The sequence below is a fragment of the Helicoverpa zea genome, chromosome 16, assembly GCF_022581195.2.
Source record: "Helicoverpa zea isolate HzStark_Cry1AcR chromosome 16, ilHelZeax1.1, whole genome shotgun sequence".
NCBI classification, from domain to species: domain Eukaryota; kingdom Metazoa; phylum Arthropoda; class Insecta; order Lepidoptera; family Noctuidae; genus Helicoverpa; species Helicoverpa zea.
The window spans coordinates 4,397,951-4,519,430 of NC_061467.1; the positions used below are offsets into that span (position 1 = coordinate 4,397,951).

The 121,480-nt window shown below is 41.5% G+C and overlaps 15 protein-coding genes and 2 long non-coding RNA genes across 28 annotated transcripts; 8 read left to right on the forward strand and 9 right to left on the reverse strand.

The window, feature by feature from the left end:
* Positions 1-21,618: 21,618 nt before the first annotated feature.
* Positions 21,619-22,386, reverse strand: LOC124637801. Its single transcript, XR_006985291.1, has 2 exons — positions 22,328-22,386; positions 21,619-21,807 (listed from the first exon to the last, which is right to left on the reverse strand). It is a non-coding gene; the product is annotated as an uncharacterized LOC124637801 (long non-coding RNA).
* A 931-nt stretch (positions 22,387-23,317) lies between these two features.
* Positions 23,318-24,642, forward strand: LOC124637491. Its single transcript, XM_047174001.1, has 2 exons — positions 23,318-24,541; positions 24,624-24,642. The coding sequence occupies exons 1-2, from the start codon at positions 23,445-23,447 to the stop codon at positions 24,640-24,642; spliced, it is 1,116 nt and encodes a 371-aa protein (XP_047029957.1). The 5' UTR covers positions 23,318-23,444.
* Positions 24,643-29,236: 4,594 nt separating this feature from the next.
* Positions 29,237-31,769, forward strand: LOC124637796 (U6 small nuclear RNA (adenine-(43)-N(6))-methyltransferase). The gene is made up of 7 exons (XM_047174462.1): positions 29,237-29,514; positions 29,764-29,977; positions 30,191-30,331; positions 30,442-30,577; positions 30,655-30,771; positions 30,864-31,024; positions 31,182-31,769. Exons 1-7 carry the CDS (start codon positions 29,410-29,412, stop codon positions 31,751-31,753), a joined length of 1,446 nt encoding a protein of 481 aa, XP_047030418.1. The 5' UTR covers positions 29,237-29,409; the 3' UTR covers positions 31,754-31,769.
* A 165-nt stretch (positions 31,770-31,934) lies between these two features.
* On the forward strand, positions 31,935-34,112 carry LOC124637797 (high mobility group protein 20A). Of its 2 annotated transcripts, none has more exons than XM_047174463.1 (7): positions 31,935-32,367; positions 32,459-32,618; positions 32,853-32,986; positions 33,090-33,217; positions 33,422-33,547; positions 33,622-33,781; positions 33,868-34,112. In XM_047174463.1, the coding sequence occupies exons 1-7, from the start codon at positions 32,115-32,117 to the stop codon at positions 34,005-34,007; spliced, it is 1,101 nt and encodes a 366-aa protein (XP_047030419.1). In that variant the 5' UTR covers positions 31,935-32,114; the 3' UTR covers positions 34,008-34,112. The 2 variants fall into 2 exon arrangements, with proteins under 2 accessions (XP_047030419.1, XP_047030420.1); XM_047174464.1 differs by having other exon boundaries at positions 33,093-33,217.
* LOC124637800 (histone RNA hairpin-binding protein) lies at positions 34,104-36,859 on the reverse strand. Of its 2 annotated transcripts, none has more exons than XM_047174466.1 (5): positions 36,707-36,859; positions 35,598-35,680; positions 35,360-35,459; positions 35,089-35,208; positions 34,104-34,865 (listed from the first exon to the last, which is right to left on the reverse strand). In XM_047174466.1, the coding sequence occupies exons 2-5, from the start codon at positions 35,650-35,652 to the stop codon at positions 34,664-34,666; spliced, it is 477 nt and encodes a 158-aa protein (XP_047030422.1). In that variant the 5' UTR covers positions 35,653-35,680; positions 36,707-36,859; the 3' UTR covers positions 34,104-34,663. The 2 variants fall into 2 exon arrangements, with proteins under 2 accessions (XP_047030422.1, XP_047030423.1); XM_047174467.1 differs by lacking the exon at positions 36,707-36,859 and adding an exon at positions 36,550-36,684.
* A 1,264-nt stretch (positions 36,860-38,123) lies between these two features.
* Positions 38,124-52,240, forward strand: LOC124637424 (exportin-6). Its single transcript, XM_047173900.1, has 21 exons — positions 38,124-38,370; positions 38,459-38,668; positions 38,783-38,980; positions 39,249-39,420; positions 39,687-39,816; positions 39,954-40,092; positions 41,016-41,182; positions 41,749-41,872; positions 41,951-42,033; positions 42,105-42,213; positions 42,315-42,407; positions 42,940-43,081; positions 45,377-45,518; positions 45,952-46,078; positions 46,461-46,601; positions 47,012-47,197; positions 47,646-47,827; positions 48,017-48,193; positions 49,191-49,383; positions 49,693-49,923; positions 50,270-52,240. The coding sequence occupies exons 1-21, from the start codon at positions 38,365-38,367 to the stop codon at positions 50,366-50,368; spliced, it is 3,051 nt and encodes a 1,016-aa protein (XP_047029856.1). The 5' UTR covers positions 38,124-38,364; the 3' UTR covers positions 50,369-52,240.
* On the reverse strand, positions 52,226-53,749 carry LOC124637425 (ADP-ribose pyrophosphatase, mitochondrial). Its single transcript, XM_047173901.1, has 4 exons — positions 53,442-53,749; positions 53,122-53,356; positions 52,891-53,039; positions 52,226-52,818 (listed from the first exon to the last, which is right to left on the reverse strand). Exons 1-4 carry the CDS (start codon positions 53,692-53,694, stop codon positions 52,520-52,522), a joined length of 936 nt encoding a protein of 311 aa, XP_047029857.1. The 5' UTR covers positions 53,695-53,749; the 3' UTR covers positions 52,226-52,519.
* Positions 53,750-54,175: 426 nt separating this feature from the next.
* Positions 54,176-64,003, reverse strand: LOC124637707 (condensin complex subunit 1). Its single transcript, XM_047174327.1, has 21 exons — positions 63,762-64,003; positions 63,578-63,691; positions 63,288-63,460; positions 62,612-62,784; positions 61,948-62,089; positions 61,653-61,748; positions 61,368-61,541; positions 60,676-60,837; positions 60,194-60,331; positions 59,565-59,930; positions 59,037-59,363; positions 58,246-58,446; positions 57,493-58,035; positions 57,147-57,326; positions 56,559-56,770; positions 56,084-56,254; positions 55,644-55,916; positions 55,296-55,560; positions 54,765-54,965; positions 54,411-54,510; positions 54,176-54,298 (listed from the first exon to the last, which is right to left on the reverse strand). The coding sequence occupies exons 1-21, from the start codon at positions 63,877-63,879 to the stop codon at positions 54,219-54,221; spliced, it is 4,209 nt and encodes a 1,402-aa protein (XP_047030283.1). The 5' UTR covers positions 63,880-64,003; the 3' UTR covers positions 54,176-54,218.
* A 522-nt stretch (positions 64,004-64,525) lies between these two features.
* On the forward strand, positions 64,526-66,966 carry LOC124637835 (translocon-associated protein subunit gamma). Its single transcript, XM_047174534.1, has 4 exons — positions 64,526-64,806; positions 64,931-65,150; positions 66,281-66,412; positions 66,667-66,966. The coding sequence occupies exons 1-4, from the start codon at positions 64,674-64,676 to the stop codon at positions 66,731-66,733; spliced, it is 552 nt and encodes a 183-aa protein (XP_047030490.1). The 5' UTR covers positions 64,526-64,673; the 3' UTR covers positions 66,734-66,966.
* LOC124637832 lies at positions 66,963-80,742 on the reverse strand. Its single transcript, XM_047174527.1, has 4 exons — positions 80,289-80,742; positions 68,128-69,508; positions 67,901-68,038; positions 66,963-67,677 (listed from the first exon to the last, which is right to left on the reverse strand). Exons 2-4 carry the CDS (start codon positions 69,443-69,445, stop codon positions 67,559-67,561), a joined length of 1,575 nt encoding a protein of 524 aa, XP_047030483.1. The 5' UTR covers positions 69,446-69,508; positions 80,289-80,742; the 3' UTR covers positions 66,963-67,558.
* A 3,219-nt stretch (positions 80,743-83,961) lies between these two features.
* LOC124637834 (CUE domain-containing protein 1) lies at positions 83,962-88,249 on the reverse strand. The gene is made up of 3 exons (XM_047174533.1): positions 87,579-88,249; positions 86,547-86,842; positions 83,962-85,581 (listed from the first exon to the last, which is right to left on the reverse strand). The coding sequence occupies exons 1-3, from the start codon at positions 87,860-87,862 to the stop codon at positions 85,418-85,420; spliced, it is 744 nt and encodes a 247-aa protein (XP_047030489.1). The 5' UTR covers positions 87,863-88,249; the 3' UTR covers positions 83,962-85,417.
* Positions 88,250-88,795: 546 nt separating this feature from the next.
* On the reverse strand, positions 88,796-103,092 carry LOC124637833 (lysosomal-associated transmembrane protein 4A). Of its 5 annotated transcripts, XM_047174530.1 has the most exons (8): positions 102,887-103,087; positions 101,220-101,332; positions 99,899-100,112; positions 94,652-94,790; positions 94,113-94,161; positions 93,820-93,927; positions 92,036-92,278; positions 88,796-90,803 (listed from the first exon to the last, which is right to left on the reverse strand). In XM_047174530.1, the coding sequence occupies exons 2-8, from the start codon at positions 101,325-101,327 to the stop codon at positions 90,702-90,704; spliced, it is 963 nt and encodes a 320-aa protein (XP_047030486.1). In that variant the 5' UTR covers positions 101,328-101,332; positions 102,887-103,087; the 3' UTR covers positions 88,796-90,701. The 5 variants fall into 5 exon arrangements, with proteins under 5 accessions (XP_047030486.1, XP_047030485.1, XP_047030488.1 ...); XM_047174529.1 differs by lacking the exon at positions 93,820-93,927 and having other exon boundaries at positions 94,005-94,161; positions 102,968-103,092; XM_047174532.1 differs by lacking the exon at positions 93,820-93,927 and having other exon boundaries at positions 94,005-94,161; positions 94,652-94,760.
* A 1,410-nt stretch (positions 103,093-104,502) lies between these two features.
* LOC124637621 lies at positions 104,503-108,654 on the reverse strand. Of its 5 annotated transcripts, none has more exons than XR_006985265.1 (5): positions 108,521-108,654; positions 108,249-108,380; positions 108,025-108,163; positions 106,360-107,732; positions 104,503-105,703 (listed from the first exon to the last, which is right to left on the reverse strand). It is a non-coding gene; the product is annotated as an uncharacterized LOC124637621 (long non-coding RNA). The 5 variants fall into 5 exon arrangements; XR_006985263.1 differs by lacking the exon at positions 108,521-108,654 and having other exon boundaries at positions 104,503-105,372; positions 105,494-105,703; positions 108,249-108,514; XR_006985264.1 differs by lacking the exon at positions 108,521-108,654 and having other exon boundaries at positions 104,503-105,372; positions 106,842-107,732; positions 108,249-108,514.
* A 1,274-nt stretch (positions 108,655-109,928) lies between these two features.
* Positions 109,929-112,291, forward strand: LOC124637452 (ragulator complex protein LAMTOR4 homolog). Its single transcript, XM_047173950.1, has 3 exons — positions 109,929-109,987; positions 110,059-110,197; positions 110,340-112,291. The coding sequence occupies exons 2-3, from the start codon at positions 110,064-110,066 to the stop codon at positions 110,497-110,499; spliced, it is 294 nt and encodes a 97-aa protein (XP_047029906.1). The 5' UTR covers positions 109,929-109,987; positions 110,059-110,063; the 3' UTR covers positions 110,500-112,291.
* Positions 110,519-112,291, forward strand: LOC124637450 (protein RFT1 homolog). Its single transcript, XM_047173946.1, has one exon. It carries the CDS (start codon positions 110,519-110,521, stop codon positions 112,193-112,195), a length of 1,677 nt encoding a protein of 558 aa, XP_047029902.1. The 3' UTR covers positions 112,196-112,291.
* On the reverse strand, positions 112,281-115,926 carry LOC124637451 (vacuolar fusion protein CCZ1 homolog). Of its 2 annotated transcripts, XM_047173948.1 has the most exons (11): positions 115,738-115,924; positions 115,508-115,605; positions 115,210-115,300; positions 114,903-114,968; positions 114,688-114,813; positions 114,441-114,613; positions 114,090-114,364; positions 113,763-113,947; positions 113,179-113,264; positions 112,969-113,096; positions 112,281-112,526 (listed from the first exon to the last, which is right to left on the reverse strand). In XM_047173948.1, the coding sequence occupies exons 1-11, from the start codon at positions 115,807-115,809 to the stop codon at positions 112,468-112,470; spliced, it is 1,359 nt and encodes a 452-aa protein (XP_047029904.1). In that variant the 5' UTR covers positions 115,810-115,924; the 3' UTR covers positions 112,281-112,467. The 2 variants fall into 2 exon arrangements, with proteins under 2 accessions (XP_047029904.1, XP_047029905.1); XM_047173949.1 differs by lacking the exon at positions 112,969-113,096 and having other exon boundaries at positions 115,738-115,926.
* Positions 115,927-116,258: 332 nt separating this feature from the next.
* Positions 116,259-120,967, forward strand: LOC124637569 (EF-hand domain-containing family member C2-like). Its single transcript, XM_047174133.1, has 16 exons — positions 116,259-116,351; positions 116,554-116,709; positions 116,911-117,061; positions 117,153-117,265; positions 117,347-117,436; positions 117,520-117,596; positions 117,700-117,865; positions 117,948-118,110; positions 118,215-118,398; positions 118,483-118,633; positions 118,706-118,894; positions 119,227-119,372; positions 119,454-119,570; positions 119,690-119,869; positions 120,102-120,243; positions 120,612-120,967. Exons 1-16 carry the CDS (start codon positions 116,295-116,297, stop codon positions 120,717-120,719), a joined length of 2,190 nt encoding a protein of 729 aa, XP_047030089.1. The 5' UTR covers positions 116,259-116,294; the 3' UTR covers positions 120,720-120,967.
* Positions 120,968-121,480: the final 513 nt, after the last annotated feature.

Here is a 121,480-nt window from a genome sequence, read left to right on the forward strand (position 1 = left end):
TCTGTGAGACAATGGGATTAGGAACAATGGTCGAGTGCAGCTGGGCATCGACCATTGTATTGGGGATTACCGTTTCCGCTAATGCGGCGGTTTTCCCCGAAGAGACGATTATAGGCTCAACAATGGGGCGCGACACAGCTGCGCCGGCCTCCTTTGTTGAGCCGTTATCGGTGATAATACAATAGCGCGCTAGGCGCGGGTCCTTGATATCAAGGTTGTTGATCATGTCGCCATATTTGGCGACAATGTCTTGGTCCTTGAGGAGGACCTCGAAGAAGAATTTATAGACTTCGGTAGTCATTTTCCCGTGAGGGAAGAGGGCTACCGAGCTAAAAGAGATGGGGGCCTAATTATAAAAACCTAAGACCTATTTCCTATCTCCCCGGGTGGATGGGCCCGGGGATGTGTAACCCTCCCTGCCGGGTATAGGCAGGGAGGTGAGTACCTATTGGTGAGCCCTAAGCTTGTAAACCGTTCGCCAGTCTTATTGTGCGAACGGGCCCTAGCCAGTCTAGTGCGAAGGGTATAGAGATACCCAACCGACACCAGGTGTGTAGCTGTGAAAGCAAACCAGATGCAAGGCACGACTAGGAGATCCCCCAAGGCCGAAATCCGAGCTCCCGTCCAATTGACTGCCTTGCCCTGAAGGGGTTCGGCGGGTGTGATTGGGTCAACACCCTCTCGGCTTCGTTGGCACCGTATGGTTTCAACCGAGAACCAAGAAACTGTGGCTTTTACCCAGAAGGGGTCAAGTGAATTTACTTGACACAAACGTTTTAGAAACAGGATAATCGTCCGCCGCTTTGAAAAAAGCAGCTTTGGATTGATATATTTGTAGTCGGCAGAGCGACTACGGTGAGCGTTACGTCGGGCGTAACAAAGACAAAAGTCGTAAACGGGCGAGCGCAGAGCAACACGTCCGTACACGACGAGAGTCAGAAACGGAGTCACTGGATGCCAATTTTTTTTTTTTTTTTTTTTTTGGTATGGCATCTCGCAGTTCAGCCTAAGAGGCCGTGTACTGCTTAACCGGACTTTTCCCTGTGGATGCCTAGAATTTAAGGCCTCCAGCCAGGGGCGTAAAACAACTTATAAACTAAGCGACTGCGCTAAGGGTACCCCCTGTGGGGTCGGACCTCGGCTTAGGGCGTCGCTGGGGAGGCAGCAAAGGGACAGGCTGGATCATATGATCATTATTATTAAATGGGGAATTTAAAGCTACTGGCTCAGCTCGCGGGCTGGCTCGATGAGCAAGGGTCGGGAGGACAGAGATCGGGACGTCGCGGCGGACCTCGGCGGCGAGGTTTGTACGAACGCGGTTTGTATTTGTGTAGGGTGCTAGTGAGTTTACTACTCTCTTGGAGGACAGTTATCTCATCGTCAGGTTCTAGAAGGGCATGCCTAGGGCGGCGAATCCTACTGATGCGGGAGGGAGTGTAATTACTGGCTGACACGATAAGTGAGTTATCGTGTTTCTCAGCGCGTTCGAAGTACCGTATGGCGGCACGCTTCATATACTGGCGGATGGTGGGGATTTTTAAGTCGAGATGAAGAATCTCATTTCGAACATAATAGGGAGCTCCTGTGATTTTCCGTAAAGCACGGTTTTGAAGGGCCTGCATTCTGTGAAGGCGGCGATGGCTTGCCTGTGCGAACACAGGGCAAGCATACATCATGACGGGGCGTATGCACGATACGTAGAGGCGTAACTTGCATTTAAGAGATAATTTGCTCTTTGAATTGAGCAAGAAGTGCAATCTGCCGTACACAAAGGCTGCTCTAGAGCGCACCTTACGTATGTGCTCGGCGAATGAGAGGCGCTGGTCTAAGATTACACCTAGATATTTGGCATGCTCCTTCCAAGGAATCGGCCTACCAAACATGGTGACTGACGGGGGCGCGGGAGGAAGCCTACGGCGAGGGCTCGAAAAGAGTATGGCCTGGCTTTTGTCGGGGTGGAGTTCGATTCTCCATAGCCTAGTCCAGACACCTAGGGTGTTGCAATAGGCTTGGAGATGTCTCACTATGGCGGCTGGGCTGCGGCCTGAGCAGTAGATTGCCGTGTCGTCGGCGAATAGGGCTAATTGAACATGCTTGTTCTTAGGAATATCGCTAGTGTATAGCGTGAAGAGGATGGGGGAGAGTACCGAGCCTTGTGGGACGCCAGCTTTTATAGGGTGGGCCGAAGAAAGAGTGCCGTCTATGCGATAGCGAAAGGTGCGATTCGACAAAAAGTCTCGTAAGATGACGACGAGACGGTCTGGGACACCGAGTTGGTAAAGCTTGTAAATCAAGCCTTTGTGCCAGACTTTGTCGAATGCCTTTGCTATATCGAAGAGAATCGTACCGGTGAGTTGGCCACGTTGGAATCCGTGACTCACACCTTCCACGATGCGGTGGACTTGTTGGACACAAGAGTGATGGGTTCGAAAACCAAACTGTTCTAATGGAATAAGCCTCTTTGCTTCGACGTAATCTTTGAGACGCTTATAGATAAGTATCTCGTAGATCTTGCCGAACACATTGAGTAAACTGATAGGGCGATAGCTGGACGGGTCTGATTTTGGTTTACCGGGTTTGGGAATACCGATTACGGTTGCCTCTTTCCATGCCTGTGGGAACAGGTTATGGGTCATGGCGCAATTGAAGATCGCGGTCATGAGCATTACGAGGGAAGCGGGTAGGATTTTGAAAACTTTATTGGTTATTCTATCTGGGCCCGGAGCTTTACGGGGTTTGAGACGTTTGATGATCTCTGCCACTTCGTCTGGAGTGACGGGAGGCAAGGGATCGTCAGGGTCTTCTTGCGGTGGTAGGGAGGATCTGCGCTCGACCTCGGCTTCGACCTTTAGTAGGTGAGCCGGGTCGACCGGTTGGGTACTAGGCGAGCATTGGGCCTCGAGGCTGTCGGCCAGACATTCCGCTTTTTCATCGTCCTCGAAGGCGAGGGAATTGTCGGGGCGTTTGATCGGCGGGGTGGAAGCTACTTCATCGGATTTGAGTTTCCTTTGAAGCTGCCAGAAGGCTTGATGAGTCGGCTCGAGTTCGCTCAGCGTCTTGTCCCAGCGCGTTTGACGCATCTCAGCAAGGCGTTCCTTTACAGCACGCTGTAAGTTACGCATGTGAGACTTGTTAGCGTCGCAGGGAAAAGTACTGTAGGCACGGACAGCCGCGTTCTTCTCGGTCACCAGAGCACGCACGTCATCCGGGAGCTTGAAGCGATGAAAGCTCGTCGCTTCAACTCTACGTGAACACTTGTCCACGGTGGATTGTACGTGCTCGGTGAACGAGCCGATCGCGCCCGTCATGTCAGCGACTGAGTTGATTTCATCGGGAATTGATTCTAACTGGGCGGAGGAGGATTTTAAGCTTTCGCTTAGCATTCTCCAGTCCGTGACAATCTGGGTGGGAGGAGGGCGATCCGGGTCGAGTGGGCCTGAGCGCGAGGCTAGTTCCACAAGAACCGGTCTGTGGTCGGAGGTGAGCTCGTGTAGTACCTCGATCGAATGTAAACGTAAGTTTACGTTCTTGAGGAGCGCTACATCGAGAACGTCGGGAAGGTGGTCGACTATATTAGGAAAGTGAGTGGGATGCATCGGAGCGATGACATCGAAGTTGAGGGATTCACACTGATTGAATAGCAACCTGCCTCTTGGAGAAGTAGTGTTGCTATTCCAGGCGGGATGTTTGGCGTTTAGATCGCCTGCTATTATTACAGAGTCGCTCAGGCCTAGTAAGGCTCTGAGATCGTTCGTGAAAAGGATCGGGTCGTAGGACTGAAAGGATGAGGACGTGGGAGGGCAGTAGGCCGATACGAGAGTGATCGACTGGTGCTGGGACATGGCTAGTCGACAGATCGAGGCTTCAATGCAGCTTAAGTCGGGGGGAGTGATCTCTACACAATGTAGCGATCTTTTATAATAGATAAGCGTGCCGCCTTTGTGGCGTGTGATCCTGTCATTTCTAATTAACTTATAGTTAGCTATATTAGGGCCGCGTACACGCGGCTTTAGGAAGGTCTCTTGTACGAGAAGAATGTCTATCTTATGGGATTGTAGGAAGGCGGAAATCTCGTCGCGTTGGCCGAGAATACCGTTGGCATTATAATAGCCAAGCCTAAGGGAATGGGGTTTAATTTTGGATGTATTATCCATTTCTATTTCCTAAAGTGAGGCAGGTTTTGAACTGCCTGGGCGACGTCTGAATACTCCTGCATAACGGAGTAGAGTTTGATAAGGTCGCCATTGCTGGCGACTATCTCCCTCGAAAGTTGTTGAGCTCTGTCGCTCGTGAATACACTGAACGTGCTCAGTATAACGTTCATAGAACTGAGCGCTGATACTGGGCTAGAAGAGGGCGCGATCGCTTGCGCTTGCGCGGGCTTGGCGGCTATAGGAGCTGCGGAGGGCGCGGAGGGCGCGGAGGGAAGGACGGGAGGGACGCGAGGTAAGCTCGCGGGCGCCGCGGTGGGATTATTCACCGGGGCGGGACTTGGCTGGGGCTGAGTTGGCCTCGGGGTTGGAAAGGCTCTCTGATGGTTGAGAGGGTTCCATGGGGAGGGCCGTTGTGGGCTGAGACGCTCGGGAAGTTGAGCGGTAGGTAGCCTCGCTGATGGGCTTTCCCTTAGCTGGCGGGCGTTTGCACGCTTGGCCAGCTTGGGAGACGTTTTTGGGGCCTTTGGGCAGCCGCGGTAGTTGGCGGGATGACCTGAGGCGCCGCAGAGTACACAGCTCGGAGGCTCGGTGCACAGAGTGCGGTCCTTGGGTCGCGGGCAGTCGGAGGTGCCGTGTTGGCCTAGGCATTTCACGCACCTAGGCTGGGCGAAACAGTTGCGCTGTGAGTGACCCCACAGTTGGCAACGGTGGCATTGGGATACAATGCCAGATCTATTTGGCTTCTCGATTGAGATGCCGGTTAAATTACACACCGATTTGATGTTAAAAATCGGGTGGATTTTAGAAGGACACGGCTCGCATACTACGAGCACCATGTCGAAGGCGTGGCCGCTGCGGGTGCGGTGCATCCTATGGACTTGCGTCGCAGGGATGTTTTGTGACTTAAGGTCACTTAAAATGTCATCCGAAGGGATTTCCTTCGGAATACGGGTAATGACGACCCGGAGAGGTTTTTCCTCGGGGAGGGAGTATGTGTGGAACGAAATGTTCCTCGCTCTTAGCGCTTTAGTTATCTCCCTATAGTCGTCTGACGTAGGGAGGACGATTTTTATACCGTTGCCGGTATTGGAGGCCGATCTGTAGTTGATCTTACGATCAACACACAGCTTGGACACTTCGGTCCATTTTGCCTTGTCCTGTAAGTATACAGGCGGCGGAGGTTTGTTTTTTGGTGCGCTTTTGGGCTTAGCGGCACCTTGGGAGGAAGCGACCTGCGAGGTCGAGGGTGACGGGGCGGGGGATGCTGTAGACACAGCGGGCGGGCTAGGGAGAGGAGATGCGACAAGGGCGATGGTCTTGCGCGCCTTGTCGTTGTTTTTGTTCTTTTTCCTCTTACCTCCCTGTACGACGGTGAAGTCGTCGTCGTCGGAAGAGGAGTCAGAGGGCTCGGAGGGTTGAGCATCCTCTGGGACGGGTGAGGCAGAGCGAGAGGACGAGGTGTCCATGCATTCGGCGTCGGCGTTTGACGCAGGTGCACTCGCCTGAGTTATTTCCATTGTCTGTGAGACAATGGGATTAGGAACAATGGTCGAGTGCAGCTGGGCATCGACCATTGTATTGGGGATTACCGTTTCCGCTAATGCGGCGGTTTTCCCCGAAGAGACGATTATAGGCTCAACAATGGGGCGCGACACAGCTGCGCCGGCCTCCTTTGTTGAGCCGTTATCGGTGATAATACAATAGCGCGCTAGGCGCGGGTCCTTGATATCAAGGTTGTTGATCATGTCGCCATATTTGGCGACAATGTCTTGGTCCTTGAGGAGGACCTCGAAGAAGAATTTATAGACTTCGGTAGTCATTTTCCCGTGAGGGAAGAGGGCTACCGAGCTAAAAGAGATGGGGGCCTAATTATAAAAACCTAAGACCTATTTCCTATCTCCCCGGGTGGATGGGCCCGGGGATGTGTAACCCTCCCTGCCGGGTATAGGCAGGGAGGTGAGTACCTATTGGTGAGCCCTAAGCTTGTAAACCGTTCGCCAGTCTTATTGTGCGAACGGGCCCTAGCCAGTCTAGTGCGAAGGGTATAGAGATACCCAACCGACACCAGGTGTGTAGCTGTGAAAGCAAACCAGATGCAAGGCACGACTAGGAGATCCCCCAAGGCCGAAATCCGAGCTCCCGTCCAATTGACTGCCTTGCCCTGAAGGGGTTCGGCGGGTGTGATTGGGTCAACACCCTCTCGGCTTCGTTGGCACCGTATGGTTTCAACCGAGAACCAAGAAACTGTGGCTTTTACCCAGAAGGGGTCAAGTGAATTTACTTGACACAAACGTTTTAGAAACAGGATAATCGTCCGCCGCTTTGAAAAAAGCAGCTTTGGATTGATATATTTGTAGTCGGCAGAGCGACTACGGTGAGCGTTACGTCGGGCGTAACAAAGACAAAAGTCGTAAACGGGCGAGCGCAGAGCAACACGTCCGTACACGACGAGAGTCAGAAACGGAGTCACTGGATGCCAATTTTTTTTTTTTTTTTTTTTTTTTGGTATGGCATCTCGCAGTTCAGCCTAAGAGGCCGTGTACTGCTTAACCGGACTTTTCCCTGTGGATGCCTAGAATTTAAGGCCTCCAGCCAGGGGCGTAAAACAACTTATAAACTAAGCGACTGCGCTAAGGGTACCCCCTGTGGGGTCGGACCTCGGCTTAGGGCGTCGCTGGGGAGGCAGCAAAGGGACAGGCTGGATCATATGATCATTATTATTAAATGGGGAATTTAAAGCTACTGGCTCAGCTCGCGGGCTGGCTCGATGAGCAAGGGTCGGGAGGACAGAGATCGGGACGTCGCGGCGGACCTCGGCGGCGAGGTTTGTACGAACGCGGTTTGTATTTGTGTAGGGTGCTAGTGAGTTTACTACTCTCTTGGAGGACAGTTATCTCATCGTCAGGTTCTAGAAGGGCATGCCTAGGGCGGCGAATCCTACTGATGCGGGAGGGAGTGTAATTACTGGCTGACACGATAAGTGAGTTATCGTGTTTCTCAGCGCGTTCGAAGTACCGTATGGCGGCACGCTTCATATACTGGCGGATGGTGGGGATTTTTAAGTCGAGATGAAGAATCTCATTTCGAACATAATAGGGAGCTCCTGTGATTTTCCGTAAAGCACGGTTTTGAAGGGCCTGCATTCTGTGAAGGCGGCGATGGCTTGCCTGTGCGAACACAGGGCAAGCATACGTCATGACGGGGCGTATGCACGATACGTAGAGGCGTAACTTGCATTTAAGAGATAATTTGCTCTTTGAATTGAGCAAGAAGTGCAATCTGCCGTACACAAAGGCTGCTCTAGAGCGCACCTTACGTATGTGCTCGGCGAATGAGAGGCGCTGGTCTAAGATTACACCTAGATATTTGGCATGCTCCTTCCAAGGAATCGGCCTACCAAACATGGTGACTGACGGGGGCGCGGGAGGAAGCCTACGGCGAGGGCTCGAAAAGAGTATGGCCTGGCTTTTGTCGGGGTGGAGTTCGATTCTCCATAGCCTAGTCCAGACACCTAGGGTGTTGCAATAGGCTTGGAGATGTCTCACTATGGCGGCTGGGCTGCGGCCTGAGCAGTAGATTGCCGTGTCGTCGGCGAATAGGGCTAATTGGACATGCTTGTTCTTAGGAATATCGCTAGTGTATAGCGTGAGGAGGATGGGGGAGAGTACCGAGCCTTGTGGGACGCCAGCTTTTATAGGATGGGCCGAAGAAAGAGTGCCGTCAATGCGATAGCGAAAAGTGCGATTCGACAAAAAGTCTCGTAAGATGACGACGAGACGGTCTGGGACACCGAGTTGGTAAAGCTTGTAAATCAAGCCTTTGTGCCAGACTTTGTCGAATGCCTTTGCTATATCGAAAAGAATCGTACCGGTGAGTTGGCCACGTTGGAATCCGTGGCTCACACCTTCCACGATGCGGTGGACTTGTTGGACACAAGAGTGATGGGTTCGAAAACCAAACTGTTCTAATGGAATAAGACTCTTTGCTTCGACGTAATCTTTGAGACGCTTATAGATAAGTATCTCGTAGATCTTGCCGAGCACATTGAGTAAACTGATAGGGCGATAGCTGGACGGGTCTGATTTTGGTTTACCGGGTTTGGGAATACCGATTACGGTTGCCTCTTTCCATGCCTGTGGGAACAGGTTATGGGTCATGGCGCAATTGAAGATCGCGGTCATGAGCATTACGAGGGAAGCGGGTAGGATTTTGAAAACTTTATTGGTTATTCTATCTGGGCCCGGAGCTTTACGGGGTTTGAGACGTTTGATGATCTCTGCCACTTCGTCTGGAGTGACGGGAGGCAAGGGATCGTCAGGGTCTTCTTGCGGTGGTAGGGAGGATCTGCGCTCGACCTCGGCTTCGACCTTTAGTAGGTGAGCCGGGTCGACCGGTTGGGTACTAGGCGAGCATTGGGCCTCGAGGCTGTCGGCCAGACATTCCGCTTTTTCATCGTCCTCGAAGGCGAGGGAATTGTCGGGGCGTTTGATCGGCGGGGTGGAAGCTACTTCATCGGATTTGAGTTTCCTTTGAAGCTGCCAGAAGGCTTGATGAGTCGGCTCGAGTTCGCTCAGCGTCTTGTCCCAGCGCGTTTGACGCATCTCAGCAAGGCGTTCCTTTACAGCACGCTGTAAGTTACGCATGTGAGACTTGTTAGCGTCGCAGGGAAAAGTACTGTAGGCACGGACAGCCGCGTTCTTCTCGGTCACCAGAGCACGCACGTCATCCGGGAGCTTGAAGCGATGAAAGCTCGTCGCTTCAACTCTACGTGAACACTTGTCCACGGTGGATTGTACGTGCTCGGTGAACGAGCCGATCGCGCCCGTCATGTCAGCGACTGAGTTGATTTCATCGGGAATTGATTCTAACTGGGCGGAGGAGGATTTTAAGCTTTCGCTTAGCATTCTCCAGTCCGTGACAATCTGGGTGGGAGGAGGGCGATCCGGGTCGAGTGGGCCTGAGCGCGAGGCTAGTTCCACAAGAACCGGTCTGTGGTCGGAGGTGAGCTCGTGTAGTACCTCGATCGAATGTAAACGTAAGTTTACGTTCTTGAGGAGCGCTACATCGAGAACGTCGGGAAGGTGGTCGACTATATTAGGAAAGTGAGTGGGATGCATCGGAGCGATGACATCGAAGTTGAGGGATTCACACTGATTGAATAGCAACCTGCCTCTTGGAGAAGTAGTGTTGCTATTCCAGGCGGGATGTTTGGCGTTTAGATCGCCTGCTATTATTACAGAGTCGCTCAGGCCTAGTAAGGCTCTGAGATCGTTCGTGAAAAGGATCGGGTCGTAGGACTGAAAGGATGAGGACGTGGGAGGGCAGTAGGCCGATACGAGAGTGATCGACTGGTGCTGGGACATGGCTAGTCGACAGATCGAGGCTTCAATGCAGCTTAAGTCGGGGGGAGTGATCTCTACACAATGTAGCGATCTTTTATAATAGATAAGCGTGCCGCCTTTGTGGCGTGTGATCCTGTCATTTCTAATTAACTTATAGTTAGCTATATTAGGGCCGCGTACACGCGGCTTTAGGAAGGTCTCTTGTACGAGAAGAATGTCTATCTTATGGGATTGTAGGAAGGCGGAAATCTCGTCGCGTTGGCCGAGAATACCGTTGGCATTATAATAGCCAAGCCTAAGGGAATGGGGTTTAATTTTGGATGTATTATCCATTTCTATTTCCTAAAGTGAGGCAGGTTTTGAACTGCCTGGGCGACGTCTGAATACTCCTGCATAACGGAGTAGAGTTTGATAAGGTCGCCATTGCTGGCGACTATCTCCCTCGAAAGTTGTTGAGCTCTGTCGCTCGTGAATACACTGAACGTGCTCAGTATAACGTTCATAGAACTGAGCGCTGATACTGGGCTAGAAGAGGGCGCGATCGCTTGCGCTTGCGCGGGCTTGGCGGCTATAGGAGCTGCGGAGGGCGCGGAGGGCGCGGAGGGAAGGACGGGAGGGACGCGAGGTAAGCTCGCGGGCGCCGCGGTGGGATTATTCACCGGGGCGGGACTTGGCTGGGGCTGAGTTGGCCTCGGGGTTGGAAAGGCTCTCTGATGGTTGAGAGGGTTCCATGGGGAGGGCCGTTGTGGGCTGAGACGCTCGGGAAGTTGAGCGGTAGGTAGCCTCGCTGATGGGCTTTCCCTTAGCTGGCGGGCGTTTGCACGCTTGGCCAGCTTGGGAGACGTTTTTGGGGCCTTTGGGCAGCCGCGGTAGTTGGCGGGATGACCTGAGGCGCCGCAGAGTACACAGCTCGGAGGCTCGGTGCACAGAGTGCGGTCCTTGGGTCGCGGGCAGTCGGAGGTGCCGTGTTGGCCTAGGCATTTCACGCACCTAGGCTGGGCGAAACAGTTGCGCTGTGAGTGACCCCACAGTTGGCAACGGTGGCATTGGGATACAATGCCAGATCTATTTGGCTTCTCGATTGAGATGCCGGTTAAATTACACACCGATTTGATGTTAAAAATCGGGTGGATTTTAGAAGGACACGGCTCGCATACTACGAGCACCATGTCGAAGGCGTGGCCGCTGCGGGTGCGGTGCATCCTATGGACTTGCGTCGCAGGGATGTTTTGTGACTTAAGGTCACTTAAAATGTCATCCGAAGGGATTTCCTTCGGAATACGGGTAATGACGACCCGGAGAGGTTTTTCCTCGGGGAGGGAGTATGTGTGGAACGAAATGTTCCTCGCTCTTAGCGCTTTAGTTATCTCCCTATAGTCGTCTGACGTAGGGAGGACGATTTTTATACCGTTGCCGGTATTGGAGGCCGATCTGTAGTTGATCTTACGATCAACACACAGCTTGGACACTTCGGTCCATTTTGCCTTGTCCTGTAAGTATACAGGCGGCGGAGGTTTGTTTTTTGGTGCGCTTTTGGGCTTAGCGGCACCTTGGGAGGAAGCGACCTGCGAGGTCGAGGGTGACGGGGCGGGGGATGCTGTAGACACAGCGGGCGGGCTAGGGAGAGGAGATGCGACAAGGGCGATGGTCTTGCGCGCCTTGTCGTTGTTTTTGTTCTTTTTCCTCTTACCTCCCTGTACGACGGTGAAGTCGTCGTCGTCGGAAGAGGAGTCAGAGGGCTCGGAGGGTTGAGCATCCTCTGGGACGGGTGAGGCAGAGCGAGAGGACGAGGTGTCCATGCATTCGGCGTCGGCGTTTGACGCAGGTGCACTCGCCTGAGTTATTTCCATTGTCTGTGAGACAATGGGATTAGGAACAATGGTCGAGTGCAGCTGGGCATCGACCATTGTATTGGGGATTACCGTTTCCGCTAATGCGGCGGTTTTCCCCGAAGAGACGATTATAGGCTCAACAATGGGGCGCGACACAGCTGCGCCGGCCTCCTTTGTTGAGCCGTTATCGGTGATAATACAATAGCGCGCTAGGCGCGGGTCCTTGATATCAAGGTTGTTGATCATGTCGCCATATTTGGCGACAATGTCTTGGTCCTTGAGGAGGACCTCGAAGAAGAATTTATAGACTTCGGTAGTCATTTTCCCGTGAGGGAAGAGGGCTACCGAGCTAAAAGAGATGGGGGCCTAATTATAAAAACCTAAGACCTATTTCCTATCTCCCCGGGTGGATGGGCCCGGGGATGTGTAACCCTCCCTGCCGGGTATAGGCAGGGAGGTGAGTACCTATTGGTGAGCCCTAAGCTTGTAAACCGTTCGCCAGTCTTATTGTGCGAACGGGCCCTAGCCAGTCTAGTGCGAAGGGTATAGAGATACCCAACCGACACCAGGTGTGTAGCTGTGAAAGCAAACCAGATGCAAGGCACGACTAGGAGATCCCCCAAGGCCGAAATCCGAGCTCCCGTCCAATTGACTGCCTTGCCCTGAAGGGGTTCGGCGGGTGTGATTGGGTCAACACCCTCTCGGCTTCGTTGGCACCGTATGGTTTCAACCGAGAACCAAGAAACTGTGGCTTTTACCCAGAAGGGGTCAAGTGAATTTACTTGACACAAACGTTTTAGAAACAGGATAATCGTCCGCCGCTTTGAAAAAAGCAGCTTTGGATTGATATATTTGTAGTCGGCAGAGCGACTACGGTGAGCGTTACGTCGGGCGTAACAAAGACAAAAGTCGTAAACGGGCGAGCGCAGAGCAACACGTCCGTACACGACGAGAGTCAGAAACGGAGTCACTGGATGCCAATTTTTTTTTTTTTTTTTTTTTTTTTGGTATGGCATCTCGCAGTTCAGCCTAAGAGGCCGTGTACTGCTTAACCGGACTTTTCCCTGTGGATGCCTAGAATTTAAGGCCTCCAGCCAGGGGCGTAAAACAACTTATAAACTAAGCGACTGCGCTAAGGGTACCCCCTGTGGGATCGGACCTCGGCTTAGGGCGTCGCTGGGGAGGCAGCAAAGGGACAGGCTGGATCATATGATCATTATTATTAAATGGGGAATTTAAAGCTACTGGCTCAGCTCGCGGGCTGGCTCGATGAGCAAGGGTCGGGAGGACAGAGATCGGGACGTCGCGGCGGACCTCGGCGGCGAGGTTTGTACGAACGCGGTTTGTATTTGTGTAGGGTGCTAGTGAGTTTACTACTCTCTTGGAGGACAGTTATCTCATCGTCAGGTTCTAGAAGGGCATGCCTAGGGCGGCGAATCCTACTGATGCGGGAGGGAGTGTAATTACTGGCTGACACGATAAGTGAGTTATCGTGTTTCTCAGCGCGTTCGAAGTACCGTATGGCGGCACGCTTCATATACTGGCGGATGGTGGGGATTTTTAAGTCGAGATGAAGAATCTCATTTCGAACATAATAGGGAGCTCCTGTGATTTTCCGTAAAGCACGGTTTTGAAGGGCCTGCATTCTGTGAAGGCGGCGATGGCTTGCCTGTGCGAACACAGGGCAAGCATACGTCATGACGGGGCGTATGCACGATACGTAGAGGCGTAACTTGCATTTAAGAGATAATTTGCTCTTTGAATTGAGCAAGAAGTGCAATCTGCCGTACACAAAGGCTGCTCTAGAGCGCACCTTACGTATGTGCTCGGCGAATGAGAGGCGCTGGTCTAAGATTACACCTAGATATTTGGCATGCTCCTTCCAAGGAATCGGCCTACCAAACATGGTGACTGACGGGGGCGCGGGAGGAAGCCTACGGCGAGGGCTCGAAAAGAGTATGGCCTGGCTTTTGTCGGGGTGGAGTTCGATTCTCCATAGCCTAGTCCAGACACCTAGGGTGTTGCAATAGGCTTGGAGATGTCTCACTATGGCGGCTGGGCTGCGGCCTGAGCAGTAGATTGCCGTGTCGTCGGCGAATAGGGCTAATTGGACATGCTTGTTCTTAGGAATATCGCTAGTGTATAGCGTGAGGAGGATGGGGGAGAGTACCGAGCCTTGTGGGACGCCAGCTTTTATAGGATGGGCCGAAGAAAGAGTGCCGTCAATGCGATAGCGAAAAGTGCGATTCGACAAAAAGTCTCGTAAGATGACGACGAGACGGTCTGGGACACCGAGTTGGTAAAGCTTGTAAATCAAGCCTTTGTGCCAGACTTTGTCGAATGCCTTTGCTATATCGAAAAGAATCGTACCGGTGAGTTGGCCACGTTGGAATCCGTGGCTCACACCTTCCACGATGCGGTGGACTTGTTGGACACAAGAGTGATGGGTTCGAAAACCAAACTGTTCTAATGGAATAAGACTCTTTGCTTCGACGTAATCTTTGAGACGCTTATAGATAAGTATCTCGTAGATCTTGCCGAGCACATTGAGTAAACTGATAGGGCGATAGCTGGACGGGTCTGATTTTGGTTTACCGGGTTTGGGAATACCGATTACGGTTGCCTCTTTCCATGCCTGTGGGAACAGGTTATGGGTCATGGCGCAATTGAAGATCGCGGTCATGAGCATTACGAGGGAAGCGGGTAGGATTTTGAAAACTTTATTGGTTATTCTATCTGGGCCCGGAGCTTTACGGGGTTTGAGACGTTTGATGATCTCTGCCACTTCGTCTGGAGTGACGGGAGGCAAGGGATCGTCAGGGTCTTCTTGCGGTGGTAGGGAGGATCTGCGCTCGACCTCGGCTTCGACCTTTAGTAGGTGAGCCGGGTCGACCGGTTGGGTACTAGGCGAGCATTGGGCCTCGAGGCTGTCGGCCAGACATTCCGCTTTTTCATCGTCCTCGAAGGCGAGGGAATTGTCGGGGCGTTTGATCGGCGGGGTGGAAGCTACTTCATCGGATTTGAGTTTCCTTTGAAGCTGCCAGAAGGCTTGATGAGTCGGCTCGAGTTCGCTCAGCGTCTTGTCCCAGCGCGTTTGACGCATCTCAGCAAGGCGTTCCTTTACAGCACGCTGTAAGTTACGCATGTGAGACTTGTTAGCGTCGCAGGGAAAAGTACTGTAGGCACGGACAGCCGCGTTCTTCTCGGTCACCAGAGCACGCACGTCATCCGGGAGCTTGAAGCGATGAAAGCTCGTCGCTTCAACTCTACGTGAACACTTGTCCACGGTGGATTGTACGTGCTCGGTGAACGAGCCGATCGCGCCCGTCATGTCAGCGACTGAGTTGATTTCATCGGGAATTGATTCTAACTGGGCGGAGGAGGATTTTAAGCTTTCGCTTAGCATTCTCCAGTCCGTGACAATCTGGGTGGGAGGAGGGCGATCCGGGTCGAGTGGGCCTGAGCGCGAGGCTAGTTCCACAAGAACCGGTCTGTGGTCGGAGGTGAGCTCGTGTAGTACCTCGATCGAATGTAAACGTAAGTTTACGTTCTTGAGGAGCGCTACATCGAGAACGTCGGGAAGGTGGTCGACTATATTAGGAAAGTGAGTGGGATGCATCGGAGCGATGACATCGAAGTTGAGGGATTCACACTGATTGAATAGCAACCTGCCTCTTGGAGAAGTAGTGTTGCTATTCCAGGCGGGATGTTTGGCGTTTAGATCGCCTGCTATTATTACAGAGTCGCTCAGGCCTAGTAAGGCTCTGAGATCGTTCGTGAAAAGGATCGGGTCGTAGGACTGAAAGGATGAGGACGTGGGAGGGCAGTAGGCCGATACGAGAGTGATCGACTGGTGCTGGGACATGGCTAGTCGACAGATCGAGGCTTCAATGCAGCTTAAGTCGGGGGGAGTGATCTCTACACAATGTAGCGATCTTTTATAATAGATAAGCGTGCCGCCTTTGTGGCGTGTGATCCTGTCATTTCTAATTAACTTATAGTTAGCTATATTAGGGCCGCGTACACGCGGCTTTAGGAAGGTCTCTTGTACGAGAAGAATGTCTATCTTATGGGATTGTAGGAAGGCGGAAATCTCGTCGCGTTGGCCGAGAATACCGTTGGCATTATAATAGCCAAGCCTAAGGGAATGGGGTTTAATTTTGGATGTATTATCCATTTCTATTTCCTAAAGTGAGGCAGGTTTTGAACTGCCTGGGCGACGTCTGAATACTCCTGCATAACGGAGTAGAGTTTGATAAGGTCGCCATTGCTGGCGACTATCTCCCTCGAAAGTTGTTGAGCTCTGTCGCTCGTGAATACACTGAACGTGCTCAGTATAACGTTCATAGAACTGAGCGCTGATACTGGGCTAGAAGAGGGCGCGATCGCTTGCGCTTGCGCGGGCTTGGCGGCTATAGGAGCTGCGGAGGGCGCGGAGGGCGCGGAGGGAAGGACGGGAGGGACGCGAGGTAAGCTCGCGGGCGCCGCGGTGGGATTATTCACCGGGGCGGGACTTGGCTGGGGCTGAGTTGGCCTCGGGGTTGGAAAGGCTCTCTGATGGTTGAGAGGGTTCCATGGGGAGGGCCGTTGTGGGCTGAGACGCTCGGGAAGTTGAGCGGTAGGTAGCCTCGCTGATGGGCTTTCCCTTAGCTGGCGGGCGTTTGCACGCTTGGCCAGCTTGGGAGACGTTTTTGGGGCCTTTGGGCAGCCGCGGTAGTTGGCGGGATGACCTGAGGCGCCGCAGAGTACACAGCTCGGAGGCTCGGTGCACAGAGTGCGGTCCTTGGGTCGCGGGCAGTCGGAGGTGCCGTGTTGGCCTAGGCATTTCACGCACCTAGGCTGGGCGAAACAGTTGCGCTGTGAGTGACCCCACAGTTGGCAACGGTGGCATTGGGATACAATGCCAGATCTATTTGGCTTCTCGATTGAGATGCCGGTTAAATTACACACCGATTTGATGTTAAAAATCGGGTGGATTTTAGAAGGACACGGCTCGCATACTACGAGCACCATGTCGAAGGCGTGGCCGCTGCGGGTGCGGTGCATCCTATGGACTTGCGTCGCAGGGATGTTTTGTGACTTAAGGTCACTTAAAATGTCATCCGAAGGGATTTCCTTCGGAATACGGGTAATGACGACCCGGAGAGGTTTTTCCTCGGGGAGGGAGTATGTGTGGAACGAAATGTTCCTCGCTCTTAGCGCTTTAGTTATCTCCCTATAGTCGTCTGACGTAGGGAGGACGATTTTTATACCGTTGCCGGTATTGGAGGCAGATCTGTAGTTGATCTTACGATCAACACACAGCTTGGACACTTCGGTCCATTTTGCCTTGTCCTGTAAGTATACAGGCGGCGGAGGTTTGTTTTTTGGTGCGCTTTTGGGCTTAGCGGCACCTTGGGAGGAAGCGACCTGCGAGGTCGAGGGTGACGGGGCGGGGGATGCTGTAGACACAGCGGGCGGGCTAGGGAGAGGAGATGCGACAAGGGCGATGGTCTTGCGCGCCTTGTCGTTGTTTTTGTTCTTTTTCCTCTTACCTCCCTGTACGACGGTGAAGTCGTCGTCGTCGGAAGAGGAGTCAGAGGGCTCGGAGGGTTGAGCATCCTCTGGGACGGGTGAGGCAGAGCGGGAGGACGAGGTGTCCATGCATTCGGCGTCGGCGTTTGACGCAGGTGCACTCGCCTGAGTTATTTCCATTGTCTGTGAGACAATGGGATTAGGAACAATGGTCGAGTGCAGCTGGGCATCGACCATTGTATTGGGGATTACCGTTTCCGCTAATGCGGCGGTTTTCCCCGAAGAGACGATTATAGGCTCAACAATGGGGCGCGACACAGCTGCGCCGGCCTCCTTTGTTGAGCCGTTATCGGTGATAATACAATAGCGCGCTAGGCGCGGGTCCTTGATATCAAGGTTGTTGATCATGTCGCCATATTTGGCGACAATGTCTTGGTCCTTGAGGAGGACCTCGAAGAAGAATTTATAGACTTCGGTAGTCATTTTCCCGTGAGGGAAGAGGGCTACCGAGCTAAAAGAGATGGGGGCCTAATTATAAAAACCTAAGACCTATTTCCTATCTCCCCGGGTGGATGGGCCCGGGGATGTGTAACCCTCCCTGCCGGGTATAGGCAGGGAGGTGAGTACCTATTGGTGAGCCCTAAGCTTGTAAACCGTTCGCCAGTCTTATTGTGCGAACGGGCCCTAGCCAGTCTAGTGCGAAGGGTATAGAGATACCCAACCGACACCAGGTGTGTAGCTGTGAAAGCAAACCAGATGCAAGGCACGACTAGGAGATCCCCCAAGGCCGAAATCCGAGCTCCCGTCCAATTGACTGCCTTGCCCTGAAGGGGTTCGGCGGGTGTGATTGGGTCAACACCCTCTCGGCTTCGTTGGCACCGTATGGTTTCAACCGAGAACCAAGAAACTGTGGCTTTTACCCAGAAGGGGTCAAGTGAATTTACTTGACACAAACGTTTTAGAAACAGGATAATCGTCCGCCGCTTTGAAAAAAGCAGCTTTGGATTGATATATTTGTAGTCGGCAGAGCGACTACGGTGAGCGTTACGTCGGGCGTAACAAAGACAAAAGTCGTAAACGGGCGAGCGCAGAGCAACACGTCCGTACACGACGAGAGTCAGAAGCGGAGTCACTGGATGCCAATTTTTTTTTTTTTTTTTTTTTTTTTTTGGTATGGCATCTCGCAGTTCAGCCTAAGAGGCCGTGTACTGCTTAACCGGACTTTTCCCTGTGGATGCCTAGAATTTAAGGCCTCCAGCCAGGGGCGTAAAACAACTTATAAACTAAGCGACTGCGCTAAGGGTACCCCCTGTGGGGTCGGACCTCGGCTTAGGGCGTCGCTGGGGAGGCAGCAAAGGGACAGGCTGGATCATATGATCATTATTATTAAATGGGGAATTTAAAGCTACTGGCTCAGCTCGCGGGCTGGCTCGATGAGCAAGGGTCGGGAGGACAGAGATCGGGACGTCGCGGCGGACCTCGGCGGCGAGGTTTGTACGAACGCGGTTTGTATTTGTGTAGGGTGCTAGTGAGTTTACTACTCTCTTGGAGGACAGTTATCTCATCGTCAGGTTCTAGAAGGGCATGCCTAGGGCGGCGAATCCTACTGATGCGGGAGGGAGTGTAATTACTGGCTGACACGATAAGTGAGTTATCGTGTTTCTCAGCGCGTTCGAAGTACCGTATGGCGGCACGCTTCATATACTGGCGGATGGTGGGGATTTTTAAGTCGAGATGAAGAATCTCATTTCGAACATAATAGGGAGCTCCTGTGATTTTCCGTAAAGCACGGTTTTGAAGGGCCTGCATTCTGTGAAGGCGGCGATGGCTTGCCTGTGCGAACACAGGGCAAGCATACGTCATGACGGGGCGTATGCACGATACGTAGAGGCGTAACTTGCATTTAAGAGATAATTTGCTCTTTGAATTGAGCAAGAAGTGCAATCTGCCGTACACAAAGGCTGCTCTAGAGCGCACCTTACGTATGTGCTCGGCGAATGAGAGGCGCTGGTCTAAGATTACACCTAGATATTTGGCATGCTCCTTCCAAGGAATCGGCCTACCAAACATGGTGACTGACGGGGGCGCGGGAGGAAGCCTACGGCGAGGGCTCGAAAAGAGTATGGCCTGGCTTTTGTCGGGGTGGAGTTCGATTCTCCATAGCCTAGTCCAGACACCTAGGGTGTTGCAATAGGCTTGGAGATGTCTCACTATGGCGGCTGGGCTGCGGCCTGAGCAGTAGATTGCCGTGTCGTCGGCGAATAGGGCTAATTGGACATGCTTGTTCTTAGGAATATCGCTAGTGTATAGCGTGAGGAGGATGGGGGAGAGTACCGAGCCTTGTGGGACGCCAGCTTTTATAGGATGGGCCGAAGAAAGAGTGCCGTCAATGCGATAGCGAAAAGTGCGATTCGACAAAAAGTCTCGTAAGATGACGACGAGACGGTCTGGGACACCGAGTTGGTAAAGCTTGTAAATCAAGCCTTTGTGCCAGACTTTGTCGAATGCCTTTGCTATATCGAAAAGAATCGTACCGGTGAGTTGGCCACGTTGGAATCCGTGGCTCACACCTTCCACGATGCGGTGGACTTGTTGGACACAAGAGTGATGGGTTCGAAAACCAAACTGTTCTAATGGAATAAGACTCTTTGCTTCGACGTAATCTTTGAGACGCTTATAGATAAGTATCTCGTAGATCTTGCCGAGCACATTGAGTAAACTGATAGGGCGATAGCTGGACGGGTCTGATTTTGGTTTACCGGGTTTGGGAATACCGATTACGGTTGCCTCTTTCCATGCCTGTGGGAACAGGTTATGGGTCATGGCGCAATTGAAGATCGCGGTCATGAGCATTACGAGGGAAGCGGGTAGGATTTTGAAAACTTTATTGGTTATTCTATCTGGGCCCGGAGCTTTACGGGGTTTGAGACGTTTGATGATCTCTGCCACTTCGTCTGGAGTGACGGGAGGCAAGGGATCGTCGGGGTCTTCTTGCGGTGGTAGGGAGGATCTGCGCTCGACCTCGGCTTCGACCTTTAGTAGGTGAGCCGGGTCGACCGGGGGCCCGATTCTCCTAAGTTAATAATGACAAAATCGAATAGAAATCGAATCGCAATATGATCGCAATAGCAGTTTTAACCATATCGGGCATTCTGCTACTAATAAAAGACCAATCGTATTCGATTGACATTTGATTGGTGTGCGATTGGTATGCTATTTTGGTGATTTTGGTCTATACGGTAGTTTGCTGTACAATCATTTTGCAATCGTAAATCATTTGCAGACAAAATGATTCATTATTGAATGACAGAAAAGGATAAAAACGTTTATTTCAGAGAAAAAATAGCGGAATGCCACATACGCTTCAATCGTAATCGAGTCGGGATTGGATCTCAGTCGAACCGAGTCGAACGTGAATCGTATGACGCTTAAGTAAAATTAGGAGAATCGGGGCCCGGTTGGGTACTAGGCGAGCATTGAGCCTCAAGGCTGTCGGCCAGACATTCCGCTTTTTCATCGTCCTCGAAGGCGAGGGAATTGTCGGGGCGTTTGATCGGCGGGGTGGAAGCTACTTCATCGGATTTGAGTTTCCTTTGAAGCTGCCAGAAGGCTTGATGAGTCGGCTCGAGTTCGCTCAGCGTCTTGTCCCAGCGCGTTTGACGCATCTCAGCAAGGCGTTCCTTTACAGCACGCTGTAAGTTACGCATGTGAGACTTGTTAGCGTCGCAGGGAAAAGTACTGTAGGCACGGACAGCCGCGTTCTTCTCGGTCACCAGAGCACGCACGTCATCCGGGAGCTTGAAGCGATGAAAGCTCGTCGCTTCAACTCTACGTGAACACTTGTCCACGGTGGATTGTACGTGTTCGGTGAACGAGCCGATCGCGCCCGTCATGTCAGCGACTGAGTTGATTTCATCGGGAATTGATTCTAACTGGGCGGAGGAGGATTTCAAGCTTTCGCTTAGCATTCTCCAGTCCGTGACAATCTGGGTGGGAGGAGGGCGATCCGGGTCGAGTGGGCCTGAGCGCGAGGCTAGTTCCACAAGAACCGGTCTGTGGTCGGAGGTGAGCTCGTGTAGTACCTCGATCGAATGTAAACGTAAGTTTACGTTCTTGAGGAGCGCTACATCGAGAACGTCGGGAAGGTGGTCGACTATATTAGGAAAGTGAGTGGGATGCATCGGAGCGATGACATCGAAGTTGAGGGATTCACACTGATTGAATAGCAACCTGCCTCTTGGAGAAGTAGTGTTGCTATTCCAGGCGGGATGTTTGGCGTTTAGATCGCCTGCTATTATTACAGAGTCGCTCAGGCCTAGTAAGGCTCTGAGATCGTTCGTGAAGAGGATCGGGTCGTAGGACTGAAAGGATGAGGACGTGGGAGGGCAGTAGGCCGATACGAGAGTGATCGACTGGTGCTGACTGGATGCCAAACCAAACCCTACGCTTTTATAGTGTGAGTCATTGACATATAACTATAGGGACAGGAAATGTCACGAAAAAAACGTGCACACCTACAGTCTGCAGTAGTAACTAAAATGGCTGCCATTACTAGGGTTGTACCGCTACCGGATTCAACAAATATCGATATTGTATTCTAGTTAGAAGTACGTACGAGTCTTACTGGGTGCATAAAAATAACCGAGTATAAATAATTTCTTCGTCATAGAACTAACTATCACATTAACTTCACTGATACTAATAACCTCAACAACATCAACCAAATGGGAGGAGTCATTTCAGTAGGGTGATACCTATGAAAAAAAACAAAACACAGGCAAAGTAATTATTTATTATTTCAAATAGCCTTTCGTCAAACGAAACAAACTCCTTATGCTTTGGTTTTATATTTTCATAGGATAATGGCAATGGGAACACATCAGTTGATGTGGCAGTATCATTATGCTTTCTGATGTTAGTAATATCATGTAAAACCAACGACTCCTGGGGGCCTTCTTTGGGTGTCTGAAAAAAAGAATATTCCTTTAATAACGATTGAACGGAGAGATCATCATCCTCCGAGCCTTTTTCCCAAACTATGTTGGGGTCGGCTTCCAGTCTAACCGGATGTAGCTGAGTACTAGTGCTTTACAAGGAGCGACTGCCCTGCCTGACCTCCTCAACCCAGTTACCCGGGCAACCCAATACCCCTTGGTTAGACTGGTGTCAGACTTACTGGCTTCTGACTACCCGTAACGACTGCCAAGGATGTTCTATGACAGCCGGGACCTACAGTTTAACGTGCCATCCGAAACACAGTCATTGGTGTCTAAGATATACTTAGAAAGTACATACAAACTTAGAAAAGTTGCATTGGTACTTGCCTGACCTGGAATCGAACCCGCGCCCTCATACTCGAGAGGTTGGTTCTTTGCCCACTAGGCCACCACGACTTTTTTTTCGATTGAACGGAGAGATATACTGTACTAATAATGTAATTACATAGGATTTGTCTAACAAAAAAAAAAACTATCTTAAGACTTACCAAAAATAATGTGGGAACAGAGTTGTCACGTAATCTTAAGATATCCAGTGTTCTATTAAAACAACTATCTTCAAAGTGAAGCGAACAGACATACCAATATTTATGTCTGGGATTAATATTTTCCTCACCAATAGCTTCTAACCATTTTGTCCTTAAATCATTTCGTATAGGAAACCTGCAAAAAATGTTTTTTAATTAAAGAACATCAAAACTTGAACTTATCTATACTTTGATTATTTGTTTGGATTGCATAGGCTCCGAAACAAGTTGACCGATTTGAAAGCTACACTTTACCCGGTGGGCATAGGCTATTACTGTTCGGGTACGGGAATTAGATCCGTCGGAACGCGAGTAATACCGCGATGAAAAGATAGTACTTAAGTAAATAACAAAATAGAGATGTTCTATTCAACATAATACACAACTCTGAGGGCTCAGTGTCTTAGGAACAGTAACTTCTGTTGTTCAAATTAGTAAAAGCTGAATTATAAAAGTGGATATTATATCGATACAGTTATGACAACTGTACAGCACTATGCCAATATGACATGTTATTGTAAACAACATTTATTTCTAAATATAGCTTTTTATACAGAAATAAACTTAAATATAAGTACTTTCACCATCAATTCATGTTTCCGTAACATATTTTTTATCCAATGTGAATTAGTTTATGTAGAATCTAGCAAAAACTGGTTACTAACCTGTGTAAAGACAATCCAGCTTGATTTTTGTGCTTACTTGCACCACACTTCACGATACAACACGTAGGCATACTCGTTGATAAATTCACTATTGAAATAGTAAAGTCTTAAAAGTAAACACAAGTGATTTTCTATAAAATAGCAAAAATAAGTCCGAAGAGCACCTATTTGACAGCACAACTACCATGACATATGTACCAGATATGGCATGCACCTACAAACAGGAGGATATCAAAAGTAAATGTCGATTCTCGCCACAGAGTGTTTCTGGTTAGCACGTGTGCCTAGAATTTTTGTTTATTTTGAGTGGTTTAGTGCCTTTTTGTGACTTGTTTTTGTATTTGTGTGTTGTCCTTGTGTGTGTTTCTGTGTGTGAACGTTTTTTTAGCCAATTTAAGTAAGTCTTTACTAATATGGACCGCAATAAACCGCCTGACCCTGATCCGCCTGACATCTCTCTTGCGCCGCCATCCCCTAACTATCCACTTTCCCAATTCGCAGATGTTGTTTGCAGCATCGCGGATTCCCAAATCCCGTCCCATTCCGATTCCCAATCCTCATCTCACCAGAACGGTAGGAAACGTTCTGGAGACAATAACAATGCGCCGAATCACATTCCGTCTAAGCAGCAGAGAAACCAAATAGGTCGCAATAGATACTCTGCCACCGATAAAGCTCCGTTCATCGTACATGTCTCACGCTTGGAGTCCCAGCCTAATTCAGGTACCACATTACACCCTGTAACTTTTGGCATGTTCTTGGTGAACAACAGAATTGGTAACATAGTTCGTGACGGCGTCAAGAAAGTAGGTAGGAACAGGGTTTCTGTTGAATTTTCATCCCCTCAGGATGCTAATTCATTTCTTATAAATGGAATTTTATCGAAAAATAGTTATGTTGCCATAATTCCCACATTTAACATAACCCGTATGGGTGTGGTGACTGGTGTGCCTACCGACCTCACAGAAGAAGAAGCAATGAATTACCTCACTGTGCCCTCTGGATGTGGACAAATTCTTAAGGTTCGTCGAATTAGTAGGAAAATCTTTAGAGATGGTGTAACTGAATTTAAGCCTACCGAAACTTGTGTCATTACTTTTGATGGCCAAGTCCTACCTACTAGGATATACTGCTGTTATACTTCTCTTCCAGTTTCCCAATATGTCTACCCTACCATCCAGTGCCGCAAGTGCTGCAGGTTCGGTCACGTGGAGTCTATATGTCGCTCGAAACCACGCTGCAGTAAATGTGGCCACGATCACCCTGGTGATGGTTGCAACATTTCTGAGGGCGAGGCCTTCTGTGTGCTATGCTCTGGTAATCACTATGCGAATAGCAAGTCATGCCCGGAGCTTGGTAGACAGAAAGCTATAAAGAATATCATGGCTGAGAAATCACTTTCATATGCTGAGGTCAGCAAAACAATCCCACCTGTTTCTCGCAATTATGCAAATGCTGCAAAATCATCAGTTAGCAGTTCTCAGTCATACCGCAAAACAGTTTTCTTAAAGCCGAAGACCCATGCTCCCCTCTCACCTTCTTACGACAAAGTTGCTCATCAAAACATTATTAATTCTCCTCCACCTTCACAGTCTAATGGCTGCGCCCTAAATAACCCCTTTGCTGGTTCCAATCATCTATCCCCTATTATTGAAATTCTTAGTAAAGTACTTACAACTATTCTTTCAAATAATTCTGAAATACCGTCCAACGTCGCCCATCAACTTGTTACTCTCCTACTAAATATTAAGAATGGCGCCTCGCCAGGTATTCCTACAGTGGAATGTGAGGAGCGTGTTTCATAAGAAGCACGACCTCATATTCCTTCTCAATAAATACAAGCCCTTGGCTTGTTCCATCGCTGAGACTTGGCTTACCCCGAGCCTTAGCTTCCGCATGCCACACTTTAATATTTTGAGATGTGATAGGTCTGATGGATATGGAGGGTCGGCTCTCCTCATTAACAATAGAGTTCCGCTCTCGACCCTCTCCCTTCCGGTTCTGGATGGTGAATTGAACATTGTTGCAGCTAAATTCGAGGGCATTACAGTTATGTCTATTTATATCTCCCACCCCCGTCAAAATTTTTTAGCCTCACTAAGAAACGTGCTTAATAATGTAGATGGGCCTATGTTAGTTATGGGTGATTTCAACTGCCACCACTTTAGGTGGGGCTCCAACCGTTGTGATGCGTTTGGGGAAGGTTTAGTAGAAATCCTCGATGACCTAAACCTGTGCATCTTAAATGATGGTTGTCCTACCCGTAGATCCCTTCCTGGGCAGCAAAAGAGTTGTGTAGATCTCACATTCTGTTCTGTAGAGTTGGCGGCATCGTTCCATTGGGAATGTACTGCTCTTACGCATGGTAGTGACCACTACCCCATTGTTGTCACTTTATTAAATAAAACTTATCTAGAGAAAAGTTCTCCTCCACTTCTGAAGTACAACCTATCTAAACCGGACTGGTCAAGATTTGCTTCTCTATTGGAGGAGAAAATTAGTCTTCTTCCAAATTTAACTTCTGCTTTCCCACATTCTTCTGGTCACCACCATGCTAAGAGCTGTTATGAGGCATTCATCTCAGCTATAACCTCCAGTGCTGATTCCACATTCCCCCTGCGTAACAGTGCCAAAAGTAAAATTTCATCACCTCCGTGGTGGGATCCAGTTTGCACAGGCGCTATTCGTGAACGTAAAGAAGCCGAAAAACGGTACAATGGAGCGATGAACAACGAAAACTTACTACAGTACAGACGAGTCTATGCCCGATCCCAACGGCTTCTTCGTAAGAAGAAACGTCGTGGTTGGGTTAAGTTCTGCACCTCTCTTTCTCCCTCCACTCCAGTGTCCGCAGTATGGAAGAGCATAAACCGCTACAGACGTGGGTGCTCTCCATCAATATCCTCCCCCATTACTAGACAAACCGCTGAATCCTTTTTTAATAAAATAGCTCCAGCCTACGTCCCTTTGCCTACAGAATTTGACCACCCGCCTGTGGGTGTAGTGGATGACCCTCTGGACGAACCATTTACAATGGATGAATTGAATGCGGTGCTTCGTCATGTTCGGGACTCTGCCCCGGGCATTGATGGCGTACCGTATTCATTTATCGTTCATGCTAGTTCAAACGCAAAATCATACTTTCTTAATATTATAAATTACTGTTACTCTTCTGGTTGGGTTCCTGATCAATGGAAAATTCAAATCATAATTCCTCTTCTGAAACCCGGCAAAAATGTTGATGATCCGAATGGCCTTAGACCAATTGCATTGTCCTCGGTCTTGGTCAAATTATTTGAACATCTGATTAAAAATAGACTTGAGTGGTTGGTCGAATCTAGAGATTTACTGCCGAGCCATCAATTTGGCTTTAGGAAGGGTCTTGGCACAATGGACAGCGTGGCAACATTAGTTACTGATGTTCGTACAGCCTTTTCCAAAAATGAATCGGTTGTAGCCGCCTTCCTAGATATTTCCTCCGCGTATGACAGTGTCCTTCTTCCCATTCTCAGGCAGAAACTGCAAGAGCTGAGTCTCCCGGTCAAGATGATACAAGCTATATGCGGACTTCTTATGTCGCGGTCGTTGGTGCTGAGGGTGCAGGGTGAGGTATTTGAGGAAAGATACGTATGGAAGGGTCTTCCCCAAGGCTCTGTACTTAGCCCATTACTGTACAACCTGTACACAATTGACATTGGTTCCTGTTTAAACAGAGACTGCTACATTTTGCAATACGCCGACGATCTGGCGCTCTACGTAACCAATGCTTCAATTGTGGACGCTGCTTCATCACTCTGCCTTTCTCTGGACTCTCTGCACCAGTGGCTTCTAGATCGTGGTCTAACACTATCTGCTCCAAAAAGCTCGGTAGTAATCTTCTCTCGAAAACGTCTGATCCCTCAGGTCTCTATAAAAATCCAAGGTCAGGGCGTCCCTGTTGCTAAGAAGGCTAAATTTTTAGGGGTCTACCTTGATTCTAAATTGACTGGTACTGAACACTTTACTTACCTGGTCAAAAGGTGCGAAAGGGTCATATCAATATTAAAAGTCCTTTCTGGTGTATGGTGGGGGGCTCACCCTTACACCATGAAATTGATATACAACGCGCTAGTCCGCAGCATTTTAGATTATGGCTCATTTGTATTGATCCCTTGCAACAGGGGTGCTCTGGCAGTATTAGATAGGCTCCAGTCTCAATGCCTTCGAATCATCTCAGGTTGCATGAAATCCTCTCCCGTCAACGCCTTGCAGGTAGAATGCGCCGAACCTCCTTTAGCCCTGAGGAGGCAATATCTAGCTTCCCGATTTCTATGCCGAGTGTTTCCCAAAAGTTTCCATCCCCTCATCCCTAAACTTAAAGAGTTAGATTCTCTATGCAGATCTTCCAAGTACTGGGAGCACAAAGAAATACCACTCATCTTGAAAACGTTTCGCCATTTGCAAAATTTGAATTGCCCCATAACCCAATATCCCAGATTACCTCTCTTTAACTTTTCTTATGAAGTCCTCTGTTTTACTCCCAAAATATATTATAATGTCGGTATTTCCAAAAAGTCCCCTTCGGCTAATTCTGCTTTCAATGCGGTGGTGGAAGAACGATGGCTTGGGTTTCAGAGGTTTTTTACTGATGCTTCCAAATTAACATCAAGCAGTAACACAGGTGCTGCGGTTTACTATCAAAATTCTAAAATTATTTTAAAATTTAAATGTCCGAAGGAATCCTCTGTATTTACAGGCGAGTGTGTGGCATTATTGGAAGCTTGTCTGTTCATTGAATCCCACGATATCAGCTCAGGGGTTATCTTTTCAGATTCCTTGAGCTGCCTCCAAGCCCTTTCCCAAAATCCATTTAAAAGTAAACTCCAAAGCCCAATAATCCTTAGCATTAAAAAGTCCCTATTATCTTGTAGCATCCAACAAAAAGTGGTCCATTTAGTATGGATACCTAGCCACTGTGGTATCAAGGGTAACGAATGTGTGGACGCCCTGGCTAAAGATGCTTGCACATCAGTTACAGCCGATCCTGCGCACTTCTCCCTTCAAGGGTATGACCTGCTGAACCTTCCAAAAGCGCATCTTGAGACTGCATGGCAAGAGTATTGGAACGTTTCCAGCAGTAAAAAGGGTAAATACTTTTTTAATATACAACCCTTGATTCAAAGTAAGCCCTGGTATTACCATTTTAAAAAATTCCCTAAGCACGTGATATCGGTTTTTAGCAGAATTCGTTTAGGACATTGCTGCACACCTGTTTTTCTGCGCAAAATTCGTGTACAGGACTCGTCTCTCTGTGAGTGTGGATTGGATGAAGGTAGCTTGGAGCACATATTTTTTAGCTGCCCTATAAACACCTCATCCTTCGACCTATATAACCGCCTCATTAAATTAAAGATTCCTGTACCAATTAACTTCCCTTCTCTTTTAACATATTCCTCCCCAGAACTGTTCCATATCCTATTGGTCTTTATCCTCCAAAATAATATTAAATTGTAGACTTTGGTCAATTTAGGCCACTGTCTATGTGGTTGTGGTAAAATTTTTATTTTATTTTATTTCTGTATATTTATATATTTTTTGTTTTATATTTCTATGTACTAACAATATATATCAAGTTTATTTATGTGTTTGTTTCAGTGCCGTCCTACTAACGCAACAAGTTCTACAATAAGTGCAAAGTTTTTTCCTTTTAGTTTTTTTTTTTTTTTTTTTTAATTGTTATCGACGTTATCGTACCTACTTGCTTCTCATATCACTTGTCAGTGGCAGAATCGTCGACATCAACATCGACGGCAGTGATTGCCAGAAACAAAAATAGAATAGAATAGAAAAGTAAATGTCACCATTTTACGCAACCACAAAAATATTGTTGTCTCTGTTTTCAAATATATTTATCTGCTTAGAAAGAGTGAGACAGAACTATGTTGCATAGTTTGTTTCATATTTCGCCCATATTTATATAACTATAGATACGTCAATAACAACACGGCGTCTCCTTATAATTCTAAGCTCGATGGTGTGAGTTGAATTTCAGGGTACAAGGTGTTTGTTAAAAAATAATCCTTCGCCGCGTTCGATTTTGATAGGTCCACTATTAGTCACCTAATATAAAAATGTACTCTCTTACTCAAATAGAAGTTCTCCTTACCTTTACCCTACATATTGCGTTTGAGTATTTTTGTGTCAAACTATCAAATTCTTTGACAGTAATGACAGTTTGTCTGACACTGGCATAAGTGGCATGGAAACTTGGGATTTTCAAGTTCAGTTCACTTCAGAAGTTCTGATTCAATTTAAAAGCTGTATTATTTTATTATTTTGCACAAGTTATTGATAGTCTGCGTTGTAAAACGGAAAAAGATTTTGCGTGATCAACAGACGATGGCTCTGAATAAATATATGCACCCCCGTAATATTTACAAAACACCACCAGATTTTGGAAAGTTATCAAAATTATTTTCAGAATTTTCTTCTATATCCAAAGTGGTAAGACATAGTTAAGTACATAATGGTAATCAAACCCTAAGACGACGTGTGGCAAAAAGTTCCCCTGGAATGCGGGTGAAACCGCGGGAAGATGGCTAATAAGTATTTAGATAGCTAATAAGGTTGTGAGTGCTACCTGAAACTCAAAAGATAGTTACATGCAACAAGTATTTCCCTAAGTTCTTAAGAGGCTATGTAGGCAATGGCTAGATTTGATACAATCTTGCTTACAACTATTAAATGTTTCAGGATGTCACAGGCAAAATTATGATTGATTTCAAAGATCCACATTCACTGCGAATACTTACAAAATGTCTTCTTAAATCAGATTTCAATTTAGATGTTGACATTCCTGAGGATAGATTAGTTCCAACACTGCCTTTAAGGCTTAATTACATTCTATGGATTGAAGACTTACTTGATTCAATTCAACGAAGAGACAATATAAAGGGGATAGACATTGGTAAGTATCAAATTAAAAAAAAAATGATAATCTCAATATTTTGGTACTGACTAACTTCAGTAGAGTATTAAAATTGATGAGGCCAACTTTTTCTAGATGGTGAATAATTTTATGTAGCCTCTGAAGATAGGAGCAAAGTGAGCAAAACTTATTTTGTAAGGTTGTAGACTTACAAAGAAATCCAATAAACAACTTTCATAATTTTATTTATAGGTACAGGCGCATGTGCCATTTACCCATTGTTAGCTGCAGTAAAAAACAAATGGAACTTTCTAGCAACAGAGACAGATTCTGAAAGTTTATCTAAGGCACAAGAAAATGTTCAAAAGAATAACTTACAAGAAATCATTCAATGTGAGTACCTAAAAATGGTGAGCACTGCAAATGAATACAGGCAAAATATGTAATATGTTATTATAGAAAAGTTGCTAGTTGTAACAGAAACTAACATTCATTTATTTCAGTGAAGAAGAACACAACACAGTCTATAATATCACATGTTTTTAGTGATGATCCTAATCAAGAATTTGATTTCTGTATGTGCAACCCACCTTTCTACAGTACTTTACAAGAATTATATGAATCAAGGAGTCCAGCCAGGTTTGTGTTATTATCATATACATAAAACCTCGTAGGATGTTTAAATAGTTGGTGTTGATAATGTTCTTATTTTACAGATTACCTCCAAAGAATGGCTTTACAGGATCACCACAAGAGTTAATCACTGAAGGTGGAGAATTAGAATTTTGTAGACAACTCATTAAAGAGAGCAAAATGTACAAAGAATGTGTCAAGTAAGTATGTAATGTATTACATCAATAAAGTCCAATGATCCCTTATTAAAAAAATATAATAATCTTAAATAAATTGTGATGTTTGCTTTCAGCATATTTACTACAATGGTGGGTCATAAATATAATGTCAGTGTTTTAATACAACAATTAAAATTGGAGGGAATCAAACACACCCACACTGAGTTCTGCCAGGGTCGAGTTACCAGGTGGGGGCTAGCTTGGACTTTCAAGGATTATGATTTGATTAAATTGGGTAAGCCAGGTTTTTTAAATTATTATATTTGTGCCATAATGTGAATCTATGGAATTACTAGCTTTTGCCCGCGAAATAGAGCCCCACGCAGAGCATACTACGTGAATACCTTCCTTTAATTCTTCTGCCTTTATCTTTTATGTTTTATTTTCTACAGTGCCTCCAAGAGACAAACCAAGAAAGAAACATACACCAACAATCTATGTGCTGCCTGAATTACCAAATAGGGATAATAAAACAGACATAGCACTTAACAAAATAAAAGAGATACTTGATAAATTAGACATAACAAATAACTTGATTGATAAGCGTGGTAAAAATGTTACACTAGATATAGTTGCACATACCAATACTTGGTCAAATCAGAGACGTAAAAGAAGACTGGAAAGAAGAATAGAAACTGTCGCCAAAATAACTAAACCCAATGAAGAAAAAGATGAGGAACATAAAACTAAATTGAATAGTGAATCAGTTTCAGGTTCTGATTTACCAGCTTCAACCAGAGATGATGAAAGTGTATGCAGTCAAGATAAATCATTTGATAGTAATGTAGATGATCAGTTGGTTGACTCTGTACAAGTATGTAAGGGACAACCACTAGTACATGCCTTTTTGAAATTGGTGAAAAAGGAAAATAGTACTCTACTTGAACTTGAGTATCTTGATGGTAACGCGGGCAAAGAAGGTTTGCATCAAATTGCGCAATACATAAAAAACAACTGGAAATAAATGTGTGGTTTTATAATCATTTTTTTTTATTACTACCCTAAAAACATGTCTATAAAAGCCGAGCGTTATGATATTGAAGATAGAGCATTAATTTTCAGCAACTGTATTGTAGGTCTAGGAGCCGCCTTATGTTATGCTGTCAAGTTTGTTTGCCTGTGGATGGTCATTAATGTCAAAACCAAACCATACATAGACAAAGTTATAATTTACATGTGTCAAACAGTCGCAAGTATTTTATATGGTTGTTGTCGTCCGATGCCGATTATTAAATAATTTATATTGTATTCAATGTATGCATTATCACCTACAGAAGTGAAATTGGGCTAAAATTGTAACTGGCTATTAAGATTTGCGTGTAACCATGGAGTCTGAACCTCCACCAAGTGAAGCACCAACAGAGTCGCCCAGCACTCTTAATAATGAGGAGGATATAATCAAGGAACCAAATTCAAACGTTAATGTTGCGGCGCCGGCAGCAGCCACTGCAAACGAGTTAGCTGCTCCTCCGGTTCCATCGGCTGTGAAGGACACACTAAAGTCTAATTCGAAAAAACCTAAGAAACGTAAACCCAAAGTTCCTCGCGATGTTACAGCTCCGCGACAGCCTTTGACTGGTAAGTAATATAAATATTATGAACAATACATCGAGAAAGGAGATTGTTGTGATTAGTACCTGTGTTGATCTATTATTTACATATTTTTTAGGCTATGTAAGGTACTTAAATGAGCGCAGAGACCAATTGCGTGCAGAACAACCAGACCTCGGTTTTGCTGAGCTCACACGCCAGCTCGCCAGTGAGTGGAGCAAACTGGGAGCTGAAGAAAAGAAACACTACTTGGATGCTGCAGACCAAGATAAAGAAAGGTATAAACATTATTTATGTATTTCATTACTTTCAATTATATTAATTTGTTAATATTTCTATATATCAATGCAATGTTTTTCTAACTAGAAAACAATGCAAGCATTTACCTATCTGAATCACTTGAGAAGATACCCAGAAACAAGCTCAAGGATTCAATTATTTTTGAAAGTACCGTATATCTGTGTGATGGATGATCAACAAATGCTAAGGCATATAATTTTTTATTTTTAAAGGTACATTCGTGAATGGGCAGAATATAAAAAAACAGATGCATACAAAGAATTTAGAAGACAACAGATGGAACAAAAGGATACAATATTGACAAAGAAAGTCAAGCACAACCCACCTGAGAATTCTCTACCTGCAGGTATAATAAAAGTTTTAGGAAAAAGTCATTGCAATGAACAGATAGTTAAGTAGTATTTCTTAAGGTTATTATAAAGTACCTATTTCAAATTAAGTGTTTATAGCAGGAGCTGCACAGGTGGCAATGGATCAAAATTGTTCTGTTAATACAAATGCTGTTGCTGCGTCACCAGTAGTTATTCCTCGGCAGCCAACTCCCCCTCGTCCCAGACCTTGTATAACTCCAGCTTCTGTAAGTATTGTTCTTAATCTTTGAAAGTTATAAAGTTCCTTGGAAGTTTATAACAACAAATAAATAGACTTAACTCTTAATACTGCCATAAAAATACATTTCAACTCCTTATCTGGAATTACTTGTATTATGTACTTGATGGATTTATTGACTTATGGAATTATGTACTTATTTTTAATTTGCTTACTTATTGTTTGTTAAAAGGGGGAAGAGTTGACAGCTGGAGATACTGACATCCCAATATTTACTGATCAATTCCTTCAACATAACAAGCTGAGAGAATCTGAACTTCGTCAGTTGCGGAAAGCTAATTCAGATTATGAACAACAGGTATTTATTTTATTTATTTATAAAACTCATTTATTTTCCAGAATTTTTATTATCAAGAATTGGTTTTATTTCAGAACGCAATTCTCCAAAGACATGCTGAAGAAGTTAGCGGTGCAACAATGAAACTTCGCGCTGAAACTGCAGCTGCGGCAGAACGCACGGCCGCCCTTCTGACGCATCGCCGCACACTTGTTGCAGCACTCGTACAAGCATTACAGTTAGTGGCAATTCCAGGTAAACAATACCTGCTATTCAAGTAATAGATAAAACAGTAGTTTATTGATGACAAGTTGTTTTTACTGACACTTACTTTTCTTCAGGTGGTCCCACTGGAGCTACAGAACAGAATATTGAAGAATACTTGGAGAAATTGCAAAGTCTCGCAGCTGATGGTAAAAACAGTGCAGTGGTAAAGCAAGCTCGGGACATCCTCAATAAGATAGAATTACCCATTAACTAAATATTAAGTAGTGTCTTTTCGCAGTATATTGTTAAGTCTATAAAATATCAAAATGTGTATCAATATAAGGTACATTAAATGAATTAAAGGCTATTATGATATTAATCAGTTTTATTCTCTTCTCTTATAATAGTAGTATGAGAAAATAATAATGGACTCTTTCTGAATTATAGGAAATAGTTATTGTATACATTTTGTATTATATACCCAGTTTTTTTTGCCTACGTTTCTTTATGACATACACATCTGACATTATAATATATAATATTATGGATATTTCACATTTGACAATTAGTAGAAACAAAGATACGGTAATTTAAGAGAAAAACAAGTCAGAAAAGGCATGGAAGATTATGATTCTGACAATAAAATAATCATCAATCAGCTTATTCCTAGCAAAGTGCTACCTACTCAACATGCACAAGGAGACCTGTGTAATTTTGACACATACATTTATGATTAGAACACAGGATAAAGACCTGTATATAACAACAATGTCAAAGTACTAGATCAATTTTGTTTTTGAAATTGAAACAAAACAAACCTATGTAGTAAACCTTAAAGCTATGTACATAGCTACTATAATACTTATTTATATATGCTTATAGTAGTTTTGTTATATTATCTTTCATCAATCTTTATTGATAGTTATGAAGTCACTCCTGAGTCTGCAACTTATGTAAAAAATTTCCAGCATCTTGATTTTCATCGTCCCCTTCGTCATTATTATCTGAATTGGCATTTGGATCATACTCATGTAATTTTTTTCTCCACATCCTAATAAGCGTGTCCCATGACCTTCTGCTGTATTTAGTAAACTTATCAGGTGTTCTTGGATGATCTTTTGTGCGTTCATCCCTGAAAAAGAACCATATTGAAATTTATTTAAAAAAAATTATGGTCGCCTAGTACTTTGTGTAGAACATTTTGATGAAAATGAAGTCAGAGTGGGGAGCGTGAGGTTTTTTCGTTACGGAATTTCTGGATTTGGTCCCCGCGCTCAAGGCCTGCGATAGAAGCTATGCAATAGCTTAAAAACAATAACTATAGACAAAAAAATGTAAGGTGTAACTATACATACATTTTCACTTGGCTAATGTAATTGTGGTATCCAACTGTGTTTTTTCCATAGTCAATTTGTTTTTGTCTTCTTTGTAATATTAGGGGATCAGTTTCCAGTTCTAATGGCTTTTTTGGTGGACTGTAAAAAAACATACATTTTAACAAAAATTCAGTAGTTTTTATAGTCTTTTAATTATCCCCTTAACATTATTAAAAACATATTAAATATGTAACTTTAGTATTGAAGAAGACATATATAACATGCATTTTTTCATAGTAGAACTACAAACCATGCTTTACTGTCAGTATCAGCCTTATTGTTTGGTTTTGACTTCTTTCTGCTGTTTGAGTTTTCACGACTGCCACCTTTTCCTGTTTTAGGTTTCTCATCTGAAATAGATAAGATAAATCAATACTAACTATGCATTTTGAATGTTAATTTCTGTCCTGCAAATTCTTGTGCAATGAAAGTTTTCAAGTTCATATTGCAGAGAGTACTGTAGCATTTTGTATTCAAGCTATACTCACTCTGAGCTTCATCCATCTCATCAGCCCAGCTCCTTTTAGAGGTTATTTTATTCATATTAAGCCTAACCCAATCTTAATTTTATCTGGAAAACAAAATATTAACATTTAGGAACACTGTCATCTTAAATACTTAGCATGCTTTATTATATACCTCTTAACTTACACAATAGAGATGGGTAACTCAGGAGTGATAGATAAAAAAGATATGTATCTTTCCGTTCTGATCACTCACTCTTTGTATCAGTTCAAATCCGAATGTATCAGTGTATCTTTAACAACTCATTCAATCGTCGTCCGTTTGTATCTGTGTTGCACTCGCACACACAGCCTTGAGCGGCTCGCGTCACGGTTTCTCATCGGAAAGTCCAGACATCTCTTTCGCACTTCCTTACTTAGAATGTTCTGTCTGTCTCACTTTCTCGATACAGAGTATAAGTGTTTGACCATTATTTTTATTTATTCGATTTACACGGCTTTAACAGCCAATTACATAAATCGTAAACTTAAATTTAAAATGAAAAATAAAAACTTAAAAAAAAAAACTTAAAAATATTATAAACTGATATACGAATCTATCTATCCTAAACGAATCTATCACTCTTAGTTCATACTGATTAAGTGATACATTGGATTGAATTGAACGAAGCGAGTCACTCTGAGCAACAGTACGATGTCACTCGCGGATACGAAAGGATATAAAGATACAAAAGAGTGATACATATCCCAGTGATCAAAAGATACATATCAATCTTTTCTTTTCAATGATACGTTTTTCCCATGTCTATTACACAAACGTCAAGTTACGAGTTGTTCACTCCTAATTATAGCAATCGCATTTTATAATCAATCTCACAAACTAGTAGAAGAAAAAAAAATGTGAGACACCAAAACGATAGAGACTGCCTATACGATTACATGCATTAGAAAAAAATATCTCATTAATGTTCGGTACCTACTGAAATCCGTTGTGATTACAATAAAAGCATTGTTGTTATAACAGAAAGATGCACCATTGAAACACGATGCAATGCTAGCAAATATTTATTGTTCATATGCGATGCCCTCCGGTGTTTGATATTCGTAGAAATTTAGTAACATGATTAACATACCTACAATATACTGCTTACAAGTTCAAATCACTCATATTACATTTAAATTGAATAATAAATACGATAGCCGATGATAGTGACAAGAAATGAAAACGCGCGAAAAATATACAAAATAGTCTAAAAATTGTAACGACAACGACATTGACAGAAAAATGACAGACTGGAGTTGCCAGTGGTCAAATGTGGTCATCCTTCGTCTTATTTAACAAAATCAACCATTGTTGGCTTGTTGCTTGGAGTAAGAATGTTTCTCTCATACTCATGCTGTCAACAGCAAAATAAAATGTTGGTTAACTGATATATATTCGGCAATCGGCAGTCATCTTTACTTACGCCGAGTCCTCCTTAATGGATAGGATGGCAATGCAGGGGCCCGATTCTCCTAAGTTAATAATGTCAAAATCGAATATAAATTGAATTGCAATATGATCGCAATAGCAGTTTTAACCATATCGGGCATTCTGCTACTAATATAAGACCAATCGTATTCCAACGACATTCGATTGGTTTGCGATTGGTCTGCTATTTTGGTGATTTTGGTCTATATGGTAGTTTGCTCTACAATCATATTGCAATCGTAAATCATTTGCAGACAAAATGATTCATTATTGAATGATAGAAAAGGATAAAAACGTTTATTTCAAAGAAAAAATAGCGGAATGCCACATACGCTTTAATCGTAATTGAGTCGGGATTGGGTCTCAGTCGAATGTGAATCGTATGACGCTTAAGTAAAATTAGGAGAATCGGGCCCCAGATCGATTTGAAGTAGGGATGGTCCGGGGCGAGAGGGAATGGGATGCCGTCGCCTCCTGCGAAGCGGTCATGCTCGAGAAGGAGGAGGCGGAACGCCAGAGAGTTCGCACCTCTCATTCCGGAAGCTGCGCTGGACATCGAATCGCAATATGATCGCAATAGCAGTTTTAACCATATCGGGCATTCTGCTACTAATATAAGACCAATGGTATTCGATTGACATTTGATTGGTGTGCGATTGGTCTGCTATTTTGGTGATTTTGATCTAAACGGTAGTTTGCTGTACAATCACTTTGCAATCGTAAATCATTTGCAGACAAAATGATTCATTATTGAATAACAGAAAAGGAAAAACGTTTAGTTCAAAGAAAAAATTCTTCAATCGTAATCGAGTCAGGATTGGATCTCAGTCGAATCGAGTCGAACGTGAATCGTATGCCGCTTAAGTTAAATTAGGAGAATCGAGCCCCAGAGTGGGAGCCACATTACGAATGTATGGCTAATTATTTCGAAGAGGGGAATAACCGTCAGGGTATATGTGTTCTGTGATAACAAAGAACGGAAGAAACATCCGGAAGAAATGACTTTTGATTTGAACCAAAAAAGTTGAGAAAGAGAATTTGTCATATTGTCAAAGTCGTATTGTCTGTCTGTAGCAAGCAAGCAATGCTGTCACTGTCAAAGATTTTGTAAAACTGTGGTGGTTTGTGGATGTCATTTTAGGAATTCCTCACTAATTTAATAATATTTTAATCTGTTTGGTTTACTACAAGTATAAAACATTTCATAACTTTATATTGTGCTTTCTAGTTATCATTCCATCGAAATAATGTCTTGTGTATTTTTTTCATTAAAAGGTTAAGTGTGAATTATTATGTAAAAAATAACAATAATTTATAAAAATGATGGTGAGTAAAGGACACAATTTAGTTAGAATAATAGCCAGTAATCCACAGTTAATACTTGGTGATATAACATTGAGGGTTTAATTTGCAGGCTGATAATGAAGTAGACGAGGCTCTAGCCTCGTTAGACATGCTGATGTCGGAGTTCTTTGCACCAGCAACAAGTAACTTCAGAAAGAGAGAGATTGAGAATATGCTCGAGAATTTTTCTAATAGAAATGATTCTTGGAAACATTGTTTGTTATTCTTACAAAAATCACAAAATCAATATGTGTTGATGTTTACTTTGACTACTTTGGAGGTAAAGTATCTATTTTACTTTTGTGAAACTTCAGGACCCTTATTTCAAGAATGTATTTTGTACTATCATCTTGTTGGAATATAGTTATTGAGGAAATGTATTGGTATATTTTAGAATATAATCAACCGGCAATGGATCAGTCTATCAGACAATGAGAAGACTGAAGTGAGGCTTACATTATGGAATGAATTGTTGGCCAAACATGAAGTGATGGTGTATTTTATAAGAAATAAAGTAGCAGCACTAATGGTGTCCATTGCACGCTATGATTGGCCTCATTTGTATGATGATTTCTTCAGTAATATTGTTGAGGTAAGTTGTTTACTAAAATTTAGGTTGATCTGATTATAAATTGATATTGTGAGTTTAATTATCAATTTATACACAAATCTGCAAAACTATCACATTATTGACAATGCTTTATCAAATGATTCAAAATTAAAATTGTTATAGTTCTAGTCTAGTCAGATACGAAAAAATCAAGTGTTTTAGTAAAATCTGTACAAATATGCTTTATTATGGTATTTACAATTTACCAATCCTTCACACATGAGAACAGCTACATTAATTTGTTTTGCAGCTGATCAGAAGTGATGGGTCTCGTTGTCTCCTGGGCTTGGTCCTGGCACAGGCTGCAAGTGAAGAGCTGGGTGCTGCTCGTGATACAGGTGTTCTGTTACCATCCACTCGTAGGAGTCAACTGGAGAGGCTCATGCTCAAGGGCATGCCACAGCTCTTGAGTGCTCTAAGCGGTAAGAAAATACCATTATTTAATAAATTATTGGAGGTACATGTAGCTAATAAATATTGACCACATAAGAGGCTATACTGCTCTTGAAAAAATACTATAATGGTATAACTAAGTAAATATCTTAAACTCTATATGAAAATGGTTGTTTAAAAAAAAAATTGTATTTTGCATCTACACAACTGCAGTAGTTGGCAAAATGAATAAGCTAAAATAGGCAAATGAGCTAAACTGAATCTTAAGTGTGTATGTATTCATTATGTGTTTCAGATATTTTGGAAAAAAATGCCCAGAAGGAGGGTCAGTCTAATCCACCGCCCTCACCTACTCATGGTGTGCCACAAACTTCAGCACTACCAGACCTCTTGGCCAATGCACATGATGTCACTGCTGCTGATAAGTAATAAACATTTATTTATTTCATTGTTTATGTTTACAGTTATTACATACTTACAACACAGACAAGAAGAAAAATAGTACAAAGGCACAGCTTATTTCATAAATAATCACTTTCATTAGGCCTGTTATGTGTTTCAGAGCCTTGAACATGGAGATAGTAGTGAAATGTCTAACAACTCTTCAACATTTATTCTCGTGGCTGCCACTGTCCTCCCACGTACCACCATCCTTAGTGACAACAGTGTTCTATTGGGGCAGTATAGCTACACAATCACAGGTATGCCATTTTTATTGTTAAAGTGTAGTCTATTTTGTATCCCACTGGTGGGTAAAGTTCTGATCTTACAGGGTATAAGCATTATATCAGACTAAAGGCAAGGTGATGTTCTTCACTATCAGTCAGCAATCTATTTATTACTTTTATCTTATATTCTAAGAAAGAATTACAATACAGTATATATATTCTGTCAGAATGGTCATGTCAGGGATAATATGCCAATTACATTGTTTTATATCAAAACCAGCTATTCCCTACATACCAAAATAACATTCTCTCATAACCTCATACTGTCTCTGTTGGATACCATCATGGAGAACAAAATGACAAGCAGGGATGTCATAACGCAAGTCTCCTAAGAAAGTAGCACGCCTAAATGCGAGTGTTCGAGACGAGAAGCATTACTAGCTGCGCCGTCATCCGCCTTTTTGGAACCTGCCCTTATTAGGGTTCCATTCCCAAAGGGTAAAACGGGACCCTATTGTTTTCGCTCCTCTGTCCGTCCGTCCTTGTGTCACCAGGCTGTATGTCATGAACCGTGATAGTGAGAGAGCTGAATTTTCTCAGATTTTGCTGCCGCTATAGCAAACAATAGATACTGAAAACTAGAATTAAATATTTTGGGGGGCTCCCATACAACAAACGTGATTTTTTTATCCGTTTTAAAAATAACGTTTTATAACCCGCTTTTTCTGGAAAATTCAGCTTTCATATTATGCAAAAATTTTCTCGAAAATTAATTATGTCATCATATTATTATACAAATGTACCAAATAAAGAAGAATCATTTTTTGTTTGTTTCTTTCTTTGTACCCAAAAGGATCCGAAACTACTGAACTGCTTAGAAAAAATCTTTCACTGTAAGAAAGCTATACTCTTCCCGAGATTTGGTCGGTGGTGATGTGATTGTTTGTGGTTGTCAGAGTATGGAGGCGGCGCTGTGCGGTCTGGGCGGCGTGTGCGAGCTGCTGTACCGGCGGTACGCGCCGCCGTCGTCGGCCGCCACGGCGCTGCGCCTGCAGCACTGCGCGCTGCGCCTGCTGCGCCACCTCACGCACGCGCCGCACGCCGTCACGCATGCGCACCACGAGTTAGTACACACTCATATAGAAAACTAGCCTCTGCCAGAGATTTCACCCTCATCCCGTGGGAACTTCCGCACGAACCCGGATAAAAAGTAGCCTACAGCCTTCCTCGATACATGGACTATATCCTGAAATAATTTTTCAAATCGGACCAGAAGTTCCTGAGATTAGCGCGCTCAAACAAACTCTTCAGCATTATAAAATTAGTATTTACATTTCTATCCAAAATTCCTGAAAAGAAATGTTAAAATCATTCTTTCCATGAAAAAACTTTTTTACAAAAGTAAAACCGACTTCATACCTAAAACCTCTCAAGTCTAAAAAAAACTATGGTGAAAATCGCATCAAAATCGATTAAGCCAAACGTGAGATAATCGCGCACATACATTCAGGCAAAACTAAGAACATTTTGAAGTCTGTTAAAAAGAGGTTTCCAGTTGAATCTGGCAAGTAACCAATAATTGTAGAAATTCGATTTTATGTGTTGCATTCTTTATTATATATCTCTCTAGTGTAATTGACTAACGAACCTGTTCTCAGTAGTGATCATTATTCATTGTGTGCATTTCAGTTACCTTAACAAGTTAGCAGAGTTCCTAAAACTGTTTGTGTCATTGCATTTCAAGAGGTTGGAGGCAGAACCAGAGTTTGACGCCATTGAATTCTTGTCATATCTATTCCAATATACATTCCAGGTAAATAATACGCATAATTATATAATTTATTATTTGGTGTCAAAAATGACAAATTAATAATTTAAATAATGTTTTCAGGTACCCACGTGTGGTATTTTTGTAAACTGTTTAGATATATGGATACAATTTATAGACATTCTGAAGCCAGAAGATACACCTAAGTATGTACATTTTCATAATTATCAGTTTATCTTCTTCGTTCTCGGATATGATAATGTAGTATCTGTTTCAGATATTGGGAAGCTTTACAAGCGCTCGTGAATGGAGTGCTGAACAAAATCCAGTTCCAACATAATAAGGCTCAGTTACAGCATCTGGACAATGATGTTCGTGACGATGACGTTAGTATATCAAAAAACTTGCACATTTTTTATTATGAAAGAAACAAGCTAAATTAATTAATAAAGTTTTCTAAATTAAAATGATTATTATATTGTTTAAGGGCGAGACCGAATGGCACACATTCCTGAAACATTGTATAGAATGCATCGCTCGCGTCGCGGAACTAGCGCCGCTCGATGTTTTCACCGCCGTGGTAAGTACCTACATATTTTTATTTTATTTTCAGTTACAGCTGATAGTAAAATTATGTTGTCAAATTGTTCTTTCATATTTTGTCTGTAAAAAGCCCAGAAGCAATTTAATTAATTTGGGCATATATTCGCTATAAAATTGTCCTTCAGTATGATATCCATGAATATCCTAGTATGAATAAGAAAAACGTAGACGACGCGCTGCTGCGATCGCCCATGCGGCAGTAAAAAAGTAAGAAGCGAACTAAAGTTGGACGCACTCGTCTTTCGTTTGCCTAAAACGCTCTAGCGCTGCGTACATTGTACGATATATACGACATGTACGATACATTACATCCTGTCAGTGTACAGTTGTCGTAAAAGTCGATGTCGTTCCGAGCACAAGTCAGCGCACGTGTCCATCCCCTCCCCCGCTGATATTTAGAATTGGTTTGTGCGAAGCAACTCGCACAATGTTTCGTGACGATTAAAAACTTTGTGCGGACAATACATAGTGTACTACTACATAATATTAATAACTGTCGGTTATTACAGCTAGAGCGCTGGCAGTGCCTGGCGGGCGTGCACGCGCGGGCGGCGTCGCGCGGCGGCGAGGGCGAGCGCCTGCTGGCCGCGCTGCTCGACCTCGCCACGCTCACGCGCGTGCTGGGACGGCTGGCACCCGCGCTGCTCGCAGGTAACTATATTGTGTAACAGCTAGAGCGCTGGCAGTGCCTGCTGGCCGCGCTGCTCGACCTCGCCACGCTCACGCGCGTGCTGGGACGGCTGGCACCCGCGCTGCTCGCAGGTAACTATATTGTGTAACAGCTAGAGCGCTGGCAGTGCCTGCTGGCCGCGCTGCTCGACCTCGCCACGCTCACGCGCGTGCTGGGACGGCTGGCACCCGCGCTGCTCGCAGGTAACTATATTGTGTAACAGCTAGAGCGCTGGCAGTGCCTGCTGGCCGCGCTGCTCGACCTCGCCACGCTCACGCGCGTGCTGGGACGGCTGGCACCCGCGCTGCTCGCAGGTAACTATATTGTGTAACAGCTAGAGCGCTGGCAGTGCCTGCTGGCCGCGCTGCTCGACCTCGCCACGCTCACGCGCGTGCTGGGACGGCTGGCACCCGCGCTGCTCGCAGGTAACTATATTGTGTAACAGCTAGAGCGCTGGCAGTGCCTGCTGGCCGCGCTGCTCGACCTCGCCACGCTCACGCGCGTGCTGGGACGGCTGGCACCCGCGCTGCTCGCAGGTAACTATATTGTGTAACAGCTAGAGCGCTGGCAGTGCCTGCTGGCCGCGCTGCTCGACCTCGCCACGCTCACGCGCGTGCTGGGACGGCTGGCACCCGCGCTGCTCGCAGGTAACTATATTGTGTAACAGCTAGAGCGCTGGCAGTGCCTGCTGGCCGCGCTGCTCGACCTCGCCACGCTCACGCGCGTGCTGGGACGGCTGGCACCCGCGCTGCTCGCAGGTAACTATATTGTGTAACAGCTAGAGCGCTGGCAGTGCCTGCTGGCCGCGCTGCTCGACCTCGCCACGCTCACGCGCGTGCTGGGACGGCTGGCACCCGCGCTGCTCGCAGGTAACTATATTGTGTAACAGCTAGAGCGCTGGCAGTGCCTGCTGGCCGCGCTGCTCGACCTCGCCACGCTCACGCGCGTGCTGGGACGGCTGGCACCCGCGCTGCTCGCAGGTAACTATATTGTGTAACAGCTAGAGCGCTGGCAGTGCCTGCTGGCCGCGCTGCTCGACCTCGCCACGCTCACGCGCGTGCTGGGACGGCTGGCACCCGCGCTGCTCGCAGGTAACTATATTGTGTAACAGCTAGAGCGCTGGCAGTGCCTGCTGGCCGCGCTGCTCGACCTCGCCACGCTCACGCGCGTGCTGGGACGGCTGGCACCCGCGCTGCTCGCAGGTAACTATATTGTGTAACAGCTAGAGCGCTGGCAGTGCCTGCTGGCCGCGCTGCTCGACCTCGCCACGCTCACGCGCGTGCTGGGACGGCTGGCACCCGCGCTGCTCGCAGGTAACTATATTGTGTAACAGCTAGAGCGCTGGCAGTGCCTGCTGGCCGCGCTGCTCGACCTCGCCACGCTCACGCGCGTGCTGGGACGGCTGGCACCCGCGCTGCTCGCAGGTAACTATATTGTGTAACAGCTAGAGCGCTGGCAGTGCCTGCTGGCCGCGCTGCTCGACCTCGCCACGCTCACGCGCGTGCTGGGACGGCTGGCACCCGCGCTGCTCGCAGGTAACTATATTGTGTAACAGCTAGAGCGCTGGCAGTGCCTGCTGGCCGCGCTGCTCGACCTCGCCACGCTCACGCGCGTGCTGGGACGGCTGGCACCCGCGCTGCTCGCAGGTAACTATATTGTGTAACAGCTAGAGCGCTGGCAGTGCCTGCTGGCCGCGCTGCTCGACCTCGCCACGCTCACGCGCGTGCTGGGACGGCTGGCACCCGCGCTGCTCGCAGGTAACTATATTGTGTAACAGCTAGAGCGCTGGCAGTGCCTGCTGGCCGCGCTGCTCGACCTCGCCACGCTCACGCGCGTGCTGGGACGGCTGGCACCCGCGCTGCTCGCAGGTAACTATATTGTGTAACAGCTAGAGCGCTGGCAGTGCCTGCTGGCCGCGCTGCTCGACCTCGCCACGCTCACGCGCGTGCTGGGACGGCTGGCACCCGCGCTGCTCGCAGGTAACTATATTGTGTAACAGCTAGAGCGCTGGCAGTGCCTGCTGGCCGCGCTGCTCGACCTCGCCACGCTCACGCGCGTGCTGGGACGGCTGGCACCCGCGCTGCTCGCAGGTAACTATATTGTGTAACAGCTAGAGCGCTGGCAGTGCCTGCTGGCCGCGCTGCTCGACCTCGCCACGCTCACGCGCGTGCTGGGACGGCTGGCACCCGCGCTGCTCGCAGGTAACAGCAGCCGTGCCTGGCGGGCGTGTACTAGACTAACATGGCAGTATATTGTTATGCTATATATTCCCGCAGAGACGGAGAGCAGCCGTCGCGCAACGGGCTGGGCGCTGGGCGCGGGGCTGGTGGAGCGGGTGGGCGCGGCGCTGGGCGGCGCCGCCCTCACGCGCCCGCACCGCGCCGCGCCGCACCATCTCGCGCATGCGCACGTGCACGTGTACGTATACAGACTTCATTTAATACTGGCTGATGCCCGGACATACAGTACCTAATCATTTTAAAATAAGAATGAAAGGTTTCAGTTATTTATTTGTTTCATTTTACAAGCGAGATTTTCTGTAAAGTGTACTTGCGGACGATAGTTTTACATGAAAATGTCGTCCGCCATTGGCTGATAGAGTATGAAGTGGAATAGAGATAGATGCATTACAATTCGAACGTAAAAGCCGATCGCGTCTCTGTATCGCTTATTTTGCACTCTCGCTTTCTCAGCAACGTGACAATGAGTGATGCTTTTGTGTAGCCGGCGTTCACCGACTTATAAGACATTATATAAAAACATCAATTTTGTATTTTATATACTCCAAAAGAAACCCTTTTAAGATTAAAAAATGCCATGAAATATCCATGTTATGTAACAATGAACACAGGCACGCAGAAATGTTCGCCTGTATGGGCGCGTGGTGCTGCTACGCGAACGAGTGCGGCGTCCCAGTGCACACGATGGAAGGACTGTTCTCATCTGCTGTACCCTTCCTACTGCCGCATGAGATACCGGTCAGTTTTCACTTCTATTCTCTCGTCAAAAAGGTTCAAGTTAGTTTGATGGCATGGGCAAAATAAAGTTATTCCAATCCAACCGTAATTTGAATTGCCAAAAAATATTGGACACCTATTTTTTTTATTTTAAAAAGCATTCAACATTCTGTAAGATATAAGGCATAAAAGGTTGTGAGTACGAGTTAGTGACTGACGTCACGTTTATGTATTTGTACCTAAAAGTGACGTAACACAAAATTTGACGTTATTTGCTTGTGAGAGAAAAGAAAAATATGTGTCCATTATTTTATTTTAGTTTTACCGAAAACACGGATTTATCTATTTTTTTCTTTCGCAATGCCTATTCGAATGACTTATTAATTATTCATGTTTTGTTTAGGAACCGCCGTTGTTATGCCACGCCGCAGCTCATCTGCTTCTGAGCCTCGCAAAGAACGTGAAATTCAACAGCGATCCTGTAGTGCTGTGTGGCGACTTGTATGAACACGCTCAAAGATCTCTGCAGTACCTCGCACCAAAGGTAGGATTTTGAATCTTTGATCTTGGACCAATATACAAGGATTATGTTTTGTATATATGTGACGTTAAAATTACCTTAACTAATGCCTGTCTTGCGTTGGTGCAATAATGTTTCGTTCATGAATACAGTTTGTACAAGTCTGATAGTCGATTTGTTTTGTTTTTTGTTTGAAGAATATAATACACAGCAACGCAAATGTCCTACAAAAAAAAAACGGTTGAAAAATGTAAGTCAGAACATCCTACAAAAAATTGGTCCGATTGCCCTACAAAAAGTTTGACCCAAGGCGGGCAGCCCAACGTGAATTTCTTAATATGCCAACATGGGACAGGCACAGCTACTCGAATTAAAAGCAAACTTTAATGTGTGGTGATATGATAGAGTATATTGAGACATGGGTACCTGACCAGACGGCGCCGGTGGTGCGCGAGGCGCTGCTGTCGCTGGCGCTGCGCGGCGGCGGCGCGGGCGGCGCGGCGCGCGCGCTGCTGGCGGCGTGGGGCGGCGCGCTGCAGGCGCAGGGCCCGGCGCTGGCGCTGCCGCCGCTCACCGCGCTGCTGCACGCCTTTGCTGACGCGCCTACGCATGCCAAGAAGGTATGTCTTCTACTCTGTTTTCTGTGTTACTGTGCAATATTCATGTTTTAGTTATATTATTTTGTTAAGGTAGCTATAATCATCGGCAGGGATATTGAGCCCTGACCTTCACCTGCGCAGAAGCGATTTATTGCCTTATGTGTACAGTGCGCAAAGCGATCCCCACTCTTCTGCCAAGAACTCAATATCCGTGCCGATAACTATACAGTGATAGTGAATTTTTTACATACCTATATTTTATGAATTCGCAATTTAAGAAATCGAACTACCCATTTGCCAACGTCGTCGCTGTCAAGTAATGGGACATTGGATTTATCTATGTTAAAACAAAATGATCTCGAAGTCAACATATGATTAAGTTTCATTGCATAACAAACAATTTGTTCTTTTTGCAGTTTAAAATTATCCCTACCAAAAATGTTCAATTGATTATAACCCTATTTACCAGGCGATAGCAGAAGGTATTCAAGGATCAGCCGAGACGGCGTTACGGATGCTCTGTGAGCCAACGTTCGCGTCAGCCGAGCCGGAGATCACGGACTTCTTCCTCGCGCTGTTCACCGCGCTGTTGCCGCAACTCGGTAACTTTGCGTACAACGCCATCGACGTCTTCTTAGAAGTTGCTCAGAGGTGCGTATTGTAAGCGTTTTGTTAATCTTCTTTCAATATTTGTACTTGTGTAGGTAACGGTGAATCCATACATGAAGCCGGCATTCATAATATTTTATATTCTAAACACTAGCAAGTCCCTTGGTCAGCGACCTGCGCTACCGCGCCAGGCTGCAGTGGACATAATGGACATTGGTTTATTGTGTGCAGGGGCGGCGGGTCGCTGGGGCTGGAGCGGCTGGTGGAGTGCGTGCGGCTGGGCGTGGAGGCGGGCGGCGGCGCCGTGCTGCCGCGCGCCGTGCTCACCCTGCTCGCGCGACACGTGCTGCCGCGCGCCACGCTCGCCGCGCCCGACCTCGCGCGCGCCGCCTACCGCCTGCTCGCCAGGTAACACAAGCGTTAGTTAGTCACGTGCTGCACGTGCTGCCGCGCGCCACGCTCGCCGCGCCCGACCTCGCGCGCGCCGCCTACCGCCTGCTCGCCAGGTAACACAAGCGTTAGTTAGTCACGTGCTGCACGTGCTGCCGCGCGCCACGCTCGCCGCGCCCGACCTCGCGCGCGCCGCCTACCGCCTGCTCGCCAGGTAACACAAGCGTTAGTTAGTCACGTGCTGCACGTGCTGCCGCGCGCCACGCTCGCCGCGCCCGACCTCGCGCGCGCCGCCTACCGCCTGCTCGCCAGGTAACACAAGCGTTAGTTAGTCACGTGCTGCACGTGCTGCCGCGCGCCACGCTCGCCGCGCCCGACCTCGCGCGCGCCGCCTACCGCCTGCTCGCCAGGTAACACAAGCGTTAGTTAGTCACGTGCTGCACGTGCTGCCGCGCGCCACGCTCGCCGCGCCCGACCTCGCGCGCGCCGCCTACCGCCTGCTCGCCAGGTAACACAAGCGTTAGTTAGTCACGTGCTGCACGTGCTGCCGCGCGCCACGCTCGCCGCGCCCGACCTCGCGCGCGCCGCCTACCGCCTGCTCGCCAGGTAACACAAGCGTTAGTTAGTCACGTGCTGCACGTGCTGCCGCGCGCCACGCTCGCCGCGCCCGACCTCGCGCGCGCCGCCTACCGCCTGCTCGCCAGGTAACACAAGCGTTAGTTAGTCACGTGCTGCACGTGCTGCCGCGCGCCACGCTCGCCGCGCCCGACCTCGCGCGCGCCGCCTACCGCCTGCTCGCCAGGTAACACAAGCGTTAGTTAGTCACGTGCTGCACGTGCTGCCGCGCGCCACGCTCGCCGCGCCCGACCTCGCGCGCGCCGCCTACCGCCTGCTCGCCAGGTAACACAAGCGTTAGTTAGTCACGTGCTGCACGTGCTGCCGCGCGCCACGTGCTGCCGAGGCACGACAATAAACTAAGCCAAAAACGTTACAACATTGTCAAATTTTGATTCAGTGTACTGATCCACCGTTGGCGCTACTTCTTCCCGAACAAGTGCGAGGAGTCAGAGAGCAACGCGCGCACGGATGAGCTGCGCGGTGCGCTGTCGGCACTGGGGCGGGCGCTGCTGCAGCCAGACATCGAGCTGTTGCGGCTCAACATCGACACGCTGGATACACTCAACACCAAGTGCAAGCTTTACCATAAGGTGAGTGTTCTTGAGTAAGACATGTGATGTACATACATATAAGGTTGTCCATTGACGTCCGATAATCAGTGACCGACTTTTTGTAGGAGAAAAATAGAAAAAACTTATAGCAATAGCACATACTTATAGCAACACACACATCCTACACAGAAAATCCTAGTTCAAGCGTCCTACAAATAAATAATCGGCCTGAATTTATGTGCTACATAAAGTGTGACATGGGCGGACAGCCTGATAATTGTGATCACAACCACCCTATTTATAGTCAGCAAAAATGCCATATAATGATTTTCTGGCCTTCCCAACCAGGTGATGTTCCGCACGGAGTTCCTGGGCGAGTTCTTGTCGGTGCTGCTGCTAGGGCTGGCGGAGGGCGGGTGGCGGGCGCTGGCGCGGGACGAGGCCACGGCGGCCGTGCACGCGATGGCGCTGGTCGACTTCCCCGCCTTCCGCGCCGCCTTCCTGCCGCACTTCCTCGCCTCGCTGCCTGGACTAGCGCCTCACCATCAACAGATGTTGGCGCAGTTCCCGCCTGATACTGTGAGTATGCTACAATATTTTATTAATTAAAATTTTAAACAATAATTTGACTAACTACCCAGGTCGAGTAAGATTTAATCTATGAAATCGAGCTTTACTTTGCGGAAATTTGATTCCATGCAACAGAAACTATTATGGCAACCGTCTATTTGCTTATGCGTGAGAGCGGGAGGGTGACACTTTTGCTGCATGTGTAGATGCACTCTACATCCTGCATCCAAGCCTCGATTTATAGCCCCGCGGAATTAACGCTAAATATTTTTCCTTGTATTTATAATAACCTTAATGAATCCGTGTGTGGAGTCGGGGTCTTGGAGCGGAACTATATTAGCATTATTATTTCCAGGACTTACCAACATTCACGCAAAATATCCAGCGTCTAATGAACGACATAAACTGTTACCGCGCGTACGGCTCTCTGGCGCCGGTCGGCATGGCGTCCTAGCACCGCCTCGAATTTCACCCGCTACTGTGATATGTGAACACTTGTGATAAATAACTTATACATACGTAGCTCAACGGACTGGAGTCGACAATATTACGTATTTGTGCAGCAAATGGTGGATATATGGAGATATACATGTACATATATGTGGATATATGTAGAATGAATCGAATGTAGGATGTTCTCTTACCTACATGTTACAATTCTGGATACAAACTCTTGAAGACTACTGCGATAGGCGGCGTCAATGGTTGATGAAAGTTGTTTTAACGAAATTGTACCATGTCAATTTGAATTTCTAAATGTGAGATCCAAAGAATTAAAAATATTTGTGCGCACAAGGAATATAGCGAGCAAATGGGTTTTAAATGTGAAGATGTGCTTGAATGACACATCGAATTAATATTTGTGGACAATGGAAATAATAATCTGAAGATTTGGACTTTTGGCTATTTTATATTATGTAAAATTTAAGATAGCGTATTCAAAATTTTATTATCATAAAAGTATGAAAGTATTTTGTGATATATAAAATGTAAATAAATTTCCAGTGTGGGAATGCAAAATTTTTACGTAACTTATAAGGGTTATAAGAGATTCATTGGCCAACTTTTTAATAATGCGTCGTTTTAAGGCCGATAAAGGTTCGTGCAAAACGATGCGGAATGTAGGTATCGAATTGTAAAAAGTGATTCAGTGACAACTTAGGTATGCTGTGGATGGTTTCCATCACAAATATTTTTAACTGACCAATAAAACTGCATTTGACAATCTTTTGTAGTAAAATTATCCAATATTCAGTGTGTACCTTGTAATATAATATATATTATTATAAATAAACAAGGTCACCTAATCCGAGTTTAAAGTCTGGGGTTCTTGTTGTTTATGTCTTGAAACAACATCAAATAACGACTACACGTTATTTGATGTTGTTTCAAACTGTGCTAACAATTATGTTAGGATAGTTTTGTTAGTAGTTAGAACTACGGGCTACTTCCTAGATAGGGTGTAGTGGATGACCAATCCTTAGGAATTATTATTACCTACATACTTAAATAAATATTCTATATTTCGTTTTTATCACTAGTTAGTAGAAGTTTACTAATATTACTAAGACAAATCATAATTTTACTAAGTTCTTGACTGAATTTGGCGTATAAGACTGTAAATATATTCATTCGAGTTTATTTCTATGTTAAAACACCTATTTTTTACTTTACAAAGCTGATCGTAATTTACGCTTTGGTTCTATGTAACAAATCATTTATCTGCATTTATAAATTGTATCTGCACGACGCGATTATCGAAAATAATGTAAACTAGTTATTGGAATGATTTTGTTAAGAATAGCCATATGAACTGGTATAGAAACATTTGGGCCCGTTTGGAACAGTTATTGAAATTAACGATTTTAAGACAAACATTTAGATCACATAAATGTAGGTATTTAAGCAAAATCAATCAACAAAAATATTTTGTGATAACTTCTACCATGATGCAAATTCACATATTGAGGTTTAAAAAAACTGGTTGTTTTTTAAATTGCAACAGATTGTTGTTGCAATATAAGTAAATTATAAATGCGCTACTGCACACTATATTGGGATAAGTTTAAAATGCATGTTGGTTTTAAACAATAATTGGCTATTTAGTTTTGTCACAATATTTACAAACGAAAACAATAAGAACTGGTTGTTTACTTAAACAAGTTAATAGTAATTTTAGTAAATATTGTTTGCATTTAAGTTTTAGTTGCTTGGGGGTGCAATAGGTCGAGTGATAATGTTCAAATTATGTGTCAAGGGGAAACCACATTATTTCTGTATGCTTATTAAAAAGGAAAATAAAGAAAATTAGTTTTTTTGATAAAAACTGTTTTATTATTTATTCTCTTCCTCGCATTGCTGCCCTTATTGATAGAATATTAAATTATGCATTTCCATTGTACAAAATACCACTTAAACATAAAAACATTAAGTTCAGCTGCTCCAAGCTGTGATCACTTAATAATATTGGCTTCATGATGATTGAAACATGTGTGTGACACTTTTTGTATAAATGTGGTGTTCATGTATCCCATTACAACTCAAGTTTAAGTAAGTGTAAGTTTATCCTCCTTTTTGGAAAGTAGGTTGATCAATAGGAACAATATTAGCTTGATTGGTCAAATTTAGCCAAGTATTTATTTAACACTTCCATGACAACTTGTTTGTGGCTTGCATACAATGTCATTTCTGGAGTTATATCCACCCACTGCACTCCAACAGCGTCGTCACCAGCTTGCAATGTTAATGCACCAACAGTTGAGCCACTGTTGTCATGGAAACTATAGGCTACACTTTCCATCCACGCATTGTCTGTATTGCGATGATCATCAATGTAGCCTTGATAAATCACATTTCCCTCTTCAAAGAATTTTTCAAACCTTTGAAACCAAGCCTTCTTTTGATCTGTAAATATAATAAAGTGTAGTATAATGGTGATGTATTGTATAAATTACAGCCAATTCAGCATTGAGCTACCTTCAGCTAAAACTAAAGAGTTCATTGCTTCTTCTTGGAATTCCCTGACTGCTGTAGCAGAGACTTTCTCTCCAGGATCTACCATACCTCCTGGCAATGCCCACTCTCCAGTGTCGCGTCTCTTCACTATGACGCACTGCAGAATAGGCCTTAAATGGAAATTTCTTGTTAATTAAACAGATAAATATTCCCCCTGATTAACAAACTTACATCACAGAATGAATTACCTACTTATTACTAGATTTGTCCCTTACAATTTCACCATTTTCATTCCTCTTCCAGCGAGTGACAACTGGGTCAGCAGCATGATTTGGACCCCATCTCCCAAGAACTCCTCGCCCAATTATACCTGTCCTTCCTATAGGATTCAGTGGATATCCATTCTCTATTATGTATTGGCCCATGTAGCTTACTCTGTTTACTTTCCCATCCATACTGTTCCATTTTGGATTAAATCCAGGCTCTCCTAAACATGAAAACAATATTAAATAAAATGATCTGTAAAATTAAAACCGTACAGTACATAAGTAACTGAATTAAACTTTTCTCACCTATTTTAGGATCTGCCCAGGGTTGTCCATGTATAGATGCAGCAGTATAATTATGAGGATGATAATCCTGATATTCGGTAGACCATCCAACCTTCTCATCGGGTACGGGAAATCTTTCTATATTACTGCGAGGATAAAAACCTCCCCGACATTTAAAGTGAGTTGTTATCATCGTTATGCTAGATCGGATCATAAATATAATTTGAAGTACAACAATAAGTAATCTTAACTTAGTACCGGCAAGAATATTCATTACTATTTCATTTTTAGCACTTTTTCAAAAGTCAAAACAAATCAAGCAAACTTCAGAAAACAGACAGCTGTCATCATTCAGTCGTCATGTCAGTGTCATACACTTCAGAACCATAGTTCGAAACCAAGGACTTTCATCTCGTCTAGCGTTTTCATAGCATTTTTTCAAGAGCGTGCTTGATAGGTATGCTAAATGCGCAAAACTCTCAATCTAGTGTTCTAGACAAGAGGTGGCTTCGAATCAAGCCCTCTCGAACATTTTTGGTGGTTTATACCCATGTTACACTGAAAAGCATAATCTATTACGAAGTGAGTATTACTGGGGGTGCCATCTGAACATTAGTATAACAGTAGTAGTTAATCCATATGAAAACATATATTAATTTTAAATAGTGTCGTCACATATTTTGTTTGACACGACATTAGGAAGACTTTGCAAAGAAGGAAAATGGAGATAGACTTCGTAATTTAATTATAACAAGTTTTGAGAATTAATATTATATTCAATCAACAGATTAACTTATTTCATTTTCTTCTACGTGTAGTTTTCTTTGCTATTGGTTTTTTGAATACCTCATCGTCTTCCTTTTTCTGGAAGTCTTCATCTGTAATTAAAAAAATACTGTTAATGGGAGTAAACACCTTATATGCGTATCATTGAAAAAATAGGTGTTACATAAATTACATGTATTTTTTTGGACATAGGTTTAATTTTACCTGAATCATCTGACACGTTTGCTGTTTTATTGTTCCTTGTCGCAGCCCTCCGACTCGACTTCCTAACGCTTGGGGTATCTTGGGTATTGGGTGTTTCATTCTGCAAAAGGGTAAACATGACATGAAAATGTTATACAAATGCAAAGAACAAATATTCAGCCTGTGTTTTAGCAATAATTTTACAAAGGAGAAAATGTAGCAAATTGCGCAACAACCGGCCTTTTGGTTCTGCTGCATATTGTAGGTACAAATGGTAGGTGGTAGCTTAATTATTCCTCATACATATCGCATACAAAGGGCAATATGAGCGGCTTTACATAATTTCTTGTGAATAAGGTAATGTAGTGTTGTTACCTCGTCTGGGCTAGAAGATGATCGTCGCCTGTTTCGTCTAGGTGCGGGCTTGCGGCGCGGCGTGGCGCGGACGGGCTGGCTGCGCAGCGGCGGCGACCCGCTGGCGGCACCACCCTCGCTGTTCTCCTCAGTGTTGCCCTCCTCGCCGTCACGCACCGCAAAGCATTCCTCTATCTTGTCACCCAACTCGGTGACCAGAGTCTGTAGGTTTTTGTTAATGAATTATATTAAGAAACAAGCAGTTTTCCCACGGTTTCACCCGCTTCCTTTGGGAACTACTGACCGTATTGGGATGAAATATAGCATACGTGACTCGCAGATAATGTAGCTTTCTAATGGAGGAAAGAATGTTTAAAATCGGTCCAGTAGCTTTTGAGTTTACCCATCACAAAAAAAAAACCCAAAAAACATCCTCTTTGTATTTGTATTAGTTAAGATGTTCAGACAAAGTGTTTTGGAATAACATAAATCATCGATGGTCAAGCTACGACATTTGACGATAAGAAAAAACTGTGACATTGTCAAACCTACCTTAATTTCATTACGAGCCATTTTCGACGTGTTATTCATTAACGTGTTGAATGACTCCATGACTCCAGAACAATGAAGTTTATCTTTGTAACAGTCGAGGTTCTCTATGAGCTTGCGTAGCGACCTCTCGTTGTACGTGAACAGTGAGAGGCAGTATGCGAGGTCTCGCCATTGCCTCTCTTCTGTAGACAGCTTGAATCTTTGGCATAGCTTTTCCACTAGGGCCTCCATTTGACGATCTTTTTGTATTAGCGATGTTATGTACCTAGGGACAAAATAAAGATTGTTGAATAGTTGCATACTATATATTCACTAAATATACTTCTGCATGTGGACATATTTACTTACTTCATAATAACTCTGTATTGCTCCTCAGGTACATTTAGTTCAGGGTCGCTGAGCCTCGATATAATGTCAGGCATTACATTATACAAGGCGTTGCCTTTCTGCGACAGATTTTTGAAGAACAGTTTGGTCATGGAAGCGACGCGGGCGTCCTTGTCAGCGCAACACAGAGCCATGTCAGCAATTTGTCCCTTCACTCGCACCATCTCGTGTAGAACCAAGAACGACAGCATTTTAACCGCGCATTGACGTACTTCTAACTCTTCGTCGCTTAGACTGAAATTAAATAACATATTGTTAAGCTCTTTCGGAAGTCAGATAAAAATATGATTGTAGTCCCAAAATGGAAGATTAGGCAAGATTACTTCAAAAGGAATAAAACAATGGAAATAGTATATCTATGACAATAGTTAAGTAGTAGTTATATGCGAAGAGGTACTTACATATGATAAATATGATGAGTCCACGGTTGAGTAAGGTTAGGGAACCTCAACGTGAGGTCGGCGAAGGCGATAGTTAGGTTGGTCCTTAGAGACACATTCTTTGACTTCTTGAGAACTGTCACCATCAGCTGAAGACCTTCTTCGCACACGGCGTTGGAAACCAGCATGAACCTGAAATTAGATTTTCAATTTAGTGGAAGATTTTCTGTTTACGCCTTTAAATCTTTGAATTTCCTGAAGTAGAATCTAGGACCACGGAGAACAAAATGGCTAGTGGAGATATCATAGTACAAAATTTCCTATGAAACAACAATCGTTTTCACAACGGAGACATTTTAATCACGCCCACTATACATGGTTGACTAAGAAGGCGCCGGAACTAGTTGCCTTTGGCATCTTCGCTCTTTGGTCCAGGACTGATTTTTTCGTGGACTCTCCTACAGAACATACTTATTAATTGAAATGTTTAGTGTACCTGGTATAGGACAGCGCTGCGGCGGCCTGCAGAGCGGACGAGACCTTAGCAGGGTTAGCGAGCAGCCAGCGCAGCAGCGGCACGTAGCGCGCGAGAGCGGCGGCCGCGCCCACGATGTCGCGCTCGCACACGCCGCGCACGTACTCCGCGTCCGCGTCGTCCGCCACCGCGCCTTCAAGACCCGCCTCCTCCTCCGTCATCGTCGTGTTCACCTGATATTTTCATTTATTTTTTTATATATTATTGTTGTTCTCAAATTATATTATTAGTTAATTCAATATAAGAAAAGAACCACAAAGAATGTACAGGTGCTGTTTTTCAATTTGGAACATTACACTACTCCAGCAATGTTGTATGAAAACTTGTTTCAGAGTCATTAAATTCAGGAGAGTACATAAGGATAGTACATCAAGGAAAATATAAGAGGAGTACTTAGTTAGGGGTTAGTACGAGGAGAGTACTTAGAGCAAGTACACACGGGAGTATATAAGGGGAGTTGACAAGGAGAGTACATAAGCGAGTTTTTATAAAATTAAAAAAGTAATCCTTTTCAGTTATTTGGTGAATGGAGAATTTCTGTGAACATACCGATGGTCCCTTGTTGGAGGTGACGCTAGCGGAGCGCTGTTGCCGCGAGGAGGCGCTGGCGTTGCTGACGTTCATGAGCGTCTGTCGGCGCAGGTCGTCCACACGTCCGCGCTTCCCCGGCGTCGCGAACGCACCCGCTTTCTTCTTACGTTTCTCTTCCACTTTGCGTTCTTCGCGAACCTAAAGACAAAATCTTTATTTAGACAATTTACTCTTAAATTGTGTCTTGATGTGTGTGTGTGTGTGTGTGGGTATTTAAATACTCTTTAAAGCAAAAGGTAGTTAATGTGTTTTGGTGAAGCTAAGGTTTTTAATAACATATGCGAAACGGTGAACATCTTATTACTTGATTCCTCCTCCTGAGCTCGCTGTACACATTGATATCAAGATATATGAGCTGCTGCAGCGCCACTTGTCCCAACACGAACACAAAGCGAGTCAGTAACTCAGTCGGCAACGTAATTTCCTCCTCACTATCAATATCCTTCACTATGGTATCCTCAACTTGCTTGTACATTTCGGCTAAAATCTTCGCACTGACAATTTCAGGAGTGTCACAAATCGCGTATATGAGATCAATAGAGTTAGCAGCAAATGCTGTGAATCTATCCAACTTGGAGAAAGTTTCCATGAGACTGTCGAAGAGTGACGTAAAGATTGGATGTTCGACAGGATATCTTTGGGTCTTTTTAGCTAATGGTAACAGTAGTTGTACGGACAAGTTTCTCGAGTTGTAATCTGCAGTAAGTCCGTGGGACTGTATGACGTCCAGGTTAGCTAAGGCTACAGAAGGTTTAGCTTTGGCGACCATCACGAGAAGATTTAGTGCGGCGTAGCTGTCCGCATCTGTTGTTCCATCGATCTTCTTTAAAAACATCTCCCAAAAGACCTGTGACAAACGAATATTATATTTAAATAAGTAGGTATTCTTATATTTTTGCGATTAAAATTGTTTTAATGTAACTATTCGGGACTTTTGATGCTCGAAGGCAGGCTGTTTGGTTGAAGGCTTTAGAACAGTTGGAACAAAGGTTTAGTTTTATATACAAGTAATGACAAAATGATAGATTAATGATCAAAAAATAATGCGCAGTCTTACCTGTATAATAGATGGACTGATATCTCCCTTATCCACCCACTTATCTACAAGATGTTCCAACGCGAGTGCACTGCCGCGGTCGACGTGTGCTACTAGCGACACGAGCTGCTTGGCGACGGCGAAGCATCGTGCCCGCTCCGCCTTGTTCTCGCACTCCAGGTACATCTCGCGGTATGCTCGCTCTACTGCCTCGCGTTTATCCTGGGTGTAAGAGAATAGATAGATAGGATACAAATTAAAGATTCTTATTCTAAGAGTACAAACATGCGGTGTCATATCATTATCAGCGCACATATATATTTAGCAAACATTTCAAGTTACTCGAAGCGCTAACTAAAGGTCTCTGCAAACAGCGGGCGCGGCGCGGCGGGACGGGACGGCGACGCGACACTGAGCAGTTGTAATGTACTAGATATTACGGACGACGTCACACAGAGCCGTCCCGCTCGACGCGACGGGACGCGACCTTTAGGCCTCGGCCTCGAATTTTGCGGGCAGCGGGGCGGCAGCGGCGGCGGCGCGGGAGCGGCAGGATCTTACGCGTATAATCAAATGGACCGGCCCTCGAATACAGCGGCGCGGGAGCGGTGCACTCGGTGACCGCCCGCGCCGCCGCTGCCCGCAAAATTCGAGGCAGAGGCCTCAAGGTGACGCTGTATGCAACGGGATTTTACGGACGGACGGACGGAACTGTCTGTTAATAGGTTTAATATCTAACATGTTTTAGTGAAGCTGAACTAGGTTTTGATGAAAATCCAAATAACTAGCAACAATATTTGACAAATCCTCACCTGATCCGGCGACCAAACAAGCAGCAACATATTAGCGACTCCAACTTTAGCCGACTCAATATTAAAATGATGCGCCGTCGTGAAGAAGTCAATCGCTTCACTCACATCCCCGGCTTGTTTGGACATCAACAGCGAGTTTATAAGCGGTACAGCTTCAGATACCATGCGACAGAAATACACAGACTCTTGTAAGAAAGCCACAATGTTCTCTTTTTCTTCTAAACGCTTGTACATAGCGAGTTCTTGCTCACATTGCTGTGTTAGAGATGTGGTACCTCTTTCTGGTATTACGAATATGTTGCGGAGTAGGGCAACGAAATAGGCGATCTGTAAAACGTAATTTATTATTTGAAAATGAACAACAAAATAAAATACAATATGATTCGTGCCAAACTTAATAGCGGATCATTGCGCGAGTCGCTGCGCAGAAACCACTAAGTTTAAGAAGGTAGTTCAGGTGCAATGCACGGACATAAATTGCGAACCGCCATTAAATTTGGGGTGAACTATAGTACGCAATGTTTTTACCTGATCACTCTTCTCCATTTCACATCTCAGCAACTTGGCATCAGGATACTGTCTCTCAGTATGCTTCACAATAAGATACGCCTTGTAATAACTCTTATCGTGTAAATGCTTACGGATCGCATCATATAAGTTCTCTAAGGACGCCTGTGATAATTCCGGTTCATCTTGCGTAAGAACATCCATGCCTTTCTTTATCGCACTTACAACATCATTTTCAATGCTATCCCATTTTTTAACCAATTCAGGGTCAGGTCCCGGATTTAACTTCTTTTGAAGGTCATCTAGTATTTCTTGTTCGGTTTTCAATTGTTCTTCAAGTACTTCAAGTTTAAGTTGCGCGGAAAAGGGATTGCATTCAAGGAATATCTAAAATATTACAAGTAAATTAGAAAACAATGTATTATTTTTTGTTTGCGCCCTGTAGACTCCGAAACGAATGGACCGATTAAAAAAAAATCTGCCACTGTCAAGCTACAGTGTCCTTCGGTGGCGTCGGCTATATTTTATCCAGGTACGAGGAGAAGTTCTCTCGAGACGAGGGTGAAATCACGGGAAACAACTACTACTGAATATGTTAGATTGCATGTAGGTACTGAGTTTTTTTGATAAGTTTTATATATTGTTTATACCTTAAGCAGTTGTATAGCAGCCTTTCTAACGAGAGCTGCTTTATCCTTGAGTCGCCCGATAGCTCGCTCAAGCACAGTGCGTTGCCGATTCACAGGCACACAGTTCTCCCTTTGTAGTCGACACCAGAACTGAAGCACCTGTTACAATGAAAATATGAGGTTAAAGAATATTATTGTTAAAAATGTAAAAATATAAAAAAAAAAAAATTGCATGCAAAGTGCCACCGCAGACGAGGTAGACCCCGCAAAAGATGGCGCGACGACCTGGACGCCTACAACCCTAATTGGTGGGAGGTATCAAAGGATCGACAGGTGTGGAGACAAAGCGGGGAGGCCTTTGCTCAGCAGTGGGACAGTTCAGGCTAAAAATAAATAAAGTGCCTTATACACAGTTGAAGCCAACATGGAATAATTGTTTATCGCGTAGTCGTGTTAGTTATGCTACGTACAATTCAAGATCATTCCTAGTATGTAGTACATACCTTATGCCGCACATACGCCGACAGATCATGCATGTGTTCATACAGGTCGTCTAAGAAGTCGTCTCGCTGTATGCGCTGTTCATCCGTCAGGCCCTCGCCGGTCAGCTCCACGCTTAGTACTTCACACATCATACCGAGCACGCTGATGCGGAGGGTGTAGGACTGAAAATAATTATTACATCAATTAGATAAACAATTGAAAATGTTTGTTGCCCATAACTCTATAAAGCTTTCCTTTCGACAGAATACCGCGCGGTGCGATATTCATGTGACGGAAGGACCTTAAGAGCGGGAACACATTGGGCATTTTGAAATGCGCGCTTTGCTAACGCGTAAAAGGTTTCGTAGGTATTCGATTTCAAACTAGCGAATTTTTCGCGCGATTCGTACGGGCGCCGCACATCATCATCATCATCATCATCATCTCAGCCATAGGACGTCCACTGCTGAACATAGGCCTCCCCCTTTGATCTCCACAGATACCTGTTGGAAGCGACCTGCATCCAGCGTCTTCCGGTGACCTTTATAAGGTCGTCTGTCCACCTCGTTGGTGGACGTCTTACGCTGCGCTTGCTAGTCGGCACATAGCATATAGAAAATGGAAATTTGTTTTGAAACGCGCGACAAATCTGCCAGTGTAAATGCGCTGTTATACAAAAAAACAGGACCTGAAAAAACTATATAAGACATACCTCATCACTTTCCAAATACGGCTGTATAGTTGCAATGGCACTTGTCATCTCCTTGGGCAGTTCCTTAGTGAGCTCGAGGAGGAATGCTCCGCAGTTCCTGGCGGCTCCCTGCTCGGCGCCCGCGCCGGCGTTCTCATCGTCAGATGAAGCTAAGGCTTCTGCTATTTCACGAACCTACACAATAGTTATATTTTTAAAGTTATTAAAAAAGTGATTCTTTCTGTACGTGGGTAATACTGAGGGAAACAGCTAGTATATTACATAAATTCATGATATAAGTGTTACCATTTGTGGTCCAAATGTTCCCAGTCCAAATTCTTTGGTCAGTTGCACAACTCCAGCACATATTGGTGATACTGCATGCTCCACCATTTGTAGTACCTGTAGTGAGAGTAATATAGTAAATATCGATATCTTTGTTATCTATACATATAAGTTGAATAAATAAATAAATATCCATTTGTTTTTCTGATGTAGACAAATAAAAAATATAAAAAAATATATGTATATATTGATTCTTTGGAACTCAGCAGGTGAGTTCAACTCCCACTTGTCTTGTCAAATATGAAATAGAAATTACCTGAACCAGTTTTATAAGGCAGGAGGTGCCGTGATTGTACTTCTTGATCAGCACACCAAGTACTTGGAATACTGTTTCTCTGACTGACTTGTTCTTTATTATCTGTTCTTCTAATGCTTTGTAGCAGGGCTCTGCCACCATTCTGTTAATATACAAGGAGTTTTAAATGCAAGTAATAATAATGGCATCCAAGACAATTGTCTGCCACAATTTTCTCTAAGGAGAGTAGCCAGCCAAGTATGTCCTATTACAATGCACAAGCATTTAAATCATTAGATTATTTATTTATTTATTGCAAAAATGTATACAGTTACAGAAATGCATCCTTATCCTAGGTATACATTACCCTGTTAGGGCGCAGCAAATTAACTTAAATTAACTATCTCAACACAACATATATATATACTGTTTAATTCTTAACTAGACTTACATCTAAAAGGACAATATAGTTATTTATTTACATTATAATTGTGTGTGTATATTATATTATATATATATTATATATATATATATATATATACAATTGGGTAGGTTTGACCTTCTCGACTTTATGCCGGTGCCTTTTATATATTATATATATTATATATATATATATATTACATTTGTGTATAGTAAGTTAACAATGTTATTAATTTATTGATTAGGAGTTCAATTGTAAACTTACGAAACAAAGTTATCTTCAGCTAACGGAGGATCCCACAACTTGGAAAGTGGTTGTTGGAGTACTAAGTTAAGTGTAACCAGAGCTGCTTGCTTATCAGACTCAGTCCAACCACAGAACTCCTCATCATCTGTAGCTTTCTTGCCTTTTTTACCAAGCGTGAGCTTTGTAGAGTTCTGAAGAACAAGAAAAGTAAGTTTCAACAGTTTTAAGAATATGAAAAGTAAGTTTCAACAGTTTTAGGAATATTTGCTATGTGATTAGGGAATGTAGCAATTCCAACAGGAACTTTAGTATACTTGCTACTTATAGTTATCGGCACAGATAATGAGCTCTTTGCGGAAGAGTGGGGATCGCTTTGCACACTGTACACTTAGGGTCAATTCCCACTGAAAGAGCAGCGGCCGGCAGCGGCAGCAGTAAGAGCACGGAAAATGTAAGCCGCGGTGCGGCGCCGCGCTCGCGCTCAATCCCTTGCAATTACGGCTGCTGCCGGCCGCTGCCGGCCGCTGCTCTTTCAGTGGGAATTGACCCTTAAGGCAATAAACCAATAAATCACTTCTGCGCAGGTGAAGGTCAGGGCTCAATATCCTTGCTGATGATTATACTTAGTTTAATTAGTATAGCTACTGTAATCTGTAATTTATTTATAATTCTAAGGATGTTAAAAGTTACTCACATCGGCAGCCAATTTAGTGTCTTTAGTCTTCATGATCTGAGTGAACAGATACATCATCATTTTGAGAATATTCAAATTCTTTACTCTAACATCTGCGTCTATTTCTGGCTCTTGCAATACAAGATCCATGTGGTTACAGAGACTTTTGCTTGCTCGGACTATATGTTCGAAACCTAAAAAGTAAATACAAAGTTTTCACTTCACATAGGAAGATAATATTTGTGGACTGTGTTCAATTAATATCTTAATGTTGATAGAAGTGTTTATTAAATGATTTTTAAATACATTACCTTTGTTTATAACATTCCATTCTAGTTTGCTGCCATGAACTAAGATTGAGAAGTAGGTATCAAAGTGTTCTAATATGAATTCAACTCCTTCGGCGTTAAAAGCTCGTGCGGCCTCTGCAAATATAGTCGCTGGTTATCTCATATCCATATATACACAATCAGATACATAAACAGATCTCTTTACCTTGCAGTTTGGATAAAAGTACCCGTTGTTGTACAACATCTTCTACATGATATTGTCCTGCGTGAGATTCTAATAATTCGTCTTTTTGCACTGGTATAGCAAATTCAAAATGACTCATTTTGAAATCGGGTGTATTACCATGCACTAGGAATATTATTTCAACTTTGTTTACAGTTTATATTTATTTATTTATTAGTTTCCAACAAAATGCCATCAGCCCGCCACTGAGGAACGTTTATTTTTAAAATTGTGTGTTTATGTTTATGGTTTGTTTGTGGTTGCCATAGTCAAAGTGACAGTTGCAATTCTGCAATAATTTCAAGATTTGCGAACGAAACGAACTAACTTCACTTGCCATAAATAAAAATAGAATAGAATAGAACTAACTTCACTAAATAAGTCAGTCGATCGATTATATTAAATATAAGTCGATATATAAGTAACGTTTGATGAAAAACTGTAAGTAAACATAAAAAAATATTGTTAAATTAAAATCAGTTTACAAATGTACGACCCACTCAAGAAAACCATTGACCATTATGATATTCACAGGAATATCATTAAAAAAAACAACAAAATGTTATAACTTTAGTTAAAGAGTAAAAATTCTAAGATTACAATTTTTACTTTGCATTTGATTTGCATAAAATGTCGAGGAATTTAGGTATATTGATAGAAAAAGTTGATCGATAGAGAGAAATCAGCAGACCACTATGGCAATCCCTGACACACTTTCTAAAAGTGGCAATATTTCTGACACGTTGCGTACATGTCATTTGACGTTTGACTTTCGTTCGCCAGCGCACAAGCCAGCTGAAGCGGTGGCACAATATCAGGCTATCTGTGTATTTTCGATACGCATAGTTCGTGTTAAGTATTAGTGAAATTAAGATCAATATTAAATAAACAATCATGTCGGGTAAGGCAAACAAAGCTTTCACAAAAGAAGAAGAATTATTGCTTCAAGATTTCAGCCGGAATGTGTCGACGAAGTCCTCTGCCCTATTTTACGGGAATGCTTTCATCGTCTCTGCTATTCCCATATGTGAGTATTGGCGAACTATATAAACTACCATAATACGTTTTAAAATTACATAGTTTTATACATAATTTGATTATTAGGGTAAAGTGAAAGTATGGTTCGAGTTAGATGTGTGTCGCTGTTTCAGGGTTGTTCTGGAGGGTGCACGCCCTCGAAGTGAGCTCGTCCCTGGCTTGGTTCGCGATGGTGACGACGGCGAGCACCTGGCTGCTGGCCCTGGCCTACAGGAACACTAAGTTCCAGCTCAAGCACCGCGTAGCAGTGCGCAGAGAGGACGCCGTCGCTCGCGAGATGGCTCGCAAGCTGGCTGATGATAAGAAGATGAGCAGGAAGGAGAAGGACGAGAGGTAACCAACTTTAAGTTGTTGTTATTTTCATACTTTCTTCACTTATCATATCACCAGTTAAAGTTGGTCATTTACTATCATTTACATTCACTTACAACTATGATAAATCTCTCTACAGATACTATCTCTCTACAGATGTAGCGGCTGTCTACAGATGTAGTCTTTGTCTTAATTTGGTTAGTGTGTAGCAAAGGGTGTGCAAGGCTTTTGGGACTTAGAAAATTTTTCATAAAAAATGAAAATTTCTGAAAATGTCTAGTTTTTCATTTCTATCGTATAGAATACTTAAAAATAAGACGAAAACCATCTGGGCACCTTTTGCCTAGGACCAACGGTTCACCTGAAAATGAGCACTGAAGGTCATTGTAAACAAAGGCAAAGTCGACGGAGCCCCGCTACGCGGGGCTCCTACTTCTGGGTGGTTTAAAAAAAAATAACCACGAAGGGGATGGCGGGGTCTTGCAGACCCCGCCATCCCCTTCGAACCTAACCTGTCCGAGTCGGGGTTGCCCTAAGTCGGGGTGTCCATAGTCGACGGAGCCCCGTTACGCGGGGCTCCTTGGTCCTAGACAAAAAGTGCCCAGATGGTTTTCGTCTTATTTTTAGGTATTCTATACGATGGAAATGAAAAACTAGACATTTTCAGAAATTTTCATTTTTTATGAAAAATTTTCTAAGTCCCAAAAGCCTTGCACACCCTTTGCTACACTCCAACCCTTAATTTTGATACGAAATCTAGGTATCTGCAAAGTCAGTATTTACAAATAGTGAATAGAATATTTACTATGATTTTTAAAACGAAGTAACAAGTTGAGAGAAAGGTTTTATTTGTTGAATTCTAAACTAATCTGCAAGTAATTAATTATGTATTCTAATTAGACAATAATTTAGTAATTTTCAATGGTTTAGTGTCCCATATGTTGATCATACATACACAATATGTTAATTTGAATATTCAGATTACACATTTACTATTTGTGTATACTGAAACCTTTTACAAAATATTTGCCTTTGCTTGTAATCAGTTCTGTGTTTGTTCAGTAGTATATTATAAACTTCTACTATTTACTTTATGGATGTGTTTTTGGATTCAAGAAAAACACTTAACAAAGTATTAATTAAAATTCCAGGATTCTATGGAAAAAGAATGAAGTGGCCGACTACGAGGCCACCACCTACTCGATCTTCTACAACAACGCTCTGTTCCTGACCATCGTGATCCTGAGCAGCTTCTACCTCCTCCGCTCTTTCACGCCCACTGTGTATCCTTTTACAAAACACAAACAAAAATAACATCATAATATACTAGTATCAGAAATCATTTAGATGTGGAAGATAAGTATTTGGGATATCCACGTAAATCTGTGAAGTATTGTTGTCTGGTCAATATTTGGCTGCATATATCTGACAGAATGTTATTTCACATTTTATATTTGGTGTCAATTTCAGACAGGCATGCATTATTATTTTATTTTACAACATATTCTGCAATACTTCCTTAACAGTTTACTTACAGTAACTACATTATTTCCCTCACGGCCGCCTCAGGACTGCTGGCCCTGCTCTCCACCGGAACCAAGTAGAGTATTGCAAGTGAATAGTGTTGCCAACAGAAATATATGAACAACACCTACTTCTGTCTTAAGAACTGAAAGTGGCAGCATCGTGAGTGAGTGAGATTGTTACTAAAGTTGAGCATCAATGCCTCTGTTTTGATGGGGTACGTGTACTAAACTTTGCACAGTTATTTATGTGTTTACATTGAATAAATATAGAATAATTTTATAATTTAATTATAATAAAATAACCAAAAACAGTCTTTAGTTTTATTTACAAATTTGCATAAGGAAATCTTACAATTATATGGTTTTTCTCTAAACTTAGAAGTAAGTTATCTAAATTTATTCTATCAGCTGTTCTTCATATCTTTCAGGGTGGGTTTAGTATAGTTTAAAATCACAAACAGCTTTCATGTCACACTAAGTTCAAAATATGTTATCTCTTCACAAAGTTCATGTCACATGGTTGCTGCCACTGCTGCATAAAACACATACAAGTTTGAAATGAGTAGTTATTATGCATTAATTTGATTGTTTGACTAGAAAATAATTTGCTTTGACGAAATAATTTTTTTGTTGCACAACCTCTAATTACCGGTTCCCTCATCTTTTTTTTCTATGTAATCTGCATGAGAATTAGTATTGGGTATGAATCTTGGAATAATTTAATAATATAAATTACTTAATTCTGGGGAGCTACTTATGTAGTGTGTGCGGGAGTGGTTTATGCAGCAGCTGGCACTGTTCGTCACACAGTGTCGAGGGTGTCACAGGTTGCCGGGGCAAGTGACAATGGCGTCGCGCTGCAAATCCCAGTGTTCGCTTCGGAACTTGTGGTTTGTCAGAGGCTCAGTACATCATGCCGACGTGCAACGGCTCCGTGCGCTGGAAGTACACGTTGGGGTTGCTGCTGAAGGTGGGCTCCACGCTCGTGTACACGTTGCCCTCCTCCGGACGCACCATCACGCCTGCACATAGTAGCATACAATCAGTACTATGCCTTACCTCAGTGCCACTATGCAGAATACGCGAATCTATAATTCATAAATTCGATAGAAATTGTAACTCAGAGCATTTTGATAAACCTTTTTATAGATATGAGATAAGGACGAATTTTCTATCTTTTGAATAGAAGTAGTACATAATGTGAGAGTGCATTTATTTGAAGCAGTGTAGGTATAGAGTAATTACCTGGCGGCAGAAGGTAAGGATAAGGCGGATAATTGTAGTGATAGTTTAGCATAAGGGGGTGCATAGTGTAGTGCGGCGGAGTGTACAGGACGCGTGAGTGCGGGTGCGGCGAGTTCGCGAACAGCCCTCCGTACGGATCTGCGAAAAGAACGTCGCGATCTGCGGTCAATCTGAGTGCGTGGAAGCGCTAGTCCTCACTAGTAGCGCACTTTAGATACTTAACTAACCGGCTGGCTGAGCGGGCGGCTCCTTACGGTCCAGCACGGCGGGCGGCACGGGTGCCGGCGCCGCGGCCGACACCATGCCGTACTTCACCGGCTTGAAGTGGAAGAACGAGGGCGAGTAGCCGGAGCCCCCGGCCCCCAAGGAGCTGAGTCCCTCGTCGCGGTCCGCGTCCCATCTGCCTTCGCGGCCTAGCGCCGCCAGTCGCCGGCCCTTCGGAGCAAACATGAGCGCAAACACGACGGCGCAGGTCGCGAGCAGCCCCGCGGCCACGCACGCGTCGCGGTGGCGCTCGGGCGCGCCTAGCGCCGCCGCCACCCAGCACACCCAGACCGCCGCGGTGGCGCCGCCCGCGCCCGCGATGTGCGTCGCCTCGCGGTAGTTGTCGCGTATGCCGCGCGACCGCAGCGCCACTCCGCACACCACCGCGATCAGGAACGCCGCGTAGCACAACGATAGCAACATATCTGACATGTGCACGTCACATCGGCCGCCACCGCTTATCACTCGTGGGGGTGAACCGCCAAGCCACTGGGCACCGATTGCTACTTGTATCATTACAGCGAAAAACAATAAGAGTCCTTGGTACGCTGCCGGTAGATACACTCCACCATTCAAACTAAGCAAAAAAACACATTTTACTAGGAGTGATGCGAATACGATTACATACGAGACGCCCGTTCCAAAACGGACAGCACCGCATGTGAACGCTGTTGGCGTTGTTGCAAACAAGGCAGCCGTAGCGGCACACGAAAACAAACCAAATAGTAATGTCTGTCCAAGCAGTAGGTGACGATGGCTCGGTGCCTTGCGACTCGCTCCCCATATTACAAATGCTTCGAACCCGCCGAGAGTCACCATACTAACGCAGGCGAGAGCTAATATAGGCACTGCCCAGGATTCTGGCCTTAGTGCACCCAAAATTTGCGGTGTTGGTGCTAATACAATGGTCAAGTTCGGCTGCGGCTGGGGTGTGACCGTTGTGGATGTAGAAGGTGGCGGTGGCGATGAAATTCGTTCTGGTATAACGAAGTATTCGGTGCTCATCTCAAGTCGATGAGCTTCAGTGCGCGCAGGGCGACGTAGGGGAGGTGCGGGTTCAGGCGGTTCCTCTTCCTCGACAGAGAGGTTTTGTTCCTCGTAGTCCTGTTCGTAGACGTCGTCGTACTCATTGTCGACGTAGTGGTGTGCGGAGGGCGCGTTGCGCGGCGAGTAGGCGGCGGGCACGCGCGGCGCGAGGCGGTCGCCGAAGCGCGCCGCCTGCGCCCCCGCCAGCGCCGCCAGCGCCGCCGTCACGAGCAGCGCGCGCACCGCGCTCGCCATCAGGCCGGGGCCCTCAGCTGCCCGAGTCTCGCTGTAGACACATCCGCTCTCGTACTCTTATCTCTGCAACAGATAGATTATGCGGCGTCAGTCAGACACCAATATATCCGTCTCGCCTCGAGCCGCGACGTTTCGACTCTGCGATAACCAAACAAAGAATCTGCCGGCCAAACCGGTTCGACAGTCGCCTTGCACCTCCTAGGAGCCCTAACTTAACCGATTTGGTATTCTTTGTCGTTTTATTTTTAGGTCGTTAAGATTGAAAAAGCCGAGGTAACGCTTACATTCTGAATGCCCACTTGAATACTTATACAGAAAACGTGATCACGAATGTCTAGACCCTTATTATGTTATTGTGCAGTTCAAGTTGAAAGCACCTTTATGTCCCTTTTTAAGTTTCAAAAGAACTTTTGTCATTGTGTAGTCGTCGAGCATTAACTTTGCGTAGGTACCTAGGTGTTGTGCCATTAAAAACTTGGTTAGTACCTAATTCCATTATATTTAACACCAAGAGTAGCAAAAATTAAAATGGCTCGAAATAGTTATTCCGCATTGAATTAATCCTAGGGCTACCTTATATCGGCGCATGGTTTGGCGCATCATGTCTTTCAGTCCATCCTTCCTTTTTTTTCACGTCATCTCACAAGTAACACTATTTCAAGCCATATCGTCTTCCACAACATGATCCTCATTCCTCCGGATAACATGTTTAGACCATGTCAGACGGTGTCCACACAGCTTCTGTTACCGGCGGAACTCTTACAACATCACATATTCCTCTTAACATTCTCATCTCCAACCGTCTTTCATTCATCCCTATACTTATATTGTATCACCACATTTCTAATTGTTACTTAACAGTTTTATTAAATCTTGCAATCGGTGTGCTATTGCATTGGTCATTTGGATTTTAGCCTTTTCGCCCCGCCCTATAAGTCTCTTCTCAGTTAACTAAAGCTAACCCAGCTCGTTTCACTTCTGACAAAGGTAACAATGTACTTATATGTTATGGAACTACAATAACAGTATTATCTCCTAATATGCGCCCTTAGAGAATAAATCTACTGTGACCGCAATTCGTCTCAGCGATAACTTCAATATAAAATATGCATCTCTCCTTACAAGGAAGCCTCTAATTCAGTCGAGAGATTACGTAGACAGCTTCACGGACCGGATCGTGACTTTAAACTTATTATCCGAATCAAAGTACACTGAACAACGTATTGTAGGCAGATTTGGTGCGAAAGTAACGGTGTGTGGACTCGGCTCTCGAGCCATCCGGCAATCGTAGGAGCAAACGATCTCTGTAGCCAACGGGACTGACTAGTGAGTAGTGTTATCTTAAATCACCTCCAAATCTCCGCTCCGTGCGAACCCTAGCCAATGATTGCTTCATACTTTGTTTTATTCAGCCAGTGTGAACGGGCCGCGAGCGCTTTCGTAATCGGTTTATCACGTCAATAAATATAGATAGCTATCTAAATGATCGGGTATTAACGTTTAAGACTAATTTAACTTAGACGATGCTCTGTTTGAAAACGATATGATGTTGTTTATTAATGCTATTTTCTTTGAACTAAGTATAATCAATAAGAATTGTTATAACTACTAGTTTGAACAATCACACATAATTGGGTAAAATGTGTTAAGTAATTTGATGGTGACACGGTGGAAAGTCAAAGTTTTCCTTTGACAGTGCGCAAAGTAGAAACAATGAGACTTAGGGAAACAGAGCGTTGTTCGTGTGCGGCAGCGCGTTGTAAAAGTAACAGCACGAATACTCGGAGTGAAACTCGCCTGAACTGATTGTGTGGCGGAGACACCAACGCTGGTGGCTGCACCAGCTGGCACGTCACATTCCTCCGTTACAGACAATTATTTAACTGATATTTCACTTGCATCGCTCATTCATTGTGATGTGATGACTGGATGATACAACACATATTAGCTTAACGCCCGCGAGGTGCTAAGCTGCTAATGCATTTTGTTTGCTTAACTTATTTGCCGAACGGAATTTTGACGAGGAAGACATTTAAAAAGTATACTATGTAGTAGTTAAAAAAAAAAACAAAATAGAGCATTTTATAAAATTGTTTGTCAGTTAGACGTCACGGTCACTTAACTTAATACGACTACTTACTTGTTCAGAGCGGTTGTTAATAGACACTTTTAAGAGTTGTATGCCCTGCGTTCAGCAGTGGTCCGTGACCAAGTAGGTACATTTGTTTAATTTATCTAACACTAGCTTTCCGCCCGCGGCTTCGCCCGCGTGGAATTCGGTTCACCCCTCCCGCTGTGGGTTAGCAGCGGTGAGGGAGTGTCAGACTCTTACTGACTAAAATCGTCGTGTTCCGTCCTAGGCCTTTTATATACCAGGGCCGCGGTACCTCTTTCGAACAACCCGCAGCCGCGGCTGGCCCTGGCGCTACTGGGCCCCACTGATTTCAAAACAGACTAATTCGCGGCGAACCTTAACACCACGATACAGAAAAGCACAACGCCATCTATCGAGCTATCGGGAAGCTCGCGATTGAACAATGAGCTACAGGTTAAAGCGCGAGATATCATTGCACTTCTTACGTATCTTAAAAAAAACAACGTCACCACGTTTTAAAAAGCTATCATTCCACTTCTTATGTATTTTAAAAACACATCGTTACCACGTTTTAAAAACACCCAGCGCCATCTATCGCATACCTCAAGAACGAAATAACTTAACTAATACTTATACCAATTAGTAATTCGTTGAATTATAGTTAATTCAGGATAAGTAGATGTAAAAAAAACAGTTAAGACAATAAAACAAATCGTACGTCATCCCTCGGGAATTCCTCATTTTCGAGGATTCATTATCGTATCATTTAGCTTCTAAATTTTTATGTTCATATTCGTTTGCAATATATAAGTAGATGTAAAAAAAAACAGTTTAGACGATTAAACAAATTGTACATCATCCCTCGGGAATTCCTCATTTTCGGGGATTCATTATCGTATCATTTAGCTTCTAAATTTACATGTTTATATTCGTTTGCAATATATTACCTTGTTTTAAACGACACACAGCGCCATCTACAATCCATCCATCAAGCAAACAATATTTTTGTTTTCCCTCGGGAATATCTATTTTTTTCGGGATAAAAAGTACCCTATTATTTAATCCGGACTTCTAACTTTACGTCTGCAAAATTTCAAAGCAATCGGTTCAGTAGTTACGGCGTGAAAGCGGAACAAACAAACAAACAAACAAACAAACTCACTTTCCGATTTATAATATTAGTAAGGATTTACATAGTTTATTCATTACTTTTCCGACACAAAAATTGAAACGCGTTGTTTTCTTATGGGTTCACTGCAGAGCTGCAAGCCCCGGATGAGAGATTGAATTTAACAATTGCAGCACAACATAGAATATATAAAAGTAGGTGCTCGCTCGTATAATACTCATCATCCTAGTTTATGATGTCGATATTACCAATCCGAGTGAAATCTCGGGTCGCAAATTGCAAGAACGAATGTCCATAAATCATAAGAAATCGATACGATACAACAAGCGTGATTAAAGCGCTTTGTGGTATAAAAACATTAATGCTTACAACGTATTTCGAACTAATTGATTGACTCCACTTTATTGTAGTTTTTATGAATCTTAAGGCACGGATCATAATTAGATACTACTTACTGTTTTTCGTGTCGTGACCATACACTTTCTGCCTGCTATTATCTTTCAATTACGCGAATCGTGTACAGTAACCCTAAATTATAGCACGGGAATTTAGTTATGCACGAATTATAACACGTACTTAGGTACTTGCAATAAATGAAATGCACTTACGCATTGCAAGAGATGTGCAGGTAACTACAGGCTGCGTACCTACTGGGTGAAATTGAAGAGCAGAAACCGTTGCAGTTGCAGTGCGTGCATACAATTGAAAAGTAATACGTAGGGGAGATGTTCCTAAAACGGGTAAGCTAACGAAAGATGTTAAATAAAATAACCAAGAACATTACATGCGACTTGTATTTGTACTCATAGGGTTGTTTATATAACAAACTTTGGAAAACATAAGACAGTCTTAGTAATCTTCTTCAATATTCTGAAAAAAATAAAAAAAATAAACCCCCTCGAAATACCCGCTTTGCCCTAGTGGGAGTCCTAAAACGGGTAACGCCTTTGGGCAAAGCAGGTAATGAATGAATATATGTGATAAATGAATTAAAAAACATTTTAAAAAATATCTTAGCCTCCTATTATCCAGAAAATCTTTATTGTTAATTGGTCTCCTTAATTATGTTAAACAGTTGTCTTATTTTGATCAGTCTAGATTACTCTTTTACGTCATTAAATGTTACATTTGAAATTATAATGCTACCAACAGATAATTTTGTTAAAAATCGAAGAAAAAATATTTAAATTTCTTTTTCACGCTGTTACTGTTCTTCTCTCTGTGGCTTTCTTTGTCTTCGATTAGCTTTCTGTGGGATCAATTGAGGAAGTGCCCCTTATTTTATTGGTGTTACATGATGATCCTCAGGTTGAAGAAGGATTGTAGTTTGTGATGGAGTCTTGCATGGTGTTATAAAATCCTTAAGAATTTGTGTTTCTGCCGTTATAGTCTTGCATGGTGTTGAAAATTCTTCAATATACTGGCCTACTGGTGTTGGAGTATGAGGTAGACTTATAGCTTCGTCAAGAGGTTGCGGTCCAGTTTCATAACTTCCACATCCCACGAAGCATTTGAAGTTTTTCTTTTATATTTATTCACCCAATTAAAAAAACAAATTAGGTATTTTTTACATTTGAGTCAGATAAATAACGGCACTGGTCAGCGAAATACATAACATAAATTATTCCAGGGCAAATCAGGTAGTCACCCGTTATGCCCCTACCCGTTTTGCCCAAAAGCACGTTTTAAATTTCAACTACCTTAACCATAAAATAGTAAACAAGGAGACCACTAATTATTCACAATTAATAAGCATATAACATGCAAAATGATAATACAAAACTACGAAAACCGTATCTTACACCACATTTGAGTAGTTTGCACTAGAATTATTAGATTTTTTTTAATAAGTTCAGCAAAAAACTTTTTTTACGTCTTACCTCGAACGCGCTCGCTCCAGGTGCGCGAGCCGACTGACCGTGATCGGCAGGGGGGTAGTGCGCCACTCTGCACTCACAGGTTCACACTAAGATCTATAATATTCGAATGGCAAGGCCTACCCGTTTTAGGAGGGGTACCCGTTTTAGGAACATCTCCCCTATTATTTACCGGTGCCTGTCGGGTAAATATGATATGATTGATGTTCTATCCTAGCGATCGCATATTACTAGATAGTTTAATAGTCATTGTTAGCAGTTATCTGCTGCTGAAACTGCTGACTGCCTCGTTGGTCTAGTGGTCGCAAGCGACTGCTATGACTGAGGTCTCGCGCGGCTTCGATTCCCGGGTCGGGCCGAAATCGCTTTGTGGATTTTATAAACTTTACACAAAGCAGCCCGTGGTCATGAAGTTGGTGATTGATCCACCCGTGCATCGGAGAGCACGTCAGGTAATGTAGGTCCCGCGCCTGATCTCTCCGGTCGTGTCGGATTACCGTCCCATCGGGCTATGAGAGTGAAGGAATAGTGAGTACACTATAATATGTCCTGCGCAGCTGGTTGATCTTCTTATATGAGAACAGTCACCGTGGCCGAAATCGGTCTTGGACGTGTTATTATTACTGCTGAAAACGATATTCACGAACAGCGGAATTAACAATACGAATGAATGAGTAACGGCTATTGTTATTAACAGAGAGTGTACGATTCGAAATTCAATAAATAATGTCAACATACAGACTGACAAGCTGAGGAACTGTGGACAGGAAAAATTTAGGATAAAACAACGCGGACCACAAGCACTAAATTTGGACCTACAAAGATTTTGGGTTTTACCCTGTGGGATTCTGTAGAAATAGCATTAAACAAATTATATAGGTACCTGCCCAATGAGTTAGTTAAACAATATATTATTTAACACTACCCTAGTTTACACGAGCTGTGAAAAACGATGTTACGATGCCCGTTTCTGCCCGGGAGTTTAATAGAGAAATCCTAGCTAATAGGTAAGTATTGATGATGTTCTCTGATCCCTAACTACTTAGACGACATTAAGCAGCATAACTCACCAAGTTCCTGTATAAAAATGCTGCGAGAGTTGCGCAGACCCCTAACTTTTCTAGAAAAGTAGAAACTTTAAAAAAATAATGTGGTTTTTTTCAGTGGTCGGGTTTTAGGCATCTTATTATTATCTGTGGGTCTGTCTAAGAATTCGTTAATGGCTGATGGGCAGCCTGTAGGTAGAGCGGTATTAATAACCTTGATCGATATAACCTGCTAGTCAGTCGACTCTGACTGTCAAGGTGAGCGGCCATCCTTTTTATATTTTGGGCTTAATTCAGACCGTTTACATTCCTTCTTTTTGTGTAACCTGTTGATGAGAGAAGAGCGATGGAAAGGAACGCGAAATAAATTCTTTCAATAATAAACTTTTCTTTAAGTTTTCCCTATCTTGACTAACTAAAGAAAGCTAAATTCTATCTTTCCATATTTATTGTTTTTGAGGTTCAAGGTGCCGACCTCGACCTGTCTTGAAAACCAGAATTTGAATTACCTAGTATTATAAAACGAATTACCAGTTCAATAGCCCTGAATGTTTGCGTTAGCCGTCTTTTATGTGCTAATAATGGGCATAAGAGTAAGTATGCTCTAAATTATAATGATTTATTACTCCACTAGCTTCTGCCCGCGACTTCGTACGCGGATCCTGTCCCTTATGCCAGCGACTATGGGGTCAGCAAAATCAAAGATCTGAATAGTCGCAATAGACGTGACCATAGGGATAAAAGTAGTGATTCTAATTAGTCCGCATTTAAGTTGTGTGTGGCAAAAATATTACACGTATTATAACGTAAAAAAACATTTAATAGATGACAAAGTCGTGGTGACTTAGTGGAATTCGTGGTTTAGTGGGTAGAGAACCAATCTCTCAAGTATGAGCGTGCGTCTTTGATTCCAGGTCTGGCAAGTGCCTGCCAATGCAACTTTTCTAAGTTCGTATGTACTTTCTACGTATATTTTGGATACCAATGACCGTTATTTGGAGGGGATGTTAAACTGTAGGTTCCGACTGTCATTGAACATTCTTGGCAGTCGTTATGGGTAGTCAGAAGCCAGTAAGTCTTACCAAGGGGTGTTGGGTTGAGCGGGTAACCGGGTTGTGGAGGTCAGATAGGCAGTCGCTCCTTGTAAAACACTGGTACTCAGTTGCATCGTGACTGGAAGTCGATCCTAACATAATTGGGACAAAGGCTCTTGAGATAATAACGACAATAATAATGAGATATAGGCACCGCAGGACATCTGAGGCTGATGACGGGGAGTAGCGACCCCGCGGGGCTATATATACTGAGTTCTCCAGGGAGTGTATACTGTCCCCCATCTCCGGCTGGTCGGAGTGACCCATGACGGGGGAAGGTCTCACGCCTCTGGCTTGGCTTGGCCGTCCAGAGTGGAGTCGCTAGAGCAGGATTAGTAGCCCTGCTGAGGGTAGGTGCCTCATGGTAAGCACAGGGAGCGCGTAATCTGCGTTTAAAGTCCGCCGAGGTATCCTCACCCTTTGAATTACAAAATAATAATGAGATATAACACAACAAAGTCGGAGAGTGGGGGTTCGTGACGCCACGTCTTGGTATGTAAAATTTGTACTAAGCAGTAACTTAACACGAAATTCAAGCGTTGTTGTATCTTCGTTATTATTTGTTTGTGAGAGAGAGAAAAGAAAAATACGTGTCCATTATTTTAGGGTTATCTAAAAGACGGACTAATTACTTTTTTTGATTCACCATACCTATTTCATAACATTCATTTCTATACATTTCAAGTGTAGTATTGCTCTTGAAGTTCCACATCAGGTGTTCCAGATCTTCGATGTTTATACGTCAATAGAGAGAGCTTATCAGATTGAACCACTTTTGCTAAAACGTCATATCTTCATATGCTTCATATAGTCTAGCAGGGCTCCTGGAGTTCCACATCAGGTGTTTTACATCTTCAATTTTTATAAGTCAACAGAGAGTGCTTATCAGATTGAACAACTTTTGTTAAAACGTTATACCTCTATATGCTATAGTCTAGCTGGGCCCCTGGAGTTCCACATCAGGTGTTTTAGATCTTCAATTTGTATAAGTCAATAGAAAGTGCTTATCAAATTGAACAACTTTTGCTAAAACGGCATACCTGTATATGGTACAGAGAAGCTGGGCTCTTGGGGTTCCACATCAGGTGTTCCAGATCTTCAAATTTATTATCTCAGCTGAAAATGCTCATCAAATGAAACAATTTTTGCCACGGCACCATATTTGTATCTCTTATAGTTTTATTGGTCTGTTGGAGTTCTGCATCAGATCTTCAAGTTTCGAAGATAAACTATAGCCTATATGTTGACCAGGCCTAATACTGATACAACAAAGAAAAAATCATTGAAATCCGTTCAGTAGTTCGGAAGATTAGCGTGTACAAACAAACAGACATACAGACATACAGACATACAGACATACAGACATACAGACATAATTTTTTTTTTGGATTTGTGCTCCATTACTGTTCCTAAACCCCATCCAATTATTATTTTTTTAATATATTCAATGTACAGACACAGTTTTTTTACAGATTTATTATATGTATAGATGGGGGCATAATTTTTCCAGTTATAGAGAGCAGAGTTAGCGTTTCTCGAGGCTAGGCTATCGGCCATCCCGCAGGATTACAAGGCGAGGTGTCGCGTCGCCGTAAACACTTTGATTTATGATCGCTGAGCTATTTTGTGTCTGGACATTTATTTTGAATTTCATTGCCCAGAGCCTTCGCAAGCGCTATTACGAGATCGTTTTGCGGACAAGGAAGTCTCGGGAGTATGCTTTTGTTGTACAGAGGTTACGACCTCACAATATATAATTTCTTACGTAATTTATGTTACTAGATGAAGATAATTTACATGGTATCGTAGGGCCGTACTATTGAGTTGCGAATAAGAATTAATGATCACTTAAAGTCAGTTCGATGCGACGGGTTTAACAACCTATCGAGATTAATGCTTTGCGTTCGAATGGCTGGCAGACATAAGCTGGTTTTTATATCTTTTTGATTTCCTCTGTACACGTAAATAAAAAGAGCGTGACGAGAAATAATTACATAAGGATGCAGAAGCAATGACATAGACCGGGGCCTGCGGACATGAACGCGATGTCGTGATGTCGCTAACTGATTCCCGTCGGGTCTTTGTTTTATCCACAGATAAGGTCATAAGCCTTTAAAAAAAAAGGAAGCAAATTATTTTAGGGTTTTAACTTTATTTCTCTGTGGTAGCACCCTAACTTCTTACATTATTTTATGCCTGGTGGTAGAACCTACTTCAGCGAGGAAATATGATCATATTAAGATTACGTCAAGTAGGCAATGTTTTGTAATTTATGTGTGATCTAGTTCATCACTTTACATAACGAAATTAACAAACAATGCTGCGTGGTATTTAATCATCGTCTTAGCTAAGATCACTGAGAGCATAGTACCTACCCACTAATAATGCTAGTATAGATAGGTCTGTATCATTATTGAATTAAGGAAGGCTAACACATTGTTTAATTACCAAATAAAACTTATTATCATAAAACTTAGTTTACATATCATAAAAGTAAGTAATTTAAATTAGTTAATTTCAGGTCTACAGCTCCCCACTTTAGGAAGTCAATTACCTAGGTCTAGATATAATCTGTCATATTGCTTATTTTGAAATTAGGGCGACATAAAGAGACATGAACCATCCTTCTTTAAGTTGGGTTCTAACCTTCCCATGTTGACGAGGTCAAGAACCTAATTAATTAAGTCATGTGCACACAGTAATGGTTACCTCGAAGTGCAACTTTAATCACATTGCTCGTGGCTTTATACCAACATAAAATAACGTACCGTTTATTTGTAATTTTTTGCACGCATCATAAAAGACGGCTTGCATCCCGATAATATATAATCGTTCGCATTATGTAAATGAAAGTAGGTAAAGTTGTTCAGCTAGCAACTATGCGTTTATGGACAACGGATGCACCACCGGCTCGGCCCGGGATAATGTCGATTGCATACATAATGAAAAATATATAATGATCCCCCTTTCCACGCGAAGTTTTTATACGAGTTTTATTTTGATTCAATAATGGCAATGTTTAATTCAACCCGAGACTGTGAGCCAGGTAAATTGATGAGGTTGTTTATAGGAAAATATTCCATCCAGTAAATGTCTATCAAAATAGTTAAGAACGAAAACAGTCAATGTTGACGATAAATAACATCAAGTTAAACTCGTTCTGTATCAATTTTTAAACTTTATAGACTGGAATAGCTCTTATTTAATTCAGAATAGCTACGATACCCATCCCTCTAGTTTATATTTATTACAAAATATTATTCTGTGAAGATATAAAATTATTGGAGCGTAGATTTAAAACTTGGCAATTGAAAATATTTAAGGAGCTATTCTTGGAAATATTGCGATATTTCCTTCTTTGGAACTTATAGGTACAACGTGAAATAATTAAGCCTCTTATGAGATGTGATGGGTGCGTAACTGACAACATTGTTAACGGACAAAAACTTTAACGTGCAAATCATTCCAGCAAAAGAAGTTCGTCGATCTTAACAAGGTGAACAACAGGTTCAGTACAGATCGACTTAACTCTTTTAGCCCCGAGGAGCCGATGCGCCGGCGACGGTCAAAGCCCTAACCGGCCCTTAAAAGAAGATACTCACGAAAATATTTCTTCAGTGCTGCTACTTCTTATAAGATCTGCTATCGAGAACACAACGGCCAGGCCCACGTCATAAATATCAGGTTGCTTTTTCATAGTCACTTGCGCGGGAAAAGCACCGGGCCTCCATGCGTGCGAGTGGCATGGAGTCTCAGGACAAACTAAGCGAATTTCTGGGTGTTCGTGATGCGTGACGGGTGCACGTGCTCGATGCGCAGACGCATCGTTACCGGAGGCTATCCACTAGCTTAAGCATAGGCGTACGAAGCGTTGCACGGCGGCTACTAGTGTGATTTCATATGTTCATACGTTCAATTTTACTTGGAGTACGGCTTAGCTTAGTTATGACAGGGTATATGGACTGCGTGTATTTTGGTAGCAAGATTCCCGCATGCACGTCGCTAGCGTGAGTCGCACGTTCGATGTCCGCAATGTGAGGTTTGTGTACGTTCCCTAATCGAGTGGTTAGACAGGTAGCGCGTGTCGCACTCATTACACGTTTAGTCGTTTTGACGCTGATTTTGACGACCAGATCCAGGCCCGCCGCTAGCTGTTTGTTCACCCGCGTGCAAAACTGATTATGCCGCCCTACGACTACATACGTTATATTTACTTGAAATGTTCAGAGTAACCTAAGCAGTCCTGGATTAGCCCATAAGCAAACTAAGCAATTAATTAGGGCATTATTATTATTAGCAAGCAATTGCTTAGGGCATCAATGCAGTGCAATCATTACCCAAGTGGCCCCTATGTATTGAAAGATTGTGATTAACTTAAACTAGCGCACTTAAATGTCTATAACAATGGTTAAAGTCAGTAAAATATGTAATTTGGTGGGTTTCCCGTTGAAAAGTCAACTTATAAGATACATTTTATATGTAAGGAAGCGCGAAAATTTTTTAGTCTAAGGACACAAAACAAATAAAAACCACTGTAAATTAACAAAGCAAAGTCAAAAAGTAAAATGTGCACAGAAGTGAAGTGCAAAAGCCGCGAGCGAAGCGAGCGCGATTTTTTCCTTAGAGTTTTCATGAAGTAAACATATCATAAAAAGCCATAATGGACGTGCGCGAAAAATGTTTTTTCGGAATTGAATGCCTCAACAATTAAACAAAGATAAAATGCGATATCTGACATGGAGCCGCGAGCGCAGCGAGCGCGAATTTTTTTGGGTATGCAAAGGGTGAAACAGTCAAAATTAATAGGAGACGACCAAAGCTAGGGCGGCTGTTTCTGAAATTTTATTGGTTTAATTTTGCCGCCCCCTAAATAGCATTTGCTCCACGCTACGCCACTGGTTGATCTTAAATCGTTTTTAAGAATCTTTAATTTTGAAAATGTAGTTTCAACAGATGTAGGTACCTAACTGAAACCGACAGTGTACCTAAGTAATATTCTTAGCGCTATTGCTGTGTTCGGATATATTGAAATCAAATCATTGGTAAAAAGATATTTTATTTTTTAAATATTACGTGATAACTCGCTAGATTTGCCGCCCCCTAGGACGTGCCGCCCGCGTGCTGTGCACGCACTGCACGCCCGCTTACGGCGGGCCTGACCAGATCTTATGTTGCGTCATAAGAAGTGAATAAACAGATGATAATTATATTGGACTAGTGAGATTTTATAGGCAGTTTTGCTAATGGCTCAAGCGTAAGTAGCTTGGTTCTATCATAGCGCGGACAAACATATGGCTATGTTTTATTCATGGCAACTGTATTATTTCATGAAAGTCTTTAAATATTCCGAGTTTCGCTCAGTATTTTCCGGATGAGAAACTCTGTTAATATTTTTAATTATACGCTATGTACGTATGAGAATGATTTAACAAAGTACCTACCAAGACATTCATTCACTTGTGGCCGCCATTAGAATGGAAAATGTATGTCATCATAGTAGCTTACCAGCAACAATGCTGGAGACATGTTGTACGTACGAGTAATGTGACTTTCTTTAGCGTGCTAAAAGACCGTTTGAAAGTAAACTGTAATAGGTAATAGTGTATAATATTTCATAGCAACTATCTATCTCAGGTGCTGCTTGACGAAATGTTCTAAATCCCAGTAAAACAATTGGTTGACGAAGAATTCCATACTTACATAGTTATAGCCTGGCGACTGGGAGATTCTTTTAGTAACGGTGGTTGCCTTGATGAATGTGTGGATTCACGCATGGTATGTGGTGTATTCAAACTTGAGAGTCGTTATTTGCCACATACATTTCTGTGTTTTAGCCATCGACGCAAGAACACCTCTCGTATCCGATCGTTTTGTCTGTCTGTCTGTGGCACCGCAGCTCTTAAACGGGTAGGAAAACCAATGTGATGTGGGTTTATTTGAGCCGGTTTTCCAGATCTTAGATTATTTTCATCAAAATTGTATCTGCCGTTTAAGCGTTATTAGCTGCTTTTCAACTGCTTTCAAATCTGTTAGGTACCTCCTTATTAGGTTTTTATTAGGTAGGTACACTTATTCTTCAAGTCTCATACATCTTATAATAGTCTCAGCATTGGGCCTAATTAAAACTATTTAGTTAATTTTGAAACCAATAATACCTTCCTACAAATATTGGCATTTTGGATATATACCGTCGCATGCACGTCGTTCAATCGACTCAATGGCTGCGACTTTCCCGTTTCGCTCCGTCGAACTATCTGATGACTGTTGATATGCGTCGATCGGCGATCGTGAAGGCGCATAATGATTCGCTATGCCTCCTTATACCCAGCCGATACTCTAATGCCATGTTCGCATAGAAATTGTGATCTAATTATGGGTGCTTAGCATACGTGCGACCAGTTTCCTACGGATAGAAAGGAACTGAGAATAAGCGTTGCTATGTCAATTGTCAATGCTCAATCGAAAAATTGTCCGTTAGATGAAAAGATATCCAGTTAAAAAAAAAATACTAGGAATATTAAATACTCAAATAACGAATGTAATAAATGAGCTGGAAGGGCAAGGTTCTCTGCGTCGTTTCCTCAGTGTGCAAGTGCATATTCTGAAAGTTCAGTTACATGGTTTTAGTAAAACTATACCTAATTGCATTTCTTTAACCGCAAACAATCAACATCTACAAGTTCAGTGAAAAGGTAAAAAAAGATCTTTCATAAATAGATATCTTTTATTGTAAGTGAAATCAATTTACACCATTCTTCCCAGAAATATATCTACATTAGCAGTAGAACGTAGGGCTGCACTTTCCCAACTCTTGTTAATCCATAGACACGAAAGCTCTATCATGTAAACTCTGTAGACTTTGTAGATTCTCGTACACAAAGTGCATTTTGTAGTTTGTATTGATCAGTTACATTACGACGGCTCGTCGCAATTTCTCCAAGGTTTCGGCATTTGAAACCGAAATTACACGAAAAATATGCAAACAAATTGCAACGAATTTACATAATAGACTGCAAAATACAAAAACAATCAGTCTAGTTAAAACCGTTTTTGTAATTATTTATATGTTATTTATTACAGCACTTCTTGCATACCAACATTGCTGTAGCCAAAATGCATGGATTGTACCTACTTATATTTTTTTAACATAACTTAATTCAACATTGAATTTGCATGTTAAAGTATAATAAACTGTGTGCAAAACAGGAATAACATTTGGGAGTATAATGGTGAAATATGTCAGTATTTATTCAAATTATACAAATTTTCTGAACCCTAACAAGTGCCGGCAATCATAGACCAGGGTTTTGTAACAAACTTTAACGTTTTTGTACACGGTGTTCTTCTTTCACTATTCTGATTAAGATTATCCTATATATAATTAACTGCTTTCGTGAGAAGGTATAGGTATGTGGGACAACAGTATGAATTTGTGTGAAAACTGTGAAAATTAACTTAGGTCTTGTCACTACAAAAGCTACTTAAAATAGGCTTAATATTAACGTTATTTTATTCGTATTTTCTGTAAACACCAAACGGCTCAAACATTCCTAACAGATGGATGCAATGTACGGCATCTCGCTTCAATGGAATGAATGCGCAGTATAGCTATTATTCAGGTTTCAGTAATGTCGCGTGGTCATGGTCGATCGTGCGGACCAAAGTACTGTCGGTGCATAATCTAACTACCTATCATCTTACAGATTTCGATCAACGAGATGACCCAAACAAAATGAGCATCTAACTCTAACGGCACTAAAATTCGTGGATCGAAACAAAGCAGACTAGTTATCTAATAGAACAGTTATTTACATTACCTTCCTAGCTAGCTATGAAATGGTTAGTTATAATTTATATTATACATTTGTTTCTTTTATCAGCCTTTCTTTGAAATCGTATCCATGCCCAGCATAATAATTATTAAGTAATTCTCGTATAGAGCACAGATGTTTGTGCATAATTAAGTTACCGAAGAGTCGACCACTCGATTACCATCTCTATGTAAATTGACTCTCTATGTTCTAGACTAGATGTAGGTAACTCTGTAGATATACCTACTTATCTATAGGTGCTGGTATTTGAGTGCCATGTCTTACCATTATTGGATGCATTGACTCTCATGGAACTACTGGAAGATGTATGTGAAAATATTTTAGTTCTTAGTACTTATAGAATCGCCATATGAATACTATTTCTATAAACCTGTCTGACAAAGGCCAGGGCCGTCTTTAACCTATAGCCGGGTGGAACTTCGTGTATCATGCCCGATACAAACGCTCTCGTGCATTCTGCTATACGTACTTTAGAATACAGAATTCATGTAATTTATCTCACAAAAGCTACATTTAAGGATAATTTAATAGAAAATATTATATTATCTAGCCTTTTAGCATATGACAAGTGCGACGGCCCTTCTATGCAGGCGAACCTCTGGTTCCTATTTATCATTTTGACGGACGCAGTAAAAGCATGATCTACCTACTCACTTATATTTTACATAGTTTATTGCAACTTTTAACAACATTAACGCAACCTCGCTACATCCGACAACATTTGATACTAAAGGAGTAACTGCTAGTGCTGGCTGATCCTTTAAAGTGCTTTTACAGAAAAATATCAATCGTATTCCTTTCCTAAATGTACAAAACAGACCCAGTCTTATCCGTAACCTTGTAACTTCTTTTAAGGCTATCTCATCTCTATCTGAAAGTTCGTAGAGTGGAAATGTAGTTTATATTTTAACGTGATGCTGTGGGCGGTCGTCGTCATCACTGTGTTCCTCTTGGAGGAGCAGGCTGTCAGGCGGGCCGCGCGGAGGAGCTCGCGCGCTGCCTGACCGCCGCGACCCGCCCCGGCTGAACATCTTCGACAACTGGGCAAATTTCTTCCGAGAAGCTGCGAAATGACGCAATGAATTAGTTTTGCTTGCATCTTTTATTATATTTAGCTGGAATTTTAATGAGGTTGGCGCACATGTTAGTGTTAGCGCTGCGGTTTCTGCACGGAAGTCCCATAGTCCATAGGTATAAATAAAGGTTTATATGCATTATTGTATAAATGATACAAGAACACGTAATGTGGTACCATTGATCTAAATTGTGGTTGACTAATTGTTTAGAAACTTAATAATTAATCGAATTGTTCATGCATGTCGTAATGCTAGAGCAAGCTGTTGATCCACAATGTCGATAATAATAAACTACTTACCAAACGCTTGCGTAAATATTGGCATGCTAATTATAGTACGATGCTTTGTTTAGGAGCTCGCAGCGTGACTAGCACCCCACAGAGACTACGATAAAGTAAACATTTAGGAAGATTGACGAGCCAATCATCAAACAAAGTACCTATATCTAAGGTATACAACCCTTTTAAGTGCAGTCTATACCAACATCATGGCAATTTAGGACCCATAAAATCATGACGAATACTGCGAGTTCATTAGAACTCCTTCATTACTGGAAGCCATAAGGAAGCTGAAGGTAATGAGTTTTTCTAAACTACGGCTTGACTTTACCAGTCGTACTTAATCATTAGATGCCGGATCTAACTAACTTCAGGCATAACATACATATAGGCTGTCTATAATTTTATCAATAATCTTAAATCATGAAAATTACTTCGGTCGTTTAGAACAGCTTAATTATATAATTGCTATAATTTATCGTTTTGATGCGTGCGTCATGTCCCTACAGTTGGATAGACTGGATAGAGCCCGCGGGCTCCTGCATATAATATTTCAAGTACATAACTACCTACCTACACATTCTCAACATCTCGATGATCAGGTTGAGTGTTTTATAAATTTTGCTAACTACAGGGTCACGTTAAAATCGCTGAAAAAACATCTTATTACTCACATTTGCCCATATTTTTCAGTCTCTCCTTGAACGCTGCCTCATCATCGTGACACTTAGTCTTCTGGCCTTGCTCGCTGTCCAGCGCTGCCATGAATTCCTGATTCCACCGCAGCTCCGCCATAAACTCCTCGTTCTGCAAGAAGGTGGCGATGCGATCGTCGTCCATCTCTAGGCTCAGGTCTATTCTAGCGTCTGTCCCTGGCGGTATTCGGAGAAACATTGGAGGTAGTGGCCCCAGCATTCTGGGCACCCATTTCCTTCTTACAGCTAATGGAATCGATTCGTCGTCAACATCTCTGTAATAAGAAAATGGAGTATAATATTCCGTTAAACTATACATTGCCCCTTATCATAAGAGAACAGATGGAAAATCTGGATTAATTCCAGAAACAGGCAATTATAGGTACTTCAGCGAGGAGGTGAATTTTTGGCCTTAGCACACTGACCTCCTAACTCTTAAGTGAAGTAGGCCTTGGCTAATTGCCAGTCAGTTTCAAACCTACATGGAGAAAAATATAATCCATGCATGCGTTCAGTAATTTGGTCTCATCTATCGACGGATCCTTCTAATACTGCATCAAAAATGCGATGACAATACAGCGACGCGACGGCGTATATACCTACTTAGTTAAATCTGTTGTTCGTTTGTGAAATAAGTGCTCAAAGTTATTAGAATACAAGTTTTGTTTGGATAATGACTGTGTTTGTTGGAAAGCTAGTGCCGGCTTTATCTACTCCAATATCTTGCCACTATGTACACTTATCTACTATAGCTACCCTAATTTTGTATCCTTGATATTCAAAATTTTCTGCTAGTCATGCTAACCTGTTGCCTTTATTGTCAGTCGGCCTACCGGTGAAGATGACAACATTGCCTACTATAGCGCGATAGCCGTAATCGCCTTGACAGACACACAATGACCTGACACGGTTTGTTTGCGTCGAGCCCGTAGAGGGTTATTGTTCTGGTTCTTCCAAACGTTACACTTTGTTATTTTAGTTTTTACTACAAGTACTTAAAAAAATACATACACGAGTGCCGTGGTGTCGTTGTCATCACCGTTGTCTGTAGCCCTGCAACCTAAACGGCGGTCTTTGCGACGAGACGGCGTGCTGCCTTCCACGCGCTCCATCTCGAGCCTTAATCGTTCATTCTGGTTATCAGTACTCATAGCTAGAAGTTGGTCAATCGTGGCATCAACCGCGCCCTGGTTAGCGCGCAGTACGGCTTCAATAACATCGTCGTCCATATCCGGGAACATCGTCTTGAAATCGGTCATTGCCTGCGTAAACTCCAGCTGCATGGTGGACGCCATCGCGCGGCCGGCCCGCGGCTCGCGGCTTGCCTGAAACGTCACGAGCGCGCGCCCCTCGCCGGTGAAACAGCTGATACGTGACGCAGGACTGCCGCAGTGCTGATGGAGTCCGTCGCCGTGCGCCCCGCAGCCATCCTCGTGGCGCACTACACGCCGGCTCGCTGTGTCCTTTACTCACTAATTAGCAGTTCGTTTGATGCAATACTATTGTATGGCAGCGCGGTGCACCGGCCGCTATCATGATGTGCAATTTTCACTTTCGTCGTTTTCAGAATATGTTCTGCGCAGGCGCGAAGCGAGGCGGGGGGTGAATCGTCGATATAAATAGAGAATGCAGGTGGCGGCGCGCGTCCCGACGGCCGGCGCGGTTGTTGGCGCCGACCCCTGCTATCGCCGGAGCCTGCCGGCTTGCTGCGCGCGCAGATGCAGCCTATTGTTTGTAAATCATGTTTGTCCCTCAACGTGACCTTTAAAGCGGCAGCGGAAGTTACGAGGATCTATCCCTGTTCTTACGTAATACGGAATTAGTTACGTAACATTTAGCTGAGGGGATGGAAAAATGAATCTATTGGCTATAATAAAACGCTAACGTTCTCAGTTTTTACCAGACTTCCAGAAAAAGAGGTTCTCGCCTCGCCTGTATGTTTTTATTTATGATTTCTTGAAGACGCGTTTTTGGATTTGGAAAGCCATATTTTACCAATGACACACTGATTGGATACACTGATATCAAAATTAGGCTCCCGTAAAACTACCACCGCTGGGACAACAGCATTTATCTAAAAATACCGCGTCAAAATCGGTTCAGCCGTTTATGTGGCACTTATAGCTCTGGCACTGGATGAACACAAGGGAAATCCGCAATAGTTTAGCACTAGCAGTAATTTCGTGAGGACTAATTTAGAACATGTTCAAAAATAAAAAGTAACAAGCTCCATTTATGTATGATTTATTTCAAGAATATTTTACATTAAGTATAATTTAGTAAGTAATATGTAATACACGTCAATTTATCGTTGGTGCATTTACAATTTAGGTTCTAACAATACACAAAATAACTAAGAATTTCATGAACAGTACAAGGTTAAGTTTATGAAGTGAGCAAATCCTGTTTGACCACTTTTTTATTTTTCGGCCTGAACTAAGATTTTTTTTTCTTCACTATTAAGCTTATAGTTTTCTTAAATGTTGTTGTAGTCCTGTGTACAAGGCATTACTCATTACAACTAATCAAAGCAAATTACAATGCAGCGACACAGTTGCTTTACAATTTAGGCCAATATGAAACTACTTACGGTGTCTTACCAAGTTACGACAAAAAGCAACGACATGATTAGCTTTCTACATCACACGCAACCTATCTAAGTAATAGTTATACTAGATAGTTTGTACCTAATTTATTTAGAATGATCGTTTAGAAGGTACTAGAAATTTGCCAACGATATGATAAGGCACCAATGAGTGGTATGCATTTTATGCCTAAAATTTTATTCAATGGCTGCATTTTGACTGAAAGAACGAAATATTACTTAACGTGATTAACTATTATATTTCAGATTTTTATGTACTTTTGTATAATAAGGTTTTATAACTATAGTTCTCACGAGGAAGGCTAATGCAAGCTCAAATTACTGTAACCCTGAGTTGTAAAACCACACATGTGTAAGTATCTGATATTAATCTCAAGTTTAAATAAACAAATGTGTCTCTTTATCTACCTATTTCAATACAAACGACTGTTGTTTTAAATTTTATGATTGCTATAGATAGTATAAATAATACTCAATCAATAATACGTACGTACGTATATTACAATAACTGGGTTGCTAACACAACACAATTTGACTGGCTGTAGAGTTTGTAAGTATATGTTTATATACATATATATCTCAATGTAAAGATTTAGGGTCACAAAGATTTTATGAACCGTCAAAAAATAGTAACGTTTTGATACAATGCAATATTCAGGAATGTCAATATGTTTCATACGCTAATAGAGACATCTACTTCTGATTTCGAGTAGGTTTACTCGAGACACTTAAAAATATACTATCACGAAATAAATCAGCATATTTCGTGTAACTAAGTACAGCAAACTATTTAACGCAAATGAGATACCTCGACAGGTGCCTCGCTAGATGTACTTAATAGTGTATTTTAATGATTGGATAGGGAATATAACTCTAATGATTTCATGAAGTACAAAAATAAAATTTATTACACTCAACGCAATGGCACTGGTATGAAATCTATGTATATTTAAATCTCTTGGATTTAAGATCGAGATAGATTTACTGGCTTAAACCTCACTATCCCACATCAAGCACAAAAGTTACAATTAACAACATTATTTAGTATTTCAAAATCAAAATAAATAAAATGAAAATTAACTCAGTAACTTGTCTAAAAATAAATACATCTAGATGAACGTGTAGGACGATGACTTTAAAAATAATTTTATAGTTTTTTTTTTACATGAAAGCAACGAGGATTACGAATGGAATTTATAATAAGGGCTTCTTTGCATTGGTGAACATTAAAAGCTCTTTGGAAGAAATCTACATTATCTTTGGACAACTAAGTGCAGTTACTTCCGTATTGAGCGTACTTGATGTTTGGTGTAGAATGAGGTTTACAATTCAAGTGGTTGACGAAGCGACTTCACGTCTTGCAGCTACTGTCAAACACCAAATTCTTACATCGTATCTGGATTATGTACTTGTAAAGTTAGCCAAGATGTGTCAGTAGACGCAAATACGTGTTTTATGGATAACAATCTTAAATTATGAGTGCCCTTTATGTAGTGATATCCTCGGTGCTGTCAATGGTTTTCTGAGATTCAGACGCGGGCTTGTGTGCCGTTCTGTGGGAGCACCACTATGGTGTTGGTCGGCTGTGGTTGCGGCTGCGGCTGTGCTTGCTCGCTCTGTGCCCTCTCCTGCTGTGGAAGGAAAAACAAGAAAAATAAACTTAGAACATCTTTTATAAAAACTGTTTTAAGATAAAATATTACAATAACTTTATGTATACCACTGCATCTTATGTACAGTTTAAAGCTGTCATTTATAAGGGAATATCATAGACATAATATTAGTAAACAGGACTGCGCATATAAACCCAAAAAACGAGCCGAGTGAAACAGTTAGTACGGAGGCTGTCTGTCCCTTTCTAATAGGGTGACTATGAGATTAAGCTATGTGAGACAAATCCGAATTTGCTAAGATTATTAAACACAGATTAGTATTGAAGTTTTAACTTACGCAGTTTGTGACCTTAAGATACTAATAAAGGCTTTTAATAATTAGCGGAATTTAGCAATATAAAAGCAGGAAGATTCGAAGTGAAGACTGTTTTTTTTGTATTTCTACTTCATATATAGACTGCTGAGACATTTATGTCGCCTTTCTTCATTTTTTGGGAAGCTATAACAATAGTACAACAGTTTTAAAATCCATCACCCATATTTTGACTCGTTACAAGAATTCATGGGCACCCTAGTTGTTTGGTTTACGAAAATGTTATTATTAGCTAACCTGTGGAACGATATATTGCAACCACCATAGGATTCACTTTTGCAAGTAGAAACGCAACACTTTTTCACCATTTTAATAGTTTAAATTGATTTAATACAAAAAAATATAAACAAAATTTTAAATGCTGATTACGCGCCAAGAATGTTCAGGGTTACCGCTAGAAAATAAAAAAAAGCAAAATAAAAATTTATGTTGTTTATGTTTTAATAATAAATACGAATAAATTAATGCGATTGTTATTAATTTGTTGACTTACAATTGTTAAAATAAGATAAAAATATAAGTGATTCAATTGTTTTTGGGAAGACAAAACTTTTGATCACAACATTTTTTTATGCTGGCAAGGTGTTAGAAAGAGACAAACAGCCTCCGTTCGAACTATCCCTCTCGGCTCGGATTTGCCTCTGTGTATTATGCAACCAATTTAGTACCTTATTGCGTTAGAATAGAGTTCATTTTCGTAAATATATATTTTGAGCGTGCGCAATCTTGTTTAGTTATATTATATCTATGGGGAATATAGCGTTATTTGTACTGAATGACAGCAACTGTCAACTGCACCAAAATGGACAGGACTGTAGGAGGCGCTACTAAAAAAAAAGGTAATTCAACAATTCAAATTCAAAATTGGAATACTAACAACGGTTGTAAGCGAGGGGTCTGCGGCGGCCATGAGCGTGGCGGCGCGGTACGAAGGAGGTGGGGTTTGTTTAACCGCCTCTTCGTAGTCCGGCAGCAGGCTGGAGTAGTCTGGCGCGGGCGCGGCGTAGGGCAGCGGCGCCCCCGGCACGTCCTCGCTGGAGATCACGAAGGGCGTCTGTAGCGCGTGTGCACGCATCGTCAGGTACTTGTAGCAGCGCCATACTACGCTGATGCAGTAACCCTGGAAATATTCAAAATTTAATTTTATAAAACTACAGTAACATCCAAATTAATATTATAAATGCGAAAGTAACTCTGTCTGTCTGTCTGTCTGTCTGTCTGTCTGTCTTTTCTTCACGCCTAAGCTACTGAACCGATTTGTGTGACATTTGGTACAGACATAGTTTGAAACTTGAGAAAGGACATAGGATAGTTTTTATTACAAAAAAAAATAAAGATAAAATTATTCCGGACATATAGCGCCATCTATTGGTCAAATCAAAAATCTGCTGGTAGTCACTATTCCACGCGAACGAAGTTGCGGGCAAAAGCTAGTTGCTTATAAGTACCGACGGCAGCAGATCAACTTGCCCGAATCTGTAAAATTTTACCAATCGAACATTAACCTTCCACTATTGTGATAAGGTTGAAAATCTATTGAAGAAAATTGTCAGATTGAAGTAGGTTGCTGTGCTGTCTGTACACGTCTTTACATCAAAGCCCTAGTAATAATAGAAATTGTACTTTAAGCTTTATCTACACAGAAGCTATTGGTAAACCCTTTAATAAAAAATAAATAAAACACCATACAATTATAATAACCGCCAAACAAACTGCTATGAAAATTAACTTCGCTTTGATTTGAGCTAGCTGCTCCTGAGTGACCGTTGCGGCACTTGATGCACCCGCTGCCGTCTGAGCGACAACCTCCTCTTCCTTAGAGATCTTGGTCCCCATGGCCCGACTAACTTAAAGTGATCAAAACTCACTGGTAACCACAACGCTGTCCAGCCGACTGGCAGTGTTACCATGCGATTTCGGAGGATGAGGTTGAGCTCAGAACATATCTTATCTATCTAGTTATCTACGTGCCGTGTGTGTAACTACTATTAGTACGTGACCAATGCACCACAACATAAGTATATGTGCATGACTTACAGCTAGGGTATTCAGTTAGGTAGCAGTAAGTTAATTGTTTTAATTGTAGTACATAAGTAAGCTACCTAGTGTGACTAAGCTGGACCTTATTTGTTAATGTCATTACCCCCTTAGAAAGGTTTGCATCCGTCGAAAAATGGTATTGGTAACTAATTTATATTAATTTGTTATTATAATGACTCCATTACTTTTCTTTTGTATTAATAAACGACTGACGTCAAAACCTCTTCATGTTTGACGTAATATACTGATCAACGAGACTTGTGTGGACAGTTTTTTTAAAGGTTACAGTCGATGAGTCATAAAAATGCTTAAGTGCATTAATTATGAAATCAACGACTCGCTTTCATGTTACTGTTCCAACTAAATTATCTTCTAGATCTGTCTACCGAAGAAACATCCGACTTCCAACTTTATAATTAGGTTATTATACCACTTTACCTTGAGCAGCACGGCAACCAAGAAGGCAGAGAGTACGACGAGCGCTAAGGCAGGCGCTGGCAGCTGCAGCAGCTGAGCTTGCCACGGGACGCGCCGTGTTTCAGCAACCAGCCGATGTATGGAGCGCAGGTAGCATAGGTACTGGCAGAAGCTAGTTTCAAGTAGTTGTTTAAAGGACTTTACCTTGAGCAGCACGGCAACCAAGAAGGCGGAAAGTACGACGAGCGCTAAGGCGGGCGCCGGCAGCTGCAGCAGCTGAGCTTGCCACGGAACGCGCCGAGTCTCCGCAACCAGCCGATGTATGGAGCGCAGGTAGCACAGGTACTGGCAGAATCTAGTTTCATATAAAGTTGTTTATATCACTGTACCTTGAGCAGCACGGCAACCAAGAAGGCAGAAAGTACGACGAGCGCTAAGGCGGGCGCCGGCAGCTGCAGCAGCTGAGCTTGCCACGGAACGCGCCGAGTCTCCGCAACCAGCCGATGTATGGAGCGCAGGTAGCAAAGGTAACCGGTCGCAGTCAGACTGGCGGGAATAAGGTAGTCTTGTAGTTATGGTTTGAGAAACATGTTGAAATTATGGTTAAAAAGGGTGACAGAAATGAAAATATGAGATTAAGTTTTCTGAAGTTACAGTGTACGGGGTGTCCAAAAACTGGTATCTGGCGAAAGACCAAGTTACATCAGTTCTGAATTAAAAAAATAATAAAATCTACAGCCTTGGCCAAATTTTAAAGTACATACTTTGATAATTTTACAACAATTACGTGTTGTATTTGCGTATTAACTAGAACACCATTGTGCATTACATATACGATACAAAGTAAACATTATAATGGTAATAATGCTGCATGAGCAAATTCGCGTTATGTCGATGTGAAGGACGTTAATTTGATCTGCAATAAAATTAGATCAACAGTATCTACAATGAATGAAATAGGTTACAAAATGTTGCGAAATTATCGTGATCACTAATGTTACATACTGTTAATTGTTCATATGCTGTAAATACTTACACTGTGATAGCAAAGTCGAATATCTGCAGACAGAAGAATGGCAATAGATGGGCGGGCTTGCCTAGAGCGGCTCCGTAGATCAGCATGAATGTGATGGCCAGGGTACACACTGTAACCAGCGCACCCACATCCACATCATCTAAGTACACACACAGTTGCAAACTGTTAAATACATTTTGAATGCGTTCTTGATCCCCGTTTCCGGCGAACAATTGTGATTTTTAAGGACATAAATGTGCAAATGGTGAATTATTAGTACCTAAGGGCCTTTTCACGTGCATACGGTTCGGTTGCCATCCACGGCACGGCAGCTGTGACGCAACTAGGGCCTACTAGGGCTTAAAGGCCTGAAACTGCCCCCTCACCTTCTTAACGCAGTTTCAGGCCTAAGCTCATTGGATAAAGTGTTAGTTGGCTGTTTTGCCCATATATTTTTATAAATATTCATAAATTCTAGAAGGCGCGGTCATGGCACATTAAGGTTAAACTAGTCGCGGGCTCGAACTCACTCAGGGGCGTGGCCAAAAAGCGCGCTGTCTCATCTGACATCGTGTGCGACAGAGATAGCCCCAGTGATGAGCAGTTAGACGCTAGTCTATTTGCACAATGCGTTTCGTGCAAACAAACACGCATACAAACACCGTTACGAATCAAAACGACATTAGACACACATACATACATGCTGCTGTGTACTGCTCGCTACCGAAAAGTCAGCAAGCGCTTACTAACTCGTACTAAAATAATAGATAGGTACTGTTATCATTTTATACTAGCCGTTTTCCCGCAGTTTCACCCGCGTCCCGTGGGAGCTACTGCCCGCACCGGGATAAAATATAGCCTATGTTACTCGCAGATAATATAGCTTTCTAATGGTGAAAGAATATTTAAAATCGTTCCAGTAGTTTTTGAGTTTATCCATTACAACCAAACAAACAAAGTTTTCCTCTTTATAATATTAGTATAGATTTCATAGAAGTTGCTTATTTTATGAGGTACCGACTAGTGATGCTCGCATGGATTTCAGTATTGTCCCAAGGCGTAGGTACCTAATAACATTTTTTATGATAACACAATGTAAAATCAGTTTGACTGGCCTGTTGGTCTAGTACTTAGTGATCTTGACTGCTATGCCGTAGGTCGTGGGTTCGATTCCCACCCAGGACAAATGTTGTCTGGGTGTTATTTATCTATAATATGTATTACATGTATTTAGAAATCAATTTTATTGATTTTATTGAACATTTTGATTTTTTTAAGCAGTAACACAGTTATTTTCGTGTCGAATAGCGTTTCTCATTTTTTTTAGTTGACATTATACATACGAAGAACGAAGAGAGCAGTAGAGACGTGTAACTCGATCACAATTTTTGTAACGAATATGAAAGATAAAACAATAAAATAGGCAAAGCGGCTTTTACCAAAGAACGGAACAGAAACATATAAAAATAATACTTTATTCCTTTAGAAATAAGGTTGCTTTCTTCTGTTTGTTTACATTCTCAAAAACGCCGACCGCGGTGTTTGCGGCAAATGCGACAAAGGCGGCGAAATTGCTTCTTGAAGTGATCTGAAACAAAAAATGGGGATTTATATAAGCGAGACCCACTATAAGTGCTTATTTACGGAGATGTGATGCGTTGCGCGGCGCGTTGCCACCCAGGTTGTCGTACATTACCTTATGTGCGATAACGCGGCCCGCTGCTGAACGAACCCCCAAAACGCCGTGTAACGCATCGCGTCTCCGTAAGCACACTAGTACTAAGTCCACTAGTCAGTCACCTTACACTACCATAGTTATAAAACCTCTTCATTTTTTTTAACACATACATTTATTTAGTATAAACTAGTTATTGACTGCAATCCCGCCACTCATGATCGGGGTTGTGCTTTGTATAAACATCATGTCCCGGTGTGAATTACCACTGGGCCTTTGCAAGAACGCACAATTTTCTAGCAGCTACTTTAGTCGAAATGAACGTCTGCGTCAGGATCCCTGTCACAACTCTCAGATCCTCTCGAAATACATATAGAGAGTTGCTACCTAATTGCTACCAGCTACCATTAGTTGCTACCAATTGCTACCCTCGTGGTTTTGAAGATATTCAGCATCTAAAGGTGATGATACTTCCGAAAAGCAGGAGTGAAGGTGAACGGGCTCCTTTTAGCGATGAATAGACACGCTTGTGTTTTGGCATTATTGTATCCTACTTTGAGACTGCTAAGACATTCAAACGCTCTATCATAGTCTCTCTTACCTCATCTACGTGAATGTGAAGAAATGGCAACGGTGTAAATAAATCGTACTTACTGTTGGAACGTATCATGCACTGGAGGAATATTTTCTTTATTCATGAAATATCCTCTCGCTGATCTTTTGAGCTTCTTCCTGCGGGCGCTTAGTTTTAGACGCCCTTTTTGCCCCATTCGCCAAGTTTTTGAATCTGTTCCACAAAAATAACATTATAATTATACCAAGTTATAATTACACGGTATTATATTTTTTTTTAATAAAAATTGCATATGCCAGCAACAAACTTGATTCAATTTGAAAAAGAACGTATTCGTGTTTTTTCAAATTGTAATTGTTCAATTATTTATTGTTTCATTTTAGGTGGAAGTAAAGATTTGAAAATACAGTATTTGTATAAATGTATTTTATTCAAAATCAAAACTCATTTATTCAAACTTGGCTGCAAAACAGCACCTTTCGAACGTCAAAAAAAATATTAAATATAATATATTAATTATAAAATATTTGTCACAAAAGTACCTAGAAAGTATGTTTACCAAAAATAAAGTACGTAATAAAGTATATAATAAAAATATATAATAAAAATATAAAGTATATAATAAAAAAGTATGGTTGGCAACCCTAGTCGCGTACCTTCTCACGGAGCCCACGCGCGATGACCACAATATAAATATACCTAGGTACCTACAGCGTGCTCGAGCAACGCTCACAGAGACACGGACATCACACGATGTTTTGGCGCAATCGGCGCTCTCGCACTCAAAGTTTGAACAGTACAGACCTACAGCCACAAAATATGTAGACTACACTTTTTATACCTACTCACAGTTTACAAACACTATTGACCGTTCGAGCGGGAACTGTTGGACGCGCAAGCCGTAAGTGAGTCCTGAGTTGAGGGCCTCAACTTGAGGCACAATATCGTGTCCGTGACTGGTCTCTGAGCTGTGTTTATGGATTTTACGATATAAATTATCGTAAACCTCAAAACATTTTGTGATAATACCTACCATCTTACCTACCGATAATCAAAATGCTTTTATGTAGGTACTTACCCGCGGCTTCGTTCACGTTAATTACGAATAGGTACATAGCGTACGCGGCAAGTTGATCTAAAATGGCGATCGTTTCTATGGTTACATTTTGGTTCAACTTACGTGCCGCGAATAATAGCTAGGTACCTACCTAATAAATAATTTACTATAGTGCCATCTTTTATAGAGCAACTGGTGTACTTCTATCCTACCTACCTATCGACACCACCGGAGGCAGTCCCAAGTCGTGTGGTTCAACGGTAAACCAGAAACGTACCTATTAGCTTTACTCGTACTTACCTACTTTGATTTATGGAAAAATAATAATAGTACCTAATTTAGGTATATATGATAAGTAGGTAAGAGGTAAACCTATCTAATAAGGAAGCTTAGGTATGATAACTTGTACTACTTACCCATTGTTTCTTGTTTCTTATTGTTTTCCACACGTGTTTTGCACTCAATGAAAACCACTTCACTGAAATAGTATCCACTATTCCACTCAAACCAACAATTCCAATCACAAACGAAAATACTAAGTCCAAAGTTCAGTGCCAAGTCAAACAGATAAAGAAGGTAGTATCGAAATCCAGAGTTTTAGCCGGGGGTCAGTGTAATGTTTACGTACGATAAGCGCTAGGAGAATAGTCTACACACATACGATACGAAAGACGTGGGCCGCAGCAGCAGACTGAGCCCAAAACAATCAAACAAATAGTTGCACTAAAATTTGCACAGTTGCACGACAAAATATCGTGCAAAACGTAAAAATTGTAGAAATAAGCATGTGTGTATAAGCGTCTTTCTCCGCTCCGCCCCGCGCTTCTGCCGGGGGGAATGCTATTGAGTGAAATGCACGACAATTCATCGCAAAACGAGTACGTAAAAAAAGACGAAGAGTGCTTCAGAAAAAAGCGTTTTCTGAAAAAACTACTGTATAAATCAATTTGAAATAAATTTTATAGAACTCTTTAGTAATTGAGCTATGTCGGAGCGGACTTCGTTTTGGAGATTTTACATGTTTTATGGGACTTTTTAACACTCAAAGTTGCGTTAAAATTGTCTAGAAAAACGGAACTTTGTTGGCTCATAACTTTTTACTGGGATTTTTTTATTTTTTTTTAAATCCGTACAGACAAACTTAATAACAATATAAAACGATATCAAGTTTAATTTTGAATGTATTATGTCACAATGTAGAGTAAAAGCACTCCGAACTTTGTATGGGAAAAATATCGACTAGTGTAACCTTAACATTGTAATTTAATTATGATAAAAATGATTCATTATATTTATTGTAATCGTGTGGTTTCTGTTCTGCCTATTCAAGAAAAAAAAAACAATAATATGAGCCAGTTGCTGACGTAGTTTGAAAAACGTGCAACTATGCATAATTTTATGACATAGCTTAGTTTTGTACTCAAGGTCACAGTTGGTTTTTCAAACACGTAAGAGTAGTTATATTAATTCACATTATTATAACATACAATACATTTTTAAAATGCCTTACATCGTCTTTTCTAAGTAAGACAATATCTGATGTAAGCAGTGAAAGTAGGCATTGGCAAAGTCGCTAAAATCAATACTTCAACGAGATGACGTATAGCAGAGCTGAGTGCAGTACGTTTACTCGAAAATAATGGCTCTCTCTTACTACATATACAGGCTTTATATTGAAAGTTGTAAGAGTTAAAATAAATTATGAAGGTCCTGAAATTGTCACAACACAAACTTATCATGCTGAAATAAAAAAAATGCTATGATCATAAAGAAAGTCATAATCGAAGAATTTTAGCAACATGTAGTGTAGCCACTTTGGGCCTAAAATATATTTTCATTTTAGGGGATAAATCAAGATATCTTGAAATAGCTAACCAATATCCTCTAACCTCGTAGACGCAGAAGGTCCTATAATCTGTAAAAGGACATAGGTACCTATTCTATATTCAAAGTCATACTTACGATATATAAGGCTATGATCTCGAGGCTGTCCAATATGCTGAGGGATGGAGCTCGGAGGCGCTTCCACGTTCGACAAGGGCGTAGGGATGGCTTCATTGACGCGCGCTACGTTACCCCAGTCAGCCATGGGGGCAGAGTCCCGCTCTAACTCGTCCAGCAAGCGAGGGTCGCGGACAATGGCCGCCAGGAACCCAAGCGCTATGAGGTGTAGCATCTACAAAGAAAATATTTTAATATTATTGATCGTCGTATGCAGCAGATGTTCTAATTGTGTATGTTTAAGTATATAGACGAAAAAACTTAAATAAATGTAATTTTGAATAATTCTAAAAAAATAACGTTTTTTTTTAGAATTATTATATTTTCTATAGCTTTTCCGCATGTTTTTTAGTTATACATGAAAATCTGTATGTAGGTATGTAATTAGGAAACATAGTAAAAAAAACTCGAGATTTTCTTCAGCTTTTCCACAAGGAGCAAGCGTTATTATAATTAATGACATCGCAGTGTAGTGTAGATAGGACCTATTTGCATTAAGGTCAGGTGCATACCACGTAATTGTTCTAAGATGCACGTGGATGTCTGTGACTATGATACGATCTTAAAAAGATGCTTGATTAACAATACCTACTAAGTAACTACAAAATCCGAGTACTTCTAGAACAAACATCCCAGTTTTAGCATGCTTGACACTTTCCTACTAGTCGCTATGGGACCTTGATAGGATGCATTTAAATGGGCCTCATGAGCTTTACCTAGTAGGACCTAAATGCAAATGCAAAAATTATGCGTCATTTCAGTTAAATACTCAGGTATACAGCATTTAGCAGGATAAATAATTACAACAAACATATCCCAATTACAAATTATTTAGCAATAAGCTTCATTAATTTATGTACCACACATCTATTTTCAACGAAAAACGAGGAAAACGAAAATAAGCAGTTCATCCTACTAATAGGTAATAAGCGATTTAACTCGTGTTTTCCGACAAGCTAAGTCTTATAGTAGTTTCTAAATAGGACTAAGCTGAATTTCTAATGAGATTTAAAAATATGAAATCCGCAAATTAGATAAGGAGCATAATTATTTCTTGTTTGGTTTTCTAAAAAGAAGCAGAATTAATAATAAACTGGCTTTTTGTTATGTAATAATAATTATAGTGGACGTCTTTTCAATAACATTCAAATTCCAATAGGTACCTAAAGGTACATCAGTTTATTGGCTACATCTTTGAAATTATTCTAGAAATCCAGTATGGCTGTGTTTAAATAAATACCAGGTTTGTTATGAGAAATAAATATCATTATTTCTAACTTACAAGATGCCATGTTCCCAGCAGTATGGTTCCTGTGCGTACATGAAGACAGAAGCAACAGCGCCATTCGCTGTTGCGCTCACTCCCCAGTTTGGGCCGAAACCTTAACATTGTACCTGTAAAAAAACTACACATTATTTTCTAATACATTCTTCAGGTATGTTGTACTAATTTTAAAAATAAAACCCCACTAACTTCAAAATTGACCTGTACTAAAGGAAACAATGACTCAAGTCATAATTATTGCTACAGAAATAAAAACCAAATCTGATGATATACTTTGGTCAGGCTTGACTGTTTTTTATTGGCTTATCATTATTTATCAAGAATATTTATTAATTTATAAACAGCGTTCACATGTTGTAATTCAGACAAGTGGAGATAAGGCACGAAGTTTAATTGAATTGAATTTAAATTAAGAAAATTGTGTTAATTGATGTTGCCTTGAAGTAAGACTTAAGAAATTCATTGTTCATTCCCATCATTCAATTAGTTATCGTTGTGTGACAAATAAATATTATGGTTCTCATTTTGACGAGCTTTGAGTGAAAGGCTACTTGAAATTTAGAAGAAGCCAATTTAAAGTCTGAAAACTTGATTAAAAAACTTTCGATTGATTTTGTCCTCCCCATCCCAAGGATTCTACAATTTAGGTCCTTTATTAAAACCATGATAGCTTAATTCAAATCAGTTGTAAGCTAAGGTAAGAAAGGATAACGTTACAAATGTTGTTGCTGTTTAACTAAGGTAAATAAGGATAATATTACAAACATGTAAAAACTATTCACAAGGTTACAGAAACATAACATTAATTAATTTTGTTATCAAATGTGGTGCAATACCAACAATGTTTATTAAAATACAGTCATATTAGTTGAGATGTGATTTAAAAATTGAATTTTCTTATCACATTGGGTAATAACATGACCAAGGTGATTTATATTTTCAATTTTCTATAAGTTTTAATTTTTGTAAACAGTAGAAATAATCACATTTATCAATGATATTGGAGTTGGAGGGGTCAGAAATACGTCAATAACATTACCATGACCCCAATAAGGTCAGAAGGTTGATTTTGACCCAGACAGGACCTGCATGCAGTATGGAAGTATGCCAATTACATACTGGCCCTTATTGAGTCATATGTCATGCTTACTCAGTGGAACAGAAGCCTGTTCATGTTTAATGAATTATATTTTATACTTAAGGCAATAATCCAATCAAGAGCAGTCAGTATAGAGAATCGAGAAGGTAACATTAGGAATATTAATAAGTAACTTGTTTGTCTTCCCAACTTCTGCAGTAATAATCATTTCACCATTTCATGACATACGAAAACTAAAGAGTTGTTCAATATATTCTGTTTTTACTTTAAACAACATTAATGCTCGTTGACTTACAATATTATTCGGAGCAATAGAAAGTAAAGCTGCAATTTCATGAAACGGTTATTACTTAGCAGCTGTAAAAACCGATTTAGACAATGCCTACGTTAGCTTTTAACGATTAAACTAAAACTGTTGTTGATAACGAGGCAATCGAATATCGCCTTCAACAGCGAATGCATGCAAAATTTTACTAACATCGCATATGTTTATGTACGTAACAAATTCTGCCTATCGTAATTGGATTATAAGGTTGTATGGTCATTACAAATGGAGAGTACTTGCCTGTTTCAGTGATTCTTTATTTTGTAAATTTACCACAAACACTTCGAGAAAAATACTTATCACAAATAAAAATATACCTACATACGAAGTTGGTTTTATTTTCTCTTTACAACTCTGTCTGCTTGTCTGTGTAATTTCTAATCATTCATTTGTACATCAATCACAATCACAACACAGTAGTTCAATCATGAATGAACCCGATTGGAAAATAGTGTTGCAAGTAAAAGCACAATGTTAACGTAATTCCCGGAAAACTCTACCTCACTACATTCCGTAATATGTATTATTCTAGAAGTACTTATCTAAATAAAAAGGATCTTGTTGTTATTTACTTCGTACTTGATACGATGCAAAAAATAACACGAATTAAAAAAAAACAAGCGCCGAAAAATGAGCGACGTATTTATAAAATAATAGGACGTAAAGTCTCAAATAATAGGACGTGCGAGGCCCATGTCCGGGTTTTCAAAAACCGACTATTATAATAGATTAATTTGAATGTTGCAATCCCTAGATTGCCATGTGTTTACAAAAGATTACAATTTGTAGTATGAGGGAAAAAAAAAGGCGGGAACCATTGAAGTGGAAAGGCGCGCTTTTTAATTTTGAAGCAAATTAAAATTAAAATATTAGGTTTTTTCGGGACTATATTTGTAAATAATAGTGTGAATACAGTGTAAATAAATAGTTGTAAATAAATAGTTGTAAATATGGGGAAGAAGAGGCGGCGGAAAGATGATCTCATAGATGTCCCTCCAGACGTGAATCGGCCTGAGTCCGTAGATTCGGACTCCGAACTTTCGGTGGTGTCGGCATGCTCCAACTCCAAAGTCGAGGAGTCTAAAGATAAATATGCCATTTACAAAGTCAAAGGCTACGCACGGAAGTATCCGGAGGACTGTAAGAAGGAGGAGTTGGTTGTCTTCCTTAACCATATTGACGAAGGCAGGACTTTTACTGACAGAGATCGTATGGCTCTATCTAAGGGCATACGGGAGCATGGTGTGTCTGGGGTGATGCACTTGCGAAGCATTAATAGATACAAGGTTGGCGTCACTTTCGACTTACCGAACAACGCAAATATGTTCCTGAAGAACAAAAAACTGCTGGAGCAATTATCGCTCAGAGCGTCTATTCCTGCTGGTGATACTGAGGTCACTGGGGTACTCACTTCAGTACCAGTTGATATGGCAAATAAAGAAATTTTTTCGTTGATTGGTAGTTCAAAAAATGTCATCCAGGTAAGGCGTTTCATGCGCAGGGTAAGAGGTGATGGAGGTAAGTTCTCTTTCGTTCCTACACAGGCAGTAGCGGTTACTTTTGCCTCAACCATCTTACCGCAGTACATATATTTGGATTCTTGGCGGCATGAGGTAAATAAATATATACCTCCTGTTAAGCAATGCCTTAAATGCACGCGATATGGGCATATCGCCAAATTTTGTAAAAACTCGGAAGTCTGCTCGATCTGTTCTGAGCAACACAATTTTAAAAAATGTAACGTTGCTCCGCAGGATGCCAAATGTGCAAATTGCAAGGGCAATCACATTGCAATATCTTCAGCTTGTCCAATTAAAAAACAGCAGGTAGAGGAAAATAAAATAAAATCTCGAAACGCCACTTATTCAGACCTTTTTAATGTGAATTCATTCCCAGCTCTAACGGCACGCAATATTGACACGCAAATAAATAATCTTATGAAATCAGACAAATTTATAAATACATTAGTGGAAACACTTACGAAAATATTAAGCAATAAACAAACACCCATTAATTCAATGTCGATTAAAGAAGCTCTCAAATCAACTTTATGTGATAAATTTTCTTCTGCCTGTTAATGGATATTTCGGAATTAAATATTGTCCAATGGAATGCACAAAGCTTAAATAGTAACAAACATATATTTATTGACTTTCTTTATAGACACAATATTCATCTGGCAATCATTAGTGAAACGTGGTTAAAACCGCAACACGATTTTAAAATTAAACATTATAATATTGAAAGAAATGATATTGGTAACAAACATAATGGTGTTGCAATAATCATTCATAAAAATATTAATTATACTCAAATTAAAACCTTCTGTGATAACTCATTACAAAATATTTGTGTTAAAATAAAAGTAAATAACAAAGAGTTATGTATAGTCAGTCTTTATAGTCCTTTGAATTGTAATCCGCAATTCTCAAAGGAAAAATTGGATCTATTAATAAAATCTATTCCTGAACCTTTCATATTGGCTGGTGATTTTAATGCTCATCACACATCTTGGGGCTGTGGCTCGGACTCTGTGCGTGGGCGCAGTATTCTACAGGTTATTGATGATAATAATTTGGTTCTGCTCAATGATGGTCAACCAACTACTGTTGGCTCCTTGACTTGGCGTCCTAATGCGTTGGATTTGACAGTAGTTTCATCATCTTTAGCGCTGAATTGTGAATGGAACGTACATGATTGTCCTCTTGGTAGCAGTTATCACATCCCTGTAATCATAAAAGCAGTGATTAGCAATAATAGTTACATTAACAACAGTCATTATTCTTCTAATGTTGAGCATTTGCCTGTTTATCCAAATTACAAATTGGTAGATTGGAAGAGATATACCAGTAGTGTTGATGAATTGCTATATGATTTTGAAATCGACAGTTTATGTATTACTGACACATATCTTAGATTTTGTAGCATTTTGCGCACAGCAGCCGCCAATTCTATAGTCAGTTCTGCACATTCTTCCAATAGATCTTGTTGCATTAGAAGTAATAAGCGACCTTCGCTTCCTTGGTGGAATCAAAAGTGCGCGGAAGCTGTAATAAACTTCAGAAACGCATATGTGGAATTTAAAAATAATCCATCTGAAGAAACTTATTTGCAATTTAAAAGGTTACGGGCAGTTAAAAAACTGGTTTTAAAAACAGAAAGGCAAAAAAGTTGGTTTTCCCTTTGTGAAACTTTTAATAGATCTACACCGATATCAATAATATGGAAATTTATGCGCAAATATAATAAAACATACAATGTCAGTGGTCATGAAGACGATACATGGATTTTAGATTTTCTTAAAAAATATACACCAGATTTTGTCCCATCAAGTGAAAAAATTTTCACTTCTGGTTGTAATTCTAGTAATTGCTACATGCTTGATCCCTTTACATTGCAAGAGTTGATGGCGGCTATAACTTCCAGGAGAGATACCACATGTGGTCTTGACGGAATGCCGTATATACTTTTCAAAAAACTTAATATTTCAGGTTTAAAATTATTTCTACAAATTTTGAATTTGTTATGGGAAAATGATATTATACCCCATAATTGGAAGGTTGATTGCCTAGTACCCATTCTAAAACCTGATAAAACTAAAATGTGTCCTGATTCTTATCGTCCCATAGCTCTTACTTCTTGTGTTGGTAAATTGTTTGAACAACTGTTAAAACAACGCTTAGAATTTTATATAGAAAAAAATAGTATCTTACCATCAAATCAATTTGGTTTTCGTAGGAATCGTTCCGCTCGTGAAAGTATTTGTCAACTGCAGCTTGATATTTATAAATCCATAACAGCAAATGAAAATCTGGTTGGAGTGTTCTTTGATGTTGCAGGTGCATTTAATAGTGTAAATATAGATATTCTATGTGATGAGTTATCACAGATAGGGATTCCGGGAAAAATCATTAATTGGCTATCAAATTTCCTTAATAATAGGGAAGTATTCGTAAAATATAATAGGCACCTTTATGGTCCTAGACTATCGGCTAAGGGAGTTTGTCAAGGTGGAATATTGTCACCTTTAATATTTATATTGTATATACATAGATTAAATTTAATTTTAGGGGCTCAAGTTAAAAATCTACAGTTTGCAGATGATCTTGTGGTTTATTCATCTGGGAAGAACATTTCGCAAGTAGTTGAGACAGTCAATGTTGCATTAACACATTTGCACAATTACTTCTCTTACCTTGATCTCACTATCAATCCATTAAAGTCCAAAGTAGTCGTTTTCGGTAAGCGGAATCATAATTTACCCGCTGTGTTGTATCATAATTGTGCATTACCCAGCTCTCTTGAAGTTAGATTTTTGGGAGTTATATTTACACACAATTTGTCCTGGAGTAATTACATTAGGAATATTGTTGCCAAAGCAAATAGAGGTTTTAATGTTTTAAAATCCTTGAGTGGAACTTACTGGGGAGCAGACCCAAAAATATTATTATTGTTATATAAATCTTTAGTACGTAGTCACTTTGAATATGGTTTTTATTGCTTTGTTGCAGATTCAAAACATGTAAATAGTTTAAATATTTTGCAAAACAAATGTTTGCGGGTTATTACTGGGGCATTCAGAAGTACTCCTGTGAACGCTTTGCAGATTGAATGTAATGTTGCACCTCTAGCTATTCGTTTTGATTTCTTATTGGAAAGATTCTTTCTGAAGCTTTATAGTGTTTCTGGTAATAGTCTTTTAAACAATCTTGTACATTTAGCTACACATACTACTTTAAAACCTTTTTATATATTACAAAGTCTTAACAAATTTAAAGCTTTTATTGAAAATATTAACATTCATCAATCAAAACATATCCTGCCTTGTTATGAAGGTTCATTTAGTAGTAAATTTCCGGCTATAACTGTCATTATAAAGAAGAGAAAAGAATTGTCTTCTAAAGAGGATGTGTATAATATGTTGTCAGAGTGGTCAGATCACAAATTTGTATATACTGATGGTTCCAAGAATGATAGAGCGGCTTCTTTTGCTATTTATGAGCCTACTTCAAATATCGGTATAGGCATGAAAATTGACAAAAATGCCAGTATTTTTACAGCTGAAGCTGTTGCAATCTTGAGTGCACTGAAACATATAAAAAAATCCAATTTAGAGTCTAGTAAATGGGTCATAATAAGTGATAGCATGAGTGTCCTACAAAATATAGCAAATAATAAATTCCATGCTAACACTAACTACATTATTCATCTGATTAAGGAAATGTGGGTACAATTGATTGAGTCAAATATTGAAGTTCAATTTGTATGGGTACCATCTCATATTGGCGTTAAAGGAAATGAAAAAGCAGATTATCTTGCCAAAAAAATTGTCGAACTAGAGGATTCAATTCCCAGCAGCGATAAAAGTGTTTCCATACCTTACACAGATGTAGTTAGTCTCTTAAGGCAACGCATGTGTGAAGCGTGGGGGAGACATTCATATAATTGTGTGCACAATGAAAATGTGGGTTCATGGTTTAATACTCTCGATGTCCAAGTTAATACTGTACCTTGGTTCTGTAAAAATAACATTTTTTTAAATAGGAAATTTTATTCAATTATTTGTCGTATGCGTTTTGGTCATTGCAGATTAAATTATCACCTTCATCGTCTCAAAATGGTCAGCTCAGCATATTGTGATTATTGTCAATTGCAAAAGGTTCAAACACTACATCACATCTTTTTTGAGTGTTCGTCTTTCAACATTCAGCGCCTTGTGTTGTCGGATGAGCTTCTAAAAATTTACAAAAATCCTGAAATGGTCCCGCTTAGCTTACAGGAGTTGCTTATGAATGCTTCAACTTATATATATTTGTACAGATTCATATTGGAAACAGTTAATGACATTTAAATGTTCATAAAAGTTAGCATTACCTTTGTATATATAATTTATATATAGTTTTTTAAAATATTCTATTATATTTGTCTAATTTATGGTGTATATAAATAAATAATAGCATATGAATAGGGGAAAAAGGTGAAACCTTTAAATAACATCAACTTGACGTAAAAAATACGTTGACAATGTCTTTAAAAAAAAAAAAAAAAAAAATTGATATGACTTGACATGAAATTATGCCTTTAACGGCTGGATTAGGGAAAAAAAAAAACCTGTATAATAAAAGAAGACAATGACTTGACAAAAAATTATTGATTTGACATGAATTAAACACGTATGACAAAATTTTTAAAAAATATTACGAAAGAAATAAATACCTACGAAAGACTAGGCAGTATGGTCGAAAGACTTTAGCCTGCCCTATGGGCAAAAAAAAAAAAAAAAAAAAAATTGTAGTATGAGGCATGCATAGACATAATATTAGTAAGCAGGACTGCGCATATAAACCCAAAAAACGAGCCGAGTGAAACAGTTAGTACGGAGGCTGTCTGTCCCTTTCTAATAGGGTGACTATGAGATTAAGCTATGTGAGACAAATCCGAATTTGCTAAGATTATTAAACACAGATTAGTATTGAAGTTTTAACTTACGCAGTTTGTGACCTTAAGATACTAATAAAGGCTTTTAATAATTAGCGGAAATTAGCAGTATAAAAGCAGGAAGATTCGAAGTGAAGACTGTTTTTTTTGTATTTCTACTTCATATATAGACTGCTGAGCCATTTATGTCGCCTTTCTTCATTTTTTGGGAAGCTATAACAATAGTACAACAGTTTAAAAAATCCATCACCCATATTTTGACTCGTTACAAGAATTCATGGGCACCCTAGTTGTTTGGTTTACGAAAATGTTATTATTAGCTAACCTGTGGAACGATATATTGCAACCACCATAGGATTCACTTTTGCAAGTAGAAACGCAACACTTTTTTACCATTTTAATAGTTTAAATTGATTTAATACAAAAAAATATAAACAAAATTTTAAATGCTGATTACGCGCCAAGAATGTTCAGGGTTACCGCTAGAAAATAAAAAAAAAGCAAAATAAAAATTTATGTTGTTTATGTTTTAATAATAAATACGAATAAATTAATGCGATTGTTATTAATTTGTTGACTTACAATTGTTAAAATAAGATAAAAATATAAGTGATTCAATTGTTTTTGGGAAGACAAAACTTTTGATCACAACATTTTTTTTTTATGCTGGCAAGGTGTTAGAAAGAGACAAACAGCCTCCGTTCGAACTATCCCTCTCGGCTCGGATTTGCCTCTGTGTATTATGCAACCAATTTAGTACCTTATTGCGTTAGAATAGAGTTCATTTTCGTAAATATATATTTTGAGCGTGCGCAATCTTGTTTAGTAATATTATATCTATGGAGGCATGTCAAATTGACAATGTCAACCATACATTTATTATCATCTGATTGTACGTGTGAGGTAAATTGGAACATTTTTAGAGTCGTCATTCTGTAATATTTAGAGTTTTCAAATTGTTTTGATTATTGCAGTTATAATGGAAAAGATACCTGATCAGATTGGTTACTTGGTTTTAACAGAGGACGGGGCTGTCCTTGAATCTGGTGGGGAATTAGAAAACGACGAACGTGTTGCTACTATAATAACTGATCTCATCTCCTTATCCAATAAGTAAGCACATTTTAATTACGTGTTTTTTGTATCCTCTGAGTCACTAGCTAACAGGAGCGACGTGGGCTTTGTTTTTTTTTATTAATATTATACCCATATCGAAGGCAATATTGATAATAATGGATTGATATTTTATTTACAGAGTTGATCCACTCGCATTTGGACCGAATGAACAGTTCAAGAAGATATCTATAACGTATGATGACCATTGGTTTGTAATATGTCTCTCCAATAAGAAGATCTATGTTGTGAAGCGTAGCATACAACCAAGTATCAGTGAAGGGAATGCTATAAATGTATGAGATTGAGGAGTGAGCAACCATGGGTCGAAACTTGTTAATGAGTAGCCTTGAGAACGCATCATTTAATATTATATTTCAAATTCTATTTAGATGTGTAACATTTGTGATTAATGCATGGGTAATCAGGAATGTTGGACATGAAGTTCTTGGTATCATGAATGTAAGACTGCTACTGCTTGAGAGTACTATACTATTCCTCAGCAGGGAACCATTTAATAGAGCATGTTTGGGACAAAAAGATGAATTCAGCTGGAGGCAACTAATAAATCAAATCTGGCTGTCAGTACCTGTGAGTTGTGTTCTGTCCATAGTTTTTGTATACATATGGTTACACTTGTTACCACTGGGTCACCCAGAACATGCAACTCAATATACATTTGGTTGCTGGAGTGTGGCATTGTCATGTGTTCTAGAGTTATGTTCTGCTAATGTAGTTTTAGTGGCACAACTGTTTTGTTTCATCAAGTTAAAAGTTGCCCTAGATACTTTACATATTTTTATAAGAACTTTACTCTTCTTATCCATTGTAATATATGACAGGTCTCTTGCACTCGTAGCATTTTCTGTGGCACAAGTTGGAAGCATAGGAGCGATAGTAGTTAGTTACTACATATTCTTTTATTGGTACATTAAAAATAAACCACTTTATGCAAAAGGAGCTCTTAAAAGCAAAGTAGTTCCAGAACCAGTCTTGCACAGCTTGTATGACAATATGGATGACTTTCAATTTACATCTCTTAGAGACTTCTTGCCAAAATATGTTGGATCAGTGAATACATCATTCAGTAAAAAGTTAAGCACATTGACTCTAAGTTTTGCTAAACAAGGTGTAGTGAAACAACTTCTAACAGAGGGAGAAAAATATGTGATGTCAGTGAGCCCTGTCATGACTTTCAGTGAGCAGGCTACATATGATGTTGTCAACAACTTGGGCAGCTTGGCTGCAAGGTTTGTCTTTAGACCCATTGAAGATAGCAGTTACTTCTACTTTACCCAAATGGTAAGCAGAGAATTACCACTTCATAAACAAGATCAAAGTAAAATTCAAGAATCATGTACAGTATTATCACAAGTTTGTAAAACAGTTAGTTCAATCGGCTTAATAGTCCTAGTATTTGGACAAAGCTATGCACGAACATTACTTCTGCTGTATGGGGGAGAGTCATTTGTTGAGAGTGGGCTGCCGGTACAGTTATTGAGAAGTCATTGCTTAGCTATTGTTTTATTGGCAGTAAATGGCGTCACAGAATGCTATGCATTTGCCACAATGACCAGTGCACAGTTGAACAGTTACAATTATTTAATGGTACTATTTTCAATAAGCTTTCTTTTATTATCATATGTTTTAACATATATTTTTGGACCAGTAGGTTTTATTATATCTAATTGTATTAATATGTTTGCTAGGATAGTTCATAGTGTTCATTTCATCAGCAATAAATACAAAGAAACTGATTACAAGCCATTAGAAGGGCTTTATGTTGGTAAATTCTTTTTGTTAACTTTGTTTGTTGCTGGTTGCGTTTGTAAAGTCTCAGAGAATAAGTTGTCACGTGACTCTGTAACCCTTCATATATTTATTGGAGCTATATCACTATTTTTTGTCCTACTGGCATGGGGTTATGAAAATAGAGACCTTGTTATTAAAGTTTATAAAAAAGTATTGAAAAAAGAAGACAAAGTTTCTCTTGATTAGCATTCAATGATTGTTAAGCTACTATGAGCATCCATTACCAATGTTAAAGTAAAATTAACTATATTAAATAATTATAAACATGTTATAAGACAAAAAGTTGTTTTATTTTTTATAAAATACATTTATTGGCAGGTAACAAGATAACATTATTTACATTGCATTTGCATAATCATTCAATAATATAAATAAGAAAAACTTAATCTGTTACTAGTTGATTGAGACAATTTGAATACCTAATACTTTTTCCTTTAAACTCCAGAAATTCATAGTATTTACATAGGATAAAAGAATATCCCCTTCATTTGAGCTTCACATATCCGGCGTACTTCATCTGCAAATAAAATTAGCCTTAAATATGTTGTGATCATGACTGCATGTTATAATTACAATGATGAAGTAATGCAATGATAACATAGTGGACAGCTGATAATAAAAATGTGGTATCTGTACTAGTATTACATTTCAAGGCTACGTTCTATAATATTCCATTGTATGTTGGAGTGCAGATACATGCAAGACACAATTGATTTTCTATTGTTTGTTAATTAGCCACATACAAGGGAATTTTGGACCAGTCTAACCTTTAGGGTGGTATTGGGTTGCCCGGGTAACTGGGTTGAGGGGGTCAGATAGGGCAGTCGCTCCTTGTAAAGCACTGGTACTCGGCTACATCCGGTTAGACTGGATGCCGACCCCAACATAGTTGGGGAAAAAGGCTTAGAGGATGAAGAGGATATTGAACTGATTTACTCAGCATATTATAGGAAAAATACCTGCTATTTCTTTGAGATTGGCATTCTTCTCTTGTATGATAACATAAAACTCTCTGTCATTAGATGCCTTCCCTGTGATCCAGTACTCATCTGGAGTTTTGATTATAATTTCTCCATAGTTTCCAAGGCTGATGATTAAATGTATTTTTAGTTACATAATTTTGATATTTAATAACAGTTAGGTTGAATTTAGATTTAGATTTGTCTCACCTTTCTTTCTCAGAGTGTATATTTGAAATTATACTTAAAACTTCAGGCTTTATTGCAGCAGATGGGTGTAATTTGCTCATTGGTGGCTGAAACAGATACCATTTCAAATATACAATTTATACCAGAGAAGTATAATAATAATAACCTTCTTTATTCAGATAACTGAGATCCATACATGAGGTACACAAACAAAACAATTAATATATACTTAGTCCTCTGCACTAACTTCCACATAAGCGGGCAGTCGTGTCTACTGGCTATAGTAGTCAAGATGCTGTGGCGACTTCCACGCAACCGAATGATGAAGGATGCGGTCTTCTTACGCCATATTGCTGCAAAGCCATCTGTGTGCGCAACAGCAAACATTGCTGATGCACTGCAGAAACGTGGAAGCCGCAACAGCGCCCTGAACGCGTTATTAAATTGGACCCGCAGAGCATTGTATGTTCTCTGAGTATAGTTAGCCCACAGAGCTCCCGTGTACAGTGAGGTACAGTACGCTTTGAATAATGTAATTTTAACTGCGTCTGTATAACTGTAACATATTCGCGTATAAATAAAAAAAAAATGCTAGTGTTACTTACAGAACTTTTAAATGCTAAATTCAATCTGTTAAAGTACACAAATTTGTGTTCAGAGATAGCCAGCTGTGCAGTTTGCAGTGCATGTAATGTGCATTGCTCACTTATAGTAGATGCTATACCAGAGAGTTGAGGTCCAATAAATGCATCCAGTGATCTGAACATTTCGAATTGTAGCTCCACATCAACTGTAAATAATATAACAAGATTTATTTTGATCCACTTTTAAGCTACATTTTCTTGTCTTGCCCATAAATTCTCTTCAGTGCTCTATGCTATATAATGCTCTATCTTTGAAAATGAATGTTCTTCCTTTCTTTCAAAACTCACCATCAACAGTGAAACAAACAGTAGCACTCATAGTTCTGTAGATGACCAAATAATACTGTTTCGTTTCCAAGTCATCTTCTTTCATGACGTGTACTTTAACCAGTTTCTGCAAGTCCTCTTGGCTGTGGATACCTTCAGGCGGATGGATGAACCGGCCATGTCTCTGTGCCGCTGCTACTGCACCTCCTTGGATCTCCTTTTCAACTTGTCTTGGTAATAATGACTGCACCAAGTATTGGTATAATGTTAACATGTCTTGTGTTGCTAAGCCATTCCTGTGAATATTTATAAACTTGAATCATTTCCTTGGACGAGCTTAAGTGATGGTTCTAGAGTAATAGCAAAACTTACCATATAAGTTGTTCATTGTAAATAAAAGAAATACATTTGAACTGCGGGTAGTTAACTTCTAATATGTCGATAAAACAGAGCACTTTGAAGAATGAGTTCTTGTCTAAAGGCAAATAGTTGATTCCTTGAATAACATCTGTGATATCATTTGAAAGATTTCTTGAAGTTATGTACTGAAAAATAAATATTGTTTTATGACTGATGCATGTTTTCTTTCTAAATATTAAAAAAACAATGTTTGGCTTACCGGTGTGAAGAAATGGTCACAAACTGTGTATATTTCCTCAGTAGTGTAATCTTTGAAAAGCCCTTTGAACATTCTGAACATCTTGTAAGCAGCTTTGAGTAATTCAAACATCACAGAGGGATCAACCTGGAAATTCAAATTCAATATGAACAACATATAGATCCAATTAAACTAATAACATGTTCAATTAAAAAGTAATAAAAATTCTTGCTCACAACATCGGCTCCTCGACTTTCGCCAATCGCTGACAATGCCTTTGTTGTGTATGGTATTCTGACTACCTGAAATAAAATGAAAAAACAAATTTCACTTAATAAGTTATTCAACTTATTTAATATTGTAGGGTACCTAAACGAAAAACTCTAGTAAAATCTAAACTCAATTTCTATCTGATTTTGTTTAACAGCATGCTAATACTGTTTTTGAGACAAAAGGAATACTTAATTTGAATACCTACATCTTTTTTAAGTATTAAAGTGTATGTCTGACAAAGACAAAACTAAATGAAAAAAGTTGCATTACCAAAACCATCCAATATCCTTTTTCTGGTTGATAGAAGATATATCTTTTTGTCTGTGTTTGTAAAGCTTCACAAGGTTCTGATGAAAAAGTTCTGGAAACAAAAGTGCAAAATGTATATTATACTTTTCACTAACCATTTCTTGTAGTGATCATCATCATCATTGAAATAATATGTCTTAAATTAATAATACATTCTATTGACTGGGAGTCCATGTTTAAGAGGTAAGAATATTTTGGTGCATCTTTTTTGTAAAATGAGGAAAATTAATAACCCATTGCAGTAAAAGTATTTACTTACAGCATGAATTTGACTACAGCTTCACATAGCCCGACTTGCATCTTCTGGGTATCAGCACTCGCCTGGCTAGGATGATAGAATAATATCCTTTGTAGCTCCTGAAAATTACAATTAAACTGATATAGCTCTTACTTGAATTGTGCAGATATTTCATTGTTTAAGTAACACAGTTAAATATTATTTATCATTCTATAAACAGTTAAAAATAAATACTATGATTAAAAACTTACATCGCCTTCCCGGGGCCCAAAACTAGAGTTAAAAATAAAGAAAGAATTAATTTTAGTTTTTACGTCAATCATTTTTTAAGATTTTGATATTTCTGAAGAATTAAGACCACAAAATGTTAAATAATTTCAGGTTTATTTTATCAAAACATAAAAACTGCATCAAACTTTGTCAATCCTTGACACTTGACATGACTTTGTTTGACACTTCGTCTTGTCATTAGTTTTTTGGTTTTTTGGCGCAGTTTGTGTTGCGTTTTGTTTACTTTTCTAACATAAAAATTGTATAAATCGTTGCAAAATTTTATAATACTGCTCAAATATATAATATCACTAATTTTGCGTTTTTAAACATAAATTATTATTGTTATTAAAATACATGTATAATTCGTGTTTAGTCTTTGAGAAATCTCAAAAACCTACTTATTCCTTTGCGTTGCCATAGTAACTTACAAGATATTTTTGTTATTATAAATTGTTTTGATTTTTAGGGACTTCTACTTGATTTTTTTAACTTAAATTAATAGACTAGATTTTTAGCTTTGATTAAAGCTTGAATCATGTCGATTCGAAATCCAGCACTCCCGCTCCTTCCGGGCTACTCAACAAACCCAATGGTAAGTATTTATTTAGAAGGCGTAAGAGTATACAGTTATGAAGGTTTCTTCGAGGGAACATTTTGCCTAGTTGTGTTGTTTTCGGGGTAGCTTCGAGAATCTACTGCCCTTCTCCTGAAATAGTGCCATTGGTAGTGCTTTAGTTGTTGGAATATACAAAAATCACACAACCTATATTTCTTCTGTTATTTCTTAATTTTAGATAGGGAAGAAAAGCTTTGGAGTTCGCCCTATATTTACGACCATTGATAATGTGAACATGTTGATCGACAAACCGGAGGGAGTTAACAGAGTGCCTTCCTTGTACTGTCGGAAACAAGCGCCGGATCTACCCACATGGATTATGTATGATAAGCACGTAAGGGTTAAAGCTAATACCTAACTTTTAAAGTACTCAAAAGTGTATACTTCTGCTGTAGTGGAAAACGTTGTTATGCTAGTCATGCAGTAGGTACATAAGTAAAGTCAAAGTTGAGCTGTGAAAGAAAGTTAATTCTCTGAATGTGCACCTAAATGTCGTCCTAATTTCCTTGACGTCTATAATTTTACATGTCTGTAGATTCTACGCTTCCAAGCTTTTTTCCAACAAACGTTACACGAAAACCGTATGGGAAATCATATATTGCGAAAGGTTAACATCTTATTCTACCTTGAAGATGGCACTATTAAGGTGATGGAGCCGAAAACGGATAACAGTGGTTTAACACAAGGTATTTCACATTATAAAAACATATAAACGTAATTTGTTAGAATAAAAGATTTTATGTGTATTTAAAAAATATAACTTATTTACTTACATAGGAACATTGATCAGCCGTCAAAGGATTCGTCTTCCATTTAGTTATGACTTGTACTACGATGTTCTTGACCTAAATATTGGCCTGGAAGTTACATTCTTCGGTAAAAACTTTAAGGTAAAGTTTTCTACGTCTTAATTATTTTTTACACAAGCAAGCCCATTATAAAATTATATTTGTTTCTTTTATATGTTTTAGATCGTTAATTGTGATAACTTCACGAGAGTGTTTCTGAATCGTCTCGGTATCAATGTGCCAGATCCGATACCATATCCAGATGCCATCGAAGTAAGTGCTATTGAGCATGCAGCTGTGTGCAAATATGTATGTTATGCGGGTGACACACTCATTTGATAAATCGTTTTTTTTAGAGAACACTGGACAACAGAAAACCTCCAAAACATCGACCATTCAAACAATTTTTGGATTTTGATAGACAAGTCTTGAGGTGGGATTAAAATATTTTCGTTAATGCGCGAAAAACAGAGTTTCTTGATTTATTGCGCTATATGGTTAACATAGACTGACGTATAATTTTATATCCGTCATAGGTTCTATGGTTACTGGGATGACCGCGATTCGGAATTCGGTACATTACACAACTTGGAGATACATTACTTTTTAGCAGACGATACCATTGAGATCAAAGAAACTTTATCCGCAAACTCCGGAATGGAAGCTGGTCCGATGTTTTTAAAGAGAATGCGTTTGCCTCGGGTATGTCATTGTAAATATGTATATTGTAGATTTTAGTCTTTATTAGCATCTTATTTTCCTGTGTGCTTTTACCAAATTTTAGAAAATACCACCCAGGATAGAAATGACTGGCGGTCCACTAGTGCCCTCTTACAGTCCCGCGGATTTAAGCATTGGCGCAGTTCTTAACGTGTTCGGGCGTAAAGTTGTGCTTACCGACTGCGATCCTTTCACTAAAGAGTATTATCGTGTCACATATGGGTTCGGTAAGTGGTTTGATGATCTGCCTTTTTTCTTTGATCCCACGATCCAAAACATAACTATATGTGATTTTAGTTCCCATGCTAATAATGATTCGCATACGTTTTAGATACCTTCACTACCTTAGCAATGCCACAAGACGATAGCAAGGAATGTATTAGTGCGAAGATGGCGGACCGTGAACTACCGCCGTGGAATGGATACGGCAGTTATGATGATTCCGCTGAAAACTGTCGCACTGTTGAGCCTAAAGCTCAGCATAGAGATTTTATTAAATTTCTGAATAAGGACAGGTAAGAATCAATGGTAGACACGCCGAAATTTGAAACTCTTCCATCTGTTTTTAAAAAATATCTATCTGATTTCCATTTCCACAGAATTGGATTCGATTCGCACGTGCTGCGTTTTTCAGCTCGTCTTATAAGTGACAATCCTGACGATATTCGACGCTACTTCATCATTAAATACTTCTTGTGTGATGATACTATTGGCGTTTTCGAACTCGGCGAGCGCAACTCAGGTTTCTTGGTGAGAAAAGTTTTCAAGGATAGTCTGCTTAACTTATTTAACGTCTTAACTAAAATATAATTTTTTGAATAGGGTGGCAAATTCTTCCGACGTGAAAAAATGTATCTTCCAGACGTAGATTTCTTTGTGCCAAAAGAGCCTCCGGCGTATACAGACAAAGACATGTGGGTCGGCAACGAGCTAGTTGTCAACAAGCATCGCTTCCGGCTCATTGCCGCTGACGAATATGCACTGCGGTATATGGAACTTCATGCTGAACAGGTGAACTTCTTCAGCAACTTGACTATAACAGCTGAGTACTAGTATTTTACATGGATGAATGCCTATATGATCACAACACAACTGGGTTCATTCGATCAACCAATACCTACTACATGGTAAGATCTGTTGGACTTTCTGGCAGTTGATTACCTAAAGATGTTCAAATGACATTTGGACGGACACATTAGTCTATCATGCCTTCTAAAGGATCGCATAGATAGATAGATGATCACATAGGTCAACCATCCATGGCACCAAGCGTAGCTTAACCTTAATGATTCTTAGCCCTATAAAAATCTTAGTTGATCACAATTTTTTATCGATTATATCAGTATCCGATGGCGAACATCGCTTTGATCATGGACAAGATTCGTCGTACACTGGCTTCTCAAGAAAATGGCTATAAGAATTTCGTAGCAAAATACATGGAAGCTGTAGTCCCGGATATGAGAGATCTCATGACTGTAAGATGTTTCAAGTAAGTTTCTCAAACTTTTGCAGATTGTCGTAAGATACTTTTGTACTACTTACTTGAAGCTTAAATTTTATTTGCTTGTAGACAAGCATTGAAAGAAATAATGTGCGAGAAGATGACTGAACACGAGTTTGTGACGTTGATTCGATATTTCCGTGGTGATCCTGGGAAAGAGAGCACACAGCGTCGGGAGATGGTCAGGTATGATCATGGATCCTAAAATAAACGTCATTTGTTTCGTTTTACAACCCGTAGAATTGAGTAAATCTTAATTCGTTAAGTCCGTAACATTATATTAAGAGGTTGTTTTATATTGATAGGTCTCTGGTGTTCAGTGAGTTAACCCGTGGCTTGTGGGACGACCGGGAGCGCTTACGCGAGGGTCTGATGCACGCTGATGCGACCGGTTCGGGCGTCTTGTCCGTAGAGCGCATGCGTCAGTTGCTTCGTGCTCATCGCCTGCCCATAAACACCGATCTCCTGGATTGTATGCTATCAGTGTAAGTTACACGATAGTAGTCCATATTTCAAGTTACAACGGATAGGCATAAGGGTTGGTCTATACTTAATGTAAAGAGCTTGCTCTTTTCTTAAAGACCAAAAAGTTACTCGCGACTTTTCTGCTGTTCTATTAGTCTATCCATCTGGTCGTTTTATCGTATTTTTCTGCAGTGCTGAAAAATTATTATGCATTTTTATCCACTTATTACTTACTCGTATTTACTTTAACAGGTTACTCAAAGATGAAAACTGCAATATACAATACGAGGATATGATGTCGTTCCTGGACTTCCAGACTCGCCCAGTATTCAACCTCTCAGAGGCTGATTACCAGAAAGTCGTGCGACACGCACCGCCCCTGAAGGATACTGAGGTAAAGTTATTTGTTCGATTTGTTCTGAACAAATCATGCTCTTGCCGCATCGAAGAGTTCTTTAAGGTTTTAGTTATTTTACTGGTGGACATTATACGCTCTCGCCTCCTTTTTTTTACGTTTATAGGGGTACAATTTCGCTTACATGATGTTTGCGCAAAGCTTTCTGAAGTAATCTTTTCTCGCTCTTGCAACATTATTTATTGATGATTCTTTCGTCTTGGTCGCAGGGAAGTGAGACACTTCGGTATTGTTTTTCCCACAAAAGAAATGGGTGCTATCAAGTACTTTCAAAATACTAGTTTCTGCGTACCTCTACCTACAATATATTATATAGTACCTATACTAACAAGACTTTTCATTTGCAGTGTAAGCTTTGGGCTGAAGCAGAGCGGGAGATTCAAAGCGGCTACGTTAACTGGAGCGCGTTCCTCTGCCAGTTGAACCTCGATCACCTCGTCAAGGAACAGTCTTAGATAAGTATTTTTAATATATAGATAACTATAAAAATAAATACATCTGAGTGCTGATTCCGAGTTTTGTAAGTTTACGCGCTCGATACGTAATTATAACTTGGCTGAAGTAAAGAGTCGTATGCTACATCACATGATTAGAATATAGTACGTTCATTCATTTTTCCGGATAATGACGTTTACTATTTCGCAAGTGAGCGCGTTTATAGTACGACCAAGTGTCAATGACAGCCTTTATGAAATAAACATGTGAAAAATGAATACTACGTAATTTAATTGTATGATAATTTACGCATCGAGAAAGTTAACTTGCAAAACTCGCACTAGGCACTCTGTATTTTACTCTAGTCAAATCTTTAGGATATATTGATCAACTTCTATTTCTTTTACATACTTACCTAGTATTTTTTCTGCATTAGTTTTTTTTTAAATCATTACCTCTTTTGTCAAACCCTCTAAATAGAAGACGCGGTTACATGAGATAATCCTACTAAACAGTACAGGTTGAGTTATTTGTGAGGGCTAAAATGTAGAATATGGTAAATAGAAAAAACCTAAGGGGTATTTAAAACATTTTAATGAGTATTCTGAGTTCTCGCAAAACCTTGCCTGAAAATTACAATTTCTCTCATGTAACCTGTTTCAAACAGCGAAGGGTTTTATTTTATTTGTAGGTACGAGTGTTCATGTAGGCAGCCTAGTTAGGTGATTTTTGAAGAACCTCTAATCGGTAGGTACTTTTAAAATAATTTATTAAAAATTAG

Excerpts from the sequence above, each read along its gene's own strand:
- LOC124637833 (XM_047174529.1), bottom strand. The coding sequence starts at position 101,327 with ATGTTAAGGTTTCGGCCCAAACTGGGGAGTGAGCGCAACAGCGAATGG. Across the intron at positions 94,791-99,898 it reads AGATCATAGCCTTATATATC|ATGATGTGGATGTGGGTGCG; the intron begins GTAAGTATGACT and ends GTGTGTACTTAG. Across the intron at positions 94,162-94,651 it reads TTCGACTTTGCTATCACAGT|TCTGACTGCGACCGGTTACC; the intron begins GTAAGTATTTAC and ends TATTCCCGCCAG.
- LOC124637835 (XM_047174534.1), top strand. The coding sequence starts at position 64,674 with ATGTCGGGTAAGGCAAACAAAGCTTTCACAAAAGAAGAAGAATTATTG. Across the intron at positions 65,151-66,280 it reads AGGAAGGAGAAGGACGAGAG|GATTCTATGGAAAAAGAATG; the intron begins GTAACCAACTTT and ends TTAAAATTCCAG. Across the intron at positions 66,413-66,666 it reads CGCTCTTTCACGCCCACTGT|TAACTACATTATTTCCCTCA; the intron begins GTATCCTTTTAC and ends GTTTACTTACAG.
- LOC124637832 (XM_047174527.1), bottom strand. The coding sequence starts at position 69,445 with ATGGCGAGCGCGGTGCGCGCGCTGCTCGTGACGGCGGCGCTGGCGGCG. Across the intron at positions 68,039-68,127 it reads GCCGCCCGCTCAGCCAGCCG|ATCCGTACGGAGGGCTGTTC; the intron begins GTTAGTTAAGTA and ends TTCTTTTCGCAG. Across the intron at positions 67,678-67,900 it reads TCCTTACCTTCTGCCGCCAG|GCGTGATGGTGCGTCCGGAG; the intron begins GTAATTACTCTA and ends TACTATGTGCAG.
- LOC124637797 (XM_047174463.1), top strand. The coding sequence starts at position 32,115 with ATGGAGTCTGAACCTCCACCAAGTGAAGCACCAACAGAGTCGCCCAGC. Across the intron at positions 33,548-33,621 it reads ATTCAGATTATGAACAACAG|AACGCAATTCTCCAAAGACA; the intron begins GTATTTATTTTA and ends GTTTTATTTCAG. Across the intron at positions 33,782-33,867 it reads ACAGTTAGTGGCAATTCCAG|GTGGTCCCACTGGAGCTACA; the intron begins GTAAACAATACC and ends ACTTTTCTTCAG.
- LOC124637707 (XM_047174327.1), bottom strand. The coding sequence starts at position 63,879 with ATGAGTCATTTTGAATTTGCTATACCAGTGCAAAAAGACGAATTATTA. Across the intron at positions 61,749-61,947 it reads GCCTTATAAAACTGGTTCAG|GTACTACAAATGGTGGAGCA; the intron begins GTAATTTCTATT and ends CTCTCACTACAG. Across the intron at positions 59,364-59,564 it reads AAATGGAGAAGAGTGATCAG|ATCGCCTATTTCGTTGCCCT; the intron begins GTAAAAACATTG and ends TACGTTTTACAG.
- LOC124637452 (XM_047173950.1), top strand. The coding sequence starts at position 110,064 with ATGGAAAAGATACCTGATCAGATTGGTTACTTGGTTTTAACAGAGGAC. Across the intron at positions 110,198-110,339 it reads CTCATCTCCTTATCCAATAA|AGTTGATCCACTCGCATTTG; the intron begins GTAAGCACATTT and ends TTTTATTTACAG.
- LOC124637451 (XM_047173948.1), bottom strand. The coding sequence starts at position 115,809 with ATGATTGACGTAAAAACTAAAATTAATTCTTTCTTTATTTTTAACTCT. Across the intron at positions 113,948-114,089 it reads TGTTTGTTTCACTGTTGATG|TTGATGTGGAGCTACAATTC; the intron begins GTGAGTTTTGAA and ends TATTATTTACAG. Across the intron at positions 113,265-113,762 it reads ATTTAGCATTTAAAAGTTCT|CCACCAATGAGCAAATTACA; the intron begins GTAAGTAACACT and ends TATCTGTTTCAG.
- LOC124637425 (XM_047173901.1), bottom strand. The coding sequence starts at position 53,694 with ATGAATATTCTTGCCGGTACTAAGTTAAGATTACTTATTGTTGTACTT. Across the intron at positions 53,040-53,121 it reads AGGGACAAATCTAGTAATAA|GCCTATTCTGCAGTGCGTCA; the intron begins GTAGGTAATTCA and ends TTTCCATTTAAG. Across the intron at positions 52,819-52,890 it reads CTCTTTAGTTTTAGCTGAAG|ATCAAAAGAAGGCTTGGTTT; the intron begins GTAGCTCAATGC and ends TTATATTTACAG.
- LOC124637491 (XM_047174001.1), top strand. The coding sequence starts at position 23,445 with ATGGACCGCAATAAACCGCCTGACCCTGATCCGCCTGACATCTCTCTT.
- LOC124637424 (XM_047173900.1), top strand. Across the intron at positions 38,981-39,248 it reads TCTTCAGTAATATTGTTGAG|CTGATCAGAAGTGATGGGTC; the intron begins GTAAGTTGTTTA and ends TTTGTTTTGCAG. Across the intron at positions 49,384-49,692 it reads AGTGCAAGCTTTACCATAAG|GTGATGTTCCGCACGGAGTT; the intron begins GTGAGTGTTCTT and ends CTTCCCAACCAG.
- LOC124637800 (XM_047174466.1), bottom strand. The coding sequence starts at position 35,652 with ATGAATAAAATAACCTCTAAAAGGAGCTGGGCTGATGAGATGGATGAA. Across the intron at positions 35,460-35,597 it reads TGAGATGGATGAAGCTCAGA|ATGAGAAACCTAAAACAGGA; the intron begins GTGAGTATAGCT and ends TATCTATTTCAG. Across the intron at positions 35,209-35,359 it reads GATACTGACAGTAAAGCATG|TCCACCAAAAAAGCCATTAG; the intron begins GTTTGTAGTTCT and ends GTTTTTTTACAG.
- LOC124637569 (XM_047174133.1), top strand. The coding sequence starts at position 116,295 with ATGTCGATTCGAAATCCAGCACTCCCGCTCCTTCCGGGCTACTCAACA. Across the intron at positions 116,352-116,553 it reads GCTACTCAACAAACCCAATG|ATAGGGAAGAAAAGCTTTGG; the intron begins GTAAGTATTTAT and ends TCTTAATTTTAG. Across the intron at positions 118,111-118,214 it reads TCGTGTCACATATGGGTTCG|ATACCTTCACTACCTTAGCA; the intron begins GTAAGTGGTTTG and ends CATACGTTTTAG.
- LOC124637450 (XM_047173946.1), top strand. The coding sequence starts at position 110,519 with ATGGGTCGAAACTTGTTAATGAGTAGCCTTGAGAACGCATCATTTAAT.
- LOC124637796 (XM_047174462.1), top strand. The coding sequence starts at position 29,410 with ATGGCTCTGAATAAATATATGCACCCCCGTAATATTTACAAAACACCA. Across the intron at positions 29,978-30,190 it reads TATAAAGGGGATAGACATTG|GTACAGGCGCATGTGCCATT; the intron begins GTAAGTATCAAA and ends TTTTATTTATAG. Across the intron at positions 30,578-30,654 it reads GAATCAAGGAGTCCAGCCAG|ATTACCTCCAAAGAATGGCT; the intron begins GTTTGTGTTATT and ends CTTATTTTACAG.
- LOC124637834 (XM_047174533.1), bottom strand. The coding sequence starts at position 87,862 with ATGGCGTCCACCATGCAGCTGGAGTTTACGCAGGCAATGACCGATTTC. Across the intron at positions 86,843-87,578 it reads AACGACACCACGGCACTCGT|AGATGTTGACGACGAATCGA; the intron begins GTATGTATTTTT and ends TTCTTATTACAG. Across the intron at positions 85,582-86,546 it reads ACTGAAAAATATGGGCAAAT|CTTCTCGGAAGAAATTTGCC; the intron begins GTGAGTAATAAG and ends GTCATTTCGCAG.